Consider the following 144179-nt stretch of genomic DNA (forward strand, 5'->3'; position numbering starts at 1 on the left):
AGACTGCATAGCCCCTGTACGTTCACTGATAATAATTAAAATTAAAAAAATTTATATGTTCCATGACTTCTTCAGGGTGTAACACACAAGGTTCAAAGCAGTTCAGTCATTTGGTCGATTTGACCTGCCTGCTAATGAACTGTCCCTTCCAAAAGTGTCCATGACTGGAGTAAATCACTGGTAATTCTGATAAGAGGTTTGTTGCTGTACCAACCTGTAAAATCATTGTTGTTGTTGTTTGTTTTCATCTATAGATGAGAATTTTGCTGAGTTATGGTGTGGGAGGATGCAATGCTCCAGCAGTGAATGCTGCACTATGAAATGGTCTTCAAGTAATGTCAAGAAGGTGATGTGATTTGGTTCATGGAAGGAGGGTATAACTCATTGCAGCTGATCACAGAAGCACCCAAAGAACCTTAGTAAAAATTGACTTGAGTTTCAATGATAAAGACAAAGTTCTGAGGGAGATATTTTGCCTTTTTTTTTCCTTTATACTTTATCTCTTCTTTACTTCATCATTTGCAGTTTTTTGTTTTTTTTCATTTTTTTTTCCCTTGTATGTCTTCTCTGGGAGAGCTGGAAAGTGATAGATTGGTGCTGTGTGGCCAGAATGGGCAAGAACTTTTTCTAAGAACCTCCCTTGTGAGATTCTTTTAAGAGGCAAGATAGATGCATATCTTAAAAAGTAATAATAAAAAAGAAAAAATGCTAAACACCACAATGATCAAAATGCTTTCTTTGCTGGCAGCTACTTGATAGCTGTTGAAAGAATTTAGCTTTTTTGACTGTAAGCAATGTTTTCATACATAAAAACAATTTTTTAAAACATTTTTAATCTCATTTCCTGTGTAATGTCAAAAAGATGATTTGGGCATTCAGAAGTTTTTTTTTTCCTAATAGTTATTCAAATACATTTGGTAAATAAAATGTCTGTTCTAAAAACCATATGTAACATGCACATTGTTAAAAGTTTTTTAATATTGTAGAAACAATGCAATTTTGCTCATAAGGGAAATATTATCTCTCTTCATGATTTTTTTTTGAGCTTTTTGGACTGAAATAATGCACTGAAAACTCACAATTATATTTTGGGTGCACTGCAATATTCATGCAACATATTAGGAATTGCTGCTGCCCCAGTCTAAAGGTATGTATGTATGAATATACACATACAATACATGCAAATGCACATACAAAATATGCATATAAATATGTATGTAGAGAGAAAATTCTCTTTTACAGTGTGATTCTATGAGTAAATGCTTTATTTGTTAGTACATATATAAGCACATTGTCCAACTAACATAGTTAAGGAGGTCTCTACCACTTTAAGTACCTCAGGCACTAATATTAGAGATGATACCAATTTCCATAGGGGTTTTTTTGGCAGTGAAATCTGTCCTACGTCATCTAGTGATTTAAATATTTATTAAAATGCACATCAAGGACTTGTTTTGTCTAATCACTGGTCACTTGGTTCCTAGAATAGCATTTAAATAGGGAGAATTAGAACATGAGTGGCTGTATAGGAATAGCTAAGTGAGGTTTTTGGGTTTTTTTTAAGGCAAAATCCAAGAAAACTACTGTTCCTGATGAATTGTCTATGAAATACTTTTTCTAGGTAAAGGAATGAATGATACAAATGTTAGGGGAGAGATAGAAAATAGTAGCTAAAATGACACTTTTGCTGAGATCATATTTGAACCTTGTTTATATTTTTAATTGAAGTATTTTTATATCAGGAAGGATTTCCAAGTGGTTGTTTTGAGATGCTTCAATGCACAAATAAGTATGACTTTGGACTTCTGCTTTTTAATTTTGGATAATCAATCATTTTCTGTCAAGACTGATTGTAATGAAAAAGTGATATTTTGATTAAATGAACAATTTCATGCCTGTTGTCTTCTTTCCGTGCAACAACTAAAGTGACGAAAATTGGCTTCATCTCCCAGGGACAAATTCCACTGTATTCTATTTTGTAACTGAAGAATGCATCTTGAGAGATCTAATTGAGCTTAGAGGGGGATATGAATCATGGAGTCCATTCTGGATAAACATTTTTATTTTACTTAGGGGTTCATTTTTGTTTTATTGTTAATTTGTTTTGTTATGTTTGTCATTGAGCTTTCTTAAAGAATATGCTCTTTCTCTATGGTCAAAATGCATATTCAGTGTTGAGAAAAAGGGCAGATATTTTGGAAACATTTTTAATTCAAACATAAAAAATTACTTCTTGTCATCTATCTAAAATAACACAAAATAGCCTTAGGAAGCCAAAGTTGTGAATTACCAGCAGTTTGAAACTGTAGACTTCTTCCAGGCTCCAAGGCCTCTAATCTTTCACCATTCTCTTCTGGCCTTGACTTTTTTTTTTCTCCTTTTTTTCTTTTCTTTCATAAGTTATTTGAAAAGATCACCTTCCTAGTTATTTTCCAGGGCTGGTATTTTTGTAAGCCAACGTTTTTTCCTAAGGGTAGGGATTATATCTTGAAAATATGATCCTAGTAGAAATTCTAGCAGCTGTTTGTGTTGCTATTGTGTAATTACAGCTGGGCTTTGGGCATGTTTATATATGGTCCTGGAAACTTAAATTAGTGAGTACTGGGCTTGGTATAGGAACAGCTGACACAGACAAGCACAATCTTGTGTCAGACATATTGACATAAATTTTCTTAATTAATGAAATTTTTTAGAAGTGGACAAGCCCATTGGGGATTTTCAATAGTATGAGATCTGTACTCTTAATTCCTAATCACAACTTTATTCTTCCCTGTTTGATGACAGATTGTCAAGTGAGCAGGTGCAAAGAAGCAAAAATAGATTGTGTTCTGTTTGTAAATGAGTGGATGTGTTTCCTCCTTGTTTGGATTGATGAAAGATTTATTCCAGGAAAGGTTATTCTCAATTTGTTATTTATACCTTGGATGATCAGCATAGTCTACAAAATGCTTTTCTAAATCAGCTTTCTCTACAAACAAAGCCTTACAAACAAACTTTCAGGCTTTAAAAGAAAAGGGAGATAAGTGTCCAGCACAGATGTTCTCATCAGTGTGTTTTCAACTAGGAACAGTCCCCCTTCTTCACAAGCATACGGGATGTAAGTGAACTTGCTGGTTTCTGCTCTGCTTCACCTTGGCTTTCACCTTCTGAATCCATCCGCTCCTGTGGTCTATGCAGAGATTTAGAGGTTTACTCCTCCCTGTGCCAGCTTTGATGGAATGAGAAACTTCCTAAAACACACAAAAAAGGAAGTCCATTGTTTGTGTTATGTAGAAGTAAATTAAACTTAGGACTCTGATTTTTTTTTTTTTTTCCTGAAGCTGAAGAGGTATTTTTCATCATTACTCATCATTTCTATAACTGGCCTATTTGGTTTCTTTCTGAACACTAAGTGTTCAGTCAATGACTGCGGTAAAAATATAATTTTGAAACTCAATAAGACCATTAAATTTAAATATATTTTTGACACTGTAGTAGAATTATATTTTACGAGCATTCTGGAAATTAAGGCTATTTGTTTGAGGATCTTATGTCAGCTTCATATTTTGAATATAATAACTTTTTTTTCAGGATTTATTTTCATTCATGTATCTTCAGTGAGTCAGTTCAAAAGATGGTTGTGTCACTGAGGTGCAAGAGTATGTATGAAGAGGAAAAATCTCAAAATTCTTATTACTGTGGTTGAGCACCTTGTATAATGGGGCTGCCAATCTGTTGTATAATTGTTTTCTTTTAAATGGTTTTCATCTCCACAAAAAAGACAAAAAAAGTGGTTGAATGGATAAATAACTATAAAAGCCATAGAAACCAGCAGTTCTATTTAGAAGTGATGTAGTTCAAGTTCAGTTTGTAAGAAAAAATATGAAATCTCAAATATTTGATCTTGTGCTCTATCATATGAACCCATGAAGGATTTTTGTGTTCTGCTTTTGGCTCTATCAAAAGTATCAGCTGTTCAGATGCTCACTTTCAAGTCAAGTGTGTGAGGTGGCATTTTCCCTTTCAGGTTTGTCATCTCAAACAGCTGAAGACTTGTGTTGTGAAGATGTTTTTCCAGCAGGAAGACTCAGGCATTCTGGAATTCCTATTTATGCCCAGCTGGCTGCCTTACCAGCTGTAGTTTGATAGTTACTGCAATTAATTTACACATAAAAGAAAGGCTTCGAAGTGCACTGCTGGGACAATTTACACCTAGCCGGCAGAACAATCACCTTTGTATTTACAATGTTACTGTCCTGACCTTGCTGATAAACTGAGTCAGAGAAGTGTACAGGAACCTGTAATTCACAAGCTGTCACCATTCTCAAACTGAAATCAGAATTGAAACCTTTATTGATTTTTAAAGGGAAAATTCTTCATCTTAATGACTCAAATACAGATTTGATCCTAGAGAAAAGAATAACATGGGGAAAATTTGCCTTCAAAGACATAATTTCCTGTGGAATAATGTATTATTTTGTTGTCTCCTAAGTATTAGTAGTGGTTTAGCTAATGATAGGTTTATAAGTAATGTCTTGAGCCTGAATGTAGATAAACATACCTATAAACTACCATCTACATGCTCATATTTAAAACAATCTAACTTGTTTTTCTCTTATGTATATATTTGGGATTTGGAAGGAAAAAGTGCTGTATATGATCACCTGGAGTCCTATAACGTAATTAGCCTCGATTCAAAGAGAAACTTTTGTGTGACTATATGGACTTGAAGATGTTTGGCTGATAAGCATCAGTCTTACAACCTGGTTGCCAGAGCATTCAGATAAGTTACAGAACATATTTGCCAGCATTTGATCACTATCCAAAAAATGTAGAGCATCCTGGAAGTGAGAGAAGCAACAGCTGGCTGCCTGACTCTAGTCTATTTGTTAGGGCATTTGCCTAAAATATTTTTCATTTATACATGTTCTTCTAAAGTAGCTCTCCCTCTTCAACATACTCCTGTGATTTTTTGATGCAAACAGTACTAAGGAAATCCCAGAGTTATTCCTCAGGATATCCCTACTGGATGGCCCTTAACAGATCAGGCATCTTAGGAGAGTGGTTTGACCCACATATGATCTGCACTGCTGTCTTCTAGATTGCATCTTACTGACAGGAAAGACCCTGATTTTCTCATTTGTGTGAATCTCAACCTTCTATGAGATCTCACTGTGTTAGACATTTAACTCTGAATTTGACTTTCTATAGAATGCCCTGACAGAAACCTTGGAGGCATAAATGGTTGAAGAATCAATTTGGCAGTGCTGAAAAAGGAGATAAGTCTGACCAACTAGAACCAGGTTATCCTAGGTTTCAGGTTTCTTGAGAAAAAGGTTCTTTGAATAGTTAATTGAACATTACTTAGCAGAAGGTTTGACCTTCTCAGGGGTTTCTGGATCACTTATAAGACATTAAATGTCACCAAAACTGGTAAAAAATCACTAAATAGAGATGCATAATTCAATTTTCAGAATCAAAAGTCTGGAAAAGCTCTTGCCTGGGATTCACATACTGAGAGTTGCTGTATTGCTATGCAGAATCTTTAATAGCTGACTTCAAAACAGAAGAACTGAATTGGTATAAATTATGAATAGAGTGGAAAAGCTATCCAGAAATGAACAAAAAATCCTCCAAAAATCTTCAATGCAAAAAAATTCATGATAATTTAAAATGCATTAAGTATTCAACATATCTCTGGTGGGAAATTATCCCATTTTATTCCAATACATTTCTGAAATAAATTTTATTTTTAAAATCGTAATACATGAGGGAGGAGACTATTTTTGTTATAAAACCAAGTTATTCTGAGAATGCCAGAAGAGACAAAGTGTCTGCTTTTAATTTTCAATCCACTTTTCGGTTTGTGTTATTGTAATTAGAAAACAGTAAATGGTTTCACAGCAAATTTTACTGCAAGTTGAATTTCATAAATTTAATTTTCCATCAAAATAATTCAAAGTATTTCCCAGTTCTAATAATATTCTTCAATCTTGATAATTCTATTTCATTATCTTACCTTGTGGATGAAAAAATTAAATGTGTGTAAAAACTTTAAATTTAGAAATATGTACAAGAGAATCCCCAGATAACTGAGGTAAGAAGAAATGTTAGGATGTAAGGATAACTTGTGGAAGACAGGTAATCTAAAAACAGTGATGTTTGAAATTATAAAGATAAAACAGAGATATTGTGTCACTGAAGAGAGATTTTCTTTGCTGTCTGATTGGTCCCACACTGCTTTGATTCTTGCTATCTGAAGGTGGAAATCACAGAACTGCTTGGTTGTCCTGCTCTTAATTTCATAAAAGTGCCTTTAAAAGAAATTATAATGGGGTTCCCTATTGAAGCCCTTAAACATGATAAAAAACTTATAGTCTACTCTCACATTAATCAATGGTCATCAGCAGTATCTAGTATTTGCAAAATTGAGCCTCTTAGAGAAATGTTAGATTTCTGAATCCTCTGTAGAAAATTATAGGGATATTATTTTCTATGAACTTCTAAAAGATGGAGTTTTTTCTCTTCCATGCACAGGCTGCCTGAGTCATAGGGGCTTTTATTAATTATTGAAGTCCTTTCTTCAGAATTTGCTTTTCCTCAAGTATCATATTGTACACCAGGTGCCATGACATTTTTCCACACTGTACGTAAGGATGCAAATTGTATTTTCTAGTCTCAAATCACCAGTTTAAGTGAAGTTGTGACTATGTGCCAGCCAACAGCTATTTTTCCTTTTTCTATCAAATCATCTGTCTAAGGTCCCATTCAGAAATCACTTCCCTCAACTTCTTTTAAATAAGCTGTGGAAAAGCTATCAGATACTGAAGTGAGATTTTTGCTGTTGAATTTGTTTTGACCTAAGCTAGAGAGTTGAATGCACCACATCTGTTCTGACAGAGTATTCAAAGTATTCCAAATGGAGCAAAGAGCTCCCAGGCTTCAGTAATGTAGCTAGCAATTATCTATTAGATGGTGCAAACATATATTTTGTAGTGAAGAGAGGTTTCCTATGTTATTTCTTAAAAACACTTTTGATCTAATTAAAGCCAGTAATTGATGGCTTTCTGATCAACTTGTGCCATCAAACTCAAGGCAAGAGCTTTTGCTGAAACCTGATGAGCTGCTCCTGACTGCACCTTGAATCAGAGGAGAAAGGAATACAAATTCTCCCATGCAAACGTTGACGGAGCTGTCTGACTCACAATATACTCCCCAGTGTGATGATGGTCAGACACACAGTTGTAACTATATATATTTATATTAATATTGCTGGGTTCTGCATCTGGGTTGGAGCAATCCCAATCATAAAGACAAACTCAGGGATGAAGAGACTGGGAGCAAGCCTAAGGGGAAGGACTTACTGGTGGAGTAAGTCTGGACATGACCCAGTAATGTGCACTGGCCCCCAGAAAGCCAATGGTGTCCTGGGCTGCATTGAAAGCAGCATGAGCAGCAGGATAAGAGAGGGAGGGGATTCTGCCCCTCTGCTCTGCCCTGGTGAGATCCCACCAGTGGAATTGTGTGTACAACTCCTCAAAGTAAGAAGGATGTGGACCTGCTGGAGTGAGTCCAGAGTATGTCCATGAAGATGCTCAGAGGACTGGAGCATTTCTTTGGTGACAGGCTGAGAAAGTTGGGGCTGCTGAGCCTGAAAAAGAGAAGGCTTTGGGGAGACCTGATTGTGTCCTTTCAATACTTAGAGGGAGCTTATAAAAAAGAGGGAGAGGGACGTTTTTTCCAAGGCCTGGAGTGACAAGACAAGGGGCAATGGTTTTTGTGCTGACCCTGTAAACTGACAGTCGCCAGGGGCAAGGTGGTTTGTGCACCAAGGTTTATATGACATCAACCACATCAAAGAGCAGAATTGTCTCTCTGATGCATGAGGATTTGCAGCTTTGTTAGCTTTATCTCACATAAGTACAAACTTGACTAGTTGCAATAGAAGAATTCTCTTAAGAGAGCTGCAGGTGAAGTTCTGAGGAGCTCACCTGTGTTCCATTGAGTCTACACTTTGAGTACACATTATGTGGAGAGGTACTCCCCCCAGTACTAAAATGACCTCTTTAGGATTGCACCTTTTTTTCCCCTTGTTTTATACAACTAGAAAGGGCAGAAAGGACAAAGCAATCACTCTCAAGTATTAACACATCTCAAGTGTTAATTATGAACATCTTAATTGAATCTCCATTAGGTTTTTTTCTGTCCTCACCATCTAATTCTCCTAGTTAGAATCTCCTGGCAGATGTAAAATATTCACAGCAGAAGAAACTTTTACAGACATTTGAAGATATATCAGGAGGTAACTCTGCCATAAAGGTTACATTAGGCTTTTCAATTAAAACAGACATAAATTTCTCTATTTCACACTTTGATGATCAAATGTAATCTTCAGAGGTTCTAATAGCTGTTAATTTTTTCTAGAACGCTTATGAGCTAAAACAAACTGTTCCATTAGTAGCAGAACTAATGAAACTTGCTTTCCTATTGTCATCAGTCCTTGCACACCAGCCCACACTTGTATGCAACTATCACAGCAGGAGTGTAGCTTATGTACCTGCTAAAGGAGTTTTTTTTTCTTCCTGTATGTTTCTCTTTCTCCTTGGAAAAGATTTGGACTGAGGTCTTTCTGATTTTCCTTTACTAAAAGAATAAATACTGTCTTCTCCCTAGGAGTAAGTTTCTAATGGGGAAGAAGGGGAAATTAATACTTTAATATCCTTAAAAACTTGTCCACTTTCCAATATGAATGAAGTAAGCTCATGGAGGGGACAGTGAAAGTATTATCACTTGATTTTTACTTTTTAAGAAAGCTCATTAAATTCAATATGCTCTATAAAAATTGAGACGGAACCTGGTTTTGAAATGCAGCTTTAAGGTCATTACTTTACTTTAAATATGGGCCTAAGTAGTTCCTAAGATAAAACTCTAGCTCTGTGAAACAGTATAAGTTTTCTGTTCTTTGTCAAGTGGAGAGAATTGGATGCCTTGGGAGGGCTTTCAATTCAGCTGATTTTAATGTTGCTGAACATTTGCTTTGAAATGGAATTAACCCTGACTTGCTCACCTCTGACTCAAGAGGTTGTCTGTGGTGAATGATTCAGATACTGATATTTAGTCAAACATATATATCTGCAGCCATTTATGAGCTGTTGTTTGCTTCTTAAAATAAAAAAAAATCACTCAGCCTAATTTCTGTGAGCTGGACCCAGATTTTGTCTAACAAATCTGTTGCAGTTAATGTTGAAACTAAGTTCTGAATTTGGGAACATAGTTGGGGTACTGTTTGAGAATGGATCTCTGAGAGAGGTTTTGGGCCTGTTCATGTTGATTGCACTTTACCATAGGTATTTTTGTAGGAAGTTCTTGTGGGACAGGTAGTGCTTCTGTGAGGTCTTCATATTAGGGTTGCACGATTCTTGGCAATGATTCCTAGTTCAGGTTGGTGGGGCAGCAGTGATGATTAGTCTGTTTTACTAAAATCCCTTTTTCTGTTACATTGAGAAACTAGTGGTGTCTTTGACATTAAGGAGCTATTTTTAATTCACAGTGTAGTTCTATTTCTTTGATTTGAAAACATGGGGTTTTAAACTAAGCAGGCAGTAAAACTACAGTGGTATTCCAATTTTTTATAGGGATTATTCTTAATTTGCAGAAATAACATTATTTGCAGGTAAAAAAGATGCTAACGCTCTGTCTTCCTGCTAATGAATGTGGTGTCCCAGAATACTAACTTAAGGGTTCCTTTTGGGCTTTTTGCTGTAGGCATGAGTCTCTTTTCTGTCCTCTATTTTGTCATGTCTCAAATTTTCCCCTGATGTATTCAATCATAACTGAACAGAAGCTTATTTCAGTTGCTTACAAAAATCACAAGCAGGAGGGGTTATGGCCTGAAGGAAGGCATAGGAGGAAAACTACTGCACCTGGTGCCTTGCAGCACACCTGGTGTGAAGCTGCATGGGTATGGGTGTTGTTGAAACTGAAATTTCTCCAAGAAATTTATTTCTGCCTGAATCAGTGACTCTTCTAATTTAAATAACTGTTTGTGCTGTGGTACTTACTGAAAATCAACAGTGACTGCATTTAAAGACACTTTAAAGAAGTAAACTGATAAGAAAATCAAGGTTTTCAAAGCCAGAAAGATGAAAGGATTAGTTTTCCTGAAGCCTCTGCACTGTGAAATACAAGTGTGGAACTTGTATTTCACAGTGGAACAACTGGCTTAAGCTTCTTCCAATTAGCTTCCAACAATTTGTAGATACACAGTGCTGTATATGCAGTTGCTATTTTCTCTGTGAATTTTTGTTTCTTGAAACAATACAGCAATTACCAATGATAATGCAGGGGAGGGGAGAAAAGTTCTGGTTTTGTTTAACAAAAAACATCCTTTATTACCCTGGCAGGTGCACGAGCCATTTTGTCACAAAGTTTTCTTTGAAAAGGAATCAGCACATTCTGTTGCTTTGCAGAAGGCAAGTATGATTTGGAAGATAAAAGCAGTTACATATAAAAGAGCTCCATTTACATTCAGGCATCGTTGCTTGGATGAGTACGTGAAAGAAATCCTCTTTACAATATGTATTTCAAAACTGAGGAAAGAAAAGCAATCTTACCCATGGATTTAAAATATGCTCATTAGTGTTGAAGAAGGAAGTAAATTAAAACAATTATGAAGTTTTAAATTCTCTTAAACTTTATTTGCTATGAATGCAATTGCTTCAGTGCAATCTCTGATGACAGTGCTTGGATGGGAATTTGAGATTTTAAAACTTCAAGATGCATAGGACATGAAATCTTGTGTTTCTGACAAACTCCTGTCAGACACAGATACAAATGAGATTGGATATTTAGATCTTGAGAGTGAAATCCTTGAACAGAACATATCCCAGTATCTGGGAGGAGAGAGATAGGAAGAGGTTTTGACTTGGATGCCACTCTCAGACAAAAATATAGACTAGGATTTTGAGATTTAGAACTGTGTGTGATTAAATAGTAGGAATTGTATTTTCTTTTAGCGCTTGCTAGAAGGGAAAGATTGGAAGTTAGGTGATGACTGTTCTTCCTTTGGTGGTGAATTTTAATAGCATGACTTTTCCCTTATCAGAAGGCTTAAAAGGGAAGGCAGGAGCTAAAACAGAGCTGGTGACTAGGATACCACGCCAGCTGTTGACTCACTAATTCTAAATGTTTATTTTGAAGTAAAAAGCCTCCTATGCGCATTAGTATCCTACTTGGACACTTTAAAGAATGTCTTTTAGTGTCAGAAATGAATAGCAATGTAAGAAAACACAAAAAGTATGCCTGTTGTATTTAAAGTGTTCAGCATTGTTAATACTGTTAGCACTGCCACTGAAGAATATGCAGTGAATTCCTGGCCACAGATTGGAAAATGTGCCTCCTATTTCCTTTTACTTTCCAGATGAATCAAAGTCTTACTTTCATCAGGTTTTCTCCATTAGTTGTAGATTTTTAAGACATTGTGATTTTTGGTTTGAATTAGCTGCTGTCATCTTATATTGGTCTATAACTCAAGGCATTTTTTAACCCTCATTCATTTCCATGCATATCTTCCATGTCTTGATGATAATTCTAAACCAGATTGCAAAATTATTTGTCAACTGTTCCTTGAAATCAATGTGCATTTTGATATTTACCTGCAAGATAATTGTTATCAGGTTATATGTAATGAAAACTGCAGTACTATCCAGATAATATTAACAGGTAGATTAAACATTTTAACTTTTTTTTTCTTACATTTAGTTAATCTAATTTATGCAGAATGTGTTTATAAAGCTGTCCTTTTTTAACCTTCATTTCTTCTTTCTATTTGTGAAAAGTGCAAGGTATCGCATAACAAATCCCTGGGACATCTAAAAATCTGGTTAAGGAAAAAATTGCTGGAATTACTGGCTTTAAAATGTCCAAGCATTGATATTCAGCATCTTTATTAGTGTTCCATTGCAATTCCCAATCCATTTCTATTGAGATCATGGAAAAAGAATTTATTTCCTCAGAGGTAGCCTAATATCTGTGAACTCCCCTAACTATTAACTAATAAGAAAGTACTCAGCTGGCTAATGTAACACTATAATATGTTTAGAAATGCTATATGTTTGTATAGTTCAAATTCCACTGTGTCCTAGTTTAAAATAAGTATTATTCTGTCACACAATTTATAACCAAATTTTATGTCTAAAACACTTGCATATAAAGGATGTTTTCATGTTAAACATGGCAATAATTCATTGTGCTACAGAATCAACTCTTGAGATTGTGTTTTTTGATTGAAAATTTACTTCTCAGCCACAAAAAGTTTAAATACTATTTCTCCCTTTGAAAAAGGCAGAATGGGGAATTGCAGTGGTCTCTTCTTTGGCTAGAATGGATCTGTGTTTTAATGTTTCTTGGATCATGGTTCTCTAAGTGGAAGCTCTTCTGCTGCTCCCATAGATGAAAATTAATTATTAATCTGCTATAGAGATAGCTTAAAAGTGCTTGTGCTGTAAGTAAATTTGTACTATTTATTTCTAGTGTAAAAACAAAACAATCTATACAATTTTAAATTTCTGCATGTTGGGATTAAGGAAACATTTCCTTCAATTAAGAGTCAAAAATGTTTTTTGTGCTATCTAACATGGTAGATACAAGGAAAGTTTGATTTTCCATATCATATTTTTAAAATAACAATTTTGCATATGAAACACATATGTAGTTTTTTCTTTATTTCTGTGTAGTACTACTGAGTATCATCACCAAATGCTTAATTCTTTTGAGCCTCTGCATAAAAATTTACAAGCTTCTGTATATTCTTGGCCTGTGTTCAAACTGATTGATTAATAGGTGCATCTTTGAAGCAATTTAATACCTTCAGCCACCATTTCTCTGTTCCAAAAGTTCTTAAATATGAAGGTTAAAAAAAAAAAGACCATACCAGAAACCATTTAAATTACAGAATGGAAAAATTATCCATCAGTGCATTTGTTTGCATAGGCATGCAACAGTTAAAATATGTATTTCTGGGTATTTAATATAATTGCAGATTTTTCCAAATATATTTAACTTGTTGACCTGCTCTCTGGATAGTCAAGCAGTAGAAAATTTCAGTGAAATGTAATAATTATTGCATGTTGCATTTGTTACCAGTAGAACAAAGTAATCAAGATTTTGCTTTTATGCCACAGCTCAAAAACACCCACACTGCTGCTAAGCACATTTAGCATTAAACAACTGTGTCTGAAGCAGGCAGAAAAATTCCTGGCATGCTCATTCTCTTTGTATTGCCTCTTCATTCATTTAAAGCCTTTGTAGTTCTACTTCATGCATTGAGTGCTACTTATTATTGAGAATGTGAACTCAACAAAATTTATGAGAGAGAGAATACAGAAGTGTACCTAACAGATAAGACATAACATAGTATATTTGGACATATAAATAGCAAATATTAGTAAATATTTCATTTGCATATTCTATTTGTTAATTATTTTTAGCATGTTGTAGAAGAGTGCTACTTTAAGAAGACAGTGTGATCTGAGATTTACGACTACAGCACTCTTTTGAAGAACATTTCTGAAATGTGTGCACAGTCTGACTTTTACCTTAAAACTGTGAAGTGGACTTGGTATGCATGTTCCATTACTTAGAGTCTCTACAGAATAAAAACAGTAGTCTATTTGTTTAGACAACCAGAAATCTTCTCTGTGGAGATACAGCTTATTAGCTAAGCAGATAAATATTTTCCACAGCTATTTTGGATTTTCTTATTCTCAGTATTGACAAATGGAATCCTGAAACACATTGCACCCCCAGTTTTTCATATGAGCCTTGCATGTATGAGTGATCTCCAGACTCCTCTAGGGTTGGATACTTAGCTGCATATAAGAGAGAGCTTAATTTACAATTATATCTCTAAAACATTGAGAATACTTTATTGTCTCAGGAAGACCCAAGTGGCAGCGCTAATACTACAGAGCAGAGTATTTTCCTCTCTCCTTCCTCTTTTCAGCATCCCTGTCCTGTATTTCAGCATCCCTATCCTCATCCAAGAGGAATTGGATAAACGCTGGAATCTTCAGTCTTGTTAAATATTTCTCTGAAAGCAAACTTAATTTTGTTCAGACTAGAAGCATATGTTTGCTTTCTGAAGACGTGGAAACTAAATCACTTTTTAATGTGAGTACTAGAACTATGAAGTCTGTCAAATGAACTGTGTTGCATTATCTTGAAAGCTGCTGTCACACATTCATGAAGGTGAAGAGCTGTGTCTCTAATTTCATCAAACAGATTTTTATGTCTACCAGGTGCTAAGTTCAGAAGTCTGAGTGGCAGGCACATGGGACAGAGGATATTTAATACTGTACAGGCAAAAATAATTTTGGAAGACCTTTTGAATCTGTGTGTGGAAGTATACAAATTTATCGTGAACTGTTCAGAAGAAGACAGTGCTAGTAAGTTTCAGATCAGGTCATCAGCCAAATCTGAACCCTTCAGCAGACTGGAACATCTATTACTTTGTTTTCCTTTCTCAAGTATTTTACTAGCAAGGACTGAACAGTCATATAAAAGTAAAAATATCTATGTCTTCTAGGGGAGTTTCAGTAATTTTAATAAACTGTCAAATATCTTGTAGAAAACTCTGTTGCTTTTATGACAGATAAAGTTTTCAGTGAAGCTGAGTATTTGTACAATTTATTTTAAGAAATGCAAACTTTTGCCACTTTATCTTAGTAGCTGGAGTAGATTGAAACTGTTTTTAAAATAACTTACCAGAAAATAGTAACATTTATTGAATTTTACAGACTGGTATAATCTTAAACTAAACTACTTAATAGGGAAAACCTTTGTTTTCCAATGTATGATGGGCTTGAATTTAAGCAAGTACAGCATTTAGTGCAAAATTCTATTGTTCCTTGAGGACTTTGACACTGGCTTTGTCTCTGCTATTTTCAAAACTCAAGTGCTTCACTGCTATCAATGAAAGAAATGTCAGACTTTTAGGAAGGGCAACTGAATACAGTTGATATTTTCATGTATATAGAAAAAAGGTTCAAACATGGATCCTGAAGTTTAGCTTTAAATCCACTTTTGTAGACATCTAAAGTTAGGACTAGAAACATAATTGATAGTGAGATTCATGGTGTGTAACATCAGATGACAGGATCCCATCTGTTCATTCGTATTTCACAGGTCACTGACTGACAGAAATTCACTAAACTCTGTAATCAGTATTTGATAGACATGTCTGATCAAGAAGGCATAAAATATTGATGTGAAAATGCTAAGAAATCAGCATTTGCCACTTATTTGTTTAGCTTGTTTCAAGTCCTATCCATGTCTGATTTAAAAAATGCTAAATTTTAAATTGAAATACTTTGACATGTTCCTCAAGACCATATCAACACTGAATGCTCAAAGTGCTGAGGAAGTTAACGCTGATCTTCCTAAAAGGCATCTCCCAGAAAAAGCAAGTGGGATATTTGGATGAGGATGAGAAATTTTGAGAGCTGGGCCTGCAGGGGTGTGCAGTATCTTTGCAGAGCATCTAAACTTGATCCTAAATTCTGGCACTGAACCCCTGTGCAGGAACATAATAATGTTGTTTTATGAAGAAGTTAGGAAATGTTTTTATGCCATCATTAGAAGAGACTACATTGGAAATTATTTTTCTTTTAATGTTGATACACCTTTTTCATGTGGATTAAGAAATATTTTGCCTCTAGTTATAACAGGATATTGCATGTCCTGCTAAGAAAGTGGAGCAGATTCTCAATTGATCAAGGGCAACCTTACCAAAATCCTTGGGACCATGTGATCTCCCAAAGAGTTAGCTGTTCTATTTGAAAATCTGGCTGTCTAACCTGAAGATATTGTTTCTTTTTCTTCTTTTGATACTATCATTTTATCAGATTATGATTTTTACTTATATCTTTTAAAAGATTCAGAATATCTGGGGGGGAAAATCTATCAAAAAAACCACCAGAGCAAATAACTCAATACTGTTTATAATGCTGCTTTGCTAATTGTTATCAACACTATGACAACATGAATAATAAATTTAAAAATGTTCAGGTAATACCAGAGGAACTATTATAAGAAAATAAGAAAAAAATGTCTGATAGTCTGCTAGTATGAAAGTACTTTGTAACTTATTTCAAATAATGGGAAAGTTTAATTTACAAGTTACATAAACCAACTATTGCTTAGGTGCATTACATTTCTTAATTTGCTCTAATTTAGCGATAGGCTTTTGAGTTTAAGATGTTAGACAACTGCATCTCCTGCTTTCATTGTAAAGAAATAGAATTTTCTTGTGTATTTGAGGTATAAAATTGCTCTTTGGATAGCATAGGTTAAGCAGTTTTCTGATTTTTGAGGGTTCCATAAACCTTTTAATCCAAGGTACTGGTGAGCCAGTGTCCTTACATGATTGTTTTAATGCTACTGCATATTGCTAGCTGTCATTCTTCCATTACACTGGGAACTAAAGAAACTTGATTAAAGACTGCTTGCTGCCATCTTCTAGCATAGAGAGTACTAATTTGCCATTGAAAAAAGGATTAAAAAAGTACAGTGATTCGTCATCATCTTGGGGTTAGCACTTAAATTAAGTCTTGTGAGAAGAGAAAGGAATTTGGGGACAATACTGGACGAGATGTAAAAGCATGAAATGGGTCATAAAGCAGTGGTAGTTATATATGAGACTTACTGGTCACTATAAACTAGGATGAGAATAATCTGTTTTTTCAGATGTAGCATCAAGAGTTTTTAATAATGAAATGGTTTCTTATCTCCCCAAAGATGCATCAGTGAAAGAAATTATCAGGTAAAACATCTAGAGACATCTTACTAACTGAAGGTCTAAGAGCAATCCTTTCCTAAGGAAAGCTGTTTATTCACAGGCTGAGGGCTTTCAGACAAAGGAGGAATGTAAGCCCTTGCTCTAGTTTCCCTGGCCAGCTACAGCTTTGCTGAGAGGTTTCAGAGGGGCCCTTGTCAACATTTTGTCCAGACTTCTTTGCCCAGCTCAGCCCCTTAACAGAGGGTTTCCTTTTTCAGGTTCTGCAGTTCTTATACACTGTTTAAGATAATTTAACACTTTATATTACTTTTCTGAATAAGACAGGTAAAAACTTCATCTACACTTGTGATAATTACAATTTTCAAAGTTTCAATCAAAGGAAGCAAGCAAGATACTTTTAGCACCATTTTGAAAATTTTAAAATTTTACTCTTGCATTTCCCATCCTTGAATCTTTACTGACAATGTGATCTGATCTTTAATGGACCTTCACCAAAAAAAGCTAGTTATGCATAAGAAATTGATCATGTTACTCAGATAACTCATTGCTTAGATTTGGGCAGCTGGCCCACAGGAATTTTTGTCGTTTGTTTGTTTGTTTGTTTTTCCTGATGAAATTTTTTAGTTTCCTTCTAGCTAGCTTAATTTAGATTAAATTAAGTGGGGCTATAATGATTCTTTCTGTCTCTATTTTGTTTCTCTCGATGTTTATCAGTTTCATTGGAAGATGTTCTAAGAATCTTTTGCTTTTTTTCAGGTTTCCTGAGCCTCTTTCAAATTAATTAGGCATTAGAAATAATAGAATTTTATCTATTAGGCATTAGAATTAATAGAAATTAGGTGTAATTTCTCCTTGTGCATCTCCACACGTGATCCTTATTTTGACAATTTTTATACAGGCTGTGTAACACTTTTGAATAAAAGTATAGAATAATTTTAGGTTAGAGATATCAGGACAGGTTCTCTAAAACAGGAAATAGGGCCTGCAGACATCTTGCCTGCCTTTTTCTCCTAGCAGGCTTTTCTTTTTGATGTAGCCCTAAGATGTGATTGATGTTGGAATGTTGAAATGCCCTAAATCAGTTGCCTCATTTAAATGCTATACTCTGGAAATACTGACAACATCCAAAAGACAGAGCTTTTTTGACCTGAAAGCTAAAGCATAACATTTTATTTGTTGGCCCAATAAAAGGTATTGCATTATCTGCCTTGTCAGTAGACACTGACATTCATAGTGCTTGGCCCTTATCCTGGAACACATAAAATGCTCTTGGTAAATTTCTTATGAAAGGCTGGATAGACAACAGGCACCGTGACAGCAGCATATCTCTCTTCCCCGTCTCATTCAAACAGGAGCAATGGTGTGTTTAGTTTTTCCAGTAGGGGTGTTTCAGGATGATTACTATAATTGAATCTGGTAGCAGACACATTTGTGGCTTTGCAGATGTTGTAAAATAGCATTTAATGTTTTCTGTCATGAGTCTCTCGCAGCGGTCTCTCTGCCCCACTCTTCCCATCCAGAGGAATGGATTACTCAGCTGAGGTAATAGCATTTATGTTTGTGAAAGAGTTAGCCCTCCAAGTGCACATCAGACCAGCTTTTTTATGTGATTATTGGCTTCCCATAGAATGTCAGGACAAAGCTGGCAATTCAGCACTGTCTAGACAGTGTTCTCAAAGCCATTCCTTGATACTCCACATTTCAAGGTGGAAGCCTTGTCCCAAAAGTGGCTCAGGTAAAACAGAGGTTTCTACAGGAGAGAGGGGAGGAAGAGAGAACGCACTGGCTCTGGCCCAATTTAGTGCAGGAATATTCTGAACTAGTCATGAGCAGGGCTTAAAGTTCAGCACGACTCACTAAAGAAAATCCAAATCTGGGTCCCACTAAAATAAAACATTCTGTAGCCATTCCTCTGGAAAGTGAGCGAAAGATAGGACAGTGTTTATGCAGGCAGTGGTCTAAAAATTCAGGGACTGTGAAAAATTCTTGGATGGTACAATGAACTTATTTTTTTACAGGTCCAGGGAAGATATGTCATTTAGGTATGGGCTATGCAGATTTGAACTGATACATGGAACTTCTCTGTCCTCATCCCTGAAGATTTACACCCCAACCAGAAAAATCTGAGGGCAGAGAATGATATGAAAGATAATTGATTTGCTGCTGAGAAATGCTGCATTTCAATAGGTTACAAAGAATAGTCATTTAGGTTGGAAAAGACCTTTAAAAACACTGAGTCCAACTGTTAACCTAACATCCCCAACTATCTCTCTAAATCATGTCCCTAAGTGCCACATCTATGCATTCTTTAAATATATCAAGGGATGGTGACTCCACCACTTCCCTGTGCAGCTTGATAAATAAATTTTTCATAATATCCAGTATAAACCCAGATGAAAGTGTGTTCCCACTGGAGCACTGTTTGGGCAGCTGGATCAGTTGTGGTGGATGCAGTGCTTGGTGAGGCAGTGACTTTTTACTCTGTGGGTAACAGTGCTCCTTAGTTGAGCTGTCTGGGTTTCAGTGATCTTCCTGTGCCCCTTCCTGCTCAAGGTGTCAATCCATGTCCTTGCTGACATACCACACCCTGGCTATGGGCACTCCCAAGGACTTTTATAGGGTTGGGGTGCTTGGTTGCCTTGGCTTCTGCCCTCACCCTGGTCTCATTTGCCGCTGTGGCACAAGCTGTGAGCTCCTGGCAGGTATGTCTGCTCCCCTGACATTCCCCTAACACACCCATGTGCGCCACACCAGAGCTTCCCACTGCAGCAACTGAGAATAAATCTCACAGGGAAAAAAATCTACCTTTTTAAATCTCTCAAGTTTTTAAGTATAGGTACAGATGATGTACTTGCTTTTCAGAAGGTATTAGTATTATAGGTGAAATATTGTTGACGTCTTTTGTGGTTTTTTGTTATTTGTTTGTTTGGGTTTTTCCTGAAGATGTTTTTGTTTCTTTCCCCCCCGCTACATATTTTATTAAACAAGTGAAAATGATGTAGAACTTTAAAACTCTTCTTGCACTCACAGAAACTGGCTGGACATGCATGTGGGTCTTATTGGGTTGGAAATGCAAAAACTCATTTAGTACACAGATGTTCATCTAAATGACAGGAGAGAGCCTTTAAAAAAAGGCAGGTGCTGTATAAATGATTCCTATGTCCTGAAGTTCAGGAGTATTGAGTATTAGTAAGAACTTTTTATTAGGGATCTTAGAAAGAAGTGGGAATTAATAAAAATACTACGCAGAAAACATGACACAGTGAGTTCATATAATAATGATGGGAAATAGTCTGATTGGGTCCTGCAGAAACCTTGATGTGCCTTCAAAGAATCTTGGATCTAATTCAGTATTGTAGGTTGGAAAGTCATCAGCGCTAAAAAGGGAACCTGTAATCTATGTGGGATATCATTTGAATACAAAAGAAAGGTTGTGACTTTCCTTTTATCTTCTCTTTCAGGCCTTTCCCAATAACTGTACAAGAATGCAGAATGAATCAGAACAGTAATTTACATTTCATTTGAATGCAGGTAGTATGTTTTGTGCTAAACCCTTGGGCTTACTTCTTACAGTGGAATTTAACTTTGGAACAACTGTACAGAAAGACCAATCCTGTAGCAAGCAAATATTAGAAAATACTCATCTGCTCGTGTTTTATTTCTTCAATCCTACTAGCTATTTATCTGTTTTCCACCTCTTACAAATGTGGGGGAGAGTCTCAACTCTTTTTTACTTAGAGAAATAAAATATTAGCTGTCACTCCTCTTTGGTGCAAGAAACGTTCTAGGGACAATTTCAATATGTATTTTAACAGACCAAAATCTTAGGGAGGAATGTTTACTGCAGAAGGTTTTGTCAAAAGAAAACCCTGACTCTGCTACATAAAATGCCTCTTTCTAATAATCAACTGGGATTTCTTTTTTTAACAAAAAACAAAACAAAAGAAACAAAAAAAAAAAAAAACAAAAAAAAAGAAACAAACAAAACAAGCAACAAAAAACCACAAAAAAACCCTACCTCTAAAACATAATGTCACCTGACATGTCAGGTGGGAAAGTTTGTCATCTCATAAGTGCTACATGAAATTATGAAGAAATGTGTATACAGTGGGGCATTTTGCTTCACTGTGAAGGTTGAAAGGAAGAAGATTATATTTTTGTCTTTTAGAACAGCCAAACAAGATGTTTACCATAGCAGGAATTCTATGACTAATTCAAACCAGTGACCATTCATGTAAAAGTTTTCTTTTCATGGAAGAAAGACCATTTTGATAAAAGAAAAATGAAAATAAAAAGAACAAACCTAGGAGCATAGGCCAACCTTTGATGCATGAGTAGGAATAAGAAAAAAAAAAGTGTAAAATGAATGCTTTTCTTGAGGAGAATTCTGTTCTTGTTAGAGTTTATAAAAGGATTTCAGTTTGGACAATGCTTTTCATTTTATGCTATTACATTTAACAATTACATGTTGAAGTTCTCCTCTTGTAAGTTCATGTATTTATAAATGAATTTGACAAAACCTACAAAAAAACAGGTTACTTCTGCAAAATGCATCTGGAGATGAGAATGTGTCATGGTAGGTTATCAGTGCACTGTGAACTATTGATTCCCTCCTGTGCTAGAACAGACTCTGTGGGTGCAAAAGCAGGGATCTATCAATGAAGTTAAATGGCCACAATTGAGCACATTGAAAACTTGGTTCAATAAAGAAATAAGAACATTTCAACTCTTAGAGAAAGAAGGGGAGGGGGGTGGGGGAGGGAAGTAAAAACAACAATATGAATAAAAAACCTAAAATTTTTTCCACTTTAGTGAGAGATCTAAGAATTCCAGAATTCCAGTCCATTTGGTGTTTATTTTAATACGAAGCAAATCAAAAGGTAAATTGATTGCAATATGGAAATACCTAGTAATTGGGATTCCTGGAACTGAGTAGCTTATTAAAGTAGCAGAAGAATGTAGACTACTAAAGAAAGGCAGAATACAAGCAGATTTGTTTCCATAACAAGGAATACATTGCTGCTTTTCAGTTTTCTTAAGGCAGGCAACCAAATATGGCCATCAAGAAGCATGACAAGTCTTTAATGCTTGAGCCTTATGTTAAGATTCATAGATCAAATAGAGCAAGGTTGGATAGTTGGGTAAGGTGTGTGGCCTGTGTTATGGTCAAGTACTTGATCACAAAGTACTTGTTTAGCCTGAAGATTTGTGTCTTTTCTGTAAAAGATCTTTTGTAAATGTTGCTTTGATCCATACTGTCAAAGGTCTCTTAAACCTCAATTTACCTACAACTAGGTTGCTCAGAGAATTCATGCTTTTTAGAAATGCCTTAACACTTACATTTCAATTCCCTCAAAATCATCCATCTGACTCCTTGGCAGTTTTGAAGTAAGACTATATTTTGTGCATTGCTAGCTGGAGTTGGGATAGACTTGGGATAAAGTTGCATGGCTTTTTGACTACGTGGTGGTTTGGGTTTTGGGGCAGAAACAAGGAAGGGCCCTCACAGAGCAGTAAGGAGACAAGTAAAGGGTTACCTGGATGTCCAGGGGTAGTGCATTTTCCCTGAGCAAACGTTTGCTGCCAGGCTGTTCGGTGCCATATCTGCTGTTTGAATCTTGGGTAGCAGTAAGAAGATCTCTTCTTACTACACATGCTTGTTGGTCACGTGCATCATAGTCCACCTCTGTGCTATCAACACGGCACAGAATGGGAGCATTGTGGATGGCAATCCATATGTAATCACTGTGCAGAGCATATGGACTGGCAAGCAATGCTAACACACATTTGTCCTCATATGCCATGTTTTGTCCCTATAGATGATACTCAACTGCAACAACAAAAAATGTGATTGCAGACAAAGCTTTCTGTCCAGGTGGGTTTGTTTTATACCCGGTATTTCATCTTAGCAAGAACATTGCCACATTTTTGTACAAAGTATGTGTCTGGCCATCTATGGAGTCATTGTGGGCCACAGATTTAGTGACAGTCAAAAGTCTCTATCATAATTTAATTTCATCTAGCATGGTCTCTATCATCATTTAATATATTTTCCAAATGAAGAGATTTGGCTAGTTTTCATTCCAATGTGAAAATCTTTTAACTGCACTAAAAATAGAAGAAAGTTGCTCGCTCTGTTTCTGACTGAAAACCCAGCAGGGAAGAATGATTTTTGAAGTGGTAAGAATTAAACAGTCCATGGACTGTTTATTCCATCTTTACTTACCCTAGTAAGATTAATTTTTTGCAGATCCGATCATTATACATCCCAAGGTGGACTATCAGTCCTGAAGGAAACCAGAAGCAATGAATAAGTCAGCTTCACTTCCTTGCAATGCTAGCAATATATGGGTTTCTAGTGCCCTTGTTAGCTAAATCAGAAATGTCACAGAAGTCTGAAGTCATAACATTGCTTCCCCTAAAAATTGCAGAAAATCACTTGCTTTTGTAATGAAATGTCATTTGTGGTGTGGGATGTGCTTTCTAGATGTGGCCTGAAACAATTTGCATAGCAGTTGAAGTGTCCATATTGAATGAAAAGGAACCAGAGGCCAAATGCATTGCATCTTTTCAGCTGAATTCAATTTGTGATTCTAGAATGGAGATTAGGCTTTTACTAATAAAGCTTGCCATGAGGCTAAGAACAGAAAAGATAACCACTTTGCTCTTTTTGCTACTCATTTCTGGGACTGAAATGTGTCTGAACTTCTACAAAGGTGCAGAACAGCACTTCAGGATATTTTGAATAGTCTGTTCTTCTTAATGGGCTTTAAAAATACCTATTCTGGATGTTTTTCAAGTTGAAGCCTATTTCAGCTTTTATCTAGCACTCCTGCTTTTACTTCACTCCTGCATTGTTATAGCCAGAAACTCCATATATCTGTGTTTCAGGGGAAGGCAGATGAAATATCTGCTTTGGGGTTTTTTGTTGCTGTTTGTTTGTTTTGATTTTTTTTTCCTAAATCTTCACTTTTTTTTTTTTTGTTAGAGTAACATGGCTTTTACTTATTTGTGTAAATTCGCGTTTCTTATTGCTAAAGCCACTCTTCAAATTTAATCCTCATTTTGCAGTCCTAGTAGCAGAGCCTCGTATGGGTTAATTTCTGTAGCTGCCAGATATTTTGATGAAGCACTGACCACTTTGTCAGGAGAGCAGTCTCTGCTCAGGCTAAATATTCCATTCATCCTGCTGGGAGTTTTCTCATCTCTTCTTGAAGGAAAAATGGAGTTATAGGAAAGAGACAATATCCTCTGCAACTGTAAATCATTGTAGGATTGATTTTGGAGGGAAGATGAGATGGGGAGACAATGGTATAAAGGCATAAGAGGTAAGATATTTGGCCATAACAGGCAGAAAAAGGGAATTTTTTGCAGTGCAGTACCATATATTGCCTCTTTCAGGAAAGATCTTTCTCACGCAAAGGTGGCATCTGCAGGAGTTTGTACATGTCCAGCCTGCAGGTACTGCAGTGAGTGGGGAAACTGTGAGGTGGAATAGCACTTAGACCTATCTGCCACGAATATTCTGCCCCCAAATGTGCCCCTGGGGAGACAGTGAGAGCTCAATGCACTAGAAAATGCCAGTGGGTTGAATTAAAGTCAGGAAAATGTGATTTTCTCATCAAATTTTGCCAACCTGTAGAGAAAGGCATCAGTATTCAGTCTGAGCTGATAACAGGTTTAAAAGATGTAGTATAATCAGTGCTGCCAGGAGACAGCATAGACACATCATTCCTTGTGTGCTGCTGTAGAATAGAAATTACATTGTCCCAAAGGGCTCTGTTGAAATAGAACTTTGAGCTTTATGAAAAGTTGTGATACTTGGAGATCAGTGAACCAAAAGTTTCTCTTTTTTTTTTTCTTTTTTATTTTTTCATACTTATCTGAGGAAGTAGGAGAAGTTTTAGTATAGTAATATTTGCTAAGGAGCTCTTGAAGGAGGCCTCATACTCTAATGCTTCCAGCAGGAAGCAACAACCTAAACAGCCTCAGGCAAGGCTTTTAAACGGACTCCAGGATACCCAGTAGGCTCTTTTTTGAGGGCTTCTCTTGATTTTACTGAAGCTAAAGTAAGGAAAGAAAAAATCTAAAGGAAATATTTTCCCAGTGTAGGTCTTTGACAGGATCTTATATATATATATATATGTCTTACTCTCCAGTCTCTGCTGAATGAATAGTGAGGGGATCGACACTGTCAGTTGGGATGCATGTAGAAATAAATAACAAAATGTTGACGAGAAACAGTCTTCTTTACTTTAGTTAGAGATCACAAAAGCTACAGAATCACATGAGGTATGCAGAAATCTTCACAGCTTCTTGGAAGAAGCACTGGCTGGGGACTTTTTCATTAGGTCCATTTATATCTCTGATTAGTTTTTAAGAGTCCAACAATCTAACATTTGAAATCCACAGTCCCCTTTTAATGCTGAGTTACTGTGGAATATCACTTTTGCATAAGTGATGTGAGCATTGCTGAAAATTCAGGAAATGTCTCAGCTATGCAAGTTGGATCCTTAAATGGTGATTGACAAAATTTTTTAAGTGTCTGGGAGTCCTTTATAGGTTTGCACAGAAACAGCTCTTGTAATGAGATAAACATGAAGCCAAAAATAAGCTTCAATATTATTAAAAAATAAATCAGAACTTAACAATAATGGAAAAAAGTTATGATTTCTTATTCTTCCTAAAATGTAAAAAAATGTGTAGAAATTTTGCCTTGCAACTTCTGTTGAAATTGAGGAGGGTAAAAAGTTTTAAATTTTTGATACCTTTATCCACATATTGTAGTGATTTCTGCATGCACTGATCACAAATTGTTACTTCTATTTACAGAAATGTAAACTTCCTGCATATTTGGTATAGAACAATTTGATTCTGTGTGAGGATAAGGAGGGTTGATCAAATAAGTGTCAGTTATGTTGACAGCAAATAAGGGACAACTTGTAATTGAATGGTCCTGGCAGCATGGCATCAGTTCATACATGACAGGGAAAGCAATATGAACACTTCCTTGTTCTCCTTGTGTGCCTCTTTAGCTGTCTGTGTTACCTTTGCATCAATTCATCAGCAATGGCACTCTGTAAGAAGTGTCTCGCTGCCTATCAGGGAAAGCTATTGCTCAAGATGGCAGTGCCAGGAAAAATGGATGTATTTCCTTTCTCAAATGATGAACTTCTGATGGTGGCTGTTATTTTCTTAGAAGGGATTGTGTTTCTGATATTTGAGAGCCCAAAGGATGATCCTAAATACCTCAAAGAGCCTCAGACACCAAGTCACTCTATGAGTTGAAAGGCAATCAATTCTTGATCAACAAGAACAAAATATAAGTTTTCCCTGATGCACTGCACACACAACATTGATACCTGCTTGCAAAGTCTCCCTTCTTTCTCACAGCTGCTATTAGATTAACAGGCATCCTCACAGAAAAAATGCACCATTTTATGCCACATCATGGTGTGCTAGAAAACTTAAGATGACATTAAAAAGCCTGGAATTAGCTAATCATGTGGGACCTTCAGAAATCCAACTGCTGGCAGAGCTGACCTTGCCCCAGGTAGGTGCAGGTGTGGCATGTTAATGTCTGGTTCAGAGCTTAGGACTGAATTAGAGCTAATCACTGCAGACAGTATAGCAGGATAGAGAGAACAAACAGTGACATATAGATAGAGTAAAAGAAAATTGTGCTAAGTAAGGAAGGAATAAATAATTGGCTAGGTTTCTTTATTATTACCTTGTAATGAAAAATTTGATTTTGTTACTGACCTGCTGTTAAAACCAGTACCGTTAAAGTGGAACTAGAATGTTAATAGTGTAAGTATTTCTTTCTGATATTTCTGGCTTAATGCATCTTTAATTAAATCTTTTGGAGCAACTACTTTGCTTTTCTTGGAAAGGAGAAAAAATATTGGTAATAAACCATTGCTAATTTAGGGATATAATTTTTTTAACCATCAATGCAATTAGTAAATGTTGCTTGGATATTTTGAAGCAAGATTAAATGTTAGAGCTTTGCAATGCACTCTGTAATGTTTTTACATGTGTAGCTCTTAGCATGCTGTTATAACAGCAAGGTGATAACAGTAAGATGATTGTTTCTTTTTGTTATTTTTTCAGTGCTTTCCCCATAGCAAGTACTGCCGAGCATGTGAAAGATATGCCACCAAATCTTCCTTTCACAAACAAATAAAAGAACAACAAGTGTGTTATCAGTGAGGTTTAAGTAGATGGGAAAATTACCCTGAGTTTATCAGAGGCCAATGTGAACTTAAAATAAACTCTTAAGTGACTGAAAGTTCAGTTCTGGCAATAGGTGCAGAAAGAATGGCTGGCTAGCTGACACACCTCAGGCTCTCACCCATGTCCATTCACCTGCCTCTAACTCACAGTCATGGCTCAGGTGATGGCGATGGAGGGGTAATGAGCTAGGGTAAGGACTGTTCCTGAGGATGTACATCCCACTCATTTGCTATTTGTGTGAGGACAGTGGGAAAGGGAAAGCAGAATTAAAAAGGAAGGGATCAAAACCTTCTGAATTTTCATTTTCTAAGGGGGAAGAAGAAATGTAGTACTTAATGGATGGTGGTAGATTCCTTATGAGGTCTAAAAGAGCCTATTTTTTTCTGGTAAAGAATAAAACTGGGGAAGTTCAGCTACTGCTCTGATATCCATGGAAAAAGAGAAAATTTGCTGGGAATATTGCTGATGCCAAATGAGCTTCTGTTCTCATTAAAATTCACCCCCACACTGGCATATAGCTTTATTTGCTTCTACTCAGTCTTATTTCAGTACCTGGCATGATGCATCAACAGGGAAGGAATCCTCCTGAACTGCAATCACTGGCCTGTGGCAATGGATAGGGGTAATGGCTCCCCTGGGGCTATTGTAGACAGCATTCAGGTCTGCTGTGGTGTAGCCAATATTGCTCTGCTTAAGACAAAAGGGTTTGCACCAGTAAAATACCTTTAAAACAGAATAATTGGTGTCCAATGAGACAACATTTGTAAGATACTTTTCTTCTTTCCAGACTGGTATGGTTGGGTTCACCCCAGCTGGATATCAAGTGCCCACCAAAACTTCTTTTTGACTCCTCTCCTCAGCTGGACATGGGAGAGGAAATGTAGTGAAAACCTTTTAGGCCAAGAAAAGGACAGGGTGTTTTGCTGGGTGTTTTGTGAAACAAAAATACCAATGGCTCATCTCCTCTCCAAGTACTTTTTTGGTCAGGAACATCAAATGCCTTTGAAAGTCAGTAACTGTTCATGGGCAGGGAAAGTTTTTATCTTTGGGAATATATATTTTTCCATGACAAAATAAAGGATAATAAATACATGCTTTGTGCTGATAGATTCTCTTAGTGAAACACAGCTATAAAGAACAAATTTTCAGCTGCCCTGTAATACACATGTGTACCAGTCAGAAATAAGGTCTGCTGAGTTTGCACCTCAGAACAATGATAATTTAGAACCATTAAGGAGCTTAAATAACAATCTTGGGATGGTAACAAAAAGTCTTGAAAGTACAGACACAGGACCATGAAGGGCCCTAAGACCATAAGCACAAATGATCAGTCTGTATGCAACGTGGAGAGAAACTTGTTTTAGGGTATAAAAAGAAATACTGTTTGGCTGTGCTGACTGAAGTGGCAGTAGCGGAACTGAGGTGTATATCCTGAACAGTGTTGAAAGCAGGAATCTCCTGCTAGAAGAATCTGGATATTCTGAAAAATGGGAAGGAAAATCAGCAGATGTCTGTTAATTCTTTTGCCAAGTACTGTATGCAGGGTTCAGGTAGCTTAATCATAAATAGAATTGTGCATCAACCTGTGAAAATTGACTATAACTCATTATACAGGCGTCTTTGGATTGTTTTTGCAAGTCTGCAAGACAAATTGCTGAGTTAACTGTTTCTATACTTCAGAAAAGAGCATGCAGAATTGATCACTGTGATATCCTCTGCTGTACTGACATACACACAAGTATCATCACTAAAAAAATTCTACCCAGGTGTTTGGTTAAGGTTTGGTTGATTATGCTTTGATCAATTTCTTTAGTTATATGCCTTTGAAAACTGGATATTAAACATGAATGCAACAGTACTTTGGGAAGGGCTTCAAAATTTCAGTCTGTATTCACAGTCATAGATATATTTTTCTCTCTGCATTTGGAAATAATGCCCTCTTAATACAGCCACTGCAGCAAATCCTGCTATCTGTTCAGTTGATCACGCATTATGATTTGGTTTATCCTTTCAAGTGGGTTAGAATAAATGAGATTTTCCATAGCTGAATTTCTAAGTTGCCTTAAGCTGAACTTGGCTATTGATGATGCTGTGGAAATGGTGAAAGTTGCACAGCACCATTCATCAGTACACTGGGAAAGTAACATCTGAAAGGATGGGAATGAGGTAAATGTTATCTATTGAGAAAAAAAAAAAAAAAAGGGGCAGCAAAACCCAAAGAGTTACATTATTTATCATTTACATTATTTACCATTTACATTATTTACCAGTGTTGCAAAAATGTAGAAAATACCTAAAATAGTTGTTCATTTTCTGTGTGGAAGAATAGCAAAGATGCTTTAAGAATTGAAGACAATGTATTTGATTTCCTCTTAAAGTGCAGAAAATACACGATTAGCCATATCAGAAGAAACCAGATTGTGTGAGGTTGACATCGGCCAGCTGCCAGACTATCAAGTTGCCACTGTTTCACTCTGTCACAAAACAGGTGTTGGGAGGAACAAAAGAGGGGGAAAAAAGGAAGAAAATAAGAATTTTTAGCATATGCTGTAGAAGAGAGGAGAAAAAGAAAGAAATCGTAGTAATAATTTATCCAGACCTGGAAAGAATGGCCGAAATATTCTTACTGCTTTCTTCGTGGTGTGGTTCCCACACTAGGCTGCTGGAGCACCTGTCTTGCTGCTCTTTCAATTTTTAAGGCAAAATACAAACTCAATTTTTAGCAGGGGTTCAGAAAGACGTTATATCAAAAAACCTAAAGACTTCTGTGTTTCAAAGGATCTGCTGGGAACTCATCAGGTCTGAGCTTCCATGTTGGACGTGGCACACGTCATCATGGAGCCATGGACAAACTGAGCCTCACAGAGCTGTGGCCCTGCATGCTCCTGCCTGGCTCCTAGAAATAAAGCAGAAAGAGAACGAGGAGAAATGCTACACAAATAAGTGTTTGTCTAAGTACTGATATAATTTGGGGTGGGTCATGAGCTACAATGCTTATGTCGAAGAACTCCGGCCTGTAATTTATTAATCTCTACTGCTTTAATCCACAGCTGTTTCTGAGCCTGCAGCAGCTCTGGTGTCATGGGCAAACTGGACTCGAGGTACACTGAAGCAGTACAAATAAGGACCACTGTCATGTGCACAAACAGTACAGAAAGAGAAGTGAAGTTGAAGAAGTGTTCCTAGTAAAACACAGAGGCCCTAGGTTGTGAAATAACAGATCCTTACAGTTTCTTTTGAAATGTTATACATGTAGCACTAGTAGTTGGTATAAATTTCTTTTACTGACCTCTTTGGTGCACAGGCAGGCAGGCTGAGATTGTACCCAAGATTTAGGTATTATTTGGTATAGATCTAGGAATTATAGGAGAGCCAGGTGTAAATTTTAGTTTGACTTTTGTTTGGCGATCTCCCTGCCTGAAGCTTCACAGGCTGAAATGTTTACAGAGTTAGATCAGAGAACAGCAGTGAATTTTAACATATCAAAGGCAGATTAGCCAAAATACTCGTAGGTGGTTGGGCCTTAATTTTTTTGGTGTTATGGGAAATGGCCTGTATCATAATTTTATCAAGAACATAAATTGTAAATACATTTCTCCTACTGGTATTTGACAGCTGTGTGGAACTGAAACTTCAAGTCTTCTTAGAAGGTAATCTAAGCAAAAGATCACCATCTAGCCCCATTTTTATTTATTTGTAGTTGTTTGAGGATTTTTTGGGTTTTTTCTTTCACTTCTTCCTTCTCCAATAACCTTTCAGAGTTTACTTGGAAATTTGAGAAACCAAAATATTTTGTCATTAATTCCTCTGTAATTCCTCTTTTGCAAACTCCTCTGTATCAGGTTCTAATACTTCTGTTTCACTTTCAGTCTAACATACCTCAAGGAATGTGTTTTCAATCAAACTGGGCATGTGCTTAATCCCTACATTTTTGTTAGTGAAAGGCATTAATTTTTTTCTAGCCTGAACTCCTTCTTTTTGATGAACAGCCTTTGCTCCTTAAGAGCTTTTGTACCTTTCATCTCTAGACCAGGTGAAGTGCTGCATTGCTTCATTTCTGAACAGATTTCCTTTAAGAGCTTTCTCTCTTCACAAAGAAATGAATAGCTCTTTGCAGAATGATATGGAGTTAGTCTCAATTTGAAGAGAGTGAGAAACAAAGCAGTCTTTTGAATGAATGCTTTCCTACTGCATGTGGCTAATTAAAATCCATTATTGCTTCCTGCTTTCCAAAAAGCAGTTGAGATATGGATTATTGGTGGTTTGTGGATAAAGCCTGAAGAAGATCACATTGTAAAGCAGTGAACAATTTGCAGCTTCATATTGAATGGTAATGTATCAGTGATCAGTATATTTGAACTGAGTTACCAAAATACTGTAAAACAAAACTGAATAAATTCTTACGGCACACACCCATGGTTAGCTGTGAAACATACAAACACCATTTTTAAAGGCTTTGATCCTTCTGAAGATATGAACAATACCCCTTCAGAAGGATCTGAGTATATATGTCAATTTGAATGCCTACACAAAGAATTGGATGCCAGGTGTTGAGTGGTGCCCCAAACTTTGCCACAAGTATGTTTCTGTGAGCTAGTTTCCAAGAATTGCTGTCTGTTGTAGTGCTATTGGAATGACAATATCTAAGCAAATGTATAGAGTTGGAACTTCCAGTAGATTTATTTTTTCTCATTGAAAAACCTGGAGTTATTTGAGCTCTCCATTTTGTAAGAAGGTGTTCAGAGTTTGAAGGTTTTTTTGTGAGATTTGAACTTGGTAGGCTAACATGGATATGGGAAAAGACATGCTAGTTCAAAGTTGATCACTCTTGCCTGAAAATTTGCTCTTGGTATAGTTGCCACCACTTTCAGAACAGCCAGACTGGGAGGGTACAAAGAGCTTGATCTTGTGGAAGGCACGGAGGGTTTTCTAAATATTGGCCATGTGTTTATAGAGAACTTTCACTGTAAGATATTTCAAAAGAACTGCCTCAGGTGAATACACTGGTACTTCTAAAAAAATGGATTCTGTCAAGAAATTTATGGTTGTGCAAACATAGCAAGGCATTGCACAGAAAACACCAGTCTACAGTAAGGTAAGAGCTCGTGTACCCCTAGGGGCTGATTGTTGTTCCAGGCAGACGATGCTTTCATATCCATTGAAAGTGCAATTTTAAATTCAGATGGTCTCTGTTGTGCTCTGATTATTTTATGAAGGGCCTTGCTTTCCAGCCTCATGCTGGCATACTAATTTGATAGTTATTTCTTTTCTAATTTCTTAGTCTCAGACCTAATCTTTATGCTCCTTCTAATTGTTTTTTATTATTACATTTACTGTTTTAAGCTCTGGTTTCTCTCTGTACCTTAAGTAGCTTGCTGCCAGTGCATCTTTGCTACACCACTGTGCACACAGTGTTCACTGCCTGTATTTGCATAATGAGCTAATCTTTGTTGGCTGATTACTTTGTGGAAAGAATTGAACTTTTAACTGATAATAATTGCAATCTATGAAACTGCACAGTCACCTCACAAATGATCAAAGTATGTTTGCTCAAAGTTCTGCTGAAATTGATGAGCTCTCACTCTACATATCAATACCCAGCTGGAAACTTTACCTAACATTCAGCTCTATCAAAACAAAAACTGGGATCTTACTAGGTCAGTTGCTCTGGAGTTAATAAAAGTAAGATATTCCTAAAAAAATTCCCAATACTGTTCTTTGTATAGGTAATGATGTATCTTAAAATAGTTTTAGTTTGAGGCCAACAGAGAAAAGCATGTACTTTTCCAAGCTATAGTTATAAACTGAGTGCTTTGCCCTGTACACTGAGCTTACGATGCTAAAATTATACTTGCAAGCAGAACACACAAAACTTTAATTTCTTCAGACAGGTTAAATATGTTTGACGCTACATATTAACTTACCCATCATATCTAGCCTAAATTCCTTAATTTACTTTTTTTGTGGAAAAGATTTTGTGTTAGCATTGCTTTCTTTATTCACAGATGAAACTTTTGAGGTAGAATTTGCAAATAATATAATCGTAGTGAATTTTTCATCAGGATTAAATAAAAATGTGTCAACATTGGCCTTTACTACATGGCCAATGAAGTAAAGTTGAATGTTTTGTGACAGTGATAATGTGCAGTTTTGTCCCTTGGTCTTTGTGAGCAGCACATTCTTTTTGTGAATGTTTTTCTCATAAACACAAACCATGAAATTGCTACTGTATTTCAAGGAATTCTTCATACATTCTGTCCCATGACCTGATTTTTTTTGAAATTCCAATAGGAACTGCTGGTACAAATACAAAGAAAAAGGCTCTTTCCTGAAGATCTTGCGTGAGCTTAGGTGGAAGGGGACCAAACATTCTTCTCCGTGTTCTACAGCTCTGGATTTGCAGAGAACTTGATTTGCATGCCATTGCCCACGAGGAGGGATGTGTAATGAGGAGCTAAGCACAACCCTTTCCTGGAAAAAGACATTTGAAGGCATGTATGTGGAGTTCTCCATATTGCTCATACTTTTAAGTAATGCTCAGAGTATTCAATTTATGACAAGCTTCCAGACAGGTTTCTGTTAGGCTCTGTGGCAACTTTTAAAGAGTAGCAAGTTGAACAAACCCTTGTGTGAAGAGGCTGTGGTTAATGTCAGAGAGGCTGGAGAAAAGGATGAAAGAGGTTGAAAAAAACCTTGGCTGATCCAAAGCCACATTGTGAGAGTCCAAAATTGACCTGAGTTGACTGTATTGCCATCAATCTGGAATTTGCAAGTAATTGTTCAAGTACCCCTTTGCAGTTTGTACCCCGAAGTACCCCTTTGCGGTTTGTACCCTGAAGTACCCCTAAGATGAGTTTGTTGTCTTCTACTGTTGCAATTGTTGTGTAACTTCACTGTTGTTTTTTAAAAAGCTGTAGGTGATATACTTGGCAGCTGTGGTATATAGTGGAAGAAAAGGACAGTTCAATTAGCAAGCTGAAATAGAAGCTATGTGCCAAAGAAAATCTGCTGTGAGTCGTACCAGGGTTTTTCCTGAAGGAAGACTTTTGTTTTATTATAGGTGCTGAGCTTGTTTTCTTAGTGTCCTGGTGTGACTTTATAATGCTGAATTGGTATCCCTATTCATCTGTTTAGCCCAGAAATTAGTTTTTTGCACCTTTAAAACTAGATCTGAGAGCGAAGAGGGGAAGAAGGAGAAGCAGTGGAATGTCTGAGGTGGTTGTATTCAAAAACACAGAGATAGAGACCTTCAGCTTTCCTTGTCACAGACTCTGCTGTCTGCAGCATGGACAGACAGTGGGAGAAAGCTCTCCTTTGCTTTTTAGTTAGTTTTTGTTAGCTAGCTGAGGCAGAGAAGTTCCCTGGACTGTGGTTTTTCTTTTCTGGATGTAAAACACCAGAGAAGACCCAGAGAAGTTCCATTGTCTAATATTACTCATTTTTCCTTGTTTTGTGAGTACTTTGCTTGTTAAATAAACAGGGATTTTTTCCAGTTTTCTCTAAGAAGATTTTTGTCTCCCAAACTGGGTAGGGGGAGGGGCCACTTGAATTAGTTTTCTAGAGGGACCCCTTCAGAGATTTCCTCCCTAAATTTGCCCTAAACCAGGACACTTAGTTAGAATCAGAAATAATATTTGGGTTTTTTCCAAGTTTCTGGCCCATTTTCATCTTCTGAAAGGGTCATTTGGAAGACCAGTTCTGACATTTACCTCCTCTGCTCTTCAAAGTCAAGTCAGACTGGCTGCTCACAATCCAGACTATGATGTACCATAAAGAATGTTAATGTATTTCTTTAAATATTTCAAACTTCTTCAGTGGCTGAAATTTACAGTAGAAATAAGTTCATGTTGGGGGAAACAACCTATTCTTACTTTGGGATTTTGATGCTTTCATCTTCTCTTCTGTAACAAATGACAGTTTAAGTGCTTGTGACACAAGTGGACGAGACATTTTTCCATGTGCACACTATTAGTCATGTTACAGGTTCACCTTGCAACTCTGATGGGGCTTCCATGCCCCACCTGAGCATCTAGAAAACAACCCTCACAAAATAAGATTATGTCTTTCTGCTGTTTTAATTATATAAAGCAGCTAGTGGAAGGATCTGATAGGAATCAGTGGTACAAGCAGTGAGACTATTAATCGCTCAGGCAGGGATTACAGAAGGTAGCAGCTTATTAAGATTTTTTTAGCTGCTTGAAACAGCATGCTCCAGGGGTTCTGTATTACCATTTTTCTGTAATGAGTATTATGTTTTAAATAGTTCCCTGCAATTTTGGGGGGCAGTGCTGATGGTGAAGTGGACTTTTTTTTTTTTTTTTATGAGAGACATTTAAAAGGATTTGCCACTCTGAAAATAATCACTTAGCTTTTGGAAAATATTTGATGAAATCTGTTGTCAAAATTCTGTTGAGGCAAAGTGTCCCATTATTATTCACCAGAGAGGATGAGCTACCTGACTCAGGGTGGAAGATATCCCTGTTCTCCTCAGCATAGTATGTTAGTTAGTTGCATGATGTTGTCCATAGCTGTGTGAAACAGCTGGCACCAAGAATAGCAGAGTGGTAGCTGCAGCAGTGTTGCAGACTAAAAACAGAACAATGGTTGTTAAACACTACACTGATAATTCTCCCACTTCTTCAGTTCAGGATGTTTTGGAAGCTTCAAGTCTACTGCACGTTGAAGGTCAAGGCAATTATTCAGGATATAAAATTAGTTTCTCCAAGGGACAAAGTTGCATGGCTCCAAGTGACTGGGCTGAAAATTCATCAAATTTAATTTTCATGGGAGTCTGAAAGGGTTGGGATATCTAGAGACCATGGTTTCCTCTCGCTTCCAGATTCTGTACAAAATTAATTTCCTACAAATATCTGAATGACTCCAAAGTGATTTAGACAGATGGTATAACTGGCTTCATGGGTCTATAGTTTCCCTCAGAAGGAATTCCTTGCCAAAATTGTATTTGTTCCAAACTTTGGTTTCCTATTTTCTAGCAGGAAGCTTTTCTCTGCTGACTTAGAGCTAGAGGAAAATGGCAGTGTAACCAAACACCATCATGGATCAGCATGGGAAATAAGCTTTTTTGGAGAAGAAATCTTTGCCTAGAAAATCCATTACAGAAATTGTGACAGTATACACATTATGGCATTGTTCACGACAGTAGTTTTACAAATCAAGAAAAGTTTTATCTGAAAAAACTACTTGCAAATATGCCTTTTAAGTGAAAATTGTGTGGCAATAGCCTGGATAACTAAAAAAAAAATTATCATATCTAAGCCATCAAAAATTTTGAGGAGAGGGAAGCTTAATTGGATTGTTGTACTTGTGAATATCTGTGTTAAAACTAAAGCAGCATTTTAAAAGCTGAGTCAAATTTTAAAGGAGTTAATTCCCACAACATGGATGAATCTCATTCCATGACAGGCTTTTAGTTAGAGCAGAGAAAATACCAAGAGCAGATTAAATCTTTTGAGAGAGTAAACACTAATTTAAATGGTTAATTTCCCTTGGAGTTTTTATTCCTGTGGTGTTTGTTTCCTTAAAAATCTGCTCCAAAAAAGCTTGCTTTCTTCATTCATCATTTTAAGTGAATTTCATGTATTCGCCTTGTCTTGTTCTATTTCTGATCAGGAAACTGACCATATGAAATATTAGTCAGGTATCAGTTCCTGATTTAACACCATCTAACCTCATTTTTCAAACCATGTTGAAACCTCCCTATGCACCACTGCTCTGTATATTATGCTTTAAGGCATTTTGTTTTTTGTGATGAAACAGAATCAAACAACGTTTTGCTCTGGAGCTGTGGGGATTTTTTAATTTACTGGTGTTTTGGAATCAAAGGAACAGGGAAGATGTTTTTTCCCTATACACTGATGAGTACACAAAACTTTTTGAATCAGTTCTTGCTAGGTGAAGTAGTAAAACTGGTAACTTAGTCATGATCTGAAATGTAAAGAATTGTTCTCCTTTAGCTTAGATGTTGAATAAAAATGAACTCTAAAAAGACAGGATCTGTCTAAATGGAAATGTCATTTTAAATTACTGGAAACTACCTTGAGTAATCTAGCTTGGAAGAGTCATATCTCTGTCTGTTTATGTATGATCAGTTAATAAACAAAATACCAGAAGATGTGTCATAAATATAGCCCACAGATTTGCAGAAACAGTACAAACACTGCAGCTTTCGAAATTACTTCCTCATGGGAAATAAATGATAGTTACTTCTCCTGGCACAAATACACTGTTACATTTCAAACAAGTTTTTAATTTTTATCTGCTCAAATTAGGTAAAATTTTATCTTCTGTTCTAGTCCAATGTGATATATAGGTAGATATTATAATTTGAGAGGGAAAATGTATGCTGAAATTACCACCTATTCTTGAATCTATGGACAATTGCTATGGATTAGCTAAAAAGCATTTTAAGACAATACAAAATGATTTAGAAAAGCTGAAACTTTTTAACTGTTGTCCTAGTGATTGAGCTGGACCTATTAAAACAGTCAAACCCAGAATTTTGAGTCCAACTATTTACCACTGATATATTTTTTTTCCTACCACATCTAAAATATTTTATTTCAAAGTTTCTAGTTGCTTTCACTGTCAGTATTTCTCTTGTTGTGTGAACATTATATATTGTAATGGAGAATCTTTCTACCTGCAGAACTGTCATTAAAAAAATTGAAATTCGCAGAGATGAAGAGCTGAAAAGTATTTTTGGATATTACTGTTTTTTATCCCAAAAGGCTGGCTCATGCTGCAGAGACTAAAGGAGGTAATTTGTACATGACATATCTTTTAGAAACAACACAGATGTTTCTATGCAGCATGGCATCCCAGCTGAGGGGCAGGGGCATATGACAGAGAGGCAGATGCAGCAGAGCTCAGTTTCCTCCAGTAGGAAGCCTGGGCCAGGGCTGCTGACAACATATTTGGGAGGGTCATGTCTTCCTACTACCAGCTTCTCAGATTTCCAAGTTGGGGATTTATTTAGTGTCTTGTTTTGGGGGTTTTGCACCATTATGTTTATTTTAAATCAAGTTTAGTTACACATTTTAGGTACAAGGAAGGAAATACTTCTTATCCTTTAGTGCTTGGTCTGTCACTGGGGATTGGGAACAATGAGACAGCTGAAAATAACAGAGAGAAAAAGCCAGACAGAGGTAAATACAATCATGATGGAAAGAAAGGAAGAAGCAGCTGGAAGAGGAAACCAGAAAAATACAAATAGATTTTGAGATAGAAACTGTCTACATCTCAGTAGAATAGCTCTCTGAAAGAAAATAGGGAGCTGAATGGAGAAATTTATATATATACCAGCAAAGCTGTATAAGGGAGTCTTCAGACTGGAGGTAATATAGCATGTGAGCATGTCTTCAGGTATCTGTTGCTAAAATGGTCATTTGTTTTCACACTGTTATCGATTTAAAGATGCCATTGGTTTCCCCATCACTTCAAGCTTTATGTCAGTCTACTTGTAAGAGGTGTCAATGTCCAGTTTCTGTCACAGGGCACAACGGAATTTTAAATTATTACCAGGTATTAAGATTTAGCATTTACATAAGGTTTTCATGCACTAACATATTTTATGGATGTGCTCTAATTAATCATGTCAGCATATACAGAGTGTATGAAAATGTAGCTGTTTTGCAGATGGGAAAACTGAAGTAAATTGAATTGCTGGAAATGCAAAAATTGCTTTTATCAATAGCACTGCTTGGTAGTCAGGCTGATTGCTTTCTACTATTTGTATCTGCCTTTTCTTTCTGGTTATTGAGTACTGGATCTCTTTGGATTAATTTGATGCAGTAGTGATGAAAGCTATTACTATTAAGGGTCAGCTCTGCAGTTCCTCTCTCTTCTTTGTTGGGGGACAAGGAATACAAAATGACAGCTATTGATATGGCAAGAGTTCCTAGGTTACTTATATACCTATCACAAAGGCCTATTTTCCTGAAAAATTTCTGCTGCAGCTAAAGGAACTGATGACTTACTTCATAATGGATATTTAATCACCCATGGTCTGTCTAGAAATATGTATATATTAGTGTTCAAGTGTTATTCACCACCTGGATGTTTGTTATTTGTTGTTTCTTGGTTTGAGTTATATGCCTAAATAAGGTTATTTAAGAAAAGAGAAACTGCTATTAAGGTTAAAAGAATATATACCATGTAAGTCATAGCATTCACTGGCCTCAGTGTCAGGCAAGCACTTGGTTCTATCAGTTCTTGTCATAATTCCTTCCACACACTTGCCAGCCTCTTTTATTAATGTAGGTGAGCTAACACAGTTCATAAAAGTGCAAAAGTATTTAAAACATATCTTGGCTAGACAGGAAAAAAAGCTAAACTTGTGAACTTATGAAATGCACAGTCAGAAAAGTAGAAATTAGTGGCAAAACCTTTGTCAATGTTCACTCCTAGGTTGCATATAATTTCAGAAACTTCACAGCAGGTTCTAATGTGTTTTATAATTTGAATTTGAGTATGGGCTCAATTAGTGTATATATAACCATTTTATCAAGCAAAGTTTTTCAGGAACTTTGCAGTAATCTTTAGATTCTCTTCCAGGAATGTGTTAACAATATTGGATAAATCTAAATTCAACATTTTTGGTTTCCATTGTACTTCCAAAACACTGTATCATTAATTTATAATAAAAATATTTTGAGATTATGGATATTCTGTAAAAAAAAGTTATTGCATGTGTTGACAAAACATAGTATTTTCCCCTCTTCTTAAGCCAAATAATAAAGACTCTAATTTCATTCACAACAAGGGTTAATAATGCTTTATTACATAAAACTATTTATTTGGGTTTTTTTAAAGACAGGAGTATCAAGTCTTTTTTCATTGCATCTATTCAAACATTCCATTTTCTCAATATTATCCATAAAGTTGGAACAGAGAGTTTGGTTTCCATTTGTTGACTTTTCTTGCACATGAATACACAACAGCAGTTGTTTCTAAAGAAAAAAATCCCTTTGTCAGATCCAAGCAAAATACGAAGGCTTTAGGACAGTGCTCTAAGGAGATGACAAAGAGAGAATGAGTTGAGAACAGGTACAAGGCTTTATAAGGAAGAAACTTCAGCATCCTACAGGTGGCTTCTGAAGCTGCCTTCTGCTAACTGAAAATGAGGCTGTGCACATAACCTGTCTGGTAAAATTGGGTTATCAAAAGTAGGCTATGTCTTATTGAAAAACTATATTCTGAAAACACTTCTTATTTATTTTACAGTATGTACATTTCAACAGCCTGGCTGATTTTAGGTGAGACTGAGGTATCAATCAATCAGCATCCTTTAAAAGGATGTAATCAAAACTGTAAAATAAAGTGCTTGTTTGCTTCATCTATGTGTTCTGTGTTATGTTCCTCATGTCTTTCAGCAGCATTGGTCTGTAGAGCTCCTCCAAGCTTTCCATGTAGTCTAAATAATCACTCACTCGAAATCCATGCAGTGCTTCCTCCTGCACAGATACACAGAGAAAGCATTTATTAGCTAGGAAAAAAAATGTACAACTCAAATTTAATGAATTCCAAGCTTCTAAAGATAGCTCATTTTTTTCTGATTGTCAGAGCCTGGCTGTTTAAAATAGATTTTATTATGTTTTATTTAGAAATACAGATTTGGCAATATCTGCTTCCAGCCAGTTTTTTGGTTTTTTTTAAATCACACACTTGGCATCAGAGAATTTCATTTCACTGGGATGTTGTTTATCTAATTTCTGGAGAATATTTAAATGAAGATTTTTAAGGAAATGAAAGTAAGCTTTAAGAAGGGAAAGCCACGTACTAAAATATTCTTTTGAAAGAAGATTCCTACACCAGCACATGGCATAAGTTTATGAGTGTGGCTTTTATATCCAGCTAGATTGTAAAGAAAAACAGGAGATGAGGATTTTTTTAAATCAATGATAAAAGAAGATTTTCATGAAGTGCTTAAATAAAACCAGAATAAACCGTTCTGCACTACTAAAAGTGCATAATTCTTACTGATTCCAAAACACAGAGTAAAAGGAAGTGCCCTCAGAAAACAAATACATAATGTTCCTTCTCATGGCTACTATATTGGAGGGATAAGGAGGATGCCCCACAGAATACAGGATCCTGAAGAATGGTTAAGCGTAAAAAGGGTTGATTTGTTACTGTTGTGTACTCATCTACCAATCATTATTACCACTGTTGGCAGCATGTGCTGCAAAAAACTCTCTGGAGCCAGTCTCTGTGGACATAAGCTGTACCTCTGGTGTATTAACTGTGAATCTCTGCTAAGTAGAATTCTCCTGAGAACATCTACTCAGGCTTGGAAAACTGCACTTTGGCATCTGAACAGGAATTCGAAATAGTCTTTATATTTCTTCTCCTCTACACAGAAGCAAAGCAAAAGTAAGATTTTACCTTCCAAGTTTCTCCTCATGCACTGTGAGAAAGCTGACTACGGTGGAATATAAAATTATATATATATATATATATACACGCATACATATATCTGGAATTAAATAGCATGTAGTGACAGAACAAGGGGGAGCGGCTTCAGACTCAAAGAGGGTAGGTTTAGATTTGGTATGAGGAAGAGCTTTACTGTGAGGATGGTGAGGCACTGAAAAGAAGTTGTGGAACACATTGGTAGTATTCAAGGCCAGGCTCAATGGTGTAGTGGAAGATGGATTGGAACTAGATGATGTTTAAGGTTCCTTCCAACCCAAACCATTCTACAGATCTTTTTTTTTTTTTTTTTTGGTTTCAATTAATTAAGACTTATCAATAGCAGGAGTTCAAGTTAAGTATGCTCCTTTTTTTCTGCACTGGTCACTCAATAAATTGCAGATGTTCCAGTACTGCATTAATTTACATTCTTTTCTCATTAATTTAACAGTACCATGCCAAACGTTTAGTCTGTTTATACTGCATGTGGCAATGTACCATTTCTTTCTTCTGTATTTTACATATTCTATCCAACAATGCCATCAAGATACAGCTTTTAAGACATTTTGTCCAAAACCAGGGAAAAAAACCAATACATTCATTAGACGGTGTAGCAGATATTTTCAAGGAAGCTGATTGGGCTGAGATACTTTTCCATATTTAAGCATACATTAGTTGGATGCAAACTAGTCAGAAAACTATTATTCTTGGGACAGACTAAGATGCAGATACCTAGTTCGCAAAAAAAATTTGCCAGGTGAAAAAAAACTAGCAAAAAAGACAAAAATATCCCTGTGAAGAAGAGTAAGATACTGTATCAATTAATGACTGCAGCTACAGCTATGCACTACCCTGCAAAAAACCCCAAACCCAAACATAATTTATAATTGGGAAAGAATATGAAATTGCAAGGCTGGTTGTACAGTAATTGGTATTTCTTCAAACTACCAGCTCGATCAGCTTCATGCTACATCTCTCAGCAAGAGACAACTGTGCAAACCCACCTTTCTGGAGAGCACCTTGTTCAGTGAGATTGAGCCCAAATACAGAGAACGGAATCAAATGCTCTCCTAACTTAATGAGCCTATTTTCTTGGCTCATGAATGAAATTGCTAAGTAAAAAATGCAGGAAAGCTATTTTCTGGAAAATACAAAATTTCCTGCTAGGGAACAAATAAAATTAAAGTATTATTTCACTTGTTTAAAATGACTGAGTGAAATTCAGTAAGAGCTTCAGATTAAATATATATTAATATATATATATATAAATATATATTAAGTATATATCCTCAGTATTAAGAGCTTTGCTTCTCCTCAGCAGTTGAAAAATTAGGAAACCCTTACTTTGAGAAAAACCTGAAGATCTCGGGCTTCTGTGTGCTTCAGGATGTCTTGCTGTAGGTGTCTGAACAGAGAAATACACATATATATTTGATAATCAGGACCAAGGAAAATACATATGGCAATGTAGTGACAGATCTCACTCCAGTCCATGTAATTCCAGAAACACTGAGTTATCCATTGCAGACAGATCTAGATGAGAATGAAATGATATATCATTAAATCATTCTATACATTCAGTCATAATTAATCAGCTTTATCTCTTTTCTATACTACAGAACCTTTTCCCTGTAACATCACCCCAGCTATGAATAAAAGGGATAAAGTAAAAAAGAAGCCAAGATTCACCATTTTTAACACACAGCCTCTGAATAGACTCTTAGTGAGTTAGACAAAACATTACAGCCTGTATCCATGCAGCTCACTTGTACGAATGTATTCCAGCGCCTCCTGAGGTTGAGACTCAAAGCCCAATGAAAGAAAAAGTGATTTTTTCAAGATTTTGTTTTAAATGTGTCCTAAAGGGTAATGACAGTGATGAAGACATGTTCAACATGGGTTTTCCTTTCAATTAAAGTAGTTATCTGCATTATAAATGAACGTTAGGTCCTTCCCTAAAACACATTTTCATTTAATGAAGTGAGTGTGAACACAGTGACTCCTTTGCCCTGATCTAAATTACAATGTATTAAGAGGTATAATGAACATTTCATTTGGTTCTAGACCACAAATCTTCTGCTAGTCATTCCTTAAAGTGTTTAAAAATATGCAGCAGAATTACCACAATTCCAATTAGATGACAACCATAGTATGGCAGTAAATCTGTTTTGATGTATTTATTAAGGCACACAATCAATTAAATACATCAAAATTGTTTTTACAGTTCAGAGTTTGTTTTTAATGCTGCAGTAAAACTGCAAAATCACAGAGAAGATACAGTGGTACCCACGACTGGCATTTCAGTAGCTCATTAAATAAATGAAAAAAATCATTATTAGCAGTTCAGAACAGTATCTAGTGTACTACTGAATGCACACAATTAAAAAAAGGAAATAGTATAACTTGCACAAGAATAGCTGAAGGAGTGACTGTCCCCATGTATTTTCTTCATCCTAAAACAGGAACCTTATTACAAGCACCTTATTCCTATGCTGAGATAAATTCCTTCATCTGCTAATCTTTTCTCCTCAAAAACCAAACCCCAAGATGACACTTTAAGCAATGTTTGTACCACACTGGCATCTGCCCCATTAAAGAGTCTCTTCAGCTGCAAATCTTGCAGCAAAAAGGAATTTTGAAGGTACAGGATGAAAAATATTTTTCTTGCTTTGGCACAGCAATACACTTTCTCACTCTGGCAAGATGTCCTTTGCATGGACAATCTAACTCACTGCATGGAGCTCTTTACCCTTCATCATGATTGCAATCTTTACAAACAATGCTTCATCCATAGCTTTCAATACTACCAAACAATTGTTGTAAGTAGGCAAAATGAAAGCTGGTGTTATAGACAATTATTCTGCTGTTGTAACACTTCTTTAATATGAAAGAACAGTGTGTTACCTGATTGCAATAGTTATAGTAGCTCATATAAAATTATTTTTTTCTCTAATATCACAGGAACTGCTTCGTAGTATATAATTACTGCAAATTACCCACTTCTGTCCTATGGAAGATTTAGATAATTATTCCAGGGAATAAGGTATTTTGTTTAAATGCTAAATCTGAGGATTTAGTATATATTATTTTTATCAATTTTTCTTCATGAACATGTAATAAAAGGTCATCAGTTCCCATACACTGGTATTATTCTGAGTCAGTCACTTTCTATTTTCAGATACTCAGATAAGTTGCTATGTGTTCTTATCTCTTATCCTCAGTTTTATAACCACCACAAAAGTGCCATTTAGAAAAAAATGGCCAGTAGTTCCTCAGTGTTCTTGATTTTGCAGATTTAAGTCAATAGGTTGAAGATCATTTAATAGACTTTGATTGGTTACCTGGGATGGAGTGAAACCAGACATTTGGAAGGCTGAACAGACAAGGGGCAACTCAGCTTTCAGCAACATTTCAACGTGGTGAGCACTGCAAAAATAGACTGGATGGATGCCATATTCCACTGTTGTAACAGGCAGGTGCATCTGGTTAACAACAACATCATCATCATCATCAACAATGAAATTGAGAAACAGGATTACAGACTACAGAAATGTGTTGTTTTTTAATGCCTTGCTGAGAACAATATATAAAAATATACCCTTTATATATGTAAGATAAATAATTCTGATTATTTTAGAGACAGGAAACAGGATAAACAAAATAGGTTGTACTTCCATCAACAAAAACATGTGGTAACTAAAGTGTTAATAAATATATCCTGATTGTTACTATACATTAGTACTTAGTTCCTTATTGTATACAGGCTTTAATTGTCAAAGCAGGGATGGAGAAACTGTTGTTATATTTTAAACAGGAGAATAGAAATAAAAAAAAAAAAGATTGATTTCTGCTGAATATTTTTCCTTCATTTTGTGGTGGAGTAAAACTTCATGGTATTTCAACTTGTTTTTTGTGTGCACATATCTTTGCAGTATGTGTGGAGGCTGTGAGCGAAATTCTATTATGTACAACAAAAGGAGCAGAGGTTTTATCACTATTGAAGGCTCTGGATATCAATGCCCAGTTCCAGCTAATGAATCCTTGGCAGCAGTGGTTTTTCAGCACTAGCAAAGTGAAGTAAATTTCAGCACAAATTTCATTATGTTGGAATAACCTCAGGCCAGATTCAGTGCTGAATAGACCGATATCATCACCCCTCTAGTGAACAAGACAGATCACTTGGTATTGCTACAGAAGCCACCATGCAGAAGAAACACAGAATCTAATCTGTGCTTTTTGTATCTCAGAGTTCTCTGGAAGTCTCTACTACAGTTTAGAGTTCATGTTCAAAATGTGACAATGTACAAAGGGTTTTATTTTAAATAGCTGGGAACTCCCATAATGAAAGATAAAAACGATGCTTCCTATATTACAACTTCAATCCAGATACTGACAATTTAAAATTGTCAATCATACAGTCATTATTTATGCAGTAATAATTTTTAAAATTTACTAAATATACTCAAATGTATTAAGTAAATTTCAAAACTGTCACTAAAAAAAAAACCAACAATCAGATTGACAGACTTGCTCTCTTACTGGAATCTGATAATTAAAAAAAAAAAAAGGTCATTCAGCAGTATCACTGACTTCACACAGAATTTAGTGCCACTAACAAAGCTGTTTTACTGCCAGCTTTAAAATTTATTAACATTGTCTTCAGTCCACCTGCTACTTCTCTCCTTTTAAACAAAAATTTGAGCAAATATCAGATCTACATTTTTCCATGAATTTTTCAGGGTCATGTATTTAGCTAGTGGGGCTTAAGGATAATATAATGCATTAGAAAAGTAAACAAACAAACAAACAAATTGCCAAGAAAAAAAAAACTAAGGAGATTAATAAACTCTCATTTTTAAACTTTCAAAGGAGCATTTCAGAAAGAAACAGGTTATAAAAATTCTTACAGATAAATGCAGTCTTGGTAGCCAGAGAAATGCTGAAGCAAAAAGACGTGAAAATTGCTGAAGAAACATCAGTGTCCTCTCCCTGTCTCCTGACATTATGAGGAAGATGGAAGATGCAAACCAGTCATAACCAGCATAGTGCTCCTGCAAGCAGCCTGGACAGGAAGGTTAAGGAACTTGGGCAGAGATCTCCTCCTCACTCTCCTGCAGCAATCACAGCTCTCCTCCTTCCGAGGTCCTTGCACACAGAGCCAGGAGCTGGGTTGTTAGACACAGCCAAGGGGAACAGAGCTGCACACAAGGCAGCATCAAGGCACAGTTGTCTCTCAAACTGAATTAAGAGAAACAGTTTAAGCTGTTTTCCCCATATACTAAAATTTTTTAGTCCATATGTAGTCAAGCTAAAACTGATAGATTTAATAAAAAAGCAAGTAAATGCAAAACAAATCTGCACCAAAATGAGTGTGCTTATAAAGTGCAAGAAAGGAGAAGAGTGGAGGAATAAAACAGGACTTAAAGTTATTGGGGAAAAAAAAAGTAAAAAGCCTTAAAAATGAGATTTGGCACATTCTGACTAATACACCTGAAGTATAATTTACTAGTGGTATGCAAATTTAACAGAGAATAATATAGCAAAGCTGCTTGAAAAGCTATTATCTGTTTTAACTTTTTTTACAGGAAGTTCCACGGTAGATCCAAAAGAACCAAAAGTCTAACCACTCCTGTTGATCTGACTACACTTACCACACTTATCACTACATGGGCAGTATCATTAACAGTGTTGGTATTGTGGGAGTACCACAAATACTCAATGTTCAAAGGTGCATTGCTGCAGGCTCTTTATCACATTCAAAGATGTGATCCCACTCCAAAACAGCTGATGAGAAAAGTGAATGTGATTTGCACTTCTAACAAAGTATGGGAACAAAAGGGTGAACATTTTCCTAAGTGCATTGGGAATGCATTTAACTTAATAAAATTTCGAAGTAAAAATGCTTTTTTAATTTTCTTTTTCTTTCCATAAATATAACACACCTACACCTCTATTAAAAGTACAAACCAGGAGTTCAAATTCCACTGAAATTTTTAGACAATATAACTTATACCATCAGGAAAGGATACAAAGTGAAGATACCACAGTTCTTTGCTGTTGTTTCAGAAACTCCTCACAATTCTTTAACACGAAACACAGCCCATTTTCGGCATCTTCTTTTAGCAAGTTTAAGTATTTTCCATACCTATTTCAAAAAGTTAAAAAAAAACCCTCTTTAATATTTTTTGAATTCCTAAAAAGGAAGAACTCATATTTAATAAACCTGTAAAAGTTAAGCTGTCATAAAGTTGTTCATCACTAAAACTATGCTGTGGATATACACATAGCTCATTAAATAAAACTAGAAAGGATTCACAGCAAACATCTGCTGCTCATTGTTACAAATCCTCACCCAAATTCCCTTTAGTTCAGTTTCAGAGACAGTGGTGGGGACGAGCAAGTACTCCATCACACACAACTCAGTTTCTTCACGTACAATATTTAGAATTCGATATAATTATTGTGTGTGTAATTATTATAATCAGAATTCAAACATTAATGCTAAAGATAGCAATCCGTGGAAGTACAGACATCTAAGCTTTTCCTTCATCACAGCTCTGCAAATTACCAGCCAAATAAAATGTTTAAATGACATATAACTAAGCTTAGCAAAACAGAACCATTTAGAGAAGTAATGCAAGGGAAAAAAAGACACATAATTCAGGATAATGCAATTTTATGGTAAATCTTACTAGCACATTACAATTAGTCTTTACAAAAATAGAGGATAATAACATACATAAACTGTAAAGATAATTTAATTCTGTTCTAATACCTTTTTCAATTCTAGTTAGAATTCATTTTCTTAAAGTTTATCTTAGATTAAATGCTATAAAGCAATGAGTTGATGGATTAAGTATTATTAAAGTCATTCCATGAAAATCAAACAAATCCTAGAAATACTCTAGGGAAATAGTTTAATACCATGTACCTGACTGTCATTTCAACACCAAGCTGCTGCACAGATGAAAGGTTTTCTTTCTTCACATCTGCATCCATGGCTAAAACAAAATAAATTAAATAAACTGTTACAAGAAATATGATTTGAACTGAATGCTAATGTAAAGCTCTATCTGTGTATGAATACCAACTCCGGAGAACTGTCTCCTATTCGAAATTATTTTGGTAGTGTTTGGAAAGGAGTCATAAAAAATCTCCATTCTTCACAAGGCTTTTTTTAAAATGAAAATCATCCTTGTTTTAAGGAAATCTTCATGGTTGGTATGGTTATCATTACATTTACAGCAAGCAACATCTTTTTCAGCACCATATCTTAGTAGAACTTTATCCTTTCTGGCCTAGAAATCAGGCAAGGCAGCCTATTCTGATCCACTTTCTACCATTCCAGAGGCCTTAAAATTTCCTAGCTGTAATTCCAACTTTATTAACAAAAATTCTATTCTGATATGAATCACAGAAAACTTTAAAACTGATAGATTTAGTAAATTAATTAAATCCTATATTTATGTGCATTTTTTCCTGCAGTAAAATATACCCCATTTTCTGCAGTTGTTTAAATTAAAAATCCAAGCTAGAAAAAATTAATAAATAAGGATTTAAAGCAACCACTGCTGTAGCATTTACTCAAAATTTTAAATTCTAAATTGAATTTTAAATGGGCATTTTCCCTATCAGGTACAGGTTATCATCTAAGATAACTATACCACAGATAAAAATTGCAGTCTTATAATATTATGAGTTACAAAGCTGACGGAATAAACCTTGAATATACTTTGAAAGTGCTGCTTAAAACCAGAAAGAAATGAAACAAATTAAAACCCTTATTAACTTACAATATTTGTTTAAAATGTAAATAAGAGATATGGCAGCAGAAGTTAAAGTATTTTCATGTAAACGATAAATGTAAAAATCTAATTAAGCAAATCACCAGTAACTTCTTATGTATTTTTCCTATATCCTCAGACAGAGAAATCAAAGTGAAGGATTCCCTGACTATTCATGTAGGTAAAGACTCTATGTTCCTGCCACATAAACAGGGACTAAGGTATTAAACATGAAATAGTTACAAGTTCAGTGAGGAAAGGACTCAAAGGGAAAACAAACAAACAAAACAAAAAAACCCCACCAAAACCCCAAAAAATAAGATTCAATTTTCTCATATCAGATGAGGTAGGGCAAAATTTTTATGAAGAAAATAATACCGCAAAATACACTCGACAATGAAGCAATAAAATTCAGCAGAGTAAGTATGGCAAGAATAAAACCCCACTCTGTTTTATATTTTTCACAGAGAACAATAATTTGTGTTAGGGTTGTGAGAAGTTAACCTTGTACCTTTGACAATATACTTATACATAACAAATATCAACTGCTCTTTGAACAAAATTATCTTACTCAATAATCTGATGGGACTGAAACAATAAACACACATCAGAGAGGTTTTCTGCAATCCAAAGAACAGAAGTTCAGATATCTTTTGCATAGCATACCAGCAGCGCAATCTTTGGAAGAATACATATAACTTCACAGGGTATTTCAGTTAAAACCCCATGGAGATCACTGAAACATTTATAACTTTTTACAGCTCTTGTTCCAAGTTACCTGTTTACTCAGGCTGCAATTGCCATATGAAGTCAATATATTTTCAAGTTTGTGTGTGCAAGTGGGAAGGCAAGAGGCATACATACATCCTAGGAAATAGGGGGAATTTAAATGAGTTGGCTGTGGCTAATGACTAATTCAGTCCTAACAACACCATTTTTAATGGCAGCAGAGGGCAAGGACAGCAATGACCTCTAAGCTCCATTGCAGTCCTGCTTCCATTTTGAGGTTGATCCTCTTGTGGGTGGCAGTGCAGGTTTCCCAGTCCGGCAAGGGTGTAACAAAGAAAAGCTGTATCACAGCCCGCTGTGTGACCCCAGTGTCCGCTCTGTAACAGTTCACAGCAAGTACTGAATGCTCATTGTCCATTAACATTAAAAGAACACAACTGACTTCACTGATTTTCATTGACTTTTCTTCTCTATTGTAACAATTTCTTAGTGGCTGGAAGCGGCTTTTTTTTTCCACCACACTTCCTTTTTATATTTTTCTCTGTATTGTGAAGGAAGATAAAATTAACTTGAAGTCTGGACTGAATAATAATTCTCTATCACACAGTACCTTATCAAGGCAAAACCTCTTGCTTTCAGACACCACTGTATTCCACATAAACACAGCTCTGTATCCTCCTAATCCAAAAATTGTGGCTCTTTGTCCTGGGTCAAAAGTTTTTACTTTCCCTTTTGTTTATTACTTAACAAACTGGGAAGACTAGGCCTAAGAACACTGTAAAGTCATTTAGAATACACAAAGGACTACTTTCCACTAATTAAAAACTGGACCTAGAAACCTTAAATGCTCCATTAAACTTAGAAAATGCTATGAAAAACAAGTGGAATATTGCAATCCATGGACAAAAAACTTGCTTGTTGTGACTGTACTATTGTGATGATGCCCACATATCTGATTTAATGCACGGAGTTAATTTTATACAAAAATGTTTTAACAAATATTTTTCAATACACCTGATATAACTGTCTTGAAACACAAAAGGTTTCATAACAAAAAGGCATGGAGAAAAATCAGTTCTCTAAATAAGAATGCCATTCATCGTCAAAGGCCAGACCACCTCTCTGAACTGTGAATTAATAATATGATACAGCACTCTGGCTATTATTAAATTGAATGAACAACATATTTTGGCAGCTTCCTTTTTATTTATCTTAAAGCAAAAAAATCTACGTTGAACGGATATTTCACACTTTTTTTCTTTAAAAATGAAAAACACTGTAAAACAGAAGCCAAAATTAAACTGGTGACTTGAAGGGTATCAAAATTCTCTAGGAGCTGATTTACAGTTTAAGAAAATTCTTAGAAAGCACCTTAATGGGCAGCACTTTTCAAAATGTTTTGTAGCATTCAGGAGCACAAAAAGAGACTCCCATGAGGCATGATTTTTTAAATTATTAAACTCAGTCTATAGTATAAGCACTCCAGCATAAATTAAACTGCCATGCGTAGTCCTGTGGCATTCTTTCTGATCAGCCTACACTCCAATTAAGTTTACCATTTATATTAAGGATTGCTTTCTTATTAATTTTTCCTCTTATCATGACAAAGCTTTTCTGTGGTTAATTCAGAAAATGGGCTACATAGCATTCATACTGAAATGACAGGATGCTAAGCTGAAACAGCTTTACAGCATGTCATGTAACTTGTATGGTCTTTGGATAATATATAATTTATTTCCCTGTTTAAAGTGCTGTTATACCAAAGACACAACAGGTTTCCCTTTTTGTCTTAAGTAAAAAAATATTACTAAAGCTGTCACTCACATTATTGGCTTAGCTCTTTCAGTTCCTGGTGCCCAGGCCAAATGGTTTTATGTCTATATAAATAATCTTTGGAATATACTAATGGATGCTAAATTTTAACTTCAGTGACCATAAGAAAGATTAGGTTTCTTGCTATGGATGAAAAAGACTTTTGATTCAAAGAAAATATTTAAGTAAAGGTTCTGCAAACAGCTGAAAATACCATGATAGCCAGAGCCACCTGCATGATTCTCACAAATGCTTTAAAATACTTAGAACTATATAAGTATATTTGCTATCAGATTTCTAGTCTATGGCTTTGTCCATATAAACTGAAATTATGGAACTCATAATTTTTTTCCTTTGATTTATTATTTTTGTTAACAAACCAGCAGGTTTTCACTTACTCTTCAACAGGTACCTAAACACTAACCCTGTCCATTGGCAGATACCCAGGCAGGCAATGTTAATCTTTATGCTATGCCAGTAACTATCCTTTCTTACGAAAGTTTTCTATTTTAAACATTATTTAGACTTGTGGCAGAGCAAAATTTATGAGTTTTTCTCCATAATCTGTTCTGCCATTATGCTACTGTTTTTTCATGATGTCACCTCCTTCAACCAGGCTACTCATCTAGAACATTTCTGACAGTCTGACTTCACATTCATTGTTACAAATGTCTATAAAATAATCCTTTTTCAAAGAAAAGTATTACTTTTGTTGGATTTGAACTGGGATTGGAGACAATGTAAACAAGATCCAAGAGTGACTGCTGGAGAATGGTGATGACTTCTCAGAGGTAACCATAATTCTAGTTTTTGACTATCTGAAGTATTTGTTATGCCATCAGTACTCTTGTCATAACAATACAAGACCAAAATATTGATATCTAGAACTTCAACTTATGTAATGATCATCTCAAACACTCAAGCTGTTTCTGGCAACAGCTTCATGAAGAATGAACCACATTTTCCATCCAGTTACCTAAATTGGCAATTGGTAAATGCTTTCTGATAACAGCATCTTCAAAATGGTGGACAGTTTGAAGAAGTCAATTTATCAAATGATGCAGAAAGAATGGAAAAATTCCCTTCCTTCTCCTTCCCTTTCAGCACAATTTCAGGTTGCAATCAGTGTTTCTCATTTGCTGCTCCTTCTGAACAGCTCGATATTGATACGTTCCCCCTGGTGTTTTTAAAATTTCGCAGTTTGTTACCTGACACACCTGACCCTTTGAAGATTAAGAGCTCATTAAATGGTAGAAAGCTCCTAGAGATTTTGTTCAGAGAACTTAGGCTTATCTAGGAGAAGGAACACACCATGACATTTGAGTTTTATGGCCAAGACCTGAAATCCCGGAGGTTCTGTCTCTTTGCCAGTAAATGGCAGAGCTGTTTCAGAGACAAAGTCCAGTGGAAACAGAGGATTTGACTGCAAGGTCATCTGCAAAAGCAGAGGTCCCAAAAAAACCCTGCTGATCACAAAATATTGCAGCAGTCCCAAGTGTCTGCAACACATCATGGTCTGCAACACATCATGGAGATCAATTAAGGAGCACAAGACACCAATACATTAGATGACTTCACATTTCTCTGATAAATGGGTTGTTTAAACCTTGAGAAAACCATGACATTTTCACGAAGTGTTTCTGTTACAGTGAACTGGAATTTGCTAACAGAAAGGGAAGAGGCTATTTTAGGAACTTCGTATACCTAATATACAATGCATGGTATTTACTACTACAGCAAATTTCAGTTTCTTGCCATTTTATTACCTATTACAGCTAGACACCAAGGGTTTAGTTTTCAATGTTTTAGGGTTTATAAAGGAGAAAGAAAAAATAAAAGCAAACTAGAAATTATTAATTCTAGGAAAGGGGACAGACAGAGATCATCAACATATGCACACACTCAGTCATCTGAATAAGCATCACAGCAGTATATTGTTGCTGCTAGCAGAAACTAAACTTCATGTAAGATTTGTGTTACTGTTTCTAATTGAATATTGCAACTGCATAGTTTTTTATCAGATATTTTTTCCTTCTCTCCTTTCTTGAAAATGGTAACAACCCAATATAATTTAATTTTTCCATATTTGCAAATTTTGTAAGAGACTGAAATCCTAAGGGGTTCCACGACAGATGGATGACTGTGTTATTCTAATTACAACTAGCTACAGGTTTACAAGGCTGTCATTTTTTTAAGATAATCAAATTCTAATTTCAGGAAACATGATAAACGCTGAATATCTATGTGCTGTACTGAATCCACTTTCATGAAAAATGTGACTTTTCTTCATTGAAATGAAACAACTATTGGAAACTGGTTTTCAGTTCCTCAGACCCAAATTTATTTTGTTACCTTCTAACAACTCATTAGCTTTACCTCATACAAAAAAAGTCTCTACTGTAACTAGTTTTAGGATTTAGGTTAGATGGCTCTTTCAGGAGGATATGAAAAACATATGGTGAAATAACATGGCATTCAATAATTGTCCTTGAAGCAATTGCAATGCTTCATAAAAACTACCAGAAAACCTTGGGAAATGTACAGAAAGCTGGCCAATCATTATTCAATCAGTGAGAAGGCTAATTTTAAACAAATAAGGTCTGATAAAGATTTGAGTGTGTTTTGTTGTCCCTTTGGTACAAACATAGGAAGCATAATGCATCCTGGGTTCTCAACACACATCACCCTCCCTTCATAGGAAGGCCATACTGTTTATTTTATGATATGAAAAAGAACCCAAAATGAATGTCATTTTAGTTATATGACCCATTCTTAAAATCATCTCCTTTTACTGTTTCAGAGTAGAATTAGAATATGATCACAGATTCAGTTTTAGAGCCAGACTTTTGTTTCATGTCAATCAGCATGAATTTATTGGCCTAAACTAATTTCCCTGGTTAACTCTTATGGCTACACCTGTCTGGAAAAGGTGCTATGAAGACTTAATAACTGTTTTCCTATAAAAGTTAAAATAAACCTTTGATGATACATGGTGTTTACCTGAGCAACACTCTTTTCTGGGCTAGAGAACTCTTCACAAAAGAAGTCTGTGATAATGCTGTTGCTGACAGGGAAAGAACTCGATAGGGTACCACCAGGGCTCTGCCTACCTCTTACCACCAGATTACTGACTACTCTTGAGAAGACTTCTTGTTATCACATTTCCAAGCTTTTATTCATTAAAGCACATGGAATATCAAAAGCATTTGCACATGAAAACTCTTTCTTAGACAACCCATTAAATGTTGGAGTCTTTATTTGATAACCGAACAGGCAAACTTATCCAGAATTAATGCCTAGTAGTGCCTGTATAAGACCCAAAAACCCCCTGATACAGAAAACACAAAAATAAATATTAGACAGAGTTAGTTTATCATTAAAAGAAAATCTTTAAGGCTCAAGAAAACCAAGAACTGAGGTTTTCACTATGTTATCTTTGGTTTTGTATCTACTCTTTTGGATTTTTCATTCTAGATAATTAATTGAACCTGCAATTATCTAGGGATTTTCAAACTTTGTTTTCTTTGACGTTGACATTAAATTTTAGATAAATAATGCAGTGTTGATGCCACCTCTGTTTAATCAGTGGTTTGTGGTGAAATCAATTAAATAGAAGATCTAGGTTCAACTTTCCTGAATGTATTTTAAATCCCAACTTTGACCAGAAGATCGAGAGGAGTGGTTTAAAATTAAGGTACTTGATGAGTAAGGGAATGGAGTAAGGCCTATTGCTTCTCTTTAGAGATCTTTCACATTAGATGGAAGCACTTAGCTATCATAATTAAGGAAGAGCAGGCTTGCTGGTTTTGCTGGGCAAGGCATCCATTCAGAGTCAGATGTTTCTTTTTCCTCTAGTTAGTTTTTGCATGTTTAGCTTTTAAAGGAACAACCAAAATTATTATTTGAATTAGGAAGTCTCAGAAATATGTAATTAGCAAGCCTTTTGAGTCCATGGAATTGCATTATTGCTCATTATGCATCATGAGAAGTTGAAAAGTTATACAGGACAAGACAAATATATTGTCCTTGACAAAGGAATCAGTATCTTTTGAGAAAAAATAAAATTTTGATTGAAATAACTGTCTCATCAACAACTTTCATCATAAAGCAAAGAGACAGATTCTCAAATGAAATTAAGGGTATCCTGTTAGCAAGCATTTGGAAGGTAAAGGCCACTAAATATAAAGAAAGACAGCCTCTAAAATTTCTAAAGGGGTTTTATGCTTTCAAACTTCAAAGGCAGGCCCCAAGTCTCCAAGGATACTATATCTGCATACTATGGATAGGAGAGTAAAATATCAGTATAAACAACAGACTCTCCCCAAAGCAGGCTTGATTCTCCACAGTTAGTAACAGAATAAGTACTCTAAATGGCCGAACTACAATCTGAGAGAAGAGTCATGGACAAACAGTGAAGAATGAAAGTGCATCTTCCAGCAGATATTAACATTGGTTATAAATCTTCTAATTTTACCAGTGCTTCAAAGTATTAAAACACATTACTTTACACTCAGAATAAATCAGCATTATCATTCATCCTTTATTCTTGGCTGTAAGTGCAATATCTGTACAAAACTAACACTCAGGTTACTCTGGCAACAATAACAGTTCTTTAATACATATCCCTTAATACAATATAAAGTGTATACCTTTGTGGGGCTTTCAAAGGTGAGCCAGATTGCTTATACCATCTTAAATATTTATGCCACCAGCTTTGCAAATCATCTATAATAGTTGTCAACAAATACTCTGAATCTCATCCTCACCTGCTCTGCATCTTCCTCTTTCCATTTTACACACAGAAATGTGAAAGCCCATCACTAATAATTACCTGTTCTGTTCACTGAAGCACATAATTTTCTTCTCCAAAGTGAGGTATTTCCCAACAGTGAAGTAATGAATTTCTGAGCTGTTAAAGAACATTTTAAACAACCCCCAAAATGATACAGATACATTTAGAAGAAAGGCAATTTAAATATGAAGAAGCTGCATGGCAATAAATTATCAGGAGACTGACCTTTATAGCTTCCTGTGCTGAAATAACAATCTGTTTTGCTTTCAGAAAGATGTGACACGAACTTTTCAATTAATTCTGCCAAAACTGCAAGAATTAAAAATCCATTAAAAATTAGAGGCAACAAACAAAATATGGAACTATGTCACCTAACTAAATGACAATGTATGGGAAAGTAAAGCTATTTAAATTCCTGCATATTTATTCATATTTTTATGGGGAAACAACTCAAAACATGCATTGCACTTTTACATTCCTAACACCATTCCTAACTTAAATTAAATTTTAATAGCTTTACTGAGAATATATTCAGTGTAAACAGAAAGAGAATCTCATATTATCTTCATATCCTCCAAGGATTACTTCAGAATTTGTTACATGGTTTCAATATGAAATGAAAATTAACCATAATTAAACTATAATATCTTACCATATTTGTCTGTGTATAGAGACAGGAAAGGAAAACAATAAAATGAACAAACCAAGAAACCAACCAAATACCCCAAATAAACTCAACAACCCACACAGAACAAAAAGCTGACACCATCCCAAAATTATGCTAGCAAAAGCACATGAAGTTTAAGGGCTGTTTCCAATAAACTTCAATATAAAACTACCTATGCCATCACAAGATAAAAATTATTTACTTAAATTTATGCAATAGGAGTATTTAATTTTGAAAACTCTGTATTTAATGATGACCATAATGTTCTTCAGTTCTTGCTATGGAACTTTGTGTCTGCAGGCACTGCGCAGCTAAGCCCGATGCTGACACCTGTTCACTATGGAGGCAATCTTATCTCCCACCTTGATAGGATGTTAGCCAGGAAGTTAGCAAGACCTCTCATTGACAAATCATTATCCAAACTGTCCCTGATGCCTCAATTCCCCAAGTCTGAGGCTATGGCAACTGCACACATGACATGACACATGACATACAAGTTAAACTAAGTTTACAAGGAAGCCTTTACACAAAGTGCACAGAGGAGGCCCGCACGAGGCAAGCCATATTAGGAATTTAGGATAGCAGCAATGAACTTCTTTTATAAGTAAATGCTATCCTAAAACACCTGCTGTTGGCTCCATAAATAGGATATAAAGCATACAGGTATGCATACTGATACTTCTCACAAGAATGCAAAGCAAGGGAGCATATTTAGAGAGTAACAACTGCTGCCACCTGTGGGATTTCCTGTTTAAAGACCATGTTACCATTTCCCTGGCAGCACTTCCAGCTAATAGCAATGAAGCTTCAGCTCCTGTTCCCCCATTCTTGCACATAACTCCAGGCACCCACTGCCCAGGTGGGTTTGCTGGTTTTAAACTGAATAGTTCAAAGAATCATAGAATGGCAGGGGATGGAAGGGACCATAAGGAACACCCAGTACCACTAGTACCAGTACACTGTTTGAGCCGACGGTGGTAGGAGCAGCTGCAGCAGCACAAGTGAGGCAGAGCAGCAACACATGCTGGAGGTGGCAATGGAGTAAGCTAGAAACCTCCTGAGCTAGCCATGATGACAGGAAAACTGGCACAAGCAGTTAAAGAGCAGTGAATGCTCTTTTGGGAATGAGGAGGAGGAGAAAGACAGAATTTCCACCCACACTCTGATGCTTGTTATGCCAGAAAAACAATTCAAAAAAAGATATAATAAAGGTAATTAATTCTTCTTCCAATTACTTTAAGCTAACATACTGACATTAAATCACAATCTTTTTTGTCTTGATTAATTGCCTAAAATATTTACAGAAATTACACTGAATGAGTCCAAAAAAGAGTTTTTAAAAGGCTGTGTTTAGGTAATGCTAAAGAAGTTTCACTACAACAGCAAAACATGAATTTACAGTTAGAGTTCCAACTCCAATGGTAACAAAATTAATTTTGCATTGCAAGGGACTACTACATTAAAACTAAAAACCTACTTGTGTAATTTAGATTCTTATGCACTTTTGCAGTGAAATGAAACTGCTAATTAAATATAACATAGCTACTTTTAATCATGGTTAATAAAACACATGGGGCTAAAAAAAGCAATTTACTTTACAGAAGAGTAACAATTGATTCTTTTTTGAAGAATATACAAACTCACTAATCCTCACTAATATGCTTAGTGGAATTTGGCTCACAAACAATATAACAAATATTTGTGTAAAATGAGCAAACATGTCTATTCCTGCAACTGCAGACAGCAAAATGCAGAAATTAGACTTTAAGTTTGTAATTGGCTATATATTTACTGTATGACTATTAGTACAGTGATTACTGAAATATGCCACACTATAATAATAACTGAGAACTACGTTAAGACTAAAATATCCCATAATTCAGAAAATTTAAAACCAAGTTGGCACATTGTACGTTTCTTCTCTTTTTGACATAAGGTAACCACATGCTTGACCTAGAAGGTGAATACTTCAATTCAGTGCTTGAGTTAATAGAAGTGAGAGTTCAATGGCTAAGTAATAGTTTGAAATTCAAGCACCAAATTCATTCCCACCATTTGAAAGTATTTATCTAAGTGCCTATCAGCATCTTTGAAAATATTTTCATCAAGTTTGAGAGACGAAGACACACAAGAATGTGTCTCAAAACACAAGTGGTTAATACTTAAATAAATGGTTTTCACAGGACACTGCCTTTTCCAAAGGAATGTCCATGTGAAATGACAAGTCGCTATTTTATTTTTTTCTTTCAATACTACATCATTTAGCTGCCATTTGGACACCACTGTAGAAACTGGTTCAGTGATTCTTCATTTAACAGGAAAACTAGAAAAAAGACATTTAGGCAGGTTCATTGTACAGTACAGTCAGTATTGCTGTAAAAGTCAAACTTTTCAGGTAAAGTTTATGTGGCCTACCAACACAGTGAAAATGTTGATTTTCTTAAATTATGGTAGCTTGGTTGTGTTAGTATTGAAGTTTTTAAGATTCTAGAAATAATCTCATGGAAATTTAATTCTTACACAAAAAATAAACATAATTTTAATTTAGCTGTGTGTCATCATATACAAAATAAAGAGAAATGCTTTATAATTTCTTAAATTACTGCAGTATGCTTATAAAATGCCTACTTTCCTCCAGGACTTTATTTTTCCTTGAAGAAGTAGTGTACAAATGGAAGGTAACTGAAACAGCTTCAAAACTGCAAAAGAACACTGCTTTAAAAAAAGCATGTGGTTAAAACTGTTTTAATAGGTAACAACCATGAGCACTAACCTAATTCCTACTCTGAAAGTTTTAAGTCAAAAAGGTCAAAAAGTAAAAATCATCACACTTTTAAAAATCCTCTAACTACTGCAACTGGATCATGTTCTATGATCCAGATGTTTCAAAGGAGTTTAAAAGAAAATACAAAGGATTTTTTTAACAGCAGTTCTGCTCTCAGGGACAAGGTGTGACTCTTGGGGATGATCCTGTGCAGGGCCAGGGGTTGGACTCAATGATCCTTGACATTCTCTTCCAACTCCGATGAGTGGAAGGGATTCTGTGGTTTTGTGACTTCTGTTAGAGGCTAGAAATCCAAGAGTGAACATCTTGGACAGATTACTTTTTTGCAAGAGAAGTGTCAGAATTTTCAACTCCATCAACCATACTTCAGTTTAATAAGTATATGAAAAACAGAGTTAGCAATTCCATTACTGATGGCAAGAACAAGGAGGACTTTCAATTATTATACATTAAAATGACAAATGAACAACCTGCATTTTCTCTGAAAAGAAGAAAACAAGATAATAAAAATTCTGACAGTGCTTCCATTAGAGATGAACATTGCATATGTTATATAAATATACAAGTATTTTCTTTATTAATGGAAAAAAACAGCCCTTCAAACCAAAGCAAATCTTTACACACCTGCACAGACATTCATGTGCGCTCACATGCCACTGCTTACAGTGGCTCCAAACTGATTTGGGAGTCAGAAGAAAGAATTTGTGATCTGCAATTGTTTTTTCTGCATAACATAAAGACCCATTGTTTCACTCAAATTCTAACAAGCTTCCTTGGAAAATCGAGGACATAAAAATAAAAATGCAAACATCTAATTTGTATTATTCTAAAAACTTCTTTTGAAAATACAATATCAGCATTTTGTTTTCCTGAACTAAAACCACTACTACAGCATGGGTTCTTTATCCTATGGGGAAAGTCCTGCAGTTAGTTTCAACTTTTTGTTGCAATTGCTAAAGACTGCAGCACACATACATCACAAACAATGACACAGCCTCAAAGGCTCACTGTATTTTTTGTCAACCTGTTTTGATAGAGCTATCTCAGATGATGCAGAGCTCACAAAATATTAAAGGATTCCAGAACACTGTGTTTACTGTAACCACTCTGCTTCCATCAAACATTTCATTTATAAAAGCTGGAGCAAATTCCTATGTTTTACAGTGAGTTCTCACACGCAAGTTCAAGAGATGCTGTATTTTCTTTTCTTGGTTGGTTGGTTTTTATTAAGAAAAAACGATTTGGAGGTAAATTAATAGGCCCTAAAGAATATTGGAGATCTAAATCCAGATCCTCAGGGAGACAGGTGATGGAAAATCTGAAAGACTCTATGGAGCAAGTAATTTTAGCCAAGTTTACTATCCCTACCCACATCACATATGAATATAAAGCTTGAGAAGAATAAGATTTGGGGACAGAATATCTCATTATGAAGGGAAAAATGTTAGCATATAATTGATATAATCTCTGCAACACCCTTAATTTATTTTGCTTTGGGTTTAAAGTCTCCTAAAAGGGGAGTGGAATAAGGATGTTGAATCTGCCCAGAAGTCAGATGCTGATACAATGTTAACTGGGAACCGATGAAAAAAAAAGTTGCTGGAATGGAAAACAACATTCTCCCATATCTGAAGGACAAAAAGGAGGAGATAATTGAAAAAGGCATGGCTAAAATAGTCAAGATAAGATTCTGGTTCAAGAGAAAAAAAAAAGACAAAAAAAAAAATCACAAGTCACCTCTCAGACATGTGAACTATTTGAACATGCACTATGCTAAGCCTAGATTCATACAGAATAATAACTTTCTACATAAACCTAAGCTCTTGTTCAGAGGAGTTGATTTGCCTGCTTCTTTTTCTGCCAAAGCTTAGATGCAAATACACAGAAAGTTCTTTTCTAGATTTACTAAAGACACTTGAGGGAGGCCACAAATACTGTAATGAGTAGTCCAAAAGAAGCCAAGACATAACCTGGCCAAAGGCTCTCCCCATGGTTCTCTTGCTGATAAGAGACCCAAAGAAAACAAGGAGCTATACACCCTAACACCCACAGATCTGTGGCACCTTTATGGAAGGAATGACTGGAAGAATGTCTTTGTCATCGCTTACTGTGCTTAGAACACCAGACTGTAGGAACTGGTTGTCTACAATGGTTTGTTTTAGGAGACCAAGAAAATTCCCAGACTTTCAGTCCTGACATATTAAAAGACATGCAAGCCTCAGAAGGTTTCTATCTCCTTTTAGCAGTTCAATAAAGCCTGTCAAAAAACAGATTTTGAAGTTTGAGAACAGAAATTACTTAAAAGCTACAGTCAGAGGTGATGCTTTAGCAGAGAAAACACCAGTCTAAGGACATCTCAAAAGCAATGCATTACCAAACCATTTAGCACAAAAGTATTGACCAAGTTGATGGGAGAGTAATCAACATGGGAAGGGTGAATTGCAGATATTGATACTGTACAGTTTGCTCAAGAATTTTTTGATGGAGTTCAAGCAGGTTTTTAGATTCAGCATCTGGTAATCCTTACACCAGATCACAGAATATTTTTAACAAATCAATACACATTACTCCATACAGTCCTTGAGTCTAATGTTATCTTCTCCCATTATATTCTGGTTTAACTCCTGTTAATGTCAGTCCCCCTCAGAATGGGCCCAGTAAAGAAAGCACAAGTGTACATCTTTGTTCTGTAAACCATGGAGATTGCTCCATCTGTAACTATAGAGAAAATTTTGATTTCTGGGCATCTGGACTGAAGTCTCTCACTCCTCTGAAATTTGGGAGAGCTTTGCAAGCTGCAAAAGATGCACAGCTGTCTCTCGTAAAGTGGATTCAGCAAACATGATTTTGTCTGAAACCACAGAGCTGCAGATATTTCGCTGCTTCTGAAATATCTCCAAGCAGATACAGAACATCTGAAGAGATTTGCAACAGCCAGTTGTAGTAACTGCTTATCTAAATAACATAAAGGGAAACCTTGGGCACCTGTAAACAAGTTAGACTACATACTGACCATAATCAGAATTTCTATAGGAATAGAAGCCTGAAATTTCTGAGAACACTTCACTTCTTTATGGCTACACAAGCTTATATATCACAAGGGAATAATTATGTCTTACTTCAGGAGATTTATGTCATATGGATTATCTGTGGTTTTACTTTGGCTGCTTTGGTTTTTTAACTGAGCTATAGCACTGCTCCTGCATGATCATACTGTTCATTAGAAATGCATATGAAAATTAAGAAAAACCTGAAAGAACAAATTCTTTCATGTTTAGTATGGCTTAATTCTGATATTTTTTTACAGAAACTGCCCATTAATATAATTTCCCAACCCATGTTAACTCATTCACTAATCTCTGAGAAAAGTCTGTTTTCTTTCAGGCTTTCATTTTCATTTTCTCAGTATCTCAATAATGGACCCTTTAAAGATCTGGAACAAAGACTTGTATTTGAGCCCTCTTTCTCTGTCAAGTTTCACTGACAACATACAGGGATAATAGTCGTAAAGTGAAAAATAGGACATAAAATGCATAAACCTTGCTTTCTTTGGAAAATACCATTGAAATAGTTTTCATAATCAACACAAAATTATGGACTACTTGTATAGATAATGTACTCCTCAATGAAAATAATTAGAGTTGCTTAATAGTAGTCTTTTGTCTGTTTTCTTTGTTAAACTTCTTAAGTCATACTCACTTGGTCCACTGATGCTATCTGGTCTGGTTTTCATGACTTTGCAGAACTGTTTTCTACAAATTTCTGCCCACCCAGTTGGCTTCTCTGGACTTCTTAAAACTCTTAAGAGCTTGTCAAGATCTTTATCTAGAAGAAATTAAAAATTAGTGTTATTCTATAATGATCATACACTGACAGAATAGTTTGAGTTGAAAGGGATCTCAAAGATCATGTAGCCCCAACTCCATTGCCACATGTATTTCTGGCAGACGTCATAAGAAAAGACTACATAAATATGCCTTTTCCTAAGACAATTAAACTGGAGAAGCAGTCCTAAAACTGATTATATTCTGCTTTACACAAAACATTCTATTTACTGATGGGATTTTGTCCTTATTTTGGCTGGGGTGGAATTAATTTTCTTCACATGGCTGGTATGGGGCTATGCTTTGGATTTGTGCTGCAGATAATCTAGAGCTGATAATCTAGAGATGTTCTAGAGATCTGTGTCAGCAGAGCAGAGCTTACACAGATCCAGCCTTTTCTGTTTTCCTACTGCTACCCCAGCAAGGAGGCTGGGGGTGCATGGGAAATTGGGAGGAAACAAAGCTGGGACAGGTGACCCAAACTGACCAAAGAGGTATTTTATACCATATGACATGGTCAGTATATGAAGTCAGGGGAAGAAAAAGGGAGGGGAGGAACATTCTGAGTGATGTTGACATGATGACAGTTGACATGGTGGTATTCAAAAGCTGGACTCAATGATATCTGAGGTCTTTTCAAACCTAATTATTTCTGTGATTTCATTTGTCTCCCTAAGTAACCATTACAGGTGATGGGATCCTGCTTTCCTGCAGATGGCTGAACACCTGCCTGCCACCTGGATGCAGTGAATTAATTTTGCTTTGTTTGTGTGCATGGCTTTTGCTTTTCTATCATATAAGCACAGAATAAGCCAAGTTGGAAGGGACCCATCAGGATCATCGAGTTCAACTCCTGGCCCTATTCAGGGCATCCCAAAAGTCACACTGTGTGCCTGAGAGTGTTGTCCAAACGCGTCTTGAACTCATAAAGGCTTGTTGCTGTGACCATTGCCTCGAGAACCCTGTACCAGTACCCAACCACCCTCTGGATGAATAGCATTTTCTGATGTCTAATCTAAACCTCCCCTGACTCAGCATCATACCATTTCCTCAAGTCCTGTCATTGATCACAAGTGTGAAAACATCAGTGCCTGCACCTCCACTTCCACTTGTAAGGATTTTGAAGACCACAGTGAGGTCTCCTGCAGGCTGAACAGACCAAATGGCCTCAACCACTCCGTGTAAGGCTCCCCCTTCAGACATTCACCATCCTTGCTGCCCTCTTATGGACACTCTCTTATGGCTTAATGTCTTTTTTATGTTGTGGTGCCCAAAACTGCCCCCAGCACAGGACAATCCCCTCCTTGCCCAGCTGACAATGCTGTGCCTGATGCCCCCCAGGACACAGTTCGCTCTCTTGGCTGCCAGGGCACTTGGCAACAACCAGGTAACTTGGCTCCCAGAGTCCTTGATGCTGCTATGAAATACTTTCTGGCCATCTGGAGAAGAAAAATAAAGATGGTACCTGACACAAAGCAAATGCACATGCATTCACTCCAGTTGTGTACAATCCCTCTGCTGTTGGACCATTAATATTATTCATTTTTCATGTTTGCAAATACTTTGCTTGTTAAATAAAGTTTTTTCCATTTTTCTTGAAGGAAATTTTTTCTCCCAAACTGGTGGGAGGAGGGGCCGCTTGAATCTGCTTTTTAGAGGAACCTCTCCAGAGATTTCCTCCCTAAATTTGCCCTAAACCAGGACATGTGTCAATTGTTTGAGCCAGTCTATGGATATGAAGAATATTTGCTGGTACTTTTACTTCTTTATACCATTTCTATTTCAAAACATTCTTTTCAAAGGATCTTATTCTTTTTAGATTATTAGAATATTTTCAACAGAATTATGATTTTGCATGTAATTTATTTTAAGCTCATCTAAAGAACTTAATGATTTCTAATTAGTAGATTGTATCCCTGTCGTTGGAATTTATTATACAATACATAACATTTCAAAACAATCTTATTATAATAACTTAATTATTATCACTAATAATGCCTCCAAATTAATTAACCTGAAATTTCTTTGTTATCCTCAAATAAATAAGTCCTCAGTATCTTCCCAAATAACATGCAGTGATGCTTAGACTAGCTTACTTATGAAAATTTAATGTGAAAAAGGATTTAACTCTTACAGTACTATCAGTATGATTTCTAGTTCTTTCTCTGCCCTTTTTTGTTATTTCTGAAACAGTTGAGTACTGAAGAAAATCCTGGAACTGCAAAGAAACACTCCTTGATACAAGTTAAATAGTTATTTTACTTCCTCAAGGATTGCAGTAATTCAGTTTGGCAGACAAGGATCAGAGACTACAAGCTGAGACTTAATCAGTCAATGTACCAGAGATCCATGCAACCAAGATACTGTGGTGCAGTCATGTATTTAATATATCCAGTACAAACTGAAACTGGTATCATACTGTGGAAACTCACTGCAGCTTATTTTCTTCCAAGTAAACCATTGCTTCCCTTAACTTGTCATTAAATGTGGACTATCACTTCTGCCAGCAGGTCATCACAGTACAAAAAAAAAAAAAAAGACAGAACCTTGGGGGGGTTTTTGGAATGACAATTGCTTCCAAACACTCATGATATCTCAAAAATGCCAGCTCGCTTTCACAATTTAGTAGGAAACTACAACTTGCCCAACAGCATTACCCTGTAGCTGAAACTTAAGCAACAACATAGTTCTGGGCTATGTATATTATGTGTTACTGAAGGTAGGCTGTCACACTACCACTACCACTAGAGGTGTTCCAAACACACCAACACCAAGAAACAGAAGTCCTGCTTTTATTTCTTCTCTTTTCTGGTTTGTCACTAAATGAGTTCACAAGTTATCCTAAATTAATGACTTGAATTTGATTTTTTTCCTGAAAAAATACTAGACCTTCTGAATGGCGTGAAGGATACAAGGCGAGGGAATAGGGGAAGGAGAAAAAAAATAGAAAGAAGAGAAAATATGAGGAAGAAAAGGTCTTAGTCATTTAAAAGCTAGCAAGCTTTTAAATATGGATATGATTGAAAAGAAGCTAATGTCAATTTAATTAATCTGCTGCACTTCTGCTCTCTTCTTTGTATGTGATAATATTTTGCCATCCCATCCATTACTTGTACTGCACATGGGGTTTTTTTTTTTCTGTTTTTTTTTCATGGGATTACACAGAACAACCAATGCTAGCATTGGTTGTTCTGTGTAATCCCATGAAAAAAACCCAAAACTCCCACATTTACTAATATATGAAGCTATGAAATTGCACTATAAATAAGTTACACTTCCATGCATGTATGAAATCTGAACCACTGCATCATAACAGCAAGTTTAAATTGATCTCCCTTTTCTAAAAGATGGTGCTTTATATGTCTTCAAATAACTCTTCAGCTAGCTTGTTTAGATCTTCTAAAGCAAGTAAGACCCAGAAAAATTCATCAGTGTTTTATAAAACATAAGAAATGCAACAAGCCCCTTCTCATCTGACCGTGCTTTGTGGCAGAAGTGTTTTTCTGTGATTAATAACTAAGATCTGTAAATCCATGCATATCTTATTCAAAATCTAAACTGAGAGATTAATAACCTGACTACAATTTATTTGGCTAGTACATAGAAACAAATCCATATAGAGATATATAATTAAGGAAAGCTCATGTGCATTTCTCATAGACCTTAATACTCTTTCACCTTTTTTTACTTGAGTGGACTTAAAAGCAAAAGGCAACAGACTTTTACATGAATGTCACAGAAAATATAAAAAGGAGTACAAGTCAAAGAAGTGTAGGTGATAAAGGCATTTATGTGACATTATAAGGAATAATAGAAAAGATAATACAGCTGATCCTTTGACAGAGAAAATTTTAAAAAAAACTTAAACACTGCTAATACCAGGTATTAAAAAACAGAATTAAATCAGATTAAAAACCCCAAACCAAACAAAACAAACAAGCAAACAAACAAACAAGAAACCCTCAATGAAATCAAACCGTAAAGATGGCAGCATGTTCCCATTAAAGTTAGAAGTTTAAAGCAAAGAACTCAGATAACAGTGGCTGAGGTAAATTGTCAAAATACTTTTCATAACAAATAACCAGATTTTTGGTACCAATTCTGGAATGTATGATTTCAGAAGAAAATAAGATTAATGAATGGTGGAGTACCCAAGTTTAGGGAAATGTTAAGCAGTGAATGCATCACTGCAGGAAATTTATGGACAATACTATTCAGCCACAGTCATTACAGTCATTACCAACTGTCATAACTGCAGAGCTAGAAGTAGAAAAGAAAAACATATTCTGTGCAAATAGAAGAGTGAATATTACAGTTTAATAGCCTTGTAAAGAGTTTAACTTTTAATAATCGACACTATAGTAATATTACAAGTTTAAAAAAAATCTTTACACAGTTGTTTCCTGAATATAAATATCACTCTTTGAAAATTACTTAATAGTTCTTCCTCAAATTACCTTAATAAAATAATATTTGAACAAATAACCAAGAAAAGCAACAGGGTTTCTTGCTGGAGTGTAAACAAGTAGAAATGGCATAATTAATTTTCACATATAAATAATGATCCACATAAATCATTTCAAGTTTCACTATAAGTTATCTTTGACAGAAGTGAATCGTTAGCATATGGCTATCCAGTAGTTTTCAAACTCTTAAATACTGGCTGAAATTATTAGAGCATATTAACATACAACCAACCAAATTTATTTTTCCATAAATCCTTTCCTGCAGACTCATATACCTCACAACCAAATACCCAGCATCTGTAAAGCCAGGACAGATATTTGTAAACATTGACGCACTGCAAGTTTTCCTCAAATACAAACATATTTTTGGGCGAGTCTGCTTACTCAAAGTGTCCTCAAAGAGATACTCTACTACATCAGTGTAGTTACTAAATTACAATAGAGACCTTTTTTATTCAGTGAGTCAAAATATGCTCTTGCCAGGGTCTGTGATCACTATAACAGTACAGAATAGAATAAAAGCAAGAGTGTTAAAAGAAGAGCTCTGTTACATACAACCTTCAGGCCTTTGTGCTGGAAAACAGGTTCCATACAATGCCAGATTTACCACTGCTCTGCTTTTTATTACAGCTGAACTGTAAGGTGTCAGCGTTGCACATTTAGCACTGCTCTTCAAAAGAATTTATAGAATAAAGCCCCTACCCACTTCTTGGGTTTTCATGCTGGAAATCTCAATGTGAATAAGTCCTTTTAATTAACCACCACTTGTAAGCTATTTTCAGTTTTATCCATGGTTTCCATTATACCAGATACAGGATAAATGAAGTCCTGAGATCTAGAAATGAAGCTTCCTTTTCCCTGACCTCAGTTTGGCCACACTAGTTCCAAAATATTCTGTTATAGCATCTGTCATTCCATCTGAAAGGAGGGTCATAAACAGGACTATTAGCAGTACCATATTCAAGGCACATCTGTAAATCGTTGTTTTTTTTTTAAATGCTCACAATCCATCTCCATCTATTATATAAATATATTAAAAAATCAACTCAGGTTATGCTTTTACATCTGCCATCACAATTATGTGATGTATAGAGGATACATTTTCAAAGTACAAAGAAAAGGTAAAATCCTCTTGAGCAATAAAAGAGGACACAAATAAGAGGTCAGGACAGACAGGATGACAGTTACAGTTACAGCTTTTTCAGCAAAAGAACTATACATTCTTTAACAGTACTAAGAATCTACCAGTCTTAATTATTCATGTCATAGAAACACCAAAATAATGGGACCAGAATGGTACCTCAGAGGTTACATAATGAAACACTACAGCATGATATCTGAACACAGACAGGTTCAGGAAACAGAGACATTGTGCTGGCCCTCAATCCTTGTCAACAGATACAATGAAGCAGTCATGCATTCCCACTCACACAATGGCAGCAGAACTCTTGCCAGTCAGAAGTCTGTGTGAAACCTGTCCATCTCCTTGCACTAAAGCAGAATGAAAATTCAACAAATATTTTTCTAAACTCCAAGCAATCTGAGTAGTACACAACATGAATTCTGAATATTCACAACAAAGAAGTTGTAAGATCTTGTATGAATGTAACTCATGGATCCATCTTGTAATCGCATTTTTAAACTCTCTTGTGAAAGAAAATTTCTATTGCTGCCATATCATAGTGCTTAAAAATACAGTTTAGATATTCTCCATTTTCTATTTATGCTCTTGATTTCTTTTTTTGCAAGCATTACAATAGCAATTTATGAACTTCATTATTTTAATTTTTGATCTATTTATTCTAATGCTTTTTTTCAAAATAATTTGCACATCCTGAAACCTTTGGTCTGGCAAATCCTATGTTTACAATTGAGTGGCTCGTTGTTTTTTTAACCTAGTACTGAAATAGAACACTTTCAATGGTTTATTTCCCTTTTATTTTCAAACAACAAACACAAAATATTTTGATGCCACTACCAAACATTCTGTTCATTTTGCAGTTATATAATATTTTACTTCAGTTACCCTTAACATAAAAATGAACAAATTAAAACATTTCTTTGATTTCAATTTTTCAAACTCATTTGAAAACCTTTGACACTTCATTTCAGCAAATTTACTTTTAATTGAAGTTTTACACAAGTTTTCTTAGTTGGCTGTCATCCACAAATGTGATAACTGTAACATCTATTTCATTAGCCCACTGGGTAATGATGAGCAACAGAATTATTCTGAACAAGAGAACTGAGGGATCCTTTGAACACATTCTGAGAATAATAACAATATAATATGCTTTTCCAACCCAAGAACAACACTGCTGCTTCCTCGAAGACACCATTATCTGATTGATGTCTTATGAAACTTGCCTTGGGAAGCCTGGAACAGTATTACAAAAGCTAAGATACAGAAAACTCCCTTCTTTTATAACTATATGGCCTTTCCTCTGGTCAGAGCAGGAAATCACCTTTTAATTTCTTTCCCCCACATATATACAAACAGACTATTTTATAGTCCACAGTTAATGTAAAATTTCTATTACTTCTGTAAATCTGTCTCTGCTAAGGAAATTCATAATTTCTAATAAGTTCATCTCAGGGATATAGTAAACATGGATAAATACAATGAATTATTTATTTACCAAACAATTCACCTGATTCTTTTGCATTGTCTATGCAAACTAAAACCTTAGGAGTTTCTCTGTGTGAATTAAACTGCTGTGCCTAGGTAGTTCTTCAAAGGATTCTTCAGTCTGCTCACATTCCAAATTGATGTTCAATGTGGAAACCAACTATCCTAAACGCTGTCTATTTCACACACCACCAAGCTCAGTAAACACAGGGATGTGAATCACGAAAACAGTGTACAAAGAACTCTGCAGTTTAAGCAAACTGTCTTGCTTCAGTTACTAGAGAGATTATATAAATGTACCTTATGAGTCACCCACCAGAGACGAGTCAGGAGGTTAATCTTGAAGTGTGCATAAGAATTAGATTACCAAACAGCTTTTCAGATTGACAGTTGCACAAAGCCAGACAAGCAAAACTAAACCAACTTATTTAGTTACAATTGCGGCCAGCACTGAAATAACCTTAAGTATTTCATGAGATTATGATCAGTGGGATGTGAGGGTGGGGAGCAGGGTGCAGGGAGGAGGGAAAAAGAAATTTTTTAAATTGACTGAGATACTTGCATGAAATCTACACTGCTCACATGCTTTCTACATACCTTGTCTGAATTCAGCTTTCCTAGGAATTTCTGCAAGATAGCACTTTGGCACAGGGAGCGATGAAAACATTGGCCAAGGATATAGACCGCTATCCTAGAAACAGGACAAGAAATGAATTAACTTAACAGAAACATTAATAGCTTTTTCTCGATTAACAAAGGTACAGTTCCCAGAATTACAGCCTATTTAGTAGTTTGTTACTACAATTTCCAATAAGATGTGCTATCACAAAAAAAAAGGATAGAAAATCCAAAAAGCTTTGAGTATACAATTTTTTATGGCGTATATAGCACTGACAGTTTTGATTTTACAGTTCCTTTTTTCAACCACAAAGAAAATTGCAAGTTTTATAAAAATATAAAAAAGAAACCCCAACAACCTACTAAATTGTATTTCCAACTTTATGTATTGATTTAGGTGTCTTTGTTGTGCTGACAGTAATCTGCATTTCATCTTTATGAGACTGACAGCCAGTGAGAAGTAGAACATTTAAAGAAGTTGCCTAACAAACACTCCTTTGTTAGAACATTGATGAAAGCTCTAGGTATTAGATATTGCATATGAGAACCCAAGAATGGAAAAAATATCAAATAATACGAAGATAAATGGAAAGCTAGTAAAGAAACCACAGAAATATAAAAGGAAAAAAACCAAACAAATTGCATTCACTTAAAAAGTAACATTAAAATGGAGCAAAATAAACATGTCATCTGAACATACTATCTCCTAGGTACATGGCAATCCCCAGATAGTGGGAGCAATGTATTTGCTCAGTGTATCACTTCTTTAAAATATTAACACTTCATAAAGCTAAAGGTGGTCTGGTGTTAAATAATTTTTCACATGCTTAATTACCAGCAAAAATGTTCAGTTAATGAAGGCAGAAGTTACAGAAAGAAACTGGTAAACTTAAAATTCTAACCTTATCTAATTCTCTCAAAGGCAAAATCCTTTCCTGTGGTCCTCCAATCAGATTTATCCTTACAAGAACATGGTTTCTCTCCACTGACAGACCATCAATTATAAAAACTCTGTGGAAAAAACCCCAAGCAAAACACAACAAACCTTCAAAAATTACAAGCTTTGATTTATTGACTATTTAACATAGAAAACTTAAAGAAGCAAGAATATTTTGAGAAACATACCAGAGTTAAAACACAGGCTGGAATACAAATAGGCATAAATAAACAGAAACATTAGGTATTTTGAGATGTCTCCAAGCATTGTTCTGTGAGCTTCCCTACCTACTACTGATTAGAAAAATTTGAGCAATTACTGGACCCAAAAGTGTAGAAAATCTCACAGATTTTCTTATGTCACATAAAAAATTATATAATGAGGGCAGTGACAGTTAATGGACCATAAAAATTTGCTCCTTATTTTGCCTACCAGTATATTTCTGCTGTCACAAATAAGCAGAGTTATTCACTACTTGAAACAGAGACAACTTGCTGTCTGAAGTCACTGTGCAGCCCAAGGTACAAAATTTTTGAAAGCAGTAACATCCAGATTTTATTCACCAAGTTTCTTAATAAAAGTTTTTCCTTAGAAGGGAAATAGCAGCTTTCATTTCAAATAGTAAATAACTATCATCTTCACCCATACTGTTTGACTTACATTCTCTAATGGTCTCATATAACAAACAGTAAGAGGAAAATACTTAAAACTCTGCATGCCATGAGAAAGAAAAAAATGTCAGTAACTAAATGACTGTCCGCTTCTGTCCCAAAAATACTTTTTTCCTTTTGAAAGGATGCACTGTGCAATTTTATTTAGAAGACAGCAGTTGAAAGTCATAGAAGCTGGGGAGTTGACTAAGCTACAAATAAGCTGTTGGAGAGTTGACAAAGCTACAAACCAAACAATAACAACAAGAACAAAAATACTCCCCCATAAAAACCCTGAAGTACTGATGATGCCTGTAATTCATGAACATTAAAACAATACTCTGATTTTATATTAAATGCATAACATTAAAAAACATATAAAATTAAAAGGCATACTTACATTCACAAGTTTTAAACACTTTTTGTTTTAGAAACAAGAGTAATACAACTAAAAGTAAAAAAAAATTGCTTTTTTATTTTTTATACTTTTGGGGTGAACATGGGAGAAAGAGAAGGCTATTATTCTTTTCATAATTTAAAACTGCTGACAAACCTGCATGTATGGAAACATATAGACATTAGAAGCCAGTTTAAGTGAAAGCATTTGTATGTTTAAAGCTAAGGCATTCATGTATTTGTTCTCAGGAGAAGAGTTTGATAGTTAAAATAACATTTACATCAATCACTTCTTACCCTGGTCCTTCTGAAGTTTCTGTGACATTTTCCTCCTGAGCAGTTAGTAAAACTTGTGACACTTTATACTGAGTCTCCAAGAGTAAAAGGGTATTGAGCTCACAGCACAGCACATTTAACAGCCTGCAGAAGGAGACATTGAAATGGTATCACATCAGTCAGGACTCCAGTAATGCACAGAAAGACAAGGGTAAACATGTTTATGAGATCTTGCAATGGAAAGGGAGAGGAGGAAAAAACAACAAAAAAACCCACTTGAAGTGCCTGAAAAAACCTCACATACAACTAGGTCAGGAACACTTTTATATCCTTTTTAACCACTCAAGTGGCACAACCTTAAGCAAACAGGGAATGGTTCCCAACAGTTGTTTTTATTGTGTGCACTGAACAACCAGAGAAAATACCCACTGGTCAGCTCAGTTGCTTTTGAGTTTACATCACAGTGTAACAAAAATGATACAGGCTTAGTAAGACATTCCATGTGAAATATAAGGAAATTATACAATAATAGGCTGGTAAAGCAACTCAAAATTAGGTTGTCTGAAGGGGGAAGAAAGAAGGGAGGTAAAAAAATAACTTTCATTTAGAAAAGAGGCTTTTAAGACCTTCTGTATAATCACATTTAACGCAGTTCAAAAGCAATAAAAGATTTAGCATGTGACATAACCAACAAATCTGCTGGGTTAGGTTTTTTCAGAGAAACACAAATGGTAAATGAAATGAATAATAACAAGTGCACAAGACAGTACATTATATACAATTTTCTTTCATAACTTTGGGGCAAATTAACAGGGTGAGTACTCCAATATATTTTCATATAAATCTGAAATAAAACAGTCCAAATCACATTACTTTTTGTTTTAACTAATCTAAGCACTCTAAGACCACAACAGAATAATTTCATTGCGGGCTTCCAGTTCAAGGAAAACAATGTAACTAAACATTCTTGTTACTGGTTTTATTTCCTGTTTTAACACAGTCATAAAATGCAACATAAATTAAGGCTGATCAGCATTATATTTTGCGTTCACATAAGATTTTATATGAACTAGAAAATATACTGTTTTAAATTCATAGTCTGTTAGTCAAAGCTTATTTTCTTCCATGTAATTCCTCATATGTTTCTACTGACAATAGCAAAAATTCATAAGCCATTGTCTCAATAATTTAACACCTGCAAATTTATACAGTTGTGGCCAAGGATTAAACAGCCAAGATGAGAATATGTCACAGGTTTTTTTCTGTTGTTTTTTAAACAAATTGTTGTGTTCATTCTCAGTACTCTTCAGCTTTATTTCTTTTACATTAACTATTTTGTGACATCAATTTGTTCTCAGTACTTTTCTAAATCACAGAAGAAGAAATGACAGTTCAACTATAATTTTTATTATTATTTAGAAGAAAAAACCCAGAAAAGAGCTCTGAAACCATTATGAAGATGGATAATTTTTTCTGTGAAGTACAGTAAGTGGCAAAGACCAGCAGTTAAAAAACACTTGGGAGAATACTAGGAAGGAAGGATGCTTTATAACATCATCTCCTCTGGTAGGCAAGACAGAGGAAAAAATAAAACAGCAAGAGCAACCAACCATGAGCAAATAAAATTAGGTAGATGGAATAGTGGTAGAATAAATGATGAAATATACAAGATCTAGTGTATGCAGCTGTTGCTTGGGCATTTAAATTAAATTTTCACCTACACAGAAAAAGACATTTAAAAATGCAACTATTGAAGTAGAAGTTATTTGGTTAATTGTACTATTCCATTAATTATCTTCCAAAGTCGTAAATGTATAGAGTAAAGTTTCCAATTAAAAAGAAAATAACCCACATTTTATAGTAAGTATATTTGTAAACATGCTTGAATACAGCTATGGAGTTCTTTGTCTTTTTTGTTTGTTTTTGGAACATAAGAATTGGATCAGACTCCCCATCTCGATATCTCATCTATAAGAAGTACATGCTTATGAGAATGTATAAAACCTTTAGAGATATAACACAATGTGATTAAAGCATATATTTTTGAGATATGTTTTTAAATTTTCTTTAGAAAGATTCCCAACCGAAATACTGCTGAAAATTGGAAGATACACTTTGATGAAGTTCTTATACCTGGGAAGAGCCCAATGCAACAGTACAGGCTGGGGACAATCAGTCATAAAGCAGCTTTGCAGTCAAGGACCTGGGGGTCCTGATGGTCAATAGTTTGAACATGAGCCAGAAACATGCCCTTGAGGACAATCACCATCCTGTGCTGTGTAATGAAGAGTGCTGCCAAAAGTCACTGGAGGGAGGTGACCCTGCCCCTCTACTGGTTCTGGTGAAGTCATACCTGGAGTGCTGGGTCTAGTTCTGAGCTCACCAGTAACAGCATGACATGGATGCACTGGAGCAGGTCCAACAAAAGGCCAAGAGGACAATTAAGGCTTGGGCCATCTGACATAGGGAAAAGCTGGGAGAGCTATGACTGCTCAGCCCAGAGGATCCTCAGGGGAGATCCTGTCAATGTGTATAAATATCTAACAGGAAGGTTTGAAAATTGAGTCAGACTCTTCTCAGTGATACCCAGTGAAAAGACTAGATGCAAAGGACATGAATTGAAAGACAGGAAATTCCATTTTAATATACTGTGACGGTGGTAAAACAGTGGAACAAATTGCCCAAAGATGCTGCAGGATCACCAGCCTTGACAATACTATAAACAAGACTGGACACAGCCCTGAGTAATGCTCTATAGTTGAACCTACTTTGAGCAGAGCAGTTGTACTACGCCATCTTCCATCCCCCTTTCAATTCTGATTATGTAATTCTGTGATCGCTACTAGTAAGATATACCACACACCCAGGAACAAACTGCAATGCATATAAAATAAAAGTTTATCTGAAGGCAGTCCTTTATAGAAGAGCAGTTTCAAGGAAATTCAGAAATATCAAATTACATGTCATAGTTGTGAAAATATGCTAGGAATAAGTAATTTTGTTCTGAATTATGCATTTCCTCCCCTATCCATTTTTCTTGAAAAGTACTCCCTGGATTCTACCCCTTCAACTACAATTTCACAATTAATACTTCACTGCAGAAATCCCTAATCTAAAAGAAAGGATTCTAACTGCTATTTTGTTCCATGGGCTATCTCCTTAGTTTTGCTATGTGGAATCATATTGACTTCTTTAATTATGACACAACAAAAGCTCCTTTGTGGGGTATAAATCAGCTAGTAAATAAACCTTGCTAATTTTTATGCTGTCTCGCTACATTTTTTTGCCTGAAAATAATATAATAAACTGTCCATGATTTACTCTGAGCTGCTATAAATGCATATTATGAAGATAGCTTATGACCACCTCAGTATTTTTTCTAGGAATTCCTTTTAAGAACACAGAAGAGTATGTTCTTTGTTCTTTTTCCCAGTATCAAACCACATTTCTCTCAAACAGGACCTTTGTTGTGTTTTTCTATTTTTCTGCAGTTCCCACAACACCACCATACACTATTCTTCCTTACTTTCATAAGTTCTTTCCAAAGGCATTCTGATGTTCTGTCCTCACTTCAGGCATATCTGCTAATGCTCAGCTGGCAGTGAAAGATGCAAGATATTACTTTTGAAAACAGCAGCTGTAACAGTCTGTGGTGGGTTGACATCAGTCAGCAACTAAGCACCCACCCTGCTTCTCACTCCCTCACCGCCCGTGCCTGGCCAGTCTCTGACTAATGAGACCTGCAAGATCAACCTCCAAGCCCCTCAGTGTGGGATGCTATGTGGTACAAAACATTCCTCTGGTCAGCTCAGATCAGCTGTCCCAGCTGTTTTCATTCCCAATCTCTCACACATTCCTAAGTATGGCTAATGTTTATAAAAAAGAAAGCACTGTTGCTGAGCTGCTGCTTGCACAGCATCAGTGGAAACATGCTGTGTTATCAATACTCTTTTAGTCCCAAATTCAAAACACAGCACCCATATGGGGTGCTATTAAAAAATCTGACCCCAGTCTGTATAGACTCTGGAGAAACAAGATAAAATTTTATGCTATAAGCAGCCCAAAATTTCCACCACATAGAAGAAAGCAAGCAGCTCATCCAAAGTCAACTATACTACAATCTCAGTAATAGATGTGTGCATGCAGCATAAAATGGCCAACTAAACACAAATGCTTACATTGCTGCTATAGACAGTGACATGATGCTGAAATAGAGGACTAAATTGGTCTTTAGTAAAAGGTTTTCTTTTGGCTTGTAGTTACATGCCTTCTACAGATATAGTATGGCTGAATCAGGCCAGTGCAAAATATATAGCATGATATTTGTAGAGAGCTCAGCTGTGGGACAAGGCAAGGTAAGGTGCTTTTTTTTTCATCTCTCAGGAATAAATATTAAAAACTGAAGAGCAATAAAGCAAGGACTGGAACTTCTTTGCAGTAGCAGGACCTCCTTTTCACTAAATGGCTATGTACAACAAAAGTGAAATCCAAAGCCAAATCTGCATTAAACAATTCCAGTGTCACCATAATGGAGGACAGCCCACTTAACATCAGAGCTTACATTAATAATTTGATTTACTCCTTACTACACTTTGAGTAAGAGCCTAAGCTTCAATGGATCCAAACAGTGAATGGCAATTATTATCAAGTGCCAGAACAGTAGACAGAGGCTATGGATAAAAAAAAACCCTACAGAAGTCCAAAGCCACTCAGTCAGTGTTGGAATACAAAGGGCAATTGGAAGCTTCAGCCAAGCAAAGCTTTGCACACTGCCTTTGCAAACTGAACAAAAGGCATTAGAAATGAGCAGATAGAGGATGCCTCTGCACTTGGTCTAGCTAAAGGATTTAGGCTTCTAATTGTTCCACTGAGGATGATGCATGGTTTTGAAAAAAAAAAAAAAAAGAGTTTTAGTGGAAGCTCCTACCTCAGGGCAGTCATGTTTCTCCCAGAAAGAAAACTCAGGGACTAACATATTCCTTACAATGTTTTCCACATAAAAAGATTTGCAAAAGAGCACCTACACCATTTCAGCTACCCAATGTACCTAAAAATGACATATAAAGTGATTGCTAATGATAAAAGTTTCCCCAGCTAAATAAAAATGCATTTCCTGAGTATCACTTGCCAGCCTAGAGGATCAGAAGTGAAAAATTCTAAATTAAGTAAAGGAAAAAAAGTCAACAAACAAGTAAAATCTGATCACAGAATCTACTGTTCCTATTTTACTAGTAATTATTTGTTTTAAGTGAATAAACCTAATAAACTCTATTAAATTATAAGGTAGCAAAAAATTGAATTAACTGCGTAACTCCATGATCACAGATAATGTGGAAGCATTCTCGCATAATCCTGTTGCAAATCTCCATCATTAGTAGTCACTGCTAATCCAGACCCTGTCCCCTTTCACCTTTGGATTCTGCTACTCATGATGCTTTTTCATAAAGAGAAAGGAAAAGAGAGACTAAATACAAACAGCATTGTGTTGCAATCATTAAAATCACACATTCTCTTAATTAGTAATAATACACATAATGCAAGTACAATTAAGGAATGACCTATTTCATATGCTGAGGCTACCTCACTATTAAAATGCTATTATATAAGGGAGGTGTTTACTAAGCAGTTGACAAAGTAATGGAGAAGAATGCAGGAACATTTATTATTTGTATTTCCTAAACTCACGAAGTTATCTTTTGCCTATCACATTTTTTTTTCATTTAATTCATTCACCTGGATTTTACTGGAATGCTCTAGATTAAATTTTGACAGATATGTACTGCTTTAAGGCAAATTTCAAGATGCTGATTGATTTTGATGTCAGTAAAGTATAAGCCATTTAAATTTTCTTTCCTAAATCTTTCTCTGCTAGTTTTTTAGGGCAACAGAAATAGATACAATGCATTTTTATAATTCTCTGCACTCACTTGGTAAGCAAGAAAACATAAACAAAAACATATTCACCACAATATTTTATATGACAAAGAAAATGTGACCTAACAATGTCAAAATTTTTATTACACAAGCCTGAAAATAACAAGCCAATATTATTTTTCTATTTGCAGCAGACAGTAGATTTACAATCCTGAGGCTGATACAGATGAGCATATGACTTAGACTAATATTTACAATTTTCTTTAATTCCACAGAAAAAGAAATGCATTTATTCACACAGAGCATTGTAATAAATGCTGGGTTTACAGCCTTGCCTTAGAGAAGCCTAAAATAAATCTATTTTCCATTCCAGTTCCAACTGGAATGGAACATTTACACTTCTACAAAATGGGTTATCTTCAGATATCTCTAATGACAGGCAAACTCATTGAATCTTTAAAATTAAACAGTCAAAATTTGCATATCTGAAGGAAAAGGGTTTACCCTCAGAATTTTCCAGGTATTTCCCTGCAGAAGGCCAAACACTTTCACAGAGTTCCTTGATGCTCACTAGCAGGAGGCACCTTAGTGAACAAGTGTGGAGCTAACAAAGGTCCTTCTGATTCAGAATGTACGTACAAAAGATCTTTTGACTTCACAATATTTAGGAGTTTTATTGATTTATGCTTAAAATAAGCCACTGGGAAAAAAAAAAAAAAAAGATAGCCAAAGGAAAAAAAAGTCTAATCTAATTTTCCTCTTTAAAGTACTCAAATGCCCCTTGCTGCCATTTTATCATATATCCACAAAAAGGAGATTCCAAGAACAGTGTGTTACAAAAGTACTCTATTAAGTAAAAGGGAATTTTTGCAGATCTGCCTGTAAACCAACTCTTATCTCCTCCCACTGCCCACAGTCCAGGCATATTCCAGTAATGTTTTTTCTCCTGTTTTTTACTCAAACCAACTCTAATTGAGTATCTTCTAATTTATTTTGGCGTATTGATACTGTTTAGAGACAGGAACCTGATTATCATAGCTAGAAATTCTTACTCTGCCACACTTAAATCCAGCTAATAAAATAATGTCACTATCATTCACAGAAAACCTATTTTCTGAATAGAGAGAACAGCAATATGTAAATAGCCGAATAATCCTTCAGGCAAAGACTTTGAACATATATATATTATGCATATGTTTTCTTGGCAGGCTGTAAAAACTCATGAATGCATTTACCATACTGAAATACTAGACAAAATGTGTTGATAATACATAATATCATTAATCTGAAAGATTCCTTTTTAATATAAATTAGAGACAGTTAGAGAGCTCTTCAAAGAGCTTGGCCTCAACAGGGAGGTGGTAAAGACTTCTAGTGTCACATTTTAAGAAAACTGTTATTTCTCACATGCAATATCTTTTAAAATCAAATTTATGGGTATACTTGTATCAGAGAAATAAAGCTGATCATTAAACTAAGAAAATACTCTCTGTTTAGTATGTTAAAAAGATATTGCTTTGATTACTGCTCTTAATTTCCTTTTTATAGGATTTGTGCTCTGATGGCAAGTTCAGAACCTTCTACAACAGAAAGACCACTGAGAATTTCTGCATTAGCTCCTGTGCATCCAGATTTTCAGCCTGCACAAAAGAGTGTCTGAGACAGCCTTCAGTATTCGTTTATCAACTGATATTGGCCAACTGGGAGACTTCTCAATTCTAAAAAAGTGTAAATCTGCTTTGAAGCTAAAAGCTGAACTGACAGCTTGAAAATCTTTCTATAGACGAATTAGGAACTGTCTATATACTTAGACATTTCTATTCCTATCTCCAACTTCTTGCCTAAGGTTTCCCTTTAATAAATAAATAATAGTAATGATAATAACACCTATTTTTTTCTCCAGTTAGCTTAAAAGGGCCTTCAAGTGAACAAATCTCCTCACAGAATCGCATAATAGATTCAATTAATGGAATATCAGATCACTGTCTGAAACTACTGAAGAATAATTGTAGGCAAAGATACTTCCAAGAACCTAAAAACAAACAAATAAAAAAAACATACAAAAAACCAAAACAAAACAAAAACCCAAACAAACAAACAAACAAACAAACAAACCCTAACAAAACCAAAGAGTAACAACAAGAAGAAAACCAAAGGAACCACAGATTTGAAATTAGCTACAGCTTGTGGTGGAACTGAGTATTTCACCCTTGACCACACAAACCCTAATCTATATGAATGCACCATAGGGAGTATTCTTTAAAGACTAAGAGATATTGGCTATGCACACCCTATTTTGCTTCCCTATGTTTTCCCTTTGCTTTCTACTGCATGCACACCACTTTACAGTGGTTAAGCTTGAAAAGTCAAGTTGACAGCAAAGCCTCTACCAGACTGTCCTTCAAAATTGTAATTCAGAATTCACACTTATTCAAAATGAAAAAAACTATCCACCAGAAAATGAAGTAATAACATTACAAGCATAAATATCCCAAATACCTGTGCATTTTGGATTAAACAGACTGTGGAAATACCTATGTATTTTATGCTTTATATGCAATTGCACACCTAATAACCAAAATAATTTAAGACACTGAAGCACAGTATACACACAAAGGAAAATGTAGTTCTAAAATGCAGAAGTTGTTTAACAGTCAAGTACATGTGTAACTGTTTCGAACAAGAAAAGCAGGACCTCACCATATAACACTGTAAGTTAAAGAGATCTGAAGTTCAGCACACAACTATGGGTTGAGTTGAGCCACATATATAGTGTATGGCTGTGTAGATCTGTGAACAATTAAAAGAATGTGGCTTTGGCTGTATTATTGGTATTAAGTCTAGCAGAAATGTTTCCAGAGAATTGCTTCACAAAATCATACTGTTTTTCAATGCTGCAATTATCACCTAAATATTTAATTTCTACATAACAGCAAAGAGAAATTAGATCTTTTGCTATAATTTCCACATTTTCAGATCTGTTAAGCATCTAATATTATTTGGTATAACTCCTGCTGAACTTAGAACTCTTGATGGAATTTGGTCAAGGAGAAAATCAACCACACAAGGCAAGGTTCGTTTTACAGAACATGGATGTCTGCAGTCAGCAGCATTCACAGGAAAGATCACAGAACTTCAAAATGAACTGTACACCTCTCATGTTCAGGTAATAGAGGCCACGGTTATTTGCAAGTCTTAATACTCTAAATAAGTCTTAATACTGTAAATCTTGAGTTAGAAGGGACCCATCAGGATCTAGTCCAACTCCTGGCCTGCACCCCTAGGACACCCCAAGAATCACAGCACATGCCTGAGAGTGCTGTCCAAATGCTTTTTTGAACTCTGTCAGGCTTGGTTCTTTTATCACTTACCTGGAGAGCCTTGTTCCAGTGCCCAACCACCCTTTATTTTAAACTGTAAAACATCTCATTTTCTCTTGATCCTAATTAAATCAATGAAAGTTCTGTCAAGTTTTCTATGGAGTCAGTCTAATCCTAAATGAAGAACAATTTTTTTTTTTCAAATTTAATCTTAAGACTTCTTATTCCTATATAAACTAGTGATTTCCTCCAAAGCAGCATTTACAACTTCTGATTTATATGTCAAAATCATATATATCTCCCAACTCCAATCTCTGCCATTGTTCATCTCCGCTATGCTCATCCTTATCAACAAATTGTACTGTATCTTATGGTCATGCATATATAGTATGAAATAATTTAATTGTGATATTAAAGTAAAAACATAGCTGCAAAAAGCTAGGGTTCAGACCTTAATCAGTTGGGCTATATCTTGCTCAAGCAAGGTAATCAAAGTTTTCCATATTATGAAGTACAATCCAATAGGTTTTTATTTCAACTGTCAAAAATAATTATTTCCCAACAAAAACATGAATTCAAGTATTTATATAGTCATCCTTGGAAAACAGAATAAAAATGCAGAAACTAATTTCTATGTTAAAATTATAAAGCACTGAATATTACAATATATGAGAATAACAGTGTGAGCATCTTTTAAGTGTACCTTTAGGTTCTAGAAATATTTGGAACCAAATGCTACACGCCTTAAACTAGGTTTTTATGAAATAGGTGATAATTAAACAAATAGTTAAAAAACAATTATAAGTACGGAGAAAATACATAAATCAAAATGACACAAACATAGTAAAAGTAATTTTGGTATTTTGGTGTACAGTGGATGTAAAACTTGCTTTTTTACAGTCAAGTAGGCAAAATAACATGCAATTTCTATCACTGCTTCTCACATTACAATATATCAATTTACAGATAATAAGATTAGATCCATCACTGTTCTCATTTTGTAGGCCATTTTTCATTTAATCTTCTTATGGTAAAAAAAGGGGGAATTCACCATCATACATAATAAAACCCAAACAATGTTATCTTGTCAGAAGTAACACATCCATGCATATTATACCTTATTTAGTTAATGTGACCAGAGAATAAAAAACATGCACCTTACCTCAGACCAAATATATGGGATTGTTCATAATTGAATAAGGAATGAATTTTAGCTTCTGAGTTCAAAATTATAAGCCTGTCAATAATATCCTGTCAAAGGAAGAGAAATGTGGAAAACCATGTAGGCATTTATAATTTATGCACATCATAGTTTCATAGGGATATTTACTATTGAATGAAAGCTATTATTAAAACACACACTGAAATTATTTCTGTAACAGGAGGTGTTTTCCACACAAAAGTCAACAGCAAAATTGAAGGCAAAAATGGCAAAACTTTCCTAACCATGTAGCAGGTTAGAAAAAAAAAATCTATTAAAAATATAAACATACAAAAAGATCCTTGCATGTCAACTATCCTAGTTCTTCTTTAGCATTAAACCACAAAAAAAGAGTTAAATTTTTTTTCATGTTTGAAGTGTGTACATGTCTATTTTAATAAAGAGAACGGCAACTCCTTCAGTATAATAACCCTTTCTCACACTGGTTAGTACTACATGCTTCAAGACAGCCATTTAGTCTTGGTTTAACAAGGCTTGGCTCAGATGTTGAGGCTTACACCTTTCATCTTGGAGCATCTCATGTAGCAGACAATGACTTGTGGCTGTTTCCCACTTCTTCCACAAAGCCAGCCCAATTATCTTCCCCTCTGGCTCACTGCACACTCAAACTGCTTCTGAAAAAATTATTTGATTAAAAAAACTAAGGAATGAACAAAAACATTGTTCATGTTCAGTGTTGTTATCATGTCAGAGAGAGATTGCTGTGCTATGGTCACAAGAAACAGATTACAAAATCCTTATGAGCTTTATTTAATCTCGATTAAATACGAAGTTTTATTTTCTCCACATTTTAGAAGTACAGTTTCACAGACAGCAGAGGGAGTTATTATTCACCTAATTAGATCAATGAGTCATTTCATTAAGATATGAAGGTAAAGTTAAGACCCATACTTTAATGAAATTAACAAAAGCTCTGGTTTTCAACGGAGAAAAGTAAAATTCATGAGTAAAACTCACAATAGAAAAAAAACCAAAGTCTAGAACTTTTCAAATTAAACTGTCTTCATAGAATGCACCCTTTAAAATACAGTGAAAGCACACTTTTCCTATTAGATTTCTGGGGCACTGGGAGAGACAGCTTTTTCCACATAGTATATTTACAATAAAATTCTCAATTAAAAACCTCAACTTGGATCTCAAGGCTGTTCATAAAATTGATAATGCAAGCAATTGATTTGTTTGGGAATTAAGATTTTTTCAGATATCTGTGCATACAAAGAGTTAAATGCTAAGGGATATTTCTCTGGCATTATGTTCCTTCTCTCATTTATAAATCAAAGCTTGGAGCTACAAAAGAGTACAAAGAGCAGGCACAGTGAGAGGACTACTGAGAAAGGAGACTAAGCTCTGATTTGGGATTTTAGGAAGGAAGATAATGAACAAGGTCTAACACAGGATTACATGCAAAAAATGTGTGGACAGGTTTTCACTGCTCAGCTACAGAGCACATCTCAAACATTACAGGTCAGATGTCATCTACTTTGTATACCTAAGACAAACCATCTAAGATTCTCTAGAATCACTGAAGAAAATCACCTTCTCTAATGCCTTTCAAAGCTACAGGTCTAGAGGGTACCTTCCAAACTAGATTCCCCTGAATATATACACTTCAGAAACCCTCAAAGACTGGAGACAGGCAGAAAATCCTCATTTATGTGTTCCATTCTCTAAAATAATTTTACATGCCAAACACAGCAAAGAGAAATCTTACATGTATTAAGAAAAATTTCCCTAAGGGCACAAATGAAAACCTCATTAGTCTACAGTTAAAAGTTGCAAAAGTTGTTACCAACTATCACTATTATCACTTGTTATCAACTGATAATCTGTTCAATCAATGATACAGCTAATCAGATAAAAAATATAAAGTAGGTAAAAATGTTTAAATCCTGGGTATTCAAGAAATAAAGGATATACCAAAATGATTAAGTTCTGTGCATTAGCAAACATAGTTTAGCCATAAACAAGTCACATTCCGTGGCAACAGGACACAATTCAAAAGGAGAGAAAAAATAAGGCACACAAAGCAGTTAGGTCTTCCAAGCAAACCTTCCAGTGGAACAGAAGTTGCCTTTACTTTGCTTCTTGTAGTTATATCCAGTCAAAATCTTTTACCTTTTTCTTTCTGGAATCACTGCCCAAAAACATAGTCATAACAAATCTGTATCTCTTCTTAACTTCAGAAGTTTTCTGAGTACTTAGACTCAGCCATTATATGTTAAACTAACATTAGAGGATCTCACAATTTCCTTTCTGCTAACTACATAATCTTGGATGCCTATCTTGCATATCAAGGTGTAGCCTGGATGGCTAGGCCCACAAAACCCACTGCTGCACAGTAGTTAACTGAGACAAACCTCATCCAAAATATCTTTATATCCTCAGGGAACTTTGAACAATTGTATCAGTATTGGCATTTCAAGAAACCTAGAAAATTTCATAAAAATACTCAACTGCCTCTAAAGCTAAAATAACACCGGCTTTCAAAAGCTGTAAAAATCCTTCTTGAGATCTACCACAATTTGAATGCTCTCAAATACTTATGATTTTCAGCATACATCTATCTTCCTCACTCTGAGTTCCTTAAAAAACTTGGTAACTGAACAAAGCTATCCATTGCTGAACGCACCAGCATTGAGTAGATTGGAAAAATGAAATTTGTCATGCAATTTCCTCTTGAAATCCTCAAAACAGTATTGCAAAAAAGAGCCCCAAAATACCTTCCAAACCTAATATACACTATTATGATAAACTTTGTCTAAACAACTTAAAATATCACCAATCCAGAGCCTATGCTAGACAAACACTTCAACATAACAGCAATTTAAAGTACTAACTCATTAGGGAAAAAATCTGATTTTAAGTGCCACACAAGGTCACAAATTGTCTGTGCTTTGTAGATGAGAAAAAAGCCATAATTGACTGCAGTAGAATGATTGAATACAAAATAATACTAAATACAGAAATGGTGAAGCTATTTCTCTGAAGTATGTCTTAATCAGTAGCTTTCCAATTACTGATTTTTTCCTTTGTGTGAATTATGTGTCCTATTAAAAAATAGCCTGAGGTATGAGGCTTTTTTGTTTTCATTTTGTTTTGGTTTTTTCTTTTATTCTTTTTAAATCCACAGCTGGTGTGATAGAGCAATGCTGTATAAAGTACAGGTATACATATTTTCCAACATTTTCCCATATGTAACTGTATGCACATATAAACATGATTATTTATGTTACTGTTTTTCTGTGAAAAAACACAAGTCAAGAAAGATGATCTTTAAATTAGGCAACAAAATTTATATTACCTTTAAGATTTCAAAATGAAAATTTAGGTTCATATGAAGTGATATGTGCATATACTGCCCTCATGCTGTTTATAATACAAAATGCAGAAAAATTCAAAATCTTTCAATAGGAAAAGAAAAACTTACTCTTTTATAACAAAAACATTTTCTCAGGTAAGAATGTCTTCACAGAATTATTTTTCCTTCAAAATACTTACAATTATATCTGTGGGTACTTCACGGAATGAGTACATGGGTTTATTTGGTATATCTCGTTTACTCAGGAGCTCAAAAACTGCTGGGTAAGTGAGCAAGTTTACCAGAAACAAAAATGACTAGAGAAAGAAAAAAAGGAGGGACAACAGGGAATATTAATCTGTTAAGCACAACCAAGTAAGTGTTAGCAATTATTTGCAATCTATATTAACTTTGTTCTTATCCTTTACAGGCTGACCTTAACATAAATAGACCTGTGGAAAATAAGACTGCATACCTGGTAGGCATCTGTATAATCTAAAAGGGCAGTAGTGTATGAAATATCTATTACCTATCATATGGTACATAAAATTTTGAAAATTACAGTATTTCATTACCACTTAATTCTAAAATCTTGAGATAAAGAATAATCTAAAATCTAAAATTCCTGGTTTTATTACAGTAATCTGGACATAAACTGATGGCCAGCACTTAAGACTTCATTTTGCCATGATTTTTATTCATTATTTCATAGTAAATCCTTGGCATTGTGAACAGCCATGCAACATAAGAATCCTGTATCAGTCATGATTTAACTAGTGTATTATACCAATTTTGACACATGTGCTCTTCAAGAAGCAGGTATAATAAAAATTTACAGAAAGATATGTGTCTTCCTATCTGAACCGCAGCACTGTTTCTTTCCATACAAAAACATAAGTTTAAATCATTTCTCACCTTCTGACAACTTTGGTCAATAGGGTCAACTGGAGTAGATTTGGGTTGGATTATTCTCAAATCATCTTTTCCACATTCCAAAAGAGCCCATAATTCAGTTACAAGTGCCTTTATAAAGCCTAAAACAAATGTTTGTTCTAATCATGAGTTTCATGTTAGAAATATTTTACACCACAATTCTAACCAAGATTTGTAAAATTCTCTATACTCAAGACTGAAATTTCACCACACAGATTGCCTTAGGGTTACTATCGCTGCTATTCTCAATCCTTTAATCCAAACTACCTTTCTAGAGCAGTTTGCTTATGTTCAATCTACAGTCTGCACCAATGGTTTCCAAAGGCTATTACACTAGAGTAGAACTATATTCATATATCTTCTATGTAAATGAGCTTCTGACCTTCTTTAAAAAGTTAACTGCAATTGATCAAGGCTTAGCTAGTATTGTCTCTGTGGTTCTAAAAATACAGATTCACTATTACTCATAAATAAATTATAACAGACCACAGTGAAAAGGACTAGAAAAACCCCAACTTTAAGAGAAGCACTACTAGCTGAATTTAAATTGTTAAAATTTAAGATGTTAAATATTTAAATAGAATAGGAAAGAGCCCTCTAACTCTGAAATCTTCAAATGTAAGGGTTGAAAATCAATGCTGATTATTTTTGGTATATCATTTGTCTCTGATGCCAAAGGGCATAAAAGGGCCTTAAGAAGCAATTTGGCTGAAAACCTTACAACAGGACAGATGGGTAACTCCTCAGTGGATCTGCTCCCTGCTTTGTGAAAAATCCCAGAGGCATAAATAGCAACTAACTGAGAAACCAATCAGTTTCCTTGATTGGCAGAATTTGCCTGCCTTTCTGACAGTCTTTCAGTCAACACCAGCCCCTTCTAGATACTCAGAGAGACAATTTGCAACTTTTGTACCTCATGGACTTCCTTAGCAGCTTAAGACATCACCTTCATTATATTGATGGGATTCTAGTTTTAATAGAATGGCTACCTGGACTGTTGATGCTATGGTAACAGTTGGGTTATCTGAGATTGACTCTGAAGGGACTTTGTCCAAATTGACAATTCTTCTCACATCACAATCTCTTTTACATCTCATTAATGTGTAACTTCACCTATGACATTCAGGCCCTTGCAGTTCCTCACCCTTTGAGCAGTCAGTAACCATGGAAATGTACATAAAAATTACAGACATCAACAGTTATTAATGCTGATCTGCAGATCAATAAGAAGCACCTGCTTCTTATTTAAATTTATTTTTAAACAGTACAGATGTCTTCACACACAGACAGGAAATTTCTGTAAATCCAAACTAGTGAAGTAAAGATTTTGCATAATATCAGAAGGAAAAATAAAACAAACTCTAAAATTCTGCATCAAGATTAATGAATGACTTAAAAGCTTGAGAGAATTAATTTCCATCAAGAAATAATTAACAAATATTTAGGAGTTTTTGTTAATATTGTATAATTATTTTACACAGTTGATCTTTTTTTAACATCTTTCCCACTGTCTTTTTTCAAAATGAAGGACTACAGCATGCAATTACTCATAATAACATCATCCTGCAATTTACCTGAATTCTGCAGAGACACTGCAGCCATTGGTGTTGTTGCCATTTGTGTAACAATGATTCTGTTACCAAAATCTTCGTATTCATTTGTCTGTTGATAAGAAGTATAAAAGTGCAGTGTTAGTTATTCAAAAGACATGAAACTCTCAAATGATCTCTTCAATATTGATCTTTCTTACACTTGTTTACAGAATTTAATCCACTTTATGTTTAGACTTGAACAATTCATAGATATTTTCCTCTACAGACTTACCAGGGTCAGATTCCTAACCAAACATCTTTCTCAAGTATTTATAAAAATTTAAACAAAAAATACTGTGGGTGAGACATGCAATATGAGCAAATAAAACCATTAGTATCACAATGTTTTTGTACACATAGCGTAGGATGCCTTTGGCATTACTTTTTTGCACATTATCTGACTAAAACTGCACATTATCTGATTTTTTGTTTGTATTTCAAGCTTTGCCTAGCATATCTAGATTTCAACATGACCTACCAACATTGTATAAGAAAATTTGCACTTAGAAGAAAAGAAAAAAAAGTTTCTAGCATTTCAAACTTTACAGTAAAAAGTAAACTACAAGGACTGCAATGCTTACCTGTATTTTTTTTGATAAACTGTTAAACATAAAGTTCACACAGTCATTCATGGCATCTGTACTATGAAGCAGAAATAGTCCTTTGGGTGTGGTAGAAAAATTTAGCAAGGCATCTAACAGAGTCTCTTCCCATAACAAGCTGCAAGAATAACAAAATAGTAATTAAAAACTATATGTAAAATAGCATGGGAAAAAAAAAAAAGTACAATTCCTAGCTTTGAAAAACAACAGTACTTCACTCACTGTACTATATGCTTAATTTATATGTTAGATTTAAAAAAGCATTTGGGGAAAAATATAATATACCAGACTGCATTTTATGTGAACATTCAAACACAGTGTGGCAAACCTAAAGTTATGTAGGAGCACAGAAGAGAGAGATGATGTAAAGGGGAACCCAAATGAGAGAGATGATGTAAAGGGGAACCCAAAAGATATCCCTGTGATATCCCTAAACATATGTATGACTTACAGTCTGATTCTATACAGTCTTAAGATATTAACATGGCAGTTACATGTTGGCAAACAGGCACAGAATTTCTCAACAATGTAAAAACATATGAGGGACTCACATTTGAGGAGCTAAAGGTTCCTACAAGAACTTGGTATGGAATTATGAGGAAAGGTGCTATATTTACACAATAGCTTCACATAATAAGAGCAGTAAATGGAAAATCAACATTGTCCTGAATTTTCAGACTCCCAAATACTCATGTATTTCTCATCTTAATGAGTATAAACTTCTATAAAGGGACATTAAGTTTCAGTATAAAAGGAAGGACACTGTTCACTTGGTATCAGCCAAAATGCTGCCAATCTTGCTACATAATATTTTTGAAGGTATAAATATGATTCAGCAGAACAACATTTTAAATTAGCACCACATAAAAAGCATAAGATAGCTATTTTGTTCTGTGCTTTCTAACTCACATTTTCCTCTAACCAAATTCTTTAGTCAGAGAGAATCAACTATAAGTCAATTTTCCATATATCAGACACCACTCTCTAAGCCAAGGAAGTTCTCAAAGGCCAGGAAGAATTTTGTAGCTCTACTGAGACCTATGCTAGGATAGTTTCTCTACCTACCACTATCCTTTTGGCAAAAAAGACTGTCCTGGGTTTGGCTGGGATAGAGTGTGTTTTCTAAGTAGCTGGTAAAGTGCTGATTTTTGGATTTAGGACAAGAATAAGGTTGGTAACACACTGATATTTTAGTTGTTGCCAAGTAGCACTTCTCAGAGTCAAGAACTTCCCAGTTTCCCATGCTCTAGAAAATTGAGCAGGTACACAATTGAGCAGGTACACAAGTAACCATGAGAGAGCACAACCAGGAGAGCTGAGCCGAACTGGCCAAGGGGATATTCCATAGCATGGGAAGTCATGCTTAGTACATAAACTGCAGGGAGCTGGCCAGGAAGTTGGCCAAAATCACTGTTAAGAGATGAACTGGGCATCAGTCAGAGGCTAAGGAGCAATTGAGTTGTGTGTCATTTGTTTCTCTTGTGTGCTACTTCTCTCTCTACTTTTCATTACTATTAATGTTATCATTACCATTAGGAGCATTGTTATTATTAGTATTACTATATTTGACTTTTTTTAAATTATTAGACTCTTTGTATCTCAACCCTTTTTTTTTCCCAATTCCCCTCTCCATGCTATTGGGATGCAAATGGCCGTGCAGTATTTAGTTGCCAGCTGGCATCAAACTACAACAAAGACATGGGGTTGCAAGATGTTTCAATTGTAATTAAAGCAGCAGTTTGTGTTCACACTCATACATGTGTGTAAATTAAGTACCAAGTTACCTGGTTTTTGATTCTTGACTTATTGATGAAGTGGAGTCTGCATCAGTTACAGGAGTAGGTACTCTTTCTGAAAGCAAACTTGTCTGTAAAACAAAACCAAATAAACAGCTCCTTAATATTGATGCAGGACGTACCCCTGCTAGGGACCGACATGCAGTGACTCCAACATTCAGAAAGCTGAACAATTGCTTTATTAAACTATACTATACTATACTACTATACTTATTATATTCAAGAAAAAACCCATGACCGTTTTTCAGACAGTCATGATGCAGCTTTGACCTGATTGGTCAATCAGTCAAAACAACCAACACCAGTGTCCAATTAAGAAATCACTTTAGGCAAACTATCTCCATAACACATTCCATGCGCCAAACAACAGGAGCAGCAAATAGGGATAAGATTGTTTTCTCTTCTTTCTCTTAGCTTTCTCACTGCCTTCCCTAGGAGAAATCCTGGCAAGGTTGTGCCTGATGCTCTCTGAAGAGAGCTGCTGCCACACCTTAATGTTTATTTACAGCATTTTTAAACTCCAGATCTAATTCATTCTCTTGTTATATACAAAAGACAAAAAAACACAGTGCTCTGGTTACAGTCGAGTCTTTGGTACAGAATACACTATTCCTTTATATTGTTTTTATTCCAGAAAAGCTTATTTTTTTACTTCTTCCTTGGTATAAACAATTGTAAAGCTAGTACATTTTAAATTTTTTTATTAGAATTCTTAAATAAACCTCTTTATTTTCCAACTGGAGACTCCCAAATCAAAAACTGGTATTTAAAAGTAAAGAAGGAACAAAAGAAAAAATTGTAACACAGCTCTTTACTCTGTTTCTGTCACAGATAATGGAAATAACAGCCTCTGAAGTCACCATGCCAAACTTATTAATTCTGCCACTTTTTATTTTATTTATTTATAAATTATATCAATTTATCTATATTGATATGGGTGTCCTTGGAGTTACAGACATAAATATATACATATTTTTATATTCAAACATTTAAATTATATTTTAAAATAACTGGCATGAAAATGCATATTCAAAATTATTTCAGTTGTTTTATGTTTATGGGATAAAAAGCAAATTAAACCACTGAAATAAAAGTGAGAAGGTATTAATTTACTACCTTATAAATGTGATGTAAAAAATCAACAAAAGCCTATTCTATTAACTAGTCAATCATACTGGATCTGTTGTTCCCCTTTTATTATCATCTTTATAAATTCTCTCTCAGAATTTAATCAGTATCTGCTGAGACAAAAATAATTTCTTTGTCCATCAGTCTTAAAACTCCAGGAGACATGTAAAAGAAAAGGATACAAATTACCAGTCCCACCATTAAAAAACTGACACTTCAGCTTGGAAAGAATCCATCATAGTCCACTGGTTTTGCTACACTATAATGGCATGATATTTTATAAACTTCTATAAATGGCATGATATTTTATAAACTTAAATGGCATGATATTTTATAAACTTCAGGTGTTTTAAAATTGAAAAATGAAAGAAAATAGTTTTAAAAGTAGTAAGATGATGGAGTTGACTTTCCTGTAATAGTTTGTTGAGTCTTGAAGTAAAGAATATATTGATTCTACTTCAGTTTATATCTGACTACCAAAGTGAAGTGAAGAAATAGCATTTTGTAGGGTAAACTTTGTTTTCACTCAACACAATCAGTCTACTTATCTTCTACATGTCAAGACAATTTGTCTAAATTATGTTCTATACCTTAATAAGGGATTTTAACATGGAAAGAAGTCTTTTGTACAAAGTGTAAATGCTGAGTTTTTTAGAGGAAATAACTGGAAATGCCCATCAAAAGCTTTTAACACTCTGGCCTGTGATAAACATTAAATAGAGTAAGAGGCTAGTTGGAGTAAGACTGACAAGTTACACAATAGGAAAGCATCAAAAAAAAGATTGCTGAGTTACGTAAATTACAGCACGGATCAAGTGAACTAAGCTCCTTAATTCAATAAAAATCCTCAGGTTTTCAATGCAAGGAATAACATAAGTTTCAAAACCAACATTCTTTGATGAGAAACAGAATTTATAGTGATATAATTATGATTTTTAGTAATAATACATTTTATTTTCAAGACAATGTATGTATGGCTTCGTGGCAACATTAATATATGAAACAGTGAGAAATACCCTCAAACTGGTGATTTAAGTACCTTCTATTCATGTTCTCCCTTCTGGTATTTTCTGCCTTAGTTTACATTGTGACTGTATTTTTAAAATATCTCATCATAATAAAAGCATACAGTAGAAGCATACGAGAAGGAAGAAAAGCTCTTCCATTCTTTTTCCCTTGCATTCATTTTCCCTCCCACTTCCTTGCCTCCAGAAAAAAAACAAATTTAGTCTTTTGGTCCATTCTTTGTTCCAGCTTGATCTGATCCCAAAGATATAAAAAGATAGTCCCATTTTTCAGGGTAAAGTGAATAACACTGCTAGACTTTGGTTGTCCACTATGAGTCCTAATACCTACAGTTTAAATATGCTTTCAGTTAAGCTGGAAGCCAAAGTTGAAGATTTGTTTGCTACCTTTACCTAAATTGTGACATTGTTATGCTACCCTTACCTAAATTGTGCCAATGTTATTTTAATGATTCAAATGTTGGGATTTGCTTCCCTGTGAACTTTTTGAAAACTGCATTTGCAGGATCTGCCATCATTTCTCCATCTTAAGTAATTCTTTACAATACACAAGGATTTTCACACTGCATGTGACTTTTAGAACAATGGAAATAGAACTGTTGATGATGAGGGACTGGAGCATCATCATTTATGAAGCAAGGCTGAGAGAGATGGGCCTGTTCAGCCTTGAGAAGAGATGACTGAGAGGGGATCTCATCAATATCTGTCACTATCTAAAAGGAAGGTATCAAGAGGAGGGATTCAGGCTCTTCTCAGTGGTGCCAAGCAACAGAACAAGAGGCAATGGGAAGAAACTGATGCACAAAAAGTTCTACCTGAACATGAGAAAGAACTTCTTTACTGTGCAGGTGAATGAGCACTAGACCAGATTCCCCAGAGAGGTTGTGGAGTCTGCCCCACTGGAGATACTCAAGAACCCTCTGGACATAATCCTGTGCCATGTGCTATAGGATTACCCTGCTTGAGCAGGGAGGTTGGACCAGTAGACCCACTGTTGTCCCTTCCCATCTTACCCATTCTGTGATTCTGTGATAACAGAAAGCAAAATACACAGAACTGTTGGATCCAAGCTCTTTCATGTAGAAAAAACACTGGACTAGCAATCAAATTGAAGTTAAAGTACAGAATCTAAGCTTCATAACAAATTCATGTACTCAGGTAAGACAAAAACTCCTGCCTGGCACTTTTCACTATGGTCTCTAGAGAATATTTCAATGTCACCTCACTACTTAACAAATAATTGCAATCTGCTTTTTTTTCTCTCACCTGACACAAACCAGCTTAACTAAAAATTGATAAGAGCACATCTCAAGAGTATTTTCCTTCAAAATATCCCAAACCAAGAATGAAGGCAAGATCTGTGGTAGTCAGTGGTTATCATGACATCGAGGACAATGCCATTAAGGACATTAAGGACAATGAATGACAGGCCTACCAATACACCAGAAGTTCCTGTTTTAATCTTAGGTATAGAAGGTCTCAAATTAAATTTCTGCTAGGTTCACATTCAGAAGGAAAATTTGCAAGTAGAACTTAATGTTTACAACATTTTCAAGTACTATTTAACTGGTTAAAAATAATTAACCTATAAGAACAATTATTAACAAGCTGAACCTCTCACAGTAAGATTTTTTCCCAATCCAAAAGCAAAATTTACCTTTCTCCAGGCTTCTGCAATAGATTCATGCAAGCCATAAGGAATTAGCATCTGCAGGCCTTCACAAGTTCTGTACATTTGACGGCATACAAAAATGAAAGCTCCTTTAACAACTGGCATAAACTCAGATCCAGATAAAAGAGAAATGTCATCATGAAGAAGTTTCTTTGTGAACTGAACAAGTACATGAGCAGCTGTAGGACTAAAAATAAATTAATGCATTTAAAATTTTGTTTTGTAGTAAGCCTTGAAACAAATCCTCTGGCTAAACTTATTTAAAATTTTTTGGGGAAAAGAAGCTACGGAAAGAGACTATGAATCACTACAGAGGGACAAACTATGTTAGAATTTGTAACACCAGTTAGAAGAAAAGAAACTTACAGAAAGTGATGTCACCTTGGCAAATAGTTCTATGCAATGCAAAAATACATCCATTGCCTTCCACACAACCTACAGGACCATGAACTACACAGACTCTAGGTTTTATAGGAGTCCACTTGGGAAGACAACTTGGAGATTTCTCCACTTAGAAGATGTACATGCCAAACTTTTCATGACCTGCAGCTTTGCTATTTTCAAAGGCTCATCTCAGTTTTACTGCTGTTAGAAGTTTTAGCATCAGCTAAGTATATTCCACACATATGAATACACTGATCTTAAGTTAGGTACCGTGTTACACATGGTAGCTTCTTATACAAGATCTGTCTCTACTAGATGTACTGAAATGTGAATGCTACATTAAATGTATTCTTTCAATAAATTTAGTTAGTTTAAATACTTATTCTAAAATCAAACAAAGAAAATTGAAGAAGAGAGGCCTTTGGTCTGAAAAGTAACATTACAAGTATAATGGAGCTATATTCAGAGAAAGGAAAGCTCTCACATGAATTAGAAAAAGAAGAAAAACATTAAAATCTCCCTTATTACTAGTATTTCTTTACATTGTCATTTCATCTGGTTCAACACATAAATATCTCCCTCATACATTCTATAAAACATTTACTATTTTAATTTATAATCAGATATTTTACTCAAACAAAACCAAAATGTATCACGTTATAGATAAATGAAAGATGACAAAACAAGTCTCATAAGAGCAATGTAATTCATTGAAGTGCTCACTAATGCCACTCTTACCTGTCTTTGGCATTTTTTTCATTTTCTCCATAAAGAAGAAGAGAAAGACCATCTTCTGAAGCAGCAATCCTTGCCAAAATATCAGCTACATCAAGTAAAGTAGTTTCAAGGCAGTTGATATACACCTGTTTTGAAGAAGGGAAAAATAAAGAAGCTTCAAATTCAATGGTTTTGTGAAAGCTATTTTTTCAAGTCTGTCTTGGGTATGCAGAACCTGAAGGTCACCTTTCTGATGTTTTCCTAATGTCTTAAACACAGTTAACAGCTTATGTTCAAATGTCATTACACAGAAATCTTCATCACAAAGGACACTAATTCCCAATATTTTAATAATCCCTATAAAAATGTTTACAAGGAAAAAAAAAAAAGAGAAAAAAAAGTTTTCTTTTATCAATCCAGAAAATAGTAGCTTTCCATGGAGAATTATATATTTTTATTTACACTAGTTATTGAGAATACCTAACCTACAATTTGCCAACTGAATTAAAAAATAAAAAGTAGGCTGCCTTTCAAATAGAAGGTAGAGAAAATGTTCATCCATTAAATATCCAAGTGACAACAGAAGAAAGCCAAAACCAATGAAAAAAATTAAACAGTGTGTTTTTTCCCAAGGAAACAGTCTCACTACAGCATAATTTTTGCTACTATTCACAAGACTTCCATGTCAGACCAATCACAGTAACAGACTAAACTATTCAATGCACACTATGATAGTCAAGGTATAAAATGCCACAGACGTTACCATATTACGTGAGTAAATAAACCTTCTACATAGAAAATATGAATAAAGTATAATATTCTATACATGTAAAAATCATTTGGAAGATTATTACAAACCTCTGTGCCATTCAGCAAACTTTGGACAGGATGAAGCAGGGCATCTATCACTGTGTCTGTATACAAACATTCAGCAGCACATCCTGTTTGATCACAAAAAACCTGCAGAATCTCCATAACAAGACTTTCTGGAGAATAATTTTCTGGTGAACACAAGAAATATTTATTTATATTTTAACTTACACAAATATCTCTGTATGATTATGTAGTTGCTTCTGAATTATTATTAATTTTGTTAAGTCCTGATTCAATATAGCGGGAGGAAGAATGGTAAGGGTGAAAGGGAAGAGAAAAACTGCTTTAATAAGAGAGACAAAAATTGCAAAAGAAGTTATCATATGCCTCATTATAAGTAAATATATTTACGTATAAGGAAAAAAAAGCATTTACCTGTATGTGCTGCCAAAGCTGTCTTTGGGTAACTTGGAGAGGAATAAATAAGTTGAACAAATAATACCAACACATCAGTTATGGATATAGTAGCTATTAAAAAAAAAAGAAAGAAAGAAAGAAAGTACTTTGTAAATTAAAGACTAAGTTAAATTTTCCAAATAAAAAATGGATTTTGTAAATATATGTAAAGAATGCTTTGCTGTAGAGAGGAAATCAATTACGTATACGTTATAAAGCAAAGGACATACGTGTCCTTGGGACTCTGCTGAGGTATTTCATGATCACCTTATAAGACTTGATCTTGCTCTCAATTTAGCCAATTGAAATTTTGCAATGTCTTTCACTGTAACAAATGACAGCCAACATTTGGAAATACTGGCTGTAGAAAAAAAAAGCATTACCTTTCTATTAGATTAAGTGAAACAACTGGTAAAGAGAGAAGGTATCACACAACTCTTTCTCAGGTCTGGAACAAAAACAACAAATGTAGCTAAATGCAAGATAGGAAAAATTGCTCCAAGTTTATATTTAATTATGTTAATAAATCAGCCATTTTGTGAAGAAAGAGTTGCCATCTATGAAGCTGAGAAGGACACTATTAAGAAGAGAAATGGCAAGATTGTTACATTTTATAGGAAAGAAATAAGCAACCACCATCCCTGGATCTCTGCTGGATGGGTTACACTGGTAATGCATAAATGACAAAAGCACTTTATTAGTAGATATTTCTTACTCACAACTGTTCTACACTGGATCTATCAAGTCTTGGTCCTCTAACCAGAGGGACAAAAGGCAAGTCACAGAATGAGTGTCCAGTAATGTTTGGAATTATACGTTGAATTAATAGAGACACTAAAGCAATGGAATGCTACAATTACCCTCACACATTTCTGTTTGCCAGCCCTGCCCCGTGTAGACTTCTCTGTCTGTTGAAGAGCTTTTCCATCTCATTTCTTGTGTCCCTATTAACACCTCTGTTCCACAGGTATGAAACTTTTCTTCTACTTTTTTTTATCTTAATTAACAGATTAAACTCAGAGCACTTGTTTTCAATTTGCAATTAGCTTGAAATACTGATTTTTCTCTCACACCTGAAAACCAGTTTTGGCCCCTGGACATATCTCTCATCCAACCAATTACATCAAATGGTTGATGTACACCTAGAAAAAATGAATCACTTACACACTGATCCAACTGTCCTTCAACACAAAATTAATGTATTAGAAGTAAAACACACAAACAATCCATTTAACCACATCCATCAAGGAATAAAAAACTGTGTATAAATTTTCATATATAGATATATATACACACATACACCACCTTTATGAAAGTTTCCAGGCTCAGAATTGGTGAACAAAGTATTGTTCTTCAATATCCACAATATTGCAGTGAAAATATATAAATATATATCAAGAATGGATACAGTTTTTCTGAATAGGTTCCATTTTCTTCAACTCTCCCCCTACCTTTTTTATTTTTCAGCTGTACTGGAAAGAGATTCTGGCCTTCCTTATAGATCAACAATCTTCCTAGCAGGCACAGTGAATGAACAAAATAGATGTACTGCAATTCTGGTCCAGTGTAAGAAAAATCCTGCATATCACCTATAACAATAAAGCAAAAAAATTAGAACTTTACTCTTGTAGTTTACTTCACAGTACCTAGCTGCTTCCTGCAACACAAGCAGGTCATTTTGGATATAAAGACAGCTTAAGAAATTAACCACTGCTATTAGTTTTCTCTTAAAGGACAGTCATTCAACATTTGGGGAATGGAAGAGATAGAACATCTTTCTCTTGAAGTAGCATGCTCAAAAGCCTAAAGAATGGGGATGTATGCACATATAATGTGAGACATGCTAAGATACTCACTACAGTGCTGTTGAGAAAAGTCACCAACTTTGGAATTTTTATTAACTGCTGACTTGCAAAATTCAAAATAATCAAGACATTGCTGGACTGCTGCATTAATCTGTGGAAATAAACACAAAATAATAAAGTACCTGATATTTCACAATTAACTCCTTCTCTCTTGCATCCAAGTACTGTCCCTTAACACAAGAACTTAAATATCTACTTCACTTCAATGACTTAATTTTTCAGTGCTTTGGATGCATTAACCAAGAGAAGGCAAACTTTTACAGGGCTATTAAAATATATCACCATTATTAATACATTATCACACAACCAGTTCTATACACATAAGGACAGCCTATGAAAAAGAGTACAGAGAACATGGAAGAGTTTTGAGAAGTCAACAGCAATCTGTGAATGCCCTATTGTCATTACTGTGGAAGATTTTAAATTTCCACAAGTGAAAACCTTTTTCTGGAATACACTTACTATCTGTAGGTTTGGTTGCCAGGTGCTTCAGTGCTATTACTGTTCTTGGTGGTGTATCACTGTCATAGCACTATAATCTAATCAAGGTATATAAAAGTTTAAAAGTTATAAGCATTGTTGTAGCAAGGAAACACAAAGCACATTGTCCTGGTTTCAGGTGGGGCAGAATTTATTTCTTCTATTTCCTTATGATCTGAGAAGAATAATTAGATTTATTACAGCTTGGAGCTGCCAAGATTTATTCACAAGTGTAAATATGCAGGCATACACAATAAAAAAAACCTCCAACCTTAATCGGATGCTTACCCTTGCTTATAAATTAGATTAGACTACCCTGCTTATGGACTTTCTACTATAAACTCTGTTGCATGGATCATGCTTTATTCTGTCCTGTTCTATGCACACAGATAAAAAAGAAAAAGGTCTCTCATCTGTGTCCTTTCTCCATCTTAAGGTTTTATTGGTCCCATATATTTTACATTTGATTTCATTTGTATGACAAGATTTTATAAAACATAGCCAAGTCCTGTTTAAATGAATGGATCTCACATCTACAGCGGTCTTATTAAAAACAATGAAAATTCTACCCTAGTAAAGAGATCTGCCCATACAAAATATATGATAGGATTAACAACTATATTACTAAATATATTTTCCCAGTTTGATTTATCTTGCTGACTTTGAATCCTTTATGATTCAGAGAATACAATGGCAGTTTGTTTAGCCTCTTTTCAACAAAAATCCAAATTTAGCACAGTGTATTTACAGTATTTATCATGCATCATTTGTCATTTTTATGCTTTTTTGGAAATAATTCTAAATATGAATGAAACATAACAAATTAATACATTATAATCCTAAGTAAACACCTGCAATAAAATATCCGAATTCCCCTTACACAGAGCTGGCCATATATGCTTCTTTGTATTTCTCTGGGCAATCTTTTCCAATGTATCACCACCCTGACAGAAAAAGAAGTTCCTCCTAATATCTAATCTAAACCCACCCTCTTTCAGGTTCAAGCCATTACCCTGTGTTCTATCAATAAATTTTATTTACAGACTATTATTGCATATATAATCAATAAAGTATATTAATAGAAGTACTTACCAAGGATTTATATTTCCTTTCCAGAAGCCTAAATACCACTCTTCTGCTGTAATATGCATGCTTGAATGACAAAGAAGATGTAATGTGAACTACAAAGAAATGTTCTGGGTTTTAACTAAAAAGTAGAAATTATCTCTGATTCTGTTCTAGTAGAGATCCCATATACAGTACATATTCAATGAACTCCAGCTCGTGTAAGCCAGTATTATACTCAACTAGAGACATTTGTTTGCAGTACATTTATGACAAAAACCTCCTACATCATTAGAAAAAAGTGTAGCAGAACACATAGTTAAAAGAGAAAACCAATAAGTACACAAATGCTAAACTATGCATTTTGAAATTGCCAAGTAAATCCTAAATTGTAAGTTTATATATGGTAGGCCGGAAAAAGTTCTAATGTCCACTGAAATTAGCAAGTTGTGTGTAGTGTGTAATATAAATGTGGTCTTTCATGCTCATCACTTCTTCCAAACAAATACTTGCATCTTTTGGTGGCTGTCAGTCAATTCCTCCAAAGAGAGTGAGGACACAAAACACAGAAAATACTCCTAAATTTCATGAAAACAAGTAACTGAACAGAAATTGAGGTGGAGAGTAATACTGAAAAGCAGTGGACATGGAAGTCTAAAAAAAACCTGCACTTCCTTAATTACAGTTCTCAGTATAGGCTGTTATAGGACACAATAGGTCTGTGATGTCAGAACGATAACTTTTCAAAATAAATGTCTGACATGAACAAGTTATGTGTTGTTGGGTTGCAGGTTATTTGCTTACCGTCCACTTCTTAAACCACACTGCTTTGATATCTAGCAAAGCCAAGAAGTGCATTGGACTCAAGAAATCTGGAGAGGCAGGATGATTAGGCTTGTGTTTTAATGACAGAAGTGACAAGGTACTCTCCACTACTTCTTCCATATACCTTATGACACAAATAGGAAAAAATGGACAGGGAACAAAAAAATCACTGAAGTCCTTCCACCAGTAATAGTCAAGAACAATCTTCTCATAAAACCTTGTTCAGATAAATGATAAATACCAACAGCATTATCTTTAACTTGCTCTTGTATGGGCATTAATTCTTTGTAATACCACGAATAAAACTAATATGCATCTATATTCTCCTAAGTTATTACAACTTCTAAGTGCATTACCCTTACTACACTTACATCCAAATTATTTTTGTTCAGAAGTACTTAGACCACTCTAAAAGCTAAGTAAGCAGCTAAATATGACTACTCCTATGCAACTTCCCCATTTTACTTTTCCCATCCTCTACTTTTATTTCCCCTGTTGTCACTGACCAGCCACTGTGCATACTATAATCAAGCCTTTGCTAAAGTTACATGTATCCTATTTTATGTCAATAACTATTAAATTAAGCAACAGTTAAGGGTTTTGAAGGTGACATACTTTTCTGGATGTCGGATCCAGGAAGAAGGTGCTTCTTTTTGGTACTCATTTAAAAGGCGAACCTGAAAACATAATTATTAAAATTAAAAAATAATTAATGTTTCATAATGTTTCAGTACTGATAGAAAAGGTACAGAAAGTTCATTTATACCTTTTTAAGTAAACGATTTACATCTGAGTTAGATACATCCAGACCAGCTGAAATATGAAGAGAATATTCTTCAGAAAGAAAGTACAACTCCAAGTGTCGTGCTAAAAAAATAAAGAGAAACCAAACAACAAAAAATCACTTCAGCTCCATGACAACAGTGACAAAACAGACTGTCTTATACAATCTTCATTATAAAATTTAACTTTTCAAAAAGTACATAACCCATGAAGTTTGAAATGTAATTAAATGCACATACCTAAACTTGTATAGACTTCTTTTGTCATATTAAATGGAGAAGAAGAAAATGTTTTTGCATAGAACCTAAGAATTTTCTCCTAAGGGTGAAAAAAGCAAGCAATGTATTAAATAGTCACTAACTGTGTATCATAATTTCAAAATAATCAATATATAATTTATTCTTAATATTATATATTATTCATCCAGACATTTGTGCAGATGTTAAGCATGTTTTATAAAAATATAGTTTCTGCTCACAGAAATCTCCAGTTCAAAGAAAATTTTATTCAAATACTTGACGTACAGCACCCATGTGAAGCCTCACTGAGTTATAAAGTAGACCAAGGAACATTAATTTTCCATTCAGAATCAGTAACTTGTTATTATCACTTTTTAAAAGAAATTGTAGAACTCAGGTGAAAGAGAAATATATGACAGCATCTGGGCCAGCTTTCCTATTTATTTGGTAATCAGTTTAAAATTTGAAGAAGCAAAGAAGTTTAATTGACATAATAAATAATCTAAAAACCACTTAAGCAGCTGTCTTTTTTTTTTCCTCATCACTGCCTGTGTCATATTACTATGTATCATTTTCTCACCATCATGAAGCATAAACCTGACTTGAACAGGAAATATTAACATGACCTATTTTACAGAGCAGTTTTGTCCATTCTTTTTACATGAGTTTCTTCTAAAAGAAATTAAAATGTCTCCACCGCCATTAAAAGAAACACAAATGACTACTTTGGTGTCTCAAAATCCTATTGAAAGCCTGTTGCAGTCCTTTAAACCAAAATGTACTGGAATCCTGTATTTCTGCTACTTAAAAAAATAGTTTTTGTGATTCACACACAAATAATAAAATGTTTTGAATCCTGCTGGACTACTTATATGTAAGAGGTGTAACTTCTTACACCACTTTGGTAGTTCCTTTCTTTGGATACAAATGTGGTAATTAGATACAAAACATTCCCTTACACTGAATGTTGCATCAGGATCTGCCAGAGAGATTGTCAGATGCTTCCTCAGACTTGGCCAACTCTCAGAGTTCAGGATATCAGAGGCAGGGGCCAAGCACAGCATCTGCAAAGCTTCTTGGCGAACCTGGAGCAGTCAAAAAGATAAACACCAAAAATCCATTCACAGCAGCCTCTGAAATACATAGTATACAAGTCAGAGGGAAGGAGAGAGGGAGGACAGGAAGGAATAGAACCTGGCTGTAGAATAGATAAGGAATAACAAATACTTATCTTCTGCTATATTTTTATGGCTATTTAGACAAAACACTACATCACTGAGTGGGGAAAATGTGTGTATTCTAAGAAGTAATAAAACCATTTTAAATGGGTTTTCAATACTGGATGCAAGGTTTATGTTCTATTTTCTGGCTGTAATCAAATATTTTGAAACTGGGGAATATAGCTCTCTAAAGCTCTCAGCTAGGAGAAGCAGACACAGTTATTAGACATTGTCTTATACTGCTGAATTTTCATCAGCATTCTAAATAATTTCAACTAACTTTTTTTTTCAATTCATAGACAACTGTTATCTCTAGCAATTTATTTCATCTTACTGAAACAAACTGTAAGATATTTTAATAACATTTAATAGCATCAGACTTTTTACCTGGTTTTCTAATTAAAAAAATTGTTTGTACCACCTCCTACCTACCATGCCTGTTTCAGCTGCCAGACAAGCTCCAACAATTCTTATCAAGGCAACACACTCAAACTGGTATTTTTCCAAGCTTCAAAAATACCAGCAGCTGGTGCTGGTTGTTGGTTAGAGACACAAATTAGTACTGCCACTGACACAACAGCAAACCTAACTTGGATTTATATTTTCCATTTGGCAGCAGGTTGTTGGCAAATCAGCAGGCACCTCTCTCTTTGGACAGGGGTAACTCAAAGGGCAACACAGAAGTTACCAAGAAGGGCAAGGGACATGGATAGAGGACAAATAATGTTCAGTAACTTTATCATGGAACAACTTTTTTTTTTAACTAAAAATGCCAACCTATAGAACATAGATCTCTAAAAAAATATAGATACTTGCAGCAACACTAGTTTTTGAACCAGATGGTTACAAACAATGAAATATTGCATTGCAGAGTAGCTTCTGCACTGAAGGTAAAATAAATGAACCAGCAAAAACAAGTTTCCACTCAGGTACATAGGAATTTGTATGTACATACAGCCTACTCAACAATATGCAATAAACATTCATCTGTATCAACATTTCATTTCTGTTTTTAAACTTACTTCCTTGGGCTGACTAGGGTCAAGCTTTTCTGTGAGCAGCTGCAATTGTTCTTGACTCATGAATGCATAACTCTGCAATGCACATTATAAAATTATCATTAGTATATTTTATTAAACTGAACAGCAGAAGATTAAAATCATCAGTCTTTCTGATACCTAATTTACTTTTAATAATTAGGACTTCAACATTTATACTAATTTTACTGTAAAGTCAACATTCCAAATGTTTTCTGTTGTTTGCCCAAAGTTAAACTTAGAATAATAAAATCACTATAACATATTTTGTTTGCTTTCCTTCAAAGTTTTTTGTATCTTCAAAAAATCCCTTATAATAATTTATTCAGCAAGAAATGTAGCCTAGTACAGTAGTCTGGAAATGAACTGCACGTTATTTGGCCTCTAAAGTAAAATCATATAAGTTAGATGATGTACTGATTATATCTTTATCTTCCTATACCATACTTGGATAGGTACTTTGGAGCATATGGGCACCATATTGATCTCATCTCGCACATGATGCCTAAACTAGCTAGTATAAGCTTAGTATTTAAAACTGAAAGGAAAGCAAATAATTTGGGTTTAAGATATAACAAAAATGGGAAAAATTAATCTTTCTCTAGGGCCATTCCATTGACAGAAACTTAAAAATTTTGCAGTATCATGCTTATTTCGCAAGATAGAGAGAAAACCCATTGTACTTGGTTGAAGGAGGAGTCACTGTCAGAACAGTTGTCTGTGTAATAGCCACTCTGACGTTCTTTCTTTGCTTTACTGGCCAGCTCCTTATCATGCATCCGATCTTCTTCAAACTTGTTAATCAAAGATTCTACCACAACCATCATGACATTCTTCAAGGCATGTATCATTTCTCTGTATCTTCAAAGTAAAGATGATTTTAATATATGAGAACATAAAAAAATAACTATGTAAAAAAAAGAAATCACTACATCATGAATAACTGAATATGAAATAATTGGACTTGAACTCACTGAATTTACAGAAATTAATGAATACCAAATCCAAATCTAAAATGAGCAAGGAAACATATATGCACCTTACATGTTTCAGTTAATGATATTTTAAAATCACAACAAAACTCCTTTTTTTCCCTTCCAGAACCATTCAATTAAATACCACTATCATAATTCTATTTTGCGATATTCTTTAGAAAGAACAACACGAGTCCACCAAAAAGAAGGATCTGTCCCTGAGAAAACAGGTCAGTCCTCATCTTTGTTATTGTTTGTTTCTTTTAGTTCAACACCCAATTTTTCTTTTGCTATAAATCTTGAGCAGAACCAGTGGAAGTGAACATATCACCCTGACTCAAGATCTTGAGTACAGGTCATGCACACAAAATATTTTTCGTTCAACAAAACCCAGGTTTTTCTAATTTCCATAAACTGAAAAATAATATCCACAGGGAAGCAATTCAAAATAAAAAAAAGCTTCAGAAAAGCATCCTATTGTAAAACGTTGATGTTTTATTTAAAATTATTTTTTACTTTAATGCTACAATTATTTATTTTACAGTCATCAAATAGACAGATTAGCATATTGTGCTTTAATATTTTCCTACATGTCAAATTAAAAATATAAGATACATTTTTAGTTAATTGGAGTTTCTCCTACCAATTTTAATACACACAAAACCCTAAGGTCCTGATCCTTGAAACAAAATTATACAAACAGCATAATCTAAAAAATGGTCACCCTAACATCTATTTTCCTATTTTCTTATTTTGCAACACATAAAAATGAGCACTGATGCTACAAATCCTAAATACCTCAAAAATTTCACATATTTTCTACCTATCTTTTCTATGCAATTATTCTCAACCTTAAGCCCAGGATGAGACAAAGCATGACAAATTGCAATGTATAGTGGCAATATGTGAATTTCTTAGCAATGATTGTGGTTAAAGATTCAGAATTATTATTGGTTCAGATCTTATTTTTTCAAAACACATTATGGAAAAGCAAAAGGAAGACTAAGACAAAGAAGAAATAGAGATGTGAATTACAGGTATATACTCACTCTTTTGATTCACGGGCCTTCTTAGTAAGATGTTGAACAAGTGTGTCATAGCCAGATATTTCACCCTGATTTTGGGCAGAGGTACATTTTTCTGTTTCTTCTTCAATCACAGGTCCCACAGTATTTTTTATGTATTGTCTAAGGTATTTCACAAACTCATAGCTGCAAGAAATATGCAAAATTAAAATGCTATATCTCTTTGACTTCACCATGAAACATTTTCAAAATTATATCAACAACCACTATCTTCTCTCCCAGTAGATCTGTTACTCTGAGGTAAGAAATAAACTTCAGGAGTGTAAAATAACACATTACAGTTTGATTTGCTTCAATGTAGTCAGTATCAGCATATTGTAGGAAGAAATAACACCAAATAGAAGAAACAAAACCAAGAGTTAGTTTACCAAAATGCACATTTTCATTTTGTGCTTCTTCTAAAAGTAAAAATCCACTCAGACAAAAAGGTAAAGATTTTGTAGACAAAAAACAATGGGTATCAAGAAGTTTCAAATTCCAAAAGAAACATTCCTTGTAGCACTCTAAACATCTTTTAGAGTATAAACTGGTAATATTCTTTATGCGTTATACATACAAAATTAGAAAATACACAGAAAACACAGTTTATAAATTAGAACATATGAGAACACCTATGGCCTGTGAAATTCTATGTGTCATGGCAATACACAGATCTCAATCAAACTGACAAAACAGATCTCTGTGATTACACAAACATATCAAATTCAAGGATTCACCACTTTGCAGTCTTATGATCAGACACCCACAGACACTTGCTAACAGAATAGAATATTTAGAGGGAGATCTCAAACTAAAGACTCTCCCTGGGTCCTCCAGCTTCATATTAGCTATAGAAACTGCTAAAAAGTACTGCTTGGAATAAATCAAATTTTCTTTTTGGCTAGTTCTGTGATTTGTGTAAACGGCGAGGCAAACAGAAACACACAAAAAGTAATCACATAGTTAAAATAGATGCATAATTTTATTTTCATTTTATCAAAAGTAGATGCATGACCACTTCATGTTAACTTGGATTAAAAAACCCAAAACACAAACAACAAAGCACACAAAATTGTATCATGATAGATACTTTCTCACTGGATTGCCTACCTCAGGTTCCATCAGGTATGTCAGTATTTTTCCTTTTCCCTACCTTTCCATTCTTGTTCTCAGTGAAAGTAATAGAAATATGTCTCAAGAAAGATGCAACATATGTTTATTTTTGTCTTCATTTGTGAAATTGCACACAACTCTCCACTGCATGAAAGCTTTCATGAAACTGATTCCCCTTTGTTTTATAAGGGCAACACTTCCTGGGTATCAGTTTTTGCAGAGACTCCTTCACTCTGAAATATGCAGTAACCACATCACTATTCACATCACTACTTTTATGTCTGAGGTTCTAGTCTTCATCTTCTGCATTATTCTTCTACTTAGACATGTTTTGTAACAATTATGCATTTCAGCAATGACAATACTACTTCTTCACAAGCAGAATCAATTCAGACTGATCTGGTAAGACTTACAAAGGAATCACACTTGGCAGTTAAAAATACCTCTAAATGTAACAGAAAACATGCTACTTATGTGATTTAAAATCCTTTTGTCTACTACTGCACAGAAATTTTGTACTTGATTCAATTTTCCTTTTTGTTAGCTTTCTGAGGATCTTGCATTTCTGTCTTTCCAAAGTGGGAACAAAGGGGAAGGCCTCAAAATCTGGTAAAATTACTGTGTCAAAATAGGCATGAGGCAGAAACAGTAGAGCTCAAAATGCTGAGAGCAGCAGTGGACAGTCCAAAAGCACACACTACTAATTGTCACAGACATATTTTATGAAAAATCCTTTTGTTAGGATCTTTTCTCCTGAGAAGCTTCAGCTTCCTCATGTTTTGCTGCTTTGGAATGTGATTTGGAGAATTGTTTACCCAGCATGTGAAATTGTTCCTACTTGATGACCAATGACAGACACCTGTGTTGAGGCTGTGAGCAGTCACAAGATTTTATCATTCCATTCCTTCCTTTGCTAGCCTTCTGATGAAATCCTTTTCTCTTCTATTCTTTTAGTATAGTTTTAGTGCCTCATTTTTTTAATATAATATATATCATAAATAATAAATCAGCCTTCTGAAACATGAGATGAGAGTCAAGACTATCATCTCTTCCCCCATCCTGGGACCCCTGTGAACACCACCACAACTAATAACAGAGCTTGCAATCTGGATGGATAGGTTAAGGAAAAAGTTTCTTAATGGCCTCACTTATAAATGACCATATGCCCTCTCTGACTTTCCATGAAAACCAGTCTATACTGCCATGGGTCACAAACAAGACAAGAATACCTTCAGAAATATTGCAGTATCAGATAGTAATCCTCATGTTCTGAATTTAAAGATCACTTGATTTTCCATTAAATGTAAATTTAAAGTGTTCTCATGAAAATAAGTATTTTTAGGATCACCAATTTTCTAACATAAAAGAAATAGTAATGGATGCCAAGGTTTCACTGCTGTAAAAGGAAAAGCTATATAAGCATTGCTTCAACCACTTACAGACCTTACTCCCTCACCCTGGGTATTCTATTAGATTCTTAGAAAAAATGACAGAAATAATTTTTTTTTGTTTGATCTTTATTGTATATATCTTCTCTAAATATTTTTTTTCTTTCAGAAATACATGTCTTTCAACTTTGACATGTTTACAACCAAATTATTTTACTCTCATGCTTGTCACCCAGCAACCTATTATTCAAAATTCACAAGAGTAAAAGCAACAGTGTAATTCAATACATTGGTAACAAAAACTAAAACTGAACTAAAATACCTTTTAAAGAATCTTCAGAACACATGAAACCATCAAGATTTTAAAATTACAGTGAAATTTTAGATAAACCCTAGTCTGACTTCACTTATTTGCTTTTACCTAACTCCTACCACTGACAAAGGAACGCTAATACCCAAGTAAATTTGAGAGAATGTAAATAGTGCCACTTGTGAAAAAACTGATAGGGAACCAGCTTTCTCAGAAGTCAGGTCACAGAGCTGTTTCTTATTAAAATGCCCTCAGGTTATTTCAGCCTGATATTGTCTTGGCTTGTGATAAACTGTGTACTAAAAATCTCCCATGCAGCAAAAAAATAATCAAGTTATAACATCATGGAAAGGAAAGAGCAGCATATGATCTAGAAATTTACATTGCATGTGAGGTCACACTGTCAAATCTGATTTATCAGAAGTGTGATGGGGATACATTTCTGTTTTACTTAAAGCATAAATTAAAACAATGATTGGAACAGATAGATAAGATAGACACATTCAATAATATAGGCCAGAGAGAACAATCAAATATGGAAGCCAAATGGCCCTCTGAAAAAGTAGTCTATTTTGAAAAACACGACTTTGGTGCCTAGCAGGTGTCAAATATACTGAGAGTCTCCAGTGACTACTTCTTCTAGCTCCACATGTGCATTTAGTACATTATGTGTGCACATGCATCAGAGCTTTCTAAATTCGTCTCTCACAAACAGCTCATGAATTACTACTACAGCAAAAATATATTAGCAAGAGTGGATGGGGGAAAAAGCAAACCAAGAAAATAGCAGCAGGAATTTTATTCTTTAAATTAGCATAATCTGAGAGTTGATTAGCGACAGGAATATCTACATATGTATAAATACACACACATTTACAAAGCAATATAAAGTGTACACATTTCCCAGGAATAGTACAGTTTAAGACATATCAACTTCTTCAAAAGACTAAAAATAGCAAAAGATATTTTTACTTGTGAAAATTCTCATCTGTTTCCTCCAAATGCAAGAGAATTTCTTCTGCACATTCTGCTGATGGAGCTCCAGTGATTTTTTCCTTCACACTCTGCAGCAACTGTCTAAGCATAGACTGTAATAATGCTTCATCTTCGCTTGTAAAATGAGACATCTGTAGAAAACAGACAGAAGAATAAGAAACTCTCATAGTTTTATTTTTCCTCAAGATGCTAAGAAAAGCACATATCGCTTAAATTGCCACTTTTTTACTTTATCAACAGGACTGTCATCAAAAGACATAAACACAGACAGGAAATAGCTGACAGAGCTTATCTTAAGACCAACTGAAAACAAAACAATCAAATCAGTTTCACTAAAACTCCTGGTTTTTTAGCATAATATTCTTAAAGGACATATTACATTAAGGAAAGCCTAAATAGTCCTATTTGTACTTGCCCATGATAGAGGCACAAGACTACATGGTAAGCTAAAAAAATAAAAAGAAGGGAAGGTTTAACAGATGTAATGACTGTATCTTGATAAGAAAACTTTATAAATCATCTTTCACCTGCTTCTCATCCACTATTACTACCCAGTTCTGACTTTGGAATCCCTCTACTCAGAGCTATTGCTGTGCCCATGACTGAGAGTGCTGTCAGCTTTTGCAAGGGCCAGGTGGCATTATCAGAACAGTTTAACTGCCCTGTGCCCTTGTCACAATTCAGTGACCTGAGAGAGTCCTGTCAAATTAAATGGAAACTGCTGGGAAAAACTGTGAGGAGAAGAAGCAGTGAAAAATTGGAAACATCTGCCAAGTTCAGAAGACAGACAATCAGTTAAATTTTCAAGAACTGCAAAAAAAAAAAAAGAAAAAAAAATACAAGCTCATTTTTGACCTTTAATAATCAATGGCTTAAAAATCTTTATATGCCAAGGAAGACTTTCAAACCTCAGTGGCAGTTTTAGCTTATCTATTTCTAGCCTATATAAGGAAAAATTACTTGGAGATATTTGACTTTTCTCAATTAAAAATTAAAGACTCTCTAAGCACCTGTGAATAAACAATACACACACACTTGGAAGAGACAATATAGCAAAATACTGTTTAAGTATCAAATAGTATCAATGAGAGGGGAAAAGAAAAGCCATATAGCAACAGCTGAAGAGTTATCTTTTATGAAAGGTAATAGTTCATCAAGGTAACACTCTTCTGTGGTAAGTAGCTGAGTGGTAAGTTGCTGAGTGGTAAGTTGCTGAACATTTTACTTAGACCTATCATTATTCAATATTAACTCAATCATCTTACCAGAAATTTCATTAAACTAAACTCATAGCAAACAAACACAATACCCCAAATCCCTTGCAATAATCTTAACTCACTGATTTGCAGCCTTCTTTTTCTTATAGAATCTCAAAATACTTAGTCGAAGTCAATACACTTTTAGGTCTGTATAAACATCAAACAATATACTAATCCCCTGGGGAAAAAATAAATTGCCAAGTATTTGAGTATAACTAGGCATTTTCAGAGGTGCAAGGTATCCAGATACCCATCAGTGCAAAGTCTTGCCCAGGTTATTCATAGAGAGAAATCATGAGAATATTGCAGCTTCACCTCCAGTTTGCCTCGAAAAGCCTTACCTGACTCATGTAATCGCTAACAAAAATACATATCTTATATTTCATTGTAAAGGTTTGCGGTTTGTTGTGCTTGGGTTTTTGGTGGTTGTTGCTTTCGGGGTTATTTCCCAGCAGGCAGAGCCCCCATTCAGTTTCCAGGCAACATTTAAATAGTAATTTTCTCTCTAAATTACAACTTTACCCTAAGCCCAGTTTGGGCAGTCTTTTCAAGGTCCCGGCACTATCGCGAATGTAAATCCTGCCCCACAACTCGGGCAACGATTCAGAAGCGGCCTGTTATTGCCAGCATTTATCCTTACACCAACCTTCGCCTGGGCAGGGAGACAATTTTACCAATTGGAGGGAGACAATTTTACCAACGAGCCGAGGAGAGCAGCTCCCAGAACGCGAGCAGTGCGGGAATCCCTGCCCCTTCTGGCGCTTTACCGCCCGTCCTTCGGCTGCGCACCAGGGCGGGGCAGCAACCAGGATTCCCGGGACAACCCACAGCGGAGAGCAGCCGGTCGGCCCAAGTGCTTCCCTCAGCCAGCGCTGACAGCGCGGGCAAGCTCTGCCCGGGCACATTCATCTCCGCCACGCTCCCCCCGCCCCGGGATCCCCGCATTCCCAGTCCTTGCCCGCAGCCCGCCGGGATTCACCTTGGGCGGCCGCGGCCCTTGGCAACCGTGGCGCCGCCGCCGCCGAGTCTCGCCGGGCCCTGGAAACATCGCGAGAGGGCGCGTGGGGCGCCCGCGCCCCGCCCGCGCGGGATGGCGGTGGTGGCTGCCGTGAGGGGTGCGGGGGCAGCTGCTCCGCCGAGAGCCCCTCCGCTGCCAGACGGGATGTGCTTGCCGGTACGGGCAATCCCAGCACAGCTCAGGAGCACTCCGCGCTTCCTGGCTTCAGGCTCCTCTCGGTTCAGCCCGGGGTGGTGACCCTCAGGTTTCGCACTGAAATCAAAGCAATGCAGTCATGCCATTATTCCCAATTTACATCAGCAGGGGAGAAGGTTGTCTCAGTAAATAAAGTTATGAAAGGCATGGAATTTTTTAGCCCTCTTTGACTCTCCGTTCATGTGGTGAAGGAACAAAGATATCAAATAGTATTTTTTTCTCTCCAACAAATAAATTCAAATAAATTCATAACACAAAAACTTTAATATTAAATAATTTCTATTAGGTCAGCTATAATAAACCAGAATTTAGTTACCATAAGCACTCGTAATGATGTTTTTCAGTGCTTGCATGTGAGGTGTTACATAGTGCATTATTATCCTTTCCTCCTACATTTTTCTAATGATTCTGATGTTGGGTGATGCTAATCTTCCATGATGATGTGTCCTTTAAATATTAATCTTCCATGTACCGCTAATCTTCCCTGAGCACTTGTTCCTTTAACTGAGCCTGTAGCCCCTTCAGTTAACAGAGCTCTACTTAGTTGTGGGGATCCACTTGCACAGTAGAATTAAGCTTGTAAGCTCCCATATTTCTAATGCAAAGGGACTATTCAGGAGCAACACAAACTTCTCTTACTACTGGTTCTCAGAAACTGGATTTTGATCAGTTGCAACAAAGTTTCTGTGATACCTTTAGCAGTGAGCTCTTCAGCGCTTGGATGTGGCCAGTGTACCCACAAAATAAAATTGGAAAATTGTCTGCTTACTTCTGCTTGCCAAGGAGCTCCAGTAAACTGACCAGAGTCCTGGTAGCTTGGCCATGCACTCTTCCCCATCTTCTAAGTGCATTGTTTGGATTGGGCTACACGTTACAGCAGCTTATTCCATATCCATGCCAGGCTCTTTCTTCACATGCAACAGAATAGTTTGCTTCTCTTCTGTCCTCATACCCACTGAGAGGTGCAGTGGTGCAACACTTCTAATTCCTTTACCACTTCACAAGCACTGATTCAAGTGACAGCATCTCAGTTTCATAGCTGATAAGGAATAGAAAAAAAAAAAATCAATGTACATAGTGTTCAGCATTCATAGTCCTTACTGAAAGAGCCTCCACTTTAAGAAGCCTTCCCTATCTTAAAAAAACCTTATAAGAAAAGTTGGGACAGAAAGATGTCCTCATGATGCCTGCCATGTTCCTGAAATCCTTCCATTCCTTTCTACCCTCTCCCACCTTCTGTATTGCATCCAGCTTCTTTAGCCACATTTTGCAGCCATTGGAACCTGGAGCTCTTTCTTGTGAGCAATGCTGGCAGACCTCAGATGCTGTTGGCCATGATTATTGGGATGCATCCAGGCAGACACACTCCAAGGGTGATACTCCAGAGTGAGCAACACCATTCTGAAGTACAGTGTGTTTACATGGATGGATGTCTGTCACATGAGAGAGGCTGCAATCACTGTGAAATTGTTCGTGTGGATTTCACACTGGTGAAATTCCACTCTCTGTTACTCTAGGAGTTCTTTCTCCTTGATAAAAATATTCCAGATGTTCTCCCTCGGTGGAACAAACAGGAAAGCCTGGCTCCTAACCCTGGTTCAGGAAGGCGTGGTCTTCATAAGATCTCAGCATTGTTAGAAAGTCACAGTGCTGACTTCTATAATTTTAGAAACTTGAGGGAAACAATACACAAATTCTTAGAGTGTGTAGCATATAAGGTAAGCAGAGTTTCAAACTATGAAACATTATAGAAATGTAATTTAAGTATTATAGAGAAGTTTAATTTGATATGATTTTCTGTCCATATCTTGAACATGTCCCAGAATTTGAATTATCAGTTTATGCCAAATTTCTGTAAATTTAAAATGTTTCTGCAGTGTCTTCAATGTGACAGACCAGAAAAAAAGAAAACTGTGAAAAACAGAAGAATTTTCTTTACAGCTGGTGGTAGTAGAGGAAACAGTTTGTGTTGGTGCTCATGTCATTACAACCAGGACACAATTTCTCTCCCCTCTTTCTGCTCTTTCTGACTTTTCTCTTTTCCTTCACTGTAACTTCCCACAAGACCACTCTTTTTCTGGATGACACACAAAGATTTGGAGAAATTTTGATTTTATATAGTTGATGCAGAGCTGTTAGTTTCTCCAAGAGTCTTTAGCTATGACTTTCACCAACTCTATATGTAGAACCTACTAAAGAAACTGGGGTTTAGAATCTGATTAAAAAATTTAGCATAGCCAGTATCTATTGAAATTTCAGTTTATCAGCCTCTCCTTGGCTGATACAGTTTTCAAAGGACTATATACCAAAGAACTAAAAGGGAAGGCAAACTCCACTTGACTAAGACAAACCCTACCAAAACAAAAGAAAACCAACTTTCTATACTCCCTTTTCAGAGCTAAATTAAGATCAGAAGGAGCCAAGGTGTCCTCACTTTAGAGTTTCCCAAACTGGGACTAAGATATAAAAAGGAATAAATAAGTTAGGAAAGCAGAAATAAGTGTGAATTCTGGTTCTGGAGGTAGCACAAGAAGTCTTCACCACCTTTCTGCACACTGACATCCCTTAAGCAGTGCTTGAGACTCCAAATAAAAGATGAGGACACTTCACCAGCCTTGTATGAATGCTGTGGCATTTGTTGCCCTCTCACATCACACTTACGGCAGTTTCCCAAATTTGGAGGAACAATATGTTTTAAGATATCATTAGATTGTAATCTAATAATATATATCAAAAAAAGGAAACTGCTTAAAATATTACAGCTGATGGGAAAATCTTTTAAAATAATCTCCAAAGGAAATTTTCTGTCTTGGTGACCATCTGTCCTTTCCTCCCTGTGCACTCTGGGGAAATATTAACCCCTGGATAGATGTTTCCATTAAAACAAACACTCAGGAACTGGTGGGTAAATGGTCACGAGGGTTGCAGGCTGCAACACTTATGCGATCAGCTGCTCTTAGAAATCTTGTGTTAAAACACATGCAAAGAGAATTTATGTCACTTCCATAACGGGGAAAAAGTAAAGTGTCCTGACAGGTCTAAAGTTACATCAGATGACTTTGTACATACCTGTTCAGAGCTAAGCTGGTATGAGATGCGTGTAAACTATTACAGGAATCAAAAAATTAAATTGGGTCAGTTTGCTTTGGTGATTTAACTTCAGTTATGCTGACATTTCAAAAAGACTGAAGATCTTACTTTGCTGTTCCTGATCGCTTTTTTTCTGAAAAGTGAGAAACTGTCAGGAAATCGATAGGACTCTTGCATAACATTGTAAAGCATCAGCTCTGAACTAGCCTGTCCAATAACAATCAGGAATGTTATTGATTAAAAATATAGCTTAGTGAATATATAGGTACTGATTTTTCCATCTGTATTTTATGATGCACTTTCAGTAGATGCTCTGCTTGCAGTTGGAAAAGTAACTACTGGAACTGAGGTGATAAAATTTATATTGCAATGCTAAATAACTACCTCAAAGAATCAAAGACAAAATAAGCTTCAATGACAATGTAAATATCCAAATGCCAATAAAACAATTTTCTGATCCACAACTTTCTTTTTGTGAACTTCAAGGAGCCAAGGACATGTATTACTAGCTCTGACTGGCCTTAGGCAGATCTCTTAGCATCACACTTAGGTCTTTATTGGAAATTGAGAATAATAAAATTATCTTTATATGCCATTATGAAAATTAATCTCACAACATAATAACCAAGTGGCCTCATAGATCTTGACTTTATTTTCCATTTCTTTTCTAATTAATATTTTGGTCCTTTTTTATCATATGTTTCCTGAAGGTGGCAGCAATATTCAGGACTTGCGTGAATGTCTGACTTTTGAACCTACTGACCTGTAATACAGCATTTCTTTCAATGTATATGTATTTGTATTTATGGATACTAATAATATGTTTAAATCAAAATTTGAAGATGTCAGTATTGTAGTTGTAGACATTGTATGTACAATATCATTAGAAAATTTGAAGAAACTATGTTTATCTGGAGTGTTAGAATTGCTTATTCTTTTGTATGATAAAAAATCGTAAACAACAGGAGCATTCCTAAAGTATTAAATATTTTTAATTAGCAATTTACCATTGCTTGTAGTTAAAATTATCCATTTCATTGTCTTCATTGAAGCCTGTATTGTATGCTTTTTCTGAAGTGAACTGTAAGCTTTTTTGTGGGGCCCACATCAGCAGTTCAAAACACTACAAATGTCATGTGTGATCACTAAAGGAAGATTATAGTCTGTAGGGTTTCTTTCAGTTCCATTCCTCCATTTGATCTTAATCATTTAAAATCACTGCTAGAGCCGATCAGGCCAACTATCTCAGAGCATTGCAGGGTTTCAATTAAAAAGAAACTTTAACATTTCTCCTTTTACTGCAGATGTGGTACAATGCATTTTTTTCTGCTACTGAAGCGAGGCAGTTGCATCAACATTACAAGTACAAAATCACTTAGGGAACTTTTGTAACCTTTCATTTTGCTAGCAGTTTCCTGGTCAGGGAGTTGCAGATTCCACTGCAGTTTTAATGGAGGATCATGGAAGCCCACAACGACATCTCTGCAGCAGGGCTTTCCTCCCCTTTGTCTTTCTCTAACAACTGCATTATGCCAGGTGATTCTTTTGCCTGCAAGTCTTCTGTCAGCTCCAGGGCTGCTCTCACAATGCATCCAGGACAAGGGCCCAAGGACCAGTACTGCTGTCCCAGAAATGCCACTTTGATGCAGGGTTCCTCAGTACAAGAGAGTCATGGAGCTCTTGCAGCAGGTCCAGCAGAGGGCTATGAAGATGATGAGGGGACTGGGGCATCTCTTTTAAGAGGAAAGGCTGAGGGAGCTGGGCCTGTTCAGCCTCAAGAAGAGACAGAGGGGACCTCATCAATGTCTGTCAGTATCTGAAGGGGAGTGTCAAGACGATAGAGCTGGGCTCTACTCAGTTGTGCCAAGCAATAGGACAAGAGGCAGCGGGCAGAAACTGATGCACAGGAAGTTCCACCTGAATATGAGGAAGAACGTCTTTACTGTGCAGGTGGCCATGCAGGCTGTCCAGAGAGGTTGTGGAGTCTCCCCCACTGGTGATGCTCAAGAGCCATCTGGACACAATCCTGTACCATGTGCTCTAGGATGACCTGACTTGAGCAGGGAGGTTAGGCTAGATGACTTCCAGTGGTTCCTTCTATCCTTACCTATTCTGTGATTCTTTCAGTTGCATAGCTGCCAATGGCCATGCTTCTAAACAAAATGCAAAACATAAGAAGGGGATTTCTTGTGAATTTTTGCTGGTCCAAACGGACTCCCTAATCTTTGCATAACTTTAGATCTGAATGTTTCATCCTGAGAGAAAAGAAATATTTTTTTTTTCTTTAAAGTAATCTCCACTCCTAAATATGCATGGAACACAAATGCTACAATTTTAAATTATACTGACAGACTTCATTACATATTGTGCTTCTTAAGGAGTTTGCTCAGCAAAACTGGTGGCCTTTTTAGTAGTTGTATATGAATATTTCTGTGCCTTAGAATTGTCCATCTTTCTTCTTGTCCCTACCAATGACTGTTTATGCTACCTCCCAAAATAGTACTTTGATGTCCTGAAGTTGAATATTTTTATAATTGCTCAATTTATGTTCATCCTTAGTAAAGTATTGCTAAAGTAACTTCCTTAAGATTTCCTCTCAAGATCAGCATTAATTCCTGTGCTTGTCACAGTCATCAGCTCCTGTGAGACTGTGAGATCCTATTGCAGACACTGACTGCTATTCCTCTTTGCATTTCTGCTCCCTCTTAGATTTCTCTAATATGTGTCACTGGTATCACTTCCTTTATTACACCATTATTACTACAAAGCCTGCATAAGTGATTTTGTTACTTGTGGTTTGTGTTGAATGACCCTGCCTTCTCTTTCCTGTTTCCCATTTGTCTTCTGGAAATTTTACCAGTCCAGATAAACTACTGCTCTCCTTACCCAATGGCTTATCCTGCTATAGTTCTGAATCCCAGCATCAAACACAATACAGCTTCCTTCCTGGATCATCAACCAAGTGCTGTCTGTAATCTTAATATTTGCAGGGAGTCAAATACTGGAGACATTTGCTGTGTAAGCTGTTGTTTTATATTATCTTGTTAATATAAGTTATAGTCTTCTTGTAAGAGTCTCTTCTACAAGTACAGATTAATCTGACCAGATGTGACGCACAGATAACTTTGTTCTGTTCATTTTTGGAATGTTGTAAAATGCTTGAAAAGTAAGCAAATCGTGCTCTTTGCTGCTCGCTTGAAGCTGTACTCTTCTAAGACAGGCTCAGGAAGACAGAATTTGGCCCATCCTTTGCCATGCTTTATTCCATTGTGTACTTTCAGTAACATGAACTGTGTGCTTTGTTTTTCAAATGTTTTGTGTCCTAGCAAACTGTGACCTCCTCCTCAAAGGTATGTTTTAAAGAAATAGTCAAAGCATTGCTTGGTAACAACACTGTTTATTTAAATTCCAGAAAACACTTGTTTTTAGTTTTTTCTATTAATTCACTTAGATAATGTCTGTGATCCTAACAGAATTTTACATCTGAGAAAATTCTTTGGAGATTCTGTGAACAAATACAGTGTCTGAAATAAAGAAAAATGGATGAAGAAAAACACCAGTCCTGAATATCTTTATACACAAAATATGGTCTTTTAATAAAAATTTATTTTAAGATTGTTGTGGAACAGAATCTATTGTGCAATGGAATCTTATTAGTAACACACATTCCTTAAGATAATGAATCTAATTTCTTTTTTAAAAAAGTGTTATAGTTTTGCATTATTGAAGTCAATATGCCACCATCATTTCAATGTAATTCCCGTGAATTTTAATATTAAGGATGAATTTGATTCAGTAAATCTGCAAATACATTTCTCTGATATGAAAGATAATCTCCAAGTAACAAGAAGAATATTTAATATTTTCACTGGTATTTTTTTAGTGCCCTCATGATGTGAGTGAAATTCCAATAGAGACATGATTTTGTCAGTCGAATTCCTTTCACTGAGGAATAAGACAAATACTTCTGTATCTTGATACACCTGCTCACAAATTTTGTAATGCATGTTTTATCATACCGCCTCTAGTGCTGGGTTGTTGTGACCCAAGGGCACAACTTGGCACTTGGTCTTGTTGAACCTCAGACAACTGGCCTTGGTCCATCAATCCAGCCTGTCCAGATCCCTCTTCTCCTCTTCAGAAAATTCATCTTCTCAATTCTTTTTTTTTCAGAGAACCACCTTCTCAGCCAGACAATTGTTTTCTGCACCTGTCCTGGGCAATTCCCAGAAAAACACACACAGAGTCCCTGTTCTCCTGGGTTAGAAGTTTATTTGAATTCACAAGATGACACTCAGGTCTCTTGATTCAGAAGGTATCTTTTTCTCAGGTTTGTGAATGGTCTTGTTTACCATACCAGACCTGCAGTGTGCAAGTCAGTGCTACTGAGAGGGAAAGAGCTGTGATTCTGGAGTAACAGTAACTCTTGATGTGGGTTGGAACTTCATAACTGGCTGTGCAGTCAGAGCAAATGGGAGCATATTCTGTTTTGATAAGGCTGAGTGTAATCTTCATCCCTTTGTTAGGTCAGATGGGTTTTGTGAACTTGTGATTTGATTGGAAACTGATTATTCTGCTGGAAATCCTTGGAGCACTCTATAATAAGAAAAGTATGCTAAGAATGTGATATTTACTGTTTTACAGTCTGATTTCCTTTTGATGCACTCTTTTTTGCTAAACTGAGATTCCAGAGCTTGCATTGAAGAATAATGCAGTAGCTGGAGGGAAGAATTCATGTGGATGTAGACTCTAGGCTGTTGTAGATTAATTAACTTGATTTATACTGATGGATCTATCAGAAAACACCAGTAGAAGATTCAACCCCAGTTTTAAGGAGGAAGGAGGACGTACTCACAGATGAGTAGTTCTTGGCAAAGCTCTTAGAACACTTTAAAAATACCTGCTTCGTTTTTAGAATAATTTTGCTAGCTACTCTAATGCTTTATAGTTTTTATGATACTAAATAATTGTAATGCCATTGTGTTTCATACTATTTATTTTACTACTTATGCACCCTATGGTATTGATGTGTATTATATTGCATATAACTCAATACAATAAACATAGTAGTACAAAAGAGAGTTGGTGGATTTTTATTATAGGTAGCTTATCTACTGTGATGAAAATAATATAAAATTATAGAGAAATTATTATACCCTTTCTTCCTAGTTTTTATTCAAGATATAACCCGTGGTAAATTAGGTGCAATTCCACAAAGTTTTATGGAAGCATAGATCTTGGTATAAAAGAGTAAATAAGCTCTGCTAGGATTTTATGGTTTTTACACTTGTCTTTTAAAATTAGTTTATACTTGTAATGCTTCGTCTCAAAGGTTACTTGAAGATCACTCCTGAGTGTTACTGCACATTCTCAATTGTTTCTGAAGGCAACGAATGCCAAGAATCTCACTTGGAAGACCAGAACCTTTTATTCTTTCTGTTATTTACCCCATGCAGATTTTTCTTGCATGTTAACCACAACACCCCAATTCCTATCCATTAAAGATTTGATACTTAGCTAAGAGAGTAAATTTAGACACTAAATAAATTTTCTCTGGTTCTATGATATGATCCTAAGCTTAATGAGATGAGCTGACCTCTGCAAAAATACACTGTGCAGTTCTCATTTTGTTGATTTAATTCCAGAATAGGACCTAAGAGTCAAAATGAACCATTGAATTTGCATTTTTTAGGCAAACCTTCCTCTCAGCTTTCCATATGTTGAGCTCCACTGAGAAGGGAAAGGGAGGGAAGGAAAGCATTACTTTCCCAAAGGAATTACAAATTCCTTGAAATCTTACACAGCCATGAAGCTTGACTGCAGCATTGTGGTTAAGTACTGATATGGGAGTGTATGTACTTTTCTTTTTATTAAGTCCAGTCACTGTTTAATATAAAATGGATGATCAGTCCTGACAATAGAGACAGTCCCACAACTCACTCCTACCCAAGTGTCTTTCCAGAGTCAATTTTCCACTTGTTGGATTTCCCTCCCTCTTTGGCAAATCGCTACCACCTTCACAAAACTTCAGCAGAAGAGGAAAGCCCTGCTCAGCCTAGCCTGCTTCTCAGCCACTAAAAAATTCTCCTGGAAGCCAGTTTGTTTTGAATTCCCTGTTTCTAAAGCTGATTTAGATACTGTCAGTGGGCACTGTGAGTCTGAAGGGTAAAGAGGTGTGTAGGCATTTGGGGTCTTCAGAGCCAAGCAGGAAGCTGCACCCTGCACCCTAATTTTCAGTTTCAAACCTTCTGAATCTGGTCCTAAATGTCTTCCATTTTTCACATATGCCTCTTTTTCTAGGTCAATGATGGGTTATATATCAATTTTTGTTACCTAGGATAACATAATAAGGATAGGATGTAGAAGATGTTTGTATCTTTATATAAGCATAATGTTTTTCTTCAAATTTTCACTTATTTTATATACATGTAAGACTTTACCAGACAGGTGTTACATCAAATTAAAACCTGCATGGGGTACAGAAGGAAGTGAAAGACAATCTGGATCAAACATATAAGGAACTGTGCTGTGTGTTTAGAAGTTTTATCTGCAAAAGAGGCAGCATGTAGAAAAATTCCTGTCAGCCTTTCACATCATCTGTCTGTCAAAGATGATTTGTGTTTTATTTAATGTTAGTTGAACCTGTCATCTCCCAACACTACATATTGTTTGTATCAGAGTACCAAGGCCTTGGTTCCTAGTACATCATGCAGATTCACTTGTCCTGAAAAATTTTTCCAGTGTGAATAACACAGGCTTTGTCTTAATACTGTTACAATTTTACAGCAATACAAAACCAATGGAGCTACTTCACCTGCATCATCCTCCCCTTCAGTTTTATGCTAGTGTAGCACATCTATCAGAAAGAAATTACATCTGTCTGCCCCAGCATTAGCATCCAAATAATTCCTGGTACTATAAAGGAATGTGGTGCTGGCCCCATGGAAAGAGTGTCCAAGCCAGCCTCAGTCTACCTATAATTATTACTATTCATCCTGCTGCAACTGTGCCCCCCTAGAATTTTAAACACAGGCATTGCAGAGGCTCATTGGGAACAAGTGAAGCTGTTCAAGTGCTGATTACTCTGGCAGACCCTGAGCAAATTAGTTAATAATTAGGTGTGAAATTAATGTACACCTTCTGTTTTCCTTAGTAGATTTCCCATGTTGTTAATTTGCTTCTGCACCATCAAGGGACCAAGTACATTTAAAGAACATATGTGGGAAGGAGCTAAAAGTGTCCCCAGGTAAACCTTGTTATATTTGTTATCTAAATTTTAGTATTGTATGCAGCTTTGTCTGAACTCTTCAAAATGTCTCACTCCTTAAATCCTAACTATATATAGTGCCTGTTTGAGCAAGATTTAATTGGCTGATGAGAAAAATTAAGTATTGCTTTGTCTTTATGTTATATTATGTTAGATAGATGCATAGTATATATTTCTTTATGCCTTATCCTCTATGTTTGCATTTTAAATGTGATATTTGAGGGTGTTCATATAGAATGTACTAGCCAAAAATTGTGTGACATGATGTTAGACCTGTAGTCTGCTGCCTAATATAGCAATGTGTTAGAGGGGTTTTATGTATTTCTGTATGTTAAGCAGGATGTTTTACTCAGAGGGAGTGTTTTGTGATTCTTTACTATGAGAAATACATAAATGAAGTTAAGTGGACCTGAAAGCCTCTATAGGAACTTGTAGTTATAGAGCGCACCAAAATTCAGAATGAACATTATCAACATTTCACTGAAATTACAGCTTTCACTGTCACTCTCAATGTAGAGTGCAGGAAGATCTCTTGGAAATCTGAGGAGATGCAAGATAAAGTTTGGATCTCTACTCCTCTTAAATGGTGAGCTTAGAGATTTTTTGCTCTAGCAGGCCATTTTTGGGCCCTTCACTATATTTAAACCTAGCTATGCCAAATCATTGTCTCACTGCTTATCCTGTTAACTCAGGACTTTGACTTTTGTTTTCCACAGCCTCTCTGACTTTTCTGACCACTCACTTTACTGGACAGGGATGAAAATATCTTTTGCACAAGGGCAAACATCTAAGTGTGGAAGCTCCTATGGGAAGCACACATTGCTGTAACAGGCAGGGCACATGAGAAAATGAAAGGTTCTTTCCCTTTTTCTAGAAGAGACCTTGTACAGGGATCAGCAACTCTTTAGGAGATTGCTTTGTGGCCTGTTTTGAATTTTGTGCTATTCAGGTGTCTCACTTCAGCTGGAGGTAAGAATACCATTTTGGTCAACATTGCAAGATGATGTGACTTTTGACAAACTCCAGCAGTCTTTGAAGTAGCTCATATATAATGTAGATAATTTCCCAAACTGTTCTTACTGCATATGTTAAGCAAACAATCAGAACAAAATTGATCTAACCCATCAGGTTCAGATTAGCCTTCTTGCAAAAATGTTAACATAGGGAATTTTTGTGATCTCTAAGAGTTTATTGTAATGGTATACCAAAAGGTAACACTTTTGTTTCTTTGGATGCTATTTGCCATCAAAAAATCTAGGAACAATCTGAAGGGTAAATAGTTAAGCTACTTGTAAATTGTGGTAGGAATATGTGCCAACATTTCAGTTTACAAAGGATAGTATTTGCATATAAATCTAAAGAACAGTTTATGTAAAAAATTTTAAAAGGCTGATTTATCAAAAATCAGCTACAAAAATGCATTAGGATTAAATAGAATCTAAATGTTATGGCTGGACTTAAGTGGCTTGATTATACTTTTAAATATCTGGCATCAAGTTTCCATAGTCCTAATGAACTGAATTTCTTTTTCTTCCAAAAATTGTTTCTACTGTTTATCCCATTTGAATAAATATTAGTGATTGGACTAGCTGGCAGGAGAAGAGAGGCAAAACCCTTTCACTCAAGTCACTGCTGGTGAAAGATCTGAGAAGCACCTGTCATCTGCACCATGACCCATGCCTGGGTGAGGAACTGTGTCTTCATCAATAGTTAAAGCTGGTCTGCTCACCATCTCCTAGGGTAAAAAATTTCATGGCTCTCTTAGTGCAGTTTTAGGTTAAAATATTTTTAGTGTAGGCTTATTGTTATTATGGATTTCATCAGTTTTCTGATGCAGGTGTTCATTTTTTTTCCCCATCTTGTCTCGTAATTCCTTTCTAAGGCCAACCATTCTGCTTCATGCATGTTCATGAGTAATAGAGGACCATTTTTACCAGGCCTGTAGATAGTGATGTTTTTGGGTTATGTGTCTTTCACTTGAATGAACCACAAAGTGTTTTTCTGAGCTAAAACCTTCTCTTCAGTGTTAACTTATGAATGCAGGAAACTGTATTTTATTCGTCTGTTATTTGCATTCTCTCTTTCTCTCATGACTAGCATACTTGCTTCTTCTTGCCACCAATGCAAAAGCTTTCCTCTTTGTCTTCTTTGCTTTTTTGCTTTCAGTTTTGTTGGAATTTGCAATAAGAATAACAAAATGGGAGAGGTACTTGGAGGAGATTGAACCCTTGCAGCTTTAATCAGAGCTCCATGAAGGGGCTTCCAACTGTGTTATTCATTTCCCTCTGCTGTGCCAGGTTCATCTTCCTCCCTGTTCCTTGACCTACCTTCCTTTGATCATGTCTCTTCCCTTGCCTATCAGTTTCTCCAAGAGGTACATAGCCCAGAGAGTTGCTATTCTCCTTTATGCCTCCAACATTCTCCTACCTGCCCTCCTCCCTTACTGTTCTTTTTTTTATTTTCCTTTCCCCTTGTTAGGCATAGAAGGGCCAGGATCTTGTCTTCTGGGCTTTCTTGAACTTTGAGTGCTATCCATAAGTTCATTTCACTTCATTCACAGAATGTCAGAGTCTATTTAAGTCCATGGAAAGACTGTAATAATTTCAGGGAAGTTGTTTTAGTACTGGCCGTGAGACCGTGGCTGTGTTGGTCAGAATTTCTTTCCCTAGCAACCTTATCCAGGAATCCAGGGGAATGCCATGGCTCACCCTCATTCTCCAAAACACTTGTTCACTGTTATAGTAAGTGGTTACTACAGTGAAAAACTCTTTCTTGACTTGTTTCTTGAGCTGTTGGAAATATTACTTTTTCAGTGATCACAATATTATGAATTTTTGCTACCTTTCCACAAAAAAACCTCTTTTTTAAGTAAGAAAGTGGCCAACTGAATCATACAGTTCATCTGCACTTTTACAATGATGCTTCACATACCAAATATTCCTATGGTATGCAATTTTCCTAATTTTTCATAAAGAAAACCAGAAGATGCTTATTATTTTTTACTGATAATTACCCAATTTTTTCCCCAGTTTTACTTTAACCATATCATATTGAGGTTAACATTTTTAAAGAAATGTCTGTGACTGGTTACATTACCCTTCAGTCAACCCCTTGCTAAGTTTGAGGTATTCAAGACTTTTAATTGCTCCCTATAATTAGTCCCAGCATTCTGACCATTTCTGTTACTCTTTACTGAAGTTCGTAATTTAGTAATGTTTTTCTACTTCTTGAAAGTAATTTAAAAATTCTCAACCTATTAGCCAAATTGCCCTATTCAAATTTCAATATTTGACTGGTAAATTTGTATAACAAGGTAGGCATGATGTATTAATATTTTTAATGAGCTCTTGAAGAAATTATTTCACATATCTTGGAACTCCTAATTTTCTTCTTGGCACATATATCCTAACTATGCATACCCAAGTATTCATGTGTTCTTGGCTTAAGTTACACAAGATCTTTTCTCTGTAATTTGTTTTTTTTTTTGACAGTTACTTCTGACCTCAGGATGCAATTTTTCCAGCCTTTAGGAACAAATCTGAATATCCTCTGGAGTCTTGTCTTTTTTTTTAACTAGAATTTTTTTAAACTTTTTTTAACTAGAATTTCCTGTGTTTTTAAATCCTTAGGGTTTATGTGCTGGAATTGTGCTTTAAAGTTACGTCAAATGAAGATAGTACAAAATCTATGCAAGCTGATCCACAAATTACATTTTGTTGGTTGATATTTATAATCCTTTCCTCTCATTTTACTGTTATTTCTCAACTGTAGAATTTTTTTCCAATTTCTTATCCCTGCCAACTTAGATGTTCAAAGTAATTTAGTTTATTAAAAAATATCATCATGATCCTTCATCATGGAAAAAAGAGGTCACTGCAACACTGACTATTTTGCTATTTTAGACAGCCAAAAAATTGCAGTGTGAGGCAGATATGCCATTTGTTCAATGGTGACTGTGAATTGGAGCCATGGCAGAAGACAATTGTTCATGTCAAAACCAAATCTTCAAATAATTTATCAAACCTGATTTAGAATCCAGGAGAATTGTAAGGAGGATGAGACAAACGAGATAATAAAACATTTTGGAGAGGTCTTTGATGTTATCTTGTTCAGGCAAGCAAATGGTAAATTGTCCCATCTGCTTCTAAATTTCAAGCTTGGATGGAATTCCTGAATTAAAAAAAAAAAAAAAAGAAAACCACAACAAAAAAATCCCAACAAAACACTCCCCCCCCTCCCCACCAAAACAAAAAGCAACCAAACAAAAAAAAAAAGAAAGAAAAAAGCAGCATGTCCAAATGCTAAAAAAAAGTAGTAGATGGGTCATAGAATAATAAAAGAGCCTAAGTTGGAAAAGATAAAATGTTTGTTTGATTCAAACTTTCATGGGAAAGGGAGCCCTAATGACATCTAGCCTTGTCCAGTGGTATCTTAAAAACCTACAATGATGGAGACTATCACATAACTGGAAGATTGTTCCAATGGCTGATTGTTCTCACTGTGAAATAAATTATTTCTTATATCAAGATGAAACCTGTCCTTATGGATCTTAAGCCCATTGTCCCTTGTCCTCTCTGTGTGTCCTTGTAAAGTGACCTTCTCTCTGCTTTTTAACTGCCTTTTAAGTACTAGAAAATTTTGATGAGGTCACATGAGTCTTCTCATGAGAGAAAAGGCCTAATTCCTTGAGTTTTCCTTGTGAGTGAGGTTCTCCAGCAACTGAATCATCTTTGTGGCCCTCATTTGGATCCTCTCTAGTCTGTGCATATCTTTTTTTGAGTTGCAGAGTTGAAAACTGGACGCAGTTCTTAAAGCACATCCTCATTTTTGTTGGCTAATACCTCTGCAGATAGCCTTCAGAGATTTAATGAAGCATTACATTCCTTCACTATCTTGAAACTCAGTTAAATCTTGGCTTTTATACACTTTACATTAATAGCATTCTTGCAATTTTTTCTACAAGACTCTTTATATATATATAGGTAATGTGCTGGAGGATTTTGAGAGGAGGAGTACTTATAGTTGATGAAATATTTCATCTTTGTCCTGTTAAATTCTGGTAAGCTTCTGCTGAGGTGTAAATGCCTCATACAGCTATTGGCCTTCTTTAGCTCATGGACCACAAGAAAAGACTGATAGCAAGCTGAAATATTCAAGTACTGGGAAACTCTGTGGCTGGGCTGATTCAGAAGCCAAGGCAAAAAACAGTTGTTCTTTCTAATGGAATCAATATGCAATGCCAAAATACACAGTTAAGACTGGAATTAGCTCTATCTCCAAATCTGCTGCAGAACCTCCAAATTTTGTGTGTTTTCCTGAAGTATGATATGCAGAGCAGGAACAGGGAGAAGAAAAGATGGGTTCTTGTTAATTGTCTCCCAGACAAACCAGGTGATTGGAATCCCCATTTCATCATATTAAACTACATGTGTGTGGAGATGGGAAGGAAAGAAATAAGGTTATGGTAAAGCTGTTTTTGGCAGTGACACACAGCCTAGAAGTGTCTCAGGATATAGCAACTAGATATATGTTACAGATTCTTCCCTTTCACTATTGCCAGGAGCCTCAGTCACTCACCAGGGCTGCAGTCCCTAGGTGCTGTCTAAACACAGAAAGAACAGTGCCCGTCAGTTTACAATCACAGAATAAAAATATTAGGAGAAAGCAAGAAGCAATATGCTAAAAGAATATGTATTTTCTGAGTCAGAATTTGGAAGTCAAGTGAACTTTTCTTGAAAAACCAGCTTTTGGACATCTTAGTGGGTACTCATATCCTAGGATTGGGCGTGTACACCAAACACAGGTTTAATACACAAAGCAATGTATTTTCTAACTTTTTTTGTGTTTACTTTTTAAACTATAACTCAGGTTTCTTTAACAACAGACAGTTAAGAGTGTGAAAATAAATGTATCATACTAATAATAAATTTAAATAAAGACATCATTTTATACTGAATTCAAATGAATTAATTATGGTCATCACTTATCTCCTGGAGGAAAAAAGCTTCCTTCACCTATGTTCATAGATTTCAGCAGCTTTGATGGGATTTTATAAACTAAGCCTTAAATTCTGCTGTCAAGCAATGGACAAAAGATCCTATGAAAGAAGGAGAATTTAATGAATGAGGCTCTTGAAGACACCAACTTAAAATGAAGTTCAGTGATTAATTAAATGTTGTATCCACTTTGAAGATTTCAAATCTGTCTAACAGTAAAGAAGAATATGCAATACAAATTACCTTACATGGGAGTTGGAACAAATTCTACCAGTTAGAGTAGTCTCCAGAATGCTGATCCCAAGGAATTCCATGGAGCAAGTCCTCTTAAAGAACATTTTGGGGCAGGTGAAGAAGGAAGTGATTGGCAACAGATGGCATGGATTTTCCAGGGAGTGATCAATCATACCTTACCAAGCTGACAGCAGTGGGTGCCTTTTACCTTGACTTTAGCAAAGCTTCCATCAGAGTCTCCTTCGAACTTCATGGAACTAAGTTGAGACATTACACTGCAAATGGGTGGACAGATAGTTGGTTAAAAAAAGCAGTTGGATGGTTGGGCTCAAAGGACAGAGAGTAGTTAGAGGATTGTGTTTATCTGGAGGCTGGTGGCAGTGGGGTGCCACCAGTGCATCTGCCCTGGGACCTGTTCAGTTTGACATCACAGGAGCACCCCAGTCTCACGCCAGCACTGAGTCTTCTGTAGTAGGGCTGCAGCAAGGACCTCCCAAGCATTTTTATCATTTAGCCTTTGAACAACTGTCAGTGTCTGCATTCTGTAAAGGATATGTTTTGAAATTTATTTTTTTTTTTATCTTTTGAAAGACTGTTCTTATCTTGTAAGTAACTCTTTAAAATGCTTACAGTAGGCCTTACTGATCTCTGGATCTCTGTTGAGGTTGAACAATGTGTTACTTACACCTGAAAATTTAATCTAGTGTAGAATCTAAAGGGTTCTCAAAAATGAGGATTTGATTTTAAATGTCAGAGAAAAAGAAAACAAAATCAAAGTAGTAGGAAAAAATCCATTTACTAATAAAAAAGATTTTGCTAAGTGGCAGCCCTACTTCCTAGAATTTACATTTATTTGCCAGAATGAGCATCAGATCAGAAAAAGTCATTGTGAAACCAGCTGAACACAGAAAGCCAAATTCTGCACTCACATGTATTCACACAGCTATCATTTACTGGGAACAAGATTGGTGCTGAGCATGGAAATGAATAAGCCTTTTCCAAGAAAAAAAAAAACTGAGACAAATTTCAGAAACCACATCATAGGAACATTTCCCCATTGTGCCTGTGATTGTGGTCTAGTGGTCTGCTGAAGTGCGAGAGAAGAGAAAAGCATGAAATTGGACAGAAAAACGTGTCTGCAGGCAACAAGCAGCGAGAGTGTTGCAGCACAGTGGCGAGGTGCCTCACTGACTAATTACTTATTAAAAGGCTGAAACTGCATTTAAAAAAAGTTTATTAATTCTTTACAGTTAGTTGAAGAATTGTGGATAGATTTTCTTAGATGTATTCCTCCTGATCATTTATTTTTCTTTACTGTACTGTTATTCCCTCTCCACAGTTGATAACTTGTGTTACAGGGAGCCAGTCAATAGACCTGCTTTCTCTTCATTACTGAAGGCTGCTTTAAATGGTTTTATTAACAGTCAGGAAAATGAAACTAATTTTACATGAAAATATAGCTTACTGTGTGGTCAATTAGAGTTACTCAAAGTATTTTGAAAATTAATCGACTGAATTAGTCTGTACAAAGTTGGAGGGGCCAAAAAACCACAAAGTCTAAAGTTTCCTAGATCTTCAGGACAAAACACTAAATCTGAAGCAGTTATTTAGCTAATAAATATTTGAGTCAGTTTTGGGGGGAGGATAGTGGAAAATAATTTTTGAGATAAATTCTTATTCTTTAGAATTACTGAATTACTACTAGGCAAGTCAGAGTTAATTTCATTCATATCCCTACCTTTCTTTTTTTCCCCTAGGCTGCAAAATCTTTTTCAGTTATTTTCAGTGGGAACAGGTAGTTGTAAAGACTTCTGTTCTCAGTGCTCCTGAGTAGACCTTCAGATGGCACTTAACAAGTCTAATGGCCTTGAGGAGATGGTGCTCCAGTGTTAGCTGAGCTGCTTTTGAGTCCAGTCGGGTCTGAGCATAGTGACTTCCTTTCCTTGCTATTTTTTTCCATGGGGAAAAACCAAGAGTCAGCAATGTGAGTTTTATACTGTGGAACTTTATTATTTACTCAAAGGATAAATTAAGCCATTCACAATCTAAGTCCTGTGTGCTCTCTAGATGCAAGGAAGCTGGTCCCAGGAAGCCAGAACAGGATCCCTGCCCACCTAGCAGGGCTGGAGCTTTTCTCCTTTGGTATCAAGCTCTGCCTAACAAAGTGCACAGTACAGGAATATCATAAGTCTGTATGCCAGTGCCTGTGGCCACTGATCTAGCTACAAATAGAAGTCATTAGACCCGCCCTGATTAAGCATGTATTGAGTGGGACATTACAAGCAGGAGCAACAGTGGGTCTATCTAATAATATAATGACATGATGGTGGCAGAAATACTGATAAGAAATAGGTGTTTCCATTGCTTTAGGCTTTTGCTTCAGCACAACACCATAGTGCCTCATATTCCTAGTCACACACTATACAAGTGTGCAACCTCAAAAATGAGGGAAGTATAGAAAAGATCATCAACTATCTGTGTTGGAGCAGACCAAATCATAACTACAGTATCTGTATATTTTTTTTAATTAGCAAAGAAAAAGAATTTTTTCACATGTAATTTATAGTAGAGGAAATGTATTTGAATATCTGTATAGAGGCTTTGCCCCAGAGGTCCCGGTTGCCCTCGATGGGCTGCAGCTGTGATGTCCTTAGTTGGGCTGCAGCTGTGACCAATGAAGATGACTGGGATAAAAGGGGGTGGGTTAGCTAGTCAGGGAGAGCCTTGGAGGAGCCCTGAACTGGGAGAGAACAGCATAAGGAGTCAGTGAAGATCTGCAGCCATGAGAATGCACCAAAGAGGTATGGACTCTAGAGAAATAATAGAAGAACAACAATTGGTGACCCTGATGTGATAGTTAACAGAAGATAAGACAGCTGAGAGCTGTGGTGGCCAAGAGCTGTGGTGATAGTTGAAGATAAGATGGCCAAGAGCTGCAACAAAATAAGACAGCCGAGAGCTGTGGCAGCCAAGAGCTGTGACAAAACATAGCCTTTGGGTTAGGGAGCTGTGAAAGAGTATGGCCTTTGAGCAAGGAGCTATGTGGGTTGTACATGGCCTGTGAGTCATGGAGAAATATATGTATTGTATTTGAACATCTATACAACTGTTAACTTATGTAAAAGAAAAAGGGGGAAATATAGTAGAGGAAATGTATTTGAATATCTGTATAGAGGCTTTGCCCCAGAGGTCCCAGTTGCCCTTGATGGGTTGCAGCTGTGATGTCCTTAGTTGGGCTGCAGCTGTAACCAATGAAGATGACCGGGATAAAAGGGGGTGGGATAGCCAGTCAGGGAGAGCCTTGGAGGAGCCCTGACCTGAGAGAGAACAGCATGCAGCAGAAGGAGTTGGTGAAGAGCTGCAGCCATGAGAATACATCCAAGAGGTATGGACTTTAGAAATCTAGTAACAACAATATGGGCCTCTAGAAATAATAGAAGAACAACAGTAATTTTATTAAACATAAAGTATCCAAATATGCTAGTGTTTTTTAAAGCAAACACACAGCCCCATCAATTTTTCATGTTTTTTTTTTTTTTTTTTTTTTTTTGTATCATTACAATGTAAGTTGTAATATGGGACAGAAATGTATCATCAGTAGACAGAGGAGAAAAGGAGGCTGCTGTGACTTTTACTAAATTACACAGACACAGCACACATAGCAAGGTATATAGCCAGTGTTTAACAAGTATGCAGCACTGGCCAAACAGTGTCCTCCTAGGTGGAAAAGGTGGGAACTTTATGGCCACATGAAATGTTGAGTCTCTCTGATCTGCCAGAGGTTCATATGGCAGGGAAGCTTATATTATATTTTAATTTTCCATTATACGTGTCAGAAATAATGCTTACATCACTAAGAAAAAACAATATAACCTTCCCTGCCATTGACCATTCAGCCTGTGTCTGAGTAGTACTAACAGAAACCCACAGTCCTCTGAAAAAAGCAGGCAAGCAGCTGTACAGGGTCCAGTGAGCCATATGAACCTCTGACAGATCAGAGAAAAAATTGATGTGTGTGTTTGCTTTTAAATACACTAGCATATTTAGATATGTTATGTTTAATAAAATGACACGTGAAAGAATTCTTTTTCTTTGCTAATTAAAAAAAATGTACAGATACTGTAGTTATGGTTTGGTCTGCTCTAACACAGATACTTGATGATCTTTTCTACACTTCCCTCATTTTTGCATTGTGCTTCTAGCTAAGATTTCCTCTTAATTCTGAGGTTTTGGTATTTAGTACAATTATAACACTTAAGGAGCACTCAACCCTCACTGCACCCTGAGCATGTCTTTTGAGGGTGAGAGAACAAAAAAAATTAATTATAGCTACACAGCAAATTCTCAATGCATTGTAATACAAGTCTGAATACAAGGAAAACAGAATCTATGTGTTAAGTTGCAGGAAAGAAGTGGTTGCATCAAGCATAAAGGAAAGGCAGAGAGGCTAGATGTGTGCTTGAATTGAGAGGTTATTTCTGCCACATGGATTTTGTAGTGGCTGCTGGAGGCTTGAAACAAAACACCACCTGAATTTGGTTATTTAAAGTGATAGTGGCAGCCCCTTTAATGCAACAAAACACTCTGGGGTTCTTGTGTTAATTTTGATCACTGTGCAAGTGACTTGACTAACTTCAGTGGGTATGGAAGAAGGTTCCACTTGGAGGAGAAAGGGGATGGCCATTCAGAGCTCCCTCCAAGTGCTTATTTAGAGCTCCCTTCGAGTGCTTATTAAGAGTTACACACTATGAGGATGTTAAAAGGTGGTGATGAGGGTTTTCACAAAAGATAGTTGATTTTTGGGGTGTTTAAGTACATTTCAGGAAACTTTGGTGGAGCATGCTTTTTAGGAAGCGCTGTGTGTTCATGCTCTGCACAGCTTCTTTGGGTCTCCTTTGCACACATTGCTGCCAGCCACTGCTGAAAATCTCAGGCTGCCTCCTTGCATCAGTTCTAGGTGATGGGAGAGGCCTCCCAAAACTAAATAAAGGAGCCACTTTAGCATCACAAGGAAGAATATCCTCTGTGAAGTATTCCAACTTCTGTTCATGCACCCTTCCTCTCCAGCTAATGGTGAGTGTATCAGTTTATCTTGTAGTGCTTGTCCATAACAGCAGGAAATTTAAATTTGAAAATTCTATATAAGAAAGCTGAATAAAGAGTTTGCATTCTTCCAGTTCAACTACTTTTGAAAATAAGCCCTCAGTATAAGGATGCCAGAAAGCGCAGTAAAACCTGCAGCCTCTTGCAGACCCAGAGCAGATACTTTTGGCTGGACTAGGAGCTAGGAGTTCTGCAGAAAGGGAGAGAAGGACCAGCATGAAAGAGCAGGAGAAAAAGAGAAAAGGGTTGGGGAAACTATAATGAAAGAGGTAAGCTGAAGACAAAGTCACAAGGAAATTAAAGTTGGCATTAGAAATATATAATGACATTACTTTCCCAGTAGTGCAAAGCTGTGAGCCTGCTGATGGAATAAACTCAGTGCTTAATGCCATCTGCTCTTGCTGAGGGAAACGGTGTCTTGCTGGATGTAGAGGGTAGAACATTTCTGAATATGTTAATGCTATAAGCTGTTCATAGATTAGCATTGTCTGTTGCAGAAATGCTTGAATTAGAGAAGGAAATGACTTGTCATAGCAGCTTTAAAAGAGTCCTTAATGGTCTCTTGCAGATCTATTGCATGCAAGTGACTGATCCAGCCCGTGATTTGAGAACATTGCAAAATCTTATCTGCAAGCACAGATCCTGTTTGTGCCTGCAGGCAACATACTCAATTTACAGCCAAGGCTGAAGGCCCTTTGAAAATTGGCTCTTAAGGTCATACCCTCTGTCCTAAAGTCTGTCAAGGAATTTTCCCCTGCAAGATATTCCAGGAGAGTTTTCTAGTGCATGCTTGCCTTGTTTTGTTTTCTTTTTGATGTGGCAGAAACGGCAACCTTTGTGAGAGTTCAGATAATCGGATTTGCATTTTGTTTAGCCAGTCTCACTGCTAGTATTTTGAAAATAATTCTCAATATATTTTATACTCCAGTTCATTATCACAGCATATGGTTATCTTTCAGATTAAAAAAAAAAACAGCAAATACATTCCTGAAGGAATACAGAGTCCCTGGCATTTTATTTTCTTTGGCATCTTTCTTTTTGAGTCTGTGTGATTTTTAACTTCTGAGGTTCTTTTGATTTGGTTTACTGTTTTCTTCAGATTCCTGTAATATAGGTTGGGAGTGGCAACCCTAGTATTTCTTAGTACAAAACATTGTGATTCTTAGATGAAACGTGAAATCTTTTCTGTTTCAGGTTTTGCTGTGTTTCCAAAAAAAATGAGATTCTAATATTTTCTAATTTTTTTTCTTTCACCATAACTGGATTCCTTCAGTAAGGACTTCTTTGCCTCCATACACTCACAAACTTTGTCCTGTGCTTTTCAGCTTGGTGCTGTTATGAAGCTTTCTTCATAGTAGATATTTTGCCCTGTAAATGTTTGTGTACACTTAGCACCTCTCTTCAAAAGTGTCACACTGTTCGTATTGATTTTTTTCAATTTAATATTTTTCCATGACTTTCTCAACCTTCAAAGTTCTTTAATTTACCTATTTTAACTCTCAAAACTTACTGATTTGCATTCTTCTTGTATTGTATTATTATTAAGTATCCTGCTGTGTAAATCTGAGGTAATTTAGAACTGTAAATCTCAAACCTTATAAGGGAAGAACACTTAATTTTTTTAAAGTATTTACATTAATGAAAATTATTCAGTGGAACTGGATTATAAACCAGTTAGTTTATACAATACTGAAGTCAGTTATTTTAGATTATTCCAAGAGCCTAAGAATAACAAACAAGGCAAAAATTAATTCTTTAACTGAGAGGATGCTAACTAGAAGAATAAACAAAACAAAATCAGAAGGCATTTAATGGCATAGTAGTAAATGGATAAGATGCATGCAGGCAATCTAGAATTATTTGATTTCTCTTCGTGTTTCTGCTTATTTTACACCACCAAGTTAGTCCATTGGAAGTCATGCTCCATTTATAATATTCTAAGTGATGAGAGAATCTGGCTAAAATTACATTCAAAATCTCTGTAAGTACCAATCATGTAAACAGGAGCACAAAGGAAACACAAACTGAATTAGCTAAGGTGAAGTCCATGTTAAGACATGGAGTCATAGACTTCATGCTAAAGTTCTTTTCTGCCAGGCCTCCTTTGGAATGTAACTGTTCACCCCTTTTCCCTCACAGACTGCAAGTGACAGAAGGGCTCCAGGGTTCAGGGGCTCTTGCAGCAACCACCAGCCTTTGCTTCAGCTCTGTCTGCATATGGGTCATTAATTTCCACATCATCAGTGCTGAGAATGAAAGTACAAATGTCAGTTGATTAAAACATTGTGTTTAGTGAACTCAAAGGAATCTCATAAAGTTGTTTCTGTCCCTGTCTGGCAGAATATTAGTGGCATGTGGGCAAGTGTTGATCTGTTGGCTATGTGAAACACCCTGCTGTGCAGAACTGGGCAGTGCAAAACCATCTTACTTGATATTTGTGAGTTTTCATTGGCAAGGAGAACTGAAAAGTACCCTGCAATTGAAGGGAACATGATTTGGAACAATGTAAAAATAACAATGGGAAAATGATCCATCTGTTAACAAAATCCAGTTTTATTGTAGAGCAATTCACATGAAAATTCCTGGGTTAAGCGTGGCCTTCTTTTTCTATATTACAATACTGTGGGTAATTGTTTTGAAAGCTTTTGTGGGACAATAAGCATCAAATTCAGATATCTGTAAATGGCTTTTAGTTTGGGATATTCTTGGGCCCAGTGTGTGTGGTATCCAGATGCTCCAGAACAGTGTCGACAGAACAGTGTCACATCTGCCAGACACATGCACATGTGTGAAATGCCCTAAGGCATCCCAAATGGCAGTAGGTGTCTGTTTGAGACTGCTGAATCAATCCTTCAGTTTAAGCTCACTTCCAGGTGAGCTTCAACTGAAGCTGGATTTAAGCCAACTAACATAGGAACAAACTTTAGTTGAACTTAAAGGGAAATCTTGTCAAGGAGCTGAGCATCTCCTATATTTCTGTTCTTTCTCACAGTCCCATGAATATCCTAAATGCACCAAATGGCCTTAGTCACCTGTAAATATAGTTAGTCTCACCATGTGCAATTCATGCAACTAGATTTTATCCTTAATATCTACTTAATTTCTGTTTAGGCTCCTACATCCTGTGTATGAAAGCATACCTGTCACTGAAATTTACCATGTTAGTTCAGTCTATTTGCTTTTCACTAGTACACTCATCCCCCTTAACTCTGAGGCACTTAATGCATGTGGAATCAAAGTGGTGAAAACACAAATTAAACAAATGAAAATTAATACAATTAATTCCTTCTCTTTATTTTATAAATAAAATACAGATTATAGCTTATGATTTCTGATGGGAAGATCAATTTAGCCCTGGCAGTGTCTTGTTTTTAATAAAGAAAGAGACCCCTGCTGTCATACAAGTTTTTTTCCTCCAAGTAACATCTCTGTTAGAATCTGCTATTCTTATAAAAAAAAATTAATTTTCCCAGGTAAGCTCAAGTTAGAATCCATAGTTTTGTTTTCCAGGAACGAAGAAAAAAAATCTAGTTTTTTTAATCAGGAAAATACTTCTTCATAGGTGACAAGGGAAAGAGGCATGGATGTTTGGCATATTAGCATCTGACTGTAGTTATATTTTAAAATAAAAATGCACAAGGTAGAAATGTGATACTTGTCAGGTTCCAGCTATAAAACCATTTTTCAAAGCTGCACAGTTCAAGTCACCTTGAAGAATTCTCTAGCCAGCCCCAGGCAGAGCTCCAGTTCAGAGCCCATCAAAAGGGTATGAGTTTCATAGCAGGAACACAGAACTTAATTCCAAGCCTTTAAAGACAAATGAAGACAGAGCTTTAGAATGTGTCAATAGAAACAATATTATAGTATTGTAGTGACAAGGTAGAAACAGATTTCATTCCATGTTCTACTGAGGTAAATTTAATTGTTACTATGGACCAATGAGCTACTCGTGCTTGATAATTGTGCACTACGCTGCTTCCACTGAGGTCCCTGAGCTGTGTCAGGGGTGGTCCACAAGAGGTATTTCATAGGAATAAATCCATACCCTGCAGCTGCTGGGAGAGGTAGGATCAGCAGGAAGGGTTAGTGGTGACTGGAAGGATCAGACAAGCAGATGGATATCTGCAATACAAAATCATAGTGCTTTGGTGGCAAACCCCTTCAGTGCAGCTCCCTCTTACTAAAATTCCTATCTATCGTGTCCGGATAGAAGTTTATACTCTTGATGACAGCAAATTATCAAAAAATAAACTATTTTTTGTGAAGAAATATTTTCCTATCCCTCAGCTTTTCCCACCTTTTTGCACCTAATTCATTCTCTATCACGATTGCCAGCCTTTCTCAACAAAGCAGTCTCTTAACTTGGAAGTCCTCCCACTGAAACTCTGTAGGGAGTTCCTGAGCAGAAAGTTCTTATTCATTTCATTAAAATACTTTCAAAGATGAAGGGTGCTTGTGGAACAGGCTGTATCTCCACAACAATCATTGAGACAGCAGCATATGCAGCAATTTGACTGCGACATTAAAACCATGCACCCTGGGCTCTTAGGCAGGTGACATTGCTAGACTGATATTGCCCAGCTTCTGACAATTTTCCAGCTTGTGCAGCTGTTGAGAACATGTGGTCTTTAATGTTTCTGTGCTTAGTGAGTCTTCCTCTTGCTTTCTCTTATGTAAACTCACGCAGACCACAGCCTGCCTCTGCTGAGCACATCGAACATTAAAATAACAGATTTGTTTTCAGAGCAAGAAAGTAATGGATTTAACTCTTAATTATTGAATAGCTGTGTTGTCTTTTAACAAATCTGAAACTGTTTCCAGTTCTGTAATCTGCTACTTTGATGCTGGTAAAGATTTTATTTGTGAGTGCATTCAGCCACATCTGTAAGAAGAGTCTGAAAACTTTAAAGCACAGCTTGCTCTTCCTGATTATATGGAACGTTTTACAAGTATGGAAACATTGCATTTTAGTTGGCTACAGTAATTTAGGTAGAAAGGTAAGTGCTGCCAATTTCAGTGCTAATTAAACAGAATTTTTACAGCAGCAGAAAGTGATATATCCTATTCTTCCAAACATAGGTTCAGTCCAATCTGTCTTTTTAATTGCACTGCAACAGATTATTACATTATGCAAATAAATAATAGAACAAAACTCCAGCTAAAATCCTGCTGAAGGGGAAAGTGCCTTGTATAAAAATGGTTCCATAAAATTTTGTTCTGCATTCCAACAAATACACAGCCATCAATATCCTTGCTTCTGGATGACAGAATTGTTCACATTAATAGCTAGCTATTTGGGTCTCAGTATGAAAAATTATTTAAAACATTGATTAAACTGCGATCATGTTTTTAAATGGACAGACCACGAAAAAACTACCTTGCCCTGCAGTATTATTTAATAATTCAGCAAATTCAAATCTTGAGAATTTTAGTAATTAAACTTCAAAGTTAAAAACATACATAAACCAGCCAATCCAAGACAGAAAGAAAATTCAAGTCTTTTGCCAAATTTTGCTTCAGATGGAAGAACACTCTGTAACAGATATTGAATGCTAATCCTTCAATAGCCAAGCAACTTTGAAAACCATGTGACAGGAATTCATATGCCTGGAGGAAAAGTTGAGGGTAAGGAAACCAGATCCTAGAACCACATAGAGAATCACTGCTAGGAAAAACCCTGTCTCCACAAAATTGGGAGTTTTGATCTCAGAAAGTGGAAAAAAATTTTTTGAACTGTTGCTACTAAGATAAGAGAATAAGATATGAACCTGTTGATCATGTAGCAAATCACACTAGTGCACTCACCTGTACAAAAGCTCAGCCTTGGAAGCAATTACTGGTTCACAATCTGGAGCACAGAAAGGGTTAAACTACAGAAGAAATTAGATCAGGGGTAACTGGAGGACTTGTGGACCTTCAGCTTTGGGAGGAGGCAATGAGACTTACAGACTGGAATATCATTCCCTATTTAGTATTCACAGTCCCCAAATGGTTATCTTATTTGCCTTTCACCTCCAAATAAAAGTTTACACCTGTTTACAAGATGTCAATTATTTTGATTTTGCTAATTGTGAGTTTTAAGGCTGGCTATCCATCCCAGACACAGTAAATACAATGGGTACCACCGAAGTTTTACATTGAGAAAAGTTGAATCTGTCTTTTAATACAGCCTCTTTCATAGCCATGTCTTCCTTCAATAGATTGCCAGAGGTGGTATGTGTCAAATGTAACACTGCTTGATAAAAAGAGAATAGTTTTGAAAAACTGGTGAAAAAGGCAAACAAATGATCTAGCAAAACCACTAATGATGCAGCATGGCATTTGTACACTCCTAAACTTTGCACAAAATTCATAACAGAGATACACTTCTTATTGAGTCTATCCAAACATTAAATCTCATATAAATGAGATGCTTCTAGAGATTATCTTCCAAATGAAGCCCTTATAACTGAGATAATTCCCGTTTCCTACATTTATCCATTACTTGCTCCACCTTGAGCCATGATTTAAAGTCAATGTCATTTCAGTACTAAATCTGCTTTAGACTTAATTAACTTCGTTGATCCAGAAATTTTTTTAATACTGAGCAGGGCACACTCCTTAATATGAGAGCAAATAGAAAACAAGGTAAAAAGACAAGCAAACAAATATCCAAACTGAAAAGATGAACTGAAAATCTATGTCAGTGGAATGATCACATTAAAACAAATGCCTCAATATAGTTGTTTCAAGAACAAATCAGATTACATTTACAGAAGTATAGCCCATATTAAAGCATTAATCACATCGCTATCTCTTTTGTACCATTAGTAATTTGTACAGACCTATGTGCATTTTTCTTGCATAAAAGACCCTTACACTTCTGAAGGATGCACCACTATTAAGAGCAACTCCATGTTGAGGGTTCCTTCGAGCTACTGGAAATTCTAAAATATGTTTTCTAAAGAGATAGCAGTTTGCTAGAAATGTCTATAGCAATGTTGGATAAGTTTGTGCATATCCATCATGCACTGCATGGCTTTCAATAAGGAGTTTTCATCTCTGTGCTATGTTTCTTTTTCAGATAGTTTCATCTTCTATGATTTGATGTTTAGAAATCACCCACGCTTTTGTTGATATCTCTTTATACTGTTCACTTCATTGAGACTGATCTTCAAAGCCTTCAAAGAGGACACAAGAAGAGGACATAGTTTATTTTCCTATGACTATATATCGGGCTTCCCCAGCACAATGAAGGAGAAGACCCCAATTGTTGAAATGCAAAATCAGAAGATTTAGAGCTGGAAATAGCTTTCATTATGTCCTCTCACCTATGGTTTTGCTGTTTCAAAATTGCTGTCTTTTGAGTGTTCCTGTCCAAGTTAGTTATAAACAACTCAGGCCATACAAGGACTGAGAACAAAAGGAAGTTTCTATTCCCTGGCAGCTGGAAAATATTTTCCTTCATTGAAGAGCATATTTCTACCTTTTAGTTTCAATTACTGTATTTTCTCACCTTTCCTGCACAAAACCAAATAATCAGGCAAACAAGAAAAGCCCAAACTTTACCACTATCCTTCATTTCTGTTTGTATTACTAGCTTGGAGTTTAGATTGCGCTGTTTTGTCTACTATCTTATGCTGTATTCTACATTTCCTTCAAGACAGTCATTCAGGATAAGTCTTAATATCAGTGATTATTTTCTGAAAATCACATATTAGAAACAAATTATTTTGGGTGTGTACATGTCTTTTTTGTAGGGGTGAACAAGGGGAGTACACGTTCTGGAAGGTCTTTTATAGGTTTAAGAAGTCAATTGATATAGCAGCCACAAACTGTAGTTTACAAATAAGCCATGCTGGAAATAAAGAGTTGGAATTATGCGTTACAGGAGCATTCCCAAGACATTCCTAAAATACATTAATGTAAATATTTAAATGGATAGTGTTGAGCACTGGATACTTTTGTAATTATCAAACTATGCCTGGAAATATCATGTAAATATCTAAATGAATTTTCTAAATTAATTAGATATTCTGTTT

At 35.7% G+C, this 144179-nt stretch overlaps 1 protein-coding gene across 6 annotated transcripts; it reads right to left on the bottom strand.

Annotated features, from left to right (window-relative positions):
• Positions 1-39788: 39788 nt before the first annotated feature.
• Positions 39789-114473, bottom strand: TBC1D32 (TBC1 domain family member 32). 6 transcript variants are annotated; one of them, XM_077175239.1, is made up of 34 exons: positions 114235-114473; positions 111973-112127; positions 108175-108336; positions 106835-107012; positions 106137-106208; positions 104854-104979; positions 103895-103973; positions 103639-103739; positions 103488-103549; positions 102852-102996; positions 102075-102134; positions 100494-100593; positions 100089-100226; positions 98617-98709; positions 98227-98369; positions 97390-97514; positions 96253-96454; positions 92431-92513; positions 90626-90764; positions 90027-90114; positions 88435-88553; positions 87720-87836; positions 84162-84250; positions 73827-73949; positions 72449-72557; positions 71526-71619; positions 63709-63834; positions 56783-56866; positions 48372-48441; positions 47470-47585; positions 46348-46502; positions 44782-44922; positions 42785-42845; positions 39789-40482 (listed from the first exon to the last, which is right to left on the bottom strand). In XM_077175239.1, the coding sequence occupies exons 1-34, from the start codon at positions 114301-114303 to the stop codon at positions 40451-40453; spliced, it is 3756 nt and encodes a 1251-aa protein (XP_077031354.1). In that variant the 5' UTR covers positions 114304-114473; the 3' UTR covers positions 39789-40450. The 6 variants fall into 6 exon arrangements, with proteins under 6 accessions (XP_077031354.1, XP_077031352.1, XP_077031350.1 ...); XM_077175237.1 differs by having other exon boundaries at positions 42785-42973; positions 103639-103685; positions 114235-114469; XM_077175235.1 differs by having other exon boundaries at positions 42785-42973; positions 114235-114469.
• Positions 114474-144179: the final 29706 nt, after the last annotated feature.

Source organism: Agelaius phoeniceus, chromosome 3 (assembly GCF_051311805.1).
Source record: "Agelaius phoeniceus isolate bAgePho1 chromosome 3, bAgePho1.hap1, whole genome shotgun sequence".
Lineage (NCBI taxonomy): Eukaryota > Metazoa > Chordata > Aves > Passeriformes > Icteridae > Agelaius > Agelaius phoeniceus.

Bases quoted from the DNA above. Each gene is read 5' to 3' on its own strand.
- TBC1D32 (XM_077175235.1), bottom strand. From the start codon at position 114,303: ATGTTTCCAGGGCCCGGCGAGACTCGGCGGCGGCGGCGCCACGGTTGC. The intron at 100,594-102,074 runs GTAAGTACTTCT...TTATTTCCACAG, and splicing joins AAAGGAAATATAAATCCTTG to ATTAATGCAGCAGTCCAGCA. The intron at 73,950-84,161 runs GTAAGGTGCATG...CTCCTTCTGCAG, and splicing joins TCCCATATATTTGGTCTGAG to GCTGTTAAATGTGCTGTGCT.